The sequence below is a fragment of the Euleptes europaea genome, chromosome 3, assembly GCF_029931775.1.
Source record: "Euleptes europaea isolate rEulEur1 chromosome 3, rEulEur1.hap1, whole genome shotgun sequence".
Taxonomy (NCBI): domain Eukaryota; kingdom Metazoa; phylum Chordata; class Lepidosauria; order Squamata; family Sphaerodactylidae; genus Euleptes; species Euleptes europaea.
The window spans coordinates 82,717,733-82,854,412 of record NC_079314.1 but is presented as its reverse complement, the minus strand read 5'-3'; the positions used below and the strand labels follow the sequence as shown (position 1 = coordinate 82,854,412).

Genomic DNA, 136,680 nt, shown 5'->3' with positions numbered 1-136,680 from the left:
TGGCATGCTGCAAGATTAATACATCATATTGTTTTGATTTGTAGTCTATCTCATTTTAACACCTGAGTCTTATCCTTTTACGTGATTTCTTTATTTTGTCTTGCTGTGGGCAAGTTTAGACATGCTTATGTAAAGGAAAAACAATTAGTTTTATAAAATGCAGTCAACCATTGCTAAAACTAATAATGTCAGTCAGGGAACATTTCAGCAATGAAGCCAACAGAGGTAGCCTGTTTAATGTTATCGCTGTTGTGTATCTGTCATTACAAAGAATGTATTTTCATCTGAGAATATGGGACAGTCTGACTGACTTTCACATGATACTTCAGAGTAAACACTGTTCTGCAGAACAGATCTGTTGCACCCAGAGGGATTGCCAAGAATGTAGCAAAGTTTAAGCTGTGAGAAATTATATTTCTTGCTCACAAATTATTTATCAAGTGAAGATACTTGCTTTAATAGAACTATAGTTTGAAAATGAAATTAGATTTAGGTAACCAAATGTATATTTTAGTAAAGGCCTCTGCCATCTTCAATGTACCATGTAGTCAAAAAATCTTTTAAACCACAAATACATTGACTACTAATTGGTTGCTTTTATGTTTGCACAGGTAATTTGGCCTCTGGAGATGCCATCAGGGGAGAGAACAGCCTCTATGACGATGGCAGGCTCAGGCTGACAGCATTTTTACCTGATTGTCATCTCATTAGTATTTAGTCAGAATGGATCCTTTACCAAACACCATTGCTGCAGTGGGTGGACATGGAGATCTGATTAACTCACAAGCAGAATTCCAAAAACTGTTAATTGATGAAAGAATGAGGTGTGAGCATCATAAAACCAATTACCAAACTCTAAAGGCAGAGCATACAAGGTATATAGTATTCTTCCCTTCTTTTTCTGTTTGAGTAAAAAAAAGCTAAATCAAGAGTCAAAAGAGTAAAGGGCTGGAGGGTGTTTTTTTGACAGTTTCTATGCTATTTCGGTACATATTCTCTTTCAGTAATGAAAAACTGTTTCTTACAAACAAATTAGTTGCAGTTATTCTGAACTATTAAGACAGTGTTCCTGCAAGACTTTTATCTTTCTTTTTTTTTTTTGCAAGTTACAATAGCATGATGAAAGCCATTGGTTTTCTGTGGCAAGCCACTCTGCTTAAAAAACATTCCACAGAGTGCCCCATTGCTGTAGGCTTGTGTTTGCCATCGGCTTTTGGAATGTTGAGTTTTCCCAATGTTTGATATGATAACTTTATTTAATACACTTGAGAAATATGCAAAGTATTGCAGTATCATTCTTTGTGCCTCTGAACTGTTGTTGTGTCTTAGTATTTTCGGTGTGAAAATTCTTCTTAACCATTAGATGGCTCATCTAAAGATAGATATGTTATAGTATAACATAAAAGGAAAAATATGCCTTTTTAGGTTGCAGAATGAATATACAAGATCACAAAATGAGCTCAAGCAGCTGCTACATGAAAAGCAAACTGTTCACGACAGATTTCAGGTTCTGCTTGCTGAATTCCGAGAAGAATTATTGGATAAAACTAGAGAAGTAGAGGAATTAAAGACACAGGTGAGGCTGTAATCTTTTCATCTAGGTTTTTTGAATGCGAGGCTTCTATAGTAAATTAGTCTTATAGTACTTGATTTGCATTTAGCTAGAGCATCTATTGTCACTTTTGTCAGTGCTTCAACAATTGTAATAAAGTAGTCTATATCCCCCCAAAAATCTCAGATTTATTTGTGCTTGATCTGTAGAATTCATTATCCTGCCCCTTTAAACAGCAGAGTCCCATATCACAAGCTGTTTTGAAACTCTTGTCAGTTTGTGTGGGATTAATTGGGGCGAGGGAGCAATTCTTACAGCCCGTTCCTGAGCCTTGCAGCAGCCAGGGACAGCGTGGCCAAGACGCTGCCGTGACACCTCCAATGAGGTTTCCCAGCTGCTACAAGGCTAAAAAAAGGTCTTTAAAACAAACAAAAATAAAAAGGGGGGGGGAAGCCCCATTGAAAACAGCGATGCTGCGCCAAGAAAAACCTGGAGCAGCAATGCTGTTGCTGGAGGGGATGTTCCCAGGCTGAAGGGGCTTGGGAAGCTGACTACAGTTAGCTCCACCCCTGGGAATGCCCCCTATACCATCGCTGCATTTCTCTTCTGGGATTCAGGCCCCGGAGAGGCTGCGGCCTTGGAAGAGCACCATGCAGCTCCATGGTGCTCAGGCGCTGACAGAACTGCCTCCACCGCCAGTGTAAGTGCCTCTTATTCCATAAGAGTCCACTTACACTGGCAGCGGGGTCACACCTGCCTCCAGACCACTTTCAGCCCAATCCTCAGGCATGGGCTGTAAAAGTCTCTTTGACTCTTGGGTTTAGTTTCGTAGTTCATTTGTTCCCAGTCTATACTGTTAAGCTTACCAGTAACCTATAGGAAGCATCTGAAGATTGAGATGCTTTTATCTACTTTAGGTTATCTTTTTTTCCCTTAAGTTGTGCAGAAATACAGAATCTGACAAGTTAGTGTGAGAATTCTGAGTACTGTTGACTAACTTAACTTATGACAGAATCCTTTTCCCTGAAAAGGTAAAAATAGTTATAGAAGGCTATAAAAAGAAAAATAGTGAGAGGTATCCCAGACTGCCTTTGTTTTCTTTTGACTAATGCCTACTTCGATTAATTATTGCACACAGTAAACATCTTTGTTGGGACCTTTGACGACAATACTTTTAATGATTTATTTAAAACTTTTTGATGCTGCCTTTCCACCCCACTTAGGATCAATTTATCAGTTGCTAAGTGAGAGTAGCCTTGCTGGTGTATAGGAGCTGTCTAGCTAGCCCTGTATCTTCATTCTTCCTGTACTTAAAAGTTGGGTACTGATGGAGTGTTTCTGTTTATTTTCATGAAACTAGGTGGGAAGAATACTGAGAGACGGTACCTGCAAACCCTGCACACTTTTAAAGAATATGGAAAATTTCACTATTTTACTATTTTGCTGTTACATATGTAGTCTTTGATACGGCAGTTAAATTCTGTACTTTTTTTTTGTTTTCTGTTGATATGTAGGTAATAACTCCACAAAAACTGGAATTACTGAAAGCACAAATACAGCATGATTTAGAAACACCTATGAGAGAACGGTTTCACAAGCTGGATGAGGTAGGGGGGGGAAACCAAACTTCTTAATAAAATGACAGCTGTTTCCCTAACCCTTACTTTTTTGTTCATAGTCCAAGGTCTTTTTCCTAGCCAAGGTGAGTTACAACTACCATATATACTCGCATATAAGCCGAGTTTTTCAGCCCAAAAAAAGGGTTGAAAAATCCCAACTCGGCTTATACGCGGGTCAATACGGTAGGTGGAGGGAGGGGGGGAACTTACCGCTGCCACCTCCAGCGTGCCTTCCCCCGGGCCAGGAGCGGCCTGCAGGAGCGGCCTGCGCGCCGGGGGGGGGGGGGGCGCCGCAGCCTCCAGTGCGCTTCCCTGGCCCAGGAGCGGCCTGCAGGAGCGGCCTGCGCGCCGGGGGGCGGCCGCCTCCTCCTCCAGCGCACTTCCCCGGCCCAGGAGCAGCCTGCACACCGGGGAGGGCCCGCCACCACTGCCTCCAGTGCGCTTCCCCCGGCCCAGGAGCGGCCTGCGCGGCCTCCTGCGAACCGGGGGGGGGGCCGCCGAAAGCTGACTGCCGCCTCCCGGTAAGTAGGGGGTTCAGGGGCTCTTCCCCTCCCCCCCTAGGGGTGTGTCTGGAGGGCCCGGGAGGCCCTTTCTCACCTTGCCAGGGGGAACATTCTGCCAGAAAACACTTAGGTACTGGCAACTGGCATTCTTACCCATTTGCAGGGCAGCACCTTCAGAAGGCTTTGCTCAGATGAATAATCACACACTTGTTCTTTTCAATTTAGGAAGTGGAAAAATATAGAACAGAATATAACAAACTCCGTTATGAACATGCTTTTCTCAAATCAGAATTTGAACATCAAGATGAAGAGCATTCCCGCATTTTAGAAGAAAATAAATTAAAATATGAATCTGAGGTAAGAATGAAAATATACCCCAAAAATCACATACAATTATTTATTTATTTTTAAATTGAAGCATCATAATTCAGGTCATGGATTTCATTATCTTTTTAAAAAACGGAGAGTTTCATGAGCACAGGCAATTTACAGTACAATCCAATGTATGTTTATTTGGAAGTAAGTCTCTCTGCGTTCAGTAGAGTTTACTTTCCAAATAAGCAGGCATTGGATTGAAGCTTCATAATCGCAGTGCATATTTTTGAATAATATAAATGAATAATTTCCTTGTTTCACTGCTATTGATAATAAAGTGAAAATAAACACTGGTTTTAAAAAATGTATTTATGCTTTTTGCTCAGACTGCCTGAAATGGGACTTCCTAACTCTTGCTTTGCATTTCCTAACAGAAGGAGCCATAGATAACATTATGGTAGTTTTATTAATAAATTGGTTAAAGATGGAATTATTTTCATTACTACAGATACTACATATTTTATGCATTTTGCTAATATTCTGGGGTTATCAAGTAAAAGCTTCACTACTGGATTAGCTAGTTTAATAATGGGATGTGCATGTAGATATAAACATGTTGGGCCTGATTCAGTCTGAATGCTAGTATGGTTTCTGCATGCTGAGGGTTCCGTTTGCCTCCTGGCCATATGAGCGTATTGGTGAGCCTGAAGGCAGTATGAGGGATAACTACAAGAAATGGAGGTCCATAATTCCTTCCTACACCCCCATTCAGACCTCCTGTTCTGTGTTTCTTGTAAGAAACAGAATTCCTGTCTGTTCTGTTCTGTTCAACTACCAATAGATAGCAAGACTGGATAAAGATAAAGAAGAATTGCACAACCAACTTCTTAGTGTTGATCCTTCAAGAGACAACAAACGAGTGGAAGCACTGCTAAGAGAAAAGGGCCAGCTAGTCCAGAAATTAAAGGGGTTAGAAGCTGAAGCAACAGAACTTAGAGCCCAGAGAGAAAACTCTGGTATGCAAGCGGAAAATGTGCAAAGAATACAAGTGCGACAGTTAGCTGAGATGCAGGCTGCAGTGAGATCCCTGGAGGTAAGGCGTTCCCGTTGTCTTCCTTTTCTGTGTTCAGGGGGTGTAAGTACAATTTGGCCATAGCGCCAAACTTCTATTAAGCTATCTAAGAAATGGCTTCTACCTGGCTCTCCAATAAGATTGTTTCCTTGCAAAGGAGTACTGGAAATATGAATGGACTACATAACCTTTTACATATTTTACATAACCTTTTAAGTCATGATGTTGGCAATAATCAATGTGTAGAATTTTTGGGGTGAGAAATGTTATAAATTATTTAATGCAGTGGGAACAGAGATATTGTGGTTCCAGAAATTACACAAATGCCTTTAGCAAAAAATAATAGTTATAAATATATGTTGATTCTAATAAGATACAAAGTAACATTTGATGTACAATGAATATTCTATTTAATCATTGGTTTGCTGTTGTTATTTTAATCTAGTGCCTAAACTCTACTAGATGCTTCATAAGAAATTAAAGGAACAATTCCCTATTGCAAAGTGGACTACAGTCTAAGATGTGTATATGTGTAGTTTATGTTCTGATAATACCAAAAGGCTCCAACCAGATTTGAGGGCTAAAAACATATTGCAGATGCAATCCTGAGTGCACATCTAAAAGTAAATTCCTTTAATATAAGTGGAAACACTTTCTGCATAAAAACCTTTAGGAATAGGGTCCAAGAGTTTCTTCCATAAAGCAACTTAAAACCTGTTTTCCCTAATTTGAAGGCAGAGAAACAATCGGTTAAGCTGCAGCTTGAGCGTGTTGAAAAAGAACTGCAGCTGAGTAATGAGCAAAATGCAGTCTTAACCAGCAAACTGCATAAAGCTGAACGGGAGATCAGTGCTTTGACTACAAAAGTAAGTGTGTTTTTATGGCTTATAGACTGTATTTTCAAAGCTGTTACAGGAAACATTATTGCAAAGTGTCTCTTTGGAATATTCTTACTATCCTTGAAAAGCACCCTTAACATTCTGTTTTCTGGAGCAAATGCTTAAGGCAGTAATGACTTACAGAAGTAACATTAGAGAAATTGCCTTATACTCAGATCAGCCAATGGCAATCTGTCTCAGTACTGTCTGTTCAGAGGCATACTTCTCACTGAGTTAGTAAACCTAGGTCTGTGATGTAACACTTTAGATTGTAGTTGAGGGGCTCATGGGATTAAATGTTTTTAAATACAAAACATTCCCCATACATAAACAGCTATGTGTCAGGGTGATTGGTTCTAGTCTAGCATTTTCCCTGACATTCTAGTTTTCTAATTGAGGGGAAGGTATATGTATGGCAGATAATTTAGTCACATGAGCCCTTAATTGCAGTCTAAAACAGTACAGGCCAGATGCTCAGCTGTGTAAAGCTGAGTTCTAGGAAAGAAAAAACAATCACAAAAGACTACTAGAGGTAATAGTTGCTGAAAGTTACTGAAAGGCAAGAAATAAGTGAAAAGAGAATAATGGCTATTACTAGGGATGCCAACCTCCAGGTGAGCCTGGAGATCCCTCAGAATTATAATTGATCTTCAGACTACAGAGATCAGTTCCCCTGGAGAAAATGGCAGCTCTGGAAGGTGGACTCTATGGCATTATACCTTGCTGAGGTCCCTCCCCTCCCCAAACCTTGTCCTCCCAAGGCTCCACCCCCCAATTCTCCGGTAATTTCTCAACATGGAGTTGGCAACACTACCAATTAGTAGAAGAATACAAGTAGAAGAAGCAAGGATTTATGGAGTTACGAAAGGCCCAAGGTTTTGACAACAGAGATGCTAGAATGGTACTGAAGAGGCAAGCTGCAATCTGAGAGAGAAAGTTCCTCTTTGCCTAGTGGAGCCATGTGAGAGTTTGTTAGCATAGATACAATCGGTCATCATTCAACAACCAGATGTGGAAAATTCCAGGTGCCCAGTCAGTGAATTTGCAGTTTTAATTGACAAGTGTAAAATTGATTGTTTCACATGCTAGAACTGGATTTTTTTCTGGCCATGTAAAGAATGTATATACATTGTCAGTTTCCTCAATGGGAAAAATCATAGGCAAAATATTCACACAGAGGAGCCAAGCCTGATAACTTGTAAAGTCGGATCAGTTACTGAACAGAGAGAAAGTCAAGCACTTAACAGCTAAGAAATGAACAGAAAGTGAATATAATGTAGCTGGGACCTTACAGAAACAGTATTCTTAATACGCACATCCTGACTGCCATTTGAAGGAAGCCTAATTTATTTTGAAGTGTATTTACAAGTCAGTCTAAAATATTTGTGTAGACTATACAATGTTGTTACAAAACATTTGAGAGAAGTCCTACAGATAGCAAATCACAGTTGGAGATAATACAAATGGAGATCAAAGGCTTATCATTTGTACAATCTCCAGCGGATAGTTTTTAATCGTTTTAAAAAGCTGCTTTTCAAACCAAAACTTAAATACACAAGGACAGAGATGTATTTAATCTATAATAGCAATGCTATAGTGAATGTTTAAAAGGGTATTTCCCCAATATGGAACCCGTGGGTGCCATGAAGCCACTGACATGCTTCCTGGTGCATGCTTGTTTCTTCCCCAAATTAAAGTGTTGATCCTGGTTTTCCTGCTCCTCAGGAGGTACTTCAAAAGACCCTGGAAGGGGGTCTGTAGAGAGAGCCCATTTGGAGATAGCTGCTTTCCTCATAGTGGGAAGGCTTGAAGTGGGATCTTCCAAATTGCCTCTCACTTTTGTAGTGATGCCTGCTACCTTTTTCAAAATTGCAAAAGTGCCCACTGGCTGATCAAGGTTGGGGGCCCCTGGTTTAGAACAGTCCTGTGATGAATGTAGAATCAATCAGTGGTCTCCATAAATTGTGAGAATGTTCAATAGCAAGCACAAAAAAATGAATAAAGTGGAGAATATAGAAGAACTGTTTTGAATAAGGAAAATGAATAGCCAAAATTCCCCCCCCACCTCTATTCCAGTGTGACGAAGAGAAAGTAATGCAAGGACAGGGAGATACTGAGTGGTATTTGTTGAGGTCAGTGGGGTCTAGGGGTCTCAAGGGGTCTCAAGGCTGCCTGTTTGAAGGCTGTTGAAACTATGCCCTGCCATAGAGAGGCATTTGTTTCCTTCTGAACCCACTTGACCAACTGTGTCCGGCTTGGCACCAATAGCCAGGAAAGGCAAGGGTCAAATCTATACAGGGTGGGCTGCACACTTCTAAACAGTCTGTCCACTTCATCACGTCTCACCAACTGAAAGTCATCCATACATCTGCACTCCGGTGGCATCCTGAGACTGAACTGCCCCAACTGTGGCATCTAGCTCATGACAGATGCAAGCATTTTTATCTGCAGATTGCATTGTAAAAGAGTCTTGGCAGACCTGTATGTTTTCCTGGTCTATATCCTCAGAGACCTGGGATGAGAGCCCCCTTACAACACAGAAAACCTCCTCCAGATGGCATTGCACAGATGCAGTGGTGGTGGAGCTTACTTCAATGCATAAATGGTTAATAGAAGTGTATCAAGCTATACTGCAAACAGTAAATCTTTGCAAAAAAAAACCAGAATTCACAATGCACTGATTAAGTTACCATGTAATTCTTAACTTTCTGTAACTTTTGCACACTGGCAAGCTTTGATTACATTTGACATTGCAAGTGGATTATGATTATAAATTTTCTATATTTACCTAATTCTCATTGCTTTTGTAATTACTATACTAGAACAGCTTAAATCATAGAAACTTTTAGTTCAGGCAATTCGTGTCGTCAGTGTTGTATTTCCACTTAAAAAAATGACAGTGTTCATGATGACACAGGCAGAAAGATGCATTTAAACTGTTCTAGATTCATAAGGAAGCATTAGCAATTTCAGATTCAAAGATAATCAGTGTGCAATGCTAGCAAAGTATTCTAAGGAAATGATGGCAGCAGCAACTGTTATTAATGAGCTAGTAATTTAATGTGTGCTTAAGACTATAATTCTTGCAGCATGAATTCTTGTTGAAGTGACAGATTGGTTTGAAAAACATAAATGAAAGAAAATAGCAAGTTGCCAAATGGTTCATACCTATCTGTCTGGTTAAAAGTAGTTGTAGAATACTGTAAGAAGTTTAGATTTGTGGCCATGAATCTGAATAAATTTATTTACGGCAAAGGCCAGAACAGAACAACCAGATACAACCTGTGAGAGATTAGGATCTCTCTTGTTTAAAAATATCGCAATTTAAAAACAATAATTTACCAGTCCCAAGGTTAACCTTACCCACATGGATCTTAATTGCAGCAGTGCAAAATTTGGCAACTTGAGAGAGACAAAAAGAGTCCCCATCCCAAAGAAGAAGTTTAATTACCTCTTCCTCTGACTCCATTAAATTAATAAGTCGATGGATCAGCTTCCGCCGATTGGTGGCCATTAACTACCATACCTGCCCATGGAAAGTAGGCTGATTGGTTCTCATGGAAACAAAAGCACGGTTATCATGGAAACAAAAGCATGCTATGCTATCAGCTCCAAAGGAAGAGGAGTGGAGATCTTCTAAACCTTCCTTCTACAGATACATCTACTTTTCAGTTGAGCATCTTTAGACCTTCAAGGCCATCCTAGCCCTGAAACCAAGGATAATTTGCCTAAACGTAGACAACAGATACACAAAGTACTTATTGTGTGGAACACCTCCATCAGTTCTTTCATGGGAGGGAACAGTCCACCATTAATCGCAGGACTCTGGAACCAGTAGATAAATTGGGTTCTGAAAATGCTTTCAGTTAGCTATTCATCACAGTTCCTTTTTTCAAGTCCTCAGAGAACCATCTTGGGATTCTTATAGCCATAGAACACCATGTCAGCATTTTGATAGAAAAAGTACCACAAAAAGAATGCTTGTAATCAGTGTTGAACTTTGATGGCTGTGTATTTTATAAGTTTCTAGTTTTTATGTGTGTGTTTTTTAACTGTTTCACAAGTCGTATTGGTTATTTCACATTCTAAAATTTCAGGAAGCCTCTAGGGGAACAGTGTAACTCCTTTGATAGCCCTGCCTCTAACCCTTTCTAAAAACTACTATGATAGAAACTGAAATCTGATGACAGTTTGTGTTCTGTAGGTTGAAGAACTTAAGCATTCGAACAAGTTAGAAATAACAAACATCAAGCTGGAAGCAGCACGAGCCAGGAGTGAGATAGAAAGAGAAAGAAACAAGCTTCAGACCGAAATGGATGGTAAAACTTTGTTACAGTCAGCAACTATATATACACAGAACTTTATATCTTACAATAATTATAAGTACAGTCCAAGAAGCACTGCTCTTCAGCAGGGGAAAGGACAGTGTCCATTATTTCACTGGACATCTGTTTATGTTAAATGGAGAAAATTAAGGAAGATTAATGTTGGTGACAAGTGTTGGTCTACAAAGTGATCCTCGCTGTTATGTGCTAATGTGGATGAACGTAATCATTGGCCGAATGATCATGAATATATGTATTTGTGATTCATTTATTTTGAGAGCATTTTTTTGCTATCATACATATGAATATTATGACTTATGAATATTCATTTTAAATTTCTAACCTTATCTATCTTTAAGAACAGCCATATTATAGCATTTGGTGGGGAAAAAAACAAACAATTTTTTAAAAACCATTCCTACACTGCAGTTTTAATCGCAGGAATATTTGTGAGATTTTTCTTTGGAATAAGAATTGCAATCCCATAATCATCTGTCAGTACCATAATCATCTGTCAGTACTCACACTAATACTAATTGTAAACCAGGGCTTCCTAGAGGCACCTGCTTGGCCACTGTGTGAACAGACTGCTGGACTTGATGGGCCTTGGTCTGATTCAGCATGGCTTTTCTTATGTTCTTAAATACTCATTACAAATAGGGCTCACTCCAGCCTAAGCTTAAGCACTTCTAAATCTCATTGGTTTCCACAGGAAAGTGTTATGCTTAGCTTTCTCAGTGAGATCAGTGGGAAATAAAAACTCTCTAGATGTCAAGAAGAAAAGAGATGTGTAGGGCAAGAATGGACTTGGTTAATGCTCAAGCGCTCGTCTCCTGGGCCAAGTTGCAATTGGACTTCCCGGTTTAAGGAGGTTTTCGACCTGACTCCAGGTTTTGGTGACGTCCAGATTTGGATGCCTTAAAAAACTGAAGTGTGTTCCTTGCCCAGCCTCCATTAAAGCACTATTTAGGATCATGGAACAAGCCTCAACTTGTTCAGGTGTCCAGAAGTTTCAGTCATGGTACTATGCATGAGAAGAGATGGGCAGGAAGGGATCACACATGCCCAAGATTAAACCTAGTTCATATTTGTGACAGACACAGTCCCCTGAATGCAGATAAAGGCTTGGATCCCGTGACATCTTTGCCCTTGTGCTTCTCTCTGGCTGCTGCAGAGGCATTTCTCCTCTGCATCACTTGCTTCTTCTTCTGCTGGTACTTCTGGTGTGCAAGGCCAGCATTTTTCAAGGAGCAAGCAGAAGTGCTAGCAGCAGAGGAAGCTATTGCCACAGGGGAACCATGTCATAGGATCCAGGCCAAAGCGTCTTCTGACATTTGTGTTAAATTTATTTTAAATTAACTTTCTCAAGTAGGGATACAATTCTCAGGGACTGTATCCTGTTCCCAAAGGTTCTTCCTAGTTAACTTTCAGGCAGAGTTTCTCATTTATAGCCGGAATGGGCAGTGGGGAGCATTTAGCAAGGCATTAAACAAGAGAGTAGTTAACACAGCTACAAGAGATTCTTGAGTGTGAAAAAGCAGCATTTTAAATAACAGATATCACTAGGCATGCTGAATACTAACTTTTTAAATATATAAAACCAGAATTACGCTCAGATAACGGAATACTGAAGACGACATTAGAGCGGCACAAAGTGCTTTTAATGGAAAAGGATCGTGAGTTAGTACGCAAAGTACAAGCTGCAAAGGAAGAAGGCTTCCAGAAGCTTGCAGCATTTCAGGAGGAAAAGTAAGTACCTTTGTGCATTTTGTTGTCGAGTCCTTATACAGAGTTAAAAACAAACAAACTGAGAGCGGTAACAGCCTGTTTCTCTGTTACTGTATATTATGCATTATGTCTCAGCTATAAAGCCTTTGTAGTTATTGCTGCTGATTAATTTCTACCACACTTTTGAGTCTTGAAAGTGCTTTACAGTTATCTGACATTTCTTTGACACAAGCACAATTCTTTTTAATTTCAATGGAAATCCTATTTCAATCTGTACCTTTTTTCTCCTGCCATCCTATTAGTATGGAATTCTTGGAGAATGTATCCTTCTCCCAAGGGGTTCTTCCTTCCAAACTACAGGCAGGTATGAGAAAGCAGCAGAGTTGGCAGATGGAGGCATTTGGCAAGACTATCCAAGAGAGCAGGAAACATGGCAGGTTGAGCACATCAAGTTTATATAAGACAGTTCATCAGGCAGGCATTATATTTGGCAGAAACATAGAGCCATCCTCTGTCCTGAGCAGGTAGAGAATGGGACTGGGTGAGTGTGCCGCCTACAGCACTACAACTGCCCCTTCTGCCTTTGACATGTGAGTTTTGACATTTTGCCCAAAGGTGGAACTATGTCATGAGTAGTTTCATAATGCTAACTGGTTTGTTTTTGTAACTGAATGGAATCATGCATATTGAGATGTGGTCTTACTGGGTTCTACAGATATTTGTGCACACTCAATCCCCTTCCTCCCTAGAATGCAAATAAAACGTGTTATCTATCACCCTAGTGGCAGAAGTGCTTACTGCTGAGGGGAAGAGGACAAATATAGCATTCAGCTCTGTATCTCCCCTCTCTGAAACATCTGCAGTGCTTGCATACATGACAGGCAGGCAGAACATTTGTCTCAGTACCCAAGAAGGGAAGAACTTGAGCAAACAAGCCACTGCTTATATTGAATTGAAGCCCTCCTCAATGCAGTGAGCCAATAATGTGATCAGTGTAAACACTTTCGAAAGGCAGACCTACCAATGTAAACCACTTTGGTGACAGAATCTGTGTAGTTCTGCTGATTGGTGAACATCCCTGTCACATAACTGATCTCTGGTAACTCTTAAAGCAAGCAGCTAGGCCAGTTTCTAAGCCAGGCAGCAGCAATAATGGCAAGATCCAAAGATTCTGAATCTGTTGTTCAATTTTGCTCAGTTCAATGTGGATTGCTTACCAAAAGGTGTTTTGGGTTTTGATTAGCTAAATATCTGAATGCATATCCCTAGCTTCCATGGGGTGGTTGGCAGGGCTGGGCTATTGATGATTTAAGTAATATGATGAAGAAATAAAAATTATCGCTGCCTTTCTCAGCTAATAAATATTGCATAATGTTTCAGACTGGAACTTGAAACCAAATTGGCAGAAATGGAGAAAAACAAAATGGAGCAAGACACTGAGAGGCATTTGGAAAAGGATCAATATGAAGAGAAGATATCTGCTCTGCAGTTGGCAGAAGAGTCCAACAGAAGGGAAATTCAGAACCTTAGGTAATGTGGAGTGATAATGGTAATTAGGCTTATACATTTTAAATATTTTATGGAACATGGCATTCCATGCTGCACAAATATACATAAAATGTGAATGTGGATCTTAACACCTAGCAGCTTGTGTGTAAGTTGACCAGAAAAAGTGTCTGCTTTCCTCCAAGAATGAGTTCATACATAAATTAAAAATATAAATGGAAAATTCTTAACTTTGTAGCTATTTCTCTGCTAACATCAGCATGTTTATATTTCTTCTTGAAATGTCTCCGTCTGTTCACAGTTATGCAGTACAGAAACCTGGAAGACCTAATTGATGAAACTCTGTCATATTTTAGTGGTGGTTTATTCATAACATTTTAAAAATGTGTATATTGGATTTTTAATTTTATCATTTGTATCTGCTATAAAAGTTTCCTTCTATTAAGAATTTTCACTCTTGTAGTGAGCCTTTTCTATGTCCAGCCACACGCTGACACCCATTCATAATTATCTACCTGTAGCAAAAGTACAAATCTAATTAATTAATTAATACATTTATATTCCACCTTTCCTCATGGTTCAGATTAGCAGAAGAACCAGTACAGAAGACAAAGACAAAAGAAAGGTGCAAACTAAATAGGGGCACAGATACGAAATAAAGATGGTAATTGATACTGTCTTTTTAAACAAAAATTCCCCGTATGTATTTATTTCTGTCCTTTTGAAACCTGAGTTTTATATACTCATTGGCTGCCATGTTCACTAATTTTTATGTCCAGCTTTCTGTGTCTGGTTGGGTCAGACCTTTTCATTTATGCAGTGTGTAATTTTTAATTATTTTATACCAAATCTTTTGTATCTTCATTAAATTTTAAATAGCTGACAAGGTATCTTTATACCATCATTTTAAAAGATATAGTTACTCACTTGTTCAAATTCAACAAACGCTAGACATTCCCTATGTTTATGATCCAAAGTGACGCTCCATCTCTTGCTCTCCCAAGAGGCATCAATAGCAATGATCTTTTATTAAAGCATTTCTGCTGTTTCTTTTCGATCCATGGGGGAGAATTAATACCGGATCGCGCCACCGTTCATTGCTCTGGAGTTTGTTTTCCCTCAGTTCTTTATGCCACTCTCTATCAGTTTAAATTTCAAAATATCAACCATGCATAAATTGTTTTATATATTTCTAAAAATACTACATTGTGTTACTTTTGTAGGCTAAAGCTTCAACAGCAAGTTATTAATTCTGAAGAGCTAGAAAAAGAGAGAAGTGACAATGCTAATCTAAAGCAGGTGAGGGTTTGATGTCATGTTCCTTTGTCTTTTTGTGATAGAGCCAGTCAGTTTTAATTCAGAACCCAACAGATTTAAAGGAAATTTGTGTTCATGAGTTTCACATTTGGGCTTGCCAGTTTTAAAACCTTCTGCCCTTTAAGAACCAATACTGGAAAAAAAGCTCTGCTGGAGTAGACAAGAAACCCATTTGGTCCAGCATTCTGTTTTCAGTGGCAGCCAACCATATGACTTTATGAACTCACAAGGCTGGAAACAGCACCATGGCTGGACACATCTGGCTTGCCCTCTAAAAGTTTTTACAAGTGGCACAGCATTAATGTCTTATGGTTGTGTTTTTTGTTTTTGTTTTTTGCAGCACATCCAAGATTTGCAGCTCCGTGTGACTTCACTTTCACAGTCAGAGAATGACTTGCTAGATTCCAATCAGAAACTCAAGGAAATGCTGGAAAGATTAAAAAATGAATGTCGAAATGCAAGAAGTCAAGCAGAGAGGACTCAGTTAGATGTAGAGAGGTATACTTTGTATCTTAATGCAGGCCTTGAGAAATATTCTTTGTCTCTAGGAGCCAGCCAAAAAAATTAGGAGGCTAGCTCATTCTTCAGAGTTTTGTATTTAATGCCCAGATTTTTCTAAATAGAGGTTGAGCATCCCTTTTCTGGACATCCGATATCCGGACTGATCCAAAAACTGGACTTTTTCAACTGGCATGCAAGCATTATTCACAGGCTCTCAGCAGTGCCACTGATGGTTCAATGTACAAAATTATTAAAAAAATTGTTTAAAATTACATTCAGGCTATTTTTATAAAGTAAAGTAAATGAATTTCATGTTTAGTCTTGGGTCCCATCCCCAAGGTATTACATACATGTAACAATTCCAAAATATTCCAAAATATGGAAAGATCCTAAATACAGACCACTTCCGGTCCCAATCCAGATAAGGGATACTACATCTGTATTGACAAACAAAAATAATCCTAACCTTATTTTAATTTTTAAATTTTATATCCTGCTTTTCTCCCTAATTGGGACTCAGAGTGGCTTATCACACTGTTCTCCCTTAATCCTCACAGCAACAACCTTGTGAGGTAGGTTAGATTGTGAGATATTGTGGTGGGCCCAAGGTCACTTGGCCAGGCTTCTATGGAAACAGGAAGGTACTAACACTAGCCCAGGGCTTTTTTGGTGGCGGTACTCACTGGTACTGAGTACTGGCACCTTTTTTTAGGCACTTTACTTTGCTAAAGAGTCACTGTGGTGTCCAGTACATCCTAAACATAATTTTTTTCTGAATAAATCACAACTTGAGATCCATAGACAGAGTAGGTATAAGCTTTAAGACCATAGAAGAAGAAGAATAGATTTTAATATCCCACTTTACCTTAAGGAGTCTCAGAATGGCTTAGAATCACATTCCATTCCTCTGCCCACCACAGCCACCTTGTGGTGGGGCTGAGAGAGTTCTGAGAGAACTGTGACTAGTCTAAGGTCACACAGCAGGCTTCGTGTGAAGTACTGGGGAATCAAACCCGGTTCTCCAGATTAGAGTCTCCCACTCTAAATCAGTATGCCACACTGGCGCATATTGTATTGCTTTGGCAGAATAGGGCGATTAATTCCTTATTCCATTCATCCCTGAGACTCTGCATATCATATTTTTTAATCAACATAAAATATTTATAAACAAATACTGTAGGTTTCATTTTCTGGATCTATTCTATTAGAGTTTTCAGGAGCAAAGGAAATTTTGGGACACTTAATGCTGCAGGGCCATATTTTGATAACAACAGATGTTGCCATTGTAAATATTGCCATTAAACAGAAATTGACAAGTCATATCTAGACCTCAGCTGAGAATATTAAAAAACCCTCATCATCGTAGTCTATCAATTGGTCCAACGTACAAATCCCCATTGGTCCAAGATGATAAGTTCCATAAAAATGATTTTTTATAGGAGTCATTACATGATATTTATGAATGTGTGACTCAGTCAGCAGTCAGCAATTTCAAGACATAGGGCCTTGGGATTTGTCAAGTTCAGCTGTTTTGATATGATAGCATGATTAAGTATTTATAGTGAGTTCTTAAGTGCCCTTGACAAGTTGTTGTTTCTGGAGGTCGAGAGTTCACTTAATCCATATTGATTTATTTAAAAACTTTCCTGGTGCTTTGGAAGAAGCATTATTGTATGCATGCAACCCTTGTATACAAGGATCTTTAGTTGTAAGAAAAGAGTGGATGAGCACATTGTTTCAGCTGGATACGCTTTCATATCTTAAAGTGATATTTGTTTTTTATTTAAATGTATCTGATCCCTTGGAACTTGTTACTAGCTCTTAATGCATCTAGTTCCAAAGAGTCTGGGCCTAATTACTACACTCATCAGCAAGCGTCAATGTGCTACATTTGGAGATGTGCCACAGTGGAGACTTGTTTCATTTTCTGGGTCGGAGGGGCGAGGGGGGGGCGAGGGAGAGAGAGAAATGGGGCTTTAATTAGGGTATTTCCCCGAGAATGCAGATTTAAACATCAAAATGGGTTGCTTTTGCTGCCAGTGCAGGCTCCAAGTTTGGGAGAGTCCCAAGGCAAAACTATCTCTGGTGAACCCCTGTAGCAGCCCTCCTCTTTGTTGCCCATCTAAGTGGGTGGGTAGATGAGAGTGGACAAGGCAGCAAGGAGGATCCACAGAGGGTTTCAGCAGTGGAAGGAGGAGCCTCTTGGAGTGCTGGCATCCGCCCAAGGAGGCCGATGCCCGGACACCATCCCTATATGCTGCTGAACTTAATGGATGTTTCATAGCCAGTGTGGCTCCAATAGAATTTCCCAGCACATGAAGCCTTTTCTCCTCAGGTTTGTTGCCATGATTGCTACATGAAAGTGGATGCTGAAAGCTACTGTAATTTAAACTCTGCTCTTGGTGTATCTAGCATAATGTTTCCCATGTAGCGAAGGCATGCTTTTTCTAAATTAATTTTGGGGACACAATTCTCATGCCCCAAAGCTTTATTTTTAGTGTAAAAGTATAAAGTAGCACCTTATAATGGAATCTGTCCCATGGGACTGCACTAGCCTTTGTTCTGCATGTTTTGCTCTTGATTGGAAGAGAAGTAATCCCATAGCAACAACTCAGGAAGAGGCACAATAAAGAAGTCATAAATGGAGAGACATGGCAGAATTCCTCACCACAGTGTTGGCTGGTTGGAAGGAGAAGAGGCAAGAGGTGAATCACACAGCAGTGTAACATGCAGCTCTCTCTGTGGATTCATGGAAACTTTTAATTATTGCTCCTCTAACGCTTGCAATTCTGCTGCTTCCAGATGGCCTCCCCCCATTGCTCCACATTGTTACTGTTTAACTGGAAGTCTGTCTCAGTCCACATTCACTTGCCTATTTGCTCAGATCGTCATAATGAATCCCCACTCCTTGTCCTTCATTACCTGAAGGACACATATCATTACCTGATATGTGGTCATATCAGCAAGAGCTTTTTCCACCTCTGGAATGCTGTCTTTTGAGGGAGACTGAATAACAGTTATTAGTCAAATGCAAGAGTAGGTTTTTCTCCCAGGTATGCCATAAAAAAGAAGACAAAGGGCTTGTCTTACATTCACTTACAAGTTACAGTTTTGTGTGTATAACATTTTAAGGGGGTCGTCTGTAATTAATGATTTTTGGCCTATTTATTTATTTCCCCTTTCTCCCAGATGGGAGCCAAAGCAGCTTACATCATTCTTCTCTCCTCCATTTTATCCTCACAACAACCCTGTGTTGTAGTTTAGACTAAGAGAGTGTGACTGAACCAAGGCACCCAGCAAGCTTCCATGGCACAAGTGGGGATTCGAACCTGGGTCTCCCAGATACTAGTCTGACACACTTAACCACTACACCACACTGGCTTCTGATCTTTTTTTATTTGATTTTTTTCCTTCGACTGTTTTGACTTTCAAATTTGTTATGTTATGATCATGATCGCTGAATTTAGTATCTTGATAGATTCATTTTTATATCTCATTATTGATAGCCACCCTGAAGAATATACTATCTTAATAATTAATAATAAACAACTGTAAGAAATTTGCCCTGTAGGTTGCGCATGTGCACTTTCCTTGCTTTATGCGCCAAACCCTTAGAGAGAAACAGGATTGGTAAGGATGTCTGTGGTGATCAACTACGTAGAGGCATCCTGCTAACTGGGCTAGGTCTGCAAGGTAACAATTGCTTATTTTTCCCCCTTAGGAATTTGGAAGACAAACGTGTGGAGTGGTTGGAAGAAAAACATAAACTCATCCAGCGCATCACAGAAGGAGAAGAAACATGTAACCAGATGAAAGAGAAATTGCACCGGGCAGCAGTTGCTCAGAAAAAGGCATGTCACTCATGATGTATTGCTGCACGAAGCGTTTTATTCTGGGTTAGGTGACTTATGCTTCTGCATGGTGGGTCTGATTTGTAGCAGACTGACAGTGCCATCCTAAGCAGAGTTACACCCTTCTAAACCCATTAACTCCAGTGCTTAGGATGGGCCTGTTAAAATCCAGATTTCTAAAGCACCATATTATTGTTAGTAACAATAATACCTTTGCATTTTAAGTGGCTGAAAGGTAATAAAGGCTGTCTTGAGATGTTAAATGATGCTTTTGTTATTGTATTTTTGTACATTTATAGAACAAAGACACAGAAAAAGTACTGAAATATTGGATCCTAAATAAAATCCCAGTACAGGTTTCCAGTTTCAAAATACTGTTTTGTTATCCTAAATCATAGATAGGATTTCTTGTCTAACATATTCATTCAGTGTAATTCTGTTCCAATAAAACAAAGCCACTGTTTTCTAAATTATTCATATGAACCTATTTTCCCTTCCCAAAGTAGTTTATAAGAAGTTAATATACTTATTGCTGTAATATTCCAGCTCTTTCTTTTCCAGGAGTCCATTAAAGGATACTGATCTTGCTTCCAATACTTAGCAATAAGAAGTTTGGCCCTTGTCAACAAATTGTGAAACGATTATAATTTCCTTCCAGAGCTCTTCAAATAACCAAGCTGGGCTACAGTGGATAATAACACTGATAATCTAAGTACCTTTTTTCAATAAATTTGGGTTTTCAAGCAATACCACCAGATATGAATAAAAGACCCAGTGGATGAATTGCATCTTCAACATAAATCATTTCCAGTACCAAACATTTTTCTTAATTCTGATGGGAATATAATAACACCCGCAAATACTTGTAGAAGAAGAGTTGGTTTTTATATGCCAACTTTCTCTACCACTTAAGGAAGAATAAAACCTGCTTACAATCACCTTCCCTTCCCCTCCCCACAACGGACACCCTGTGAGGTGGGTGGGGCTGAGAGAGTGTGACTAGCCCATGAAGCTTTTAGTGGAACAATGTGTGGATTTCAAGTAAACTTTAACTAAAACTGAATTTTGGTTTGTGTATTGGTAAAGGGGCCAACAATGAACTAATACACACCAGAGCCAGTTGAACGTTTTATATATGACTATATTTTTCTTGCACAAAGATTCTCACAACCCAGTTATTTTTAGAGCGCTGCAGAGTTGTAGCCGCCTGCTTTGCCCTCATCCTACATTCCAAAGAAATCAACTAAAATGGAAAAGGAAATGAAGAAAGAAAAGGCTTTCTACACTTACCAGTATTCCTGTTCTTCTTAATGACTCTGTCCCCCAAAATGCACTTGCTCTATCTTTATTTCTGTAGTTTTTCTTCCCTTTGCAAAGAATGTATGTGATACAGCAAAAATAAATCCTTCTCCTTGTTTCTCATAACAGAGTCCAAAGGGATATAGTCCCCCATCCAACTTTTCTAATGTGTCCATATGCCATATTTCCTAAATTATAAGACTAGTTGCTTAGTATTATTATATCAATGCTCTTCCCCAGTCTTTGAGTTTAATTTGATCATTTTGGATCAGATTTCACATTAAAGCTAATAGGGGAGGAAGTGTAATGCTGCATATTAAAGTTCTGAGAGTCGTCAGTCAATCAGGATAGGCATCCCTAAATATACCGATTTATTGTTTACAGAGAAAGACGCTCAATGACAATAAGCAAAAGAAACTGTTGGAGAAAATAGAGCTCTTAGAAGCCAAGAAAGAAGAATTGGAAACCGAAAAACAGGTGTTGAATAGGTAACTAGATGTTTGTTCAGATTGCAGTATGCTTCAACAATATGGTAACTGCCAATATGATAAAACAATATTGCTGCATGATTAGAGGTGTTATTTGCTTCTGCACGTCTGAAGAATACGTAATTTAAAGTCTTGTGCTGGAAAGCTGATGTGGCACCTTTTACTGTTTATTTCAGACAAAATGTTCCTTTTGAAGAACATGTTCGCCTTCAGAAAAGGCTAAAAGATTTGCAGCGCAGACATAATGAATTTCGCCAGTTAATTCTGTTTCCCAACATCCCAACTCTGAATCCACTCAGTTTATTGTCTTCAACCTTGGTTCCTGGACCTGAGGCATCCTTCTCTCATCTGCAAGTGGGTGACTCATTACGTAAAAAATCCCCAAAGGTTCATTTTACAGGGCAGTTGCAATCACATAAGCAGTAATAAAAGGGAAAGGTGCAAGATACTTTAAAAGCTGCCAGGAATGTGTTTTCTGTAAGTTTTGAATACCAGATAGTATATAAAGCGCACACACAGTATCTTATGTTAGGTTATAAATTTCAATGGTAAATTCAGAATCCAAACAGCTACTTTAAGTGATGCTCAAGAGCTTGGACATACCTTGTGAAGGTTTTGTTTTGTTTGTTTGCTTTACTTTAAGCCCTTTGTCCTATCCTAAACTGCATTCCTAATGTGGCTTAGAGCAGGAGAGGGCAGAGAGCTTCTGGGAGCTTCTTTATTTTTTCAAGAGCCTCAGGGGCTGCCATTCACAAAACAGCAGATTGGTGGCTGGAGCATGCAGAGCAAAGGTGTGTGTGCTTCCTTCAATGCAAAAGGGGAGAGAAACTGCAATAGATTTAAAGGGGAGGATAGGAAAGGGATTACAGCAGCACCGGAAGATGGGCAGGGGGTTACTCTTAATTGCTTGTAGAATGATTGGCCACTCCTGAGTGACCTTTTACCTACCCCTGGCTTGGAGAACTGCTGTTCCAGAAACAGAAACACAAAACCATTTTGGGTGTGCAGATCTAGTTGTCAAAAACCTTATGGTTTCCATATTCATTTCCTTTACCTCCTATGGTAGAACATACATGAATCTGAACTATTGGGGTCATACAGTTAGAGGAACACTCCTTGTTGACCAATGCAGCATGCAGATAAACTGCTCCAGGCCACAACACCCTTTTTAAGGTGATCTTCAGTACTTTTCAAGTTGCTCAGGCACATACTTCCTGCTTCCGCAGCACGTTGTGTTGGGACACTTTATTACAAGTAAAAAAGACATAAGCATGAGAACAGTTTGCCTTTTCCACAGCAGTCGCTCTAACTTGCTTCATCATAAAAGTATTGTTCAGAGCAGATATATCTGTAAACATTGCTAAATGTCACTTCCTCCTTTGGTTTGCTTAATTTCAAGGAGGAACAGCATCAAAGAGAGCTTTCCCTGCTTCGCAAACGCCTGGAAGAACTAGAAACCACACAGAGGAAACAGTTGCAAGCACTTGGTGCCTCTACTGAACGAGTTAAATTGGTAGCAAGTAATGGTAGAAATAAGCATGTTGAAGAGGATGACCTGCCATCTGGGGACTCTATATATGCTCCTAAACTAAACTATTAGATATTCATTATCCTTTGCCAAAAAGCACCCACATCTCAATGTGCCTTGAACAAGATCTAAGTATATTTTTGTTTTGTACTATTTTGAATTAAATCATTCAATAATGCAAGTAAAAACTAAATGTGAAAGAAAATATCTTTTAATTCATATTATAAGGATAATCACATTGTACTAAAACTTTTTCTAACAATGTAAAGCTTTTGTATACAAACGTTCCTTGTAAAACCCTCCTTTTTGTTTCATATATATCCACCTTTCATCAGTAGTTTACTGTGATCTGTAAGTGAGCATCATACAGTTAAAAATACTGAAATATGCAAAATATGATTACATCAGCTTTGTAGACACAGGCTATAAAAGCAGGTGAAATTCTGGGATCACTATCTAACTTTATATAACTTGATTAATTTGCACTTTAACACAACATTATGGAATATTGAGAGAAAACAAATTTTTCAAATGATAAATGAAGTATGAATATTTGCTTTTACTTTTTTACAGATATATTTGTATGTGGTGCAAAGAAACATTTTTGTTAACATTGATCAAATCTATTTATTATATTTTCCTAAAATCTACTTCCTGGTTATGGTGTTTTCATTTAGCTACAGCAGTGGGGTGGGGTTTGAAATTTGGGTTGGGTTTTCTATATCCAGAGTGCCTTCGCTCCTTGAATGTGCCTACATTCTCAAAGTGCATGTAAAATTACTTCATTTTCAACAGTTCTTTTTCTATGTGGTGCAGTGGAAATATGAAAGGAAACCCAGATTTCTACTGAGAGCACACATCGCAGGTTGCTGAGGGTTCATCTCATTTGCCTAACACAATCTATATCTTGTTTTTCTATCGCAAAGGGGGAATATCTGTGCAGATTTCCTTTCTGGTAAATATAAGGGGCATTATTCTTGGTCTGGGTCAGTGCTTCATTCGTTCTTGAAGTGCAGACACAGTGCTGATGATTACTGAGACAGCTAAGGGTAGATCTATCCCTTGTTGTAGTGTAGATAGCCCTGGTCAAGCTCCCTTGCAAAGCTGTTACCTATTTCAATGGATTAACCACATGGTAAGAGAATCTAAACATACAAATAGCTCACCTCTTATTTGGAGGGTCAGCTCTAACAATAGTAGAAAAGAGCAAGAGTCCAGTAGCACCTTAAAGACTAACAAAAATATTTTCTGGCAGGGTATGAGCTTTCGTGAGCCATAGCTCACTTCTTCAGATACAGCTAGAATGTGAATCCATTTGTCTTTAAGTAGAGGAGAGTGAATTCAGACAAGCATTAGTATGTAAATGTTAACAGTATGTAAATGTGAATAGCAGGCGTCATGGGATTAGGTGTGGTATGCAGAAGAGTCTGTGATGTCCAGGGGAGATGTCTCCTGTGATGTCCAGCTCTAACAAGAATGTTTACCAGAAAGGAAATTTCACAACCAAAGCCGCCTTGAGCCAAGAGGAAATGTAGAGTATAAATGAATGAATAAATATTCCATTGTCTGGTATATCCTGAAGATCAGTGGTCTTCAACCTTTCTAGACCTAGGATCCACTGAGCTAATGTCAGGGGCAGGATGCCAAGACAGAAGGGATAGGAAGCATAACTAAAAATAGCAGAAGGTATAGAGCATTGAGGGACATCAAGTGATTTCACCTCACTGTCCTACTGGTGGTCTTAATATGCATGCCAAGAGAGGCCAGATTGCACCCTTGCTGTTTGCACAGCAGGTCTTTCTGCAAGATGGGGAGGGGGGAGCTCTATAGGGGCTCATGAACCAGCAGAAGAGACTTGCCAGTTTACCTGAGGGTTGACAACCACTGCTCTGGAGACTGGTTTTCTGGACTGATATATAAACATAGAACTAATATGGATTTTATAGCGTGTCTGGGCTATGTGAATACTTTCCAGGTTGGGTTTCCCCTATTTGTGACTTTTGAGTGGTCCATTCACTGGGGTGCTCTCATTGCTGACCATCTCATGGCTAGAGTTACAGCCTTCAGGGCAATGATTATGGAGGTACTTTGAATAAAGACTTGTCCTGGTGCTAGACTAAGAGTCATTTCCTCCTTAGGACCAGTCTTTCTCCTACCTTTACTGCAGATGGTTATAGATTCCGGTTTGCATGACTTAGTAATGGCTTCTTTGCTAATTTTTTGTTGGTTTACAAGCTAGCCCAAGGTTTCTCAGCAAGATGCCCATGGGCACTATGGTACCCACTGAGCATTTCAGGAAGTAGGTGTGGCCATTGTTAGGTTAGGCTTGTTGCTGGCTACCCTTTTTCAAATAAAAGGGTTTTCCACTGAAGCATAAGGACTGGTAAGCACTTAGGCTTTTCTTAGTGGATGTATGGTTCCCTTTCCTCTTCAGGCTTTTCCTTCTTTCCAGGTGTGAGAAGGGAAGGTATTCCATTTGGCTCCACCTCCTGCAGCAGCCATTTTAGGTTTGTTTCTGGCTTCTATGGCAGCCATTTTAGTGGCACTCACCACTGTCTTTCAAAATTCCAAAAGTGCCTACAGGCTCTAAAAAGGTTGGGGACTCCTTGGCTAGGCTGCATTGAACCTTACTGTTCTTGGTCACAGGTGAAAGATCTAACTCATGTTAGACCCAGTCTCACAGCTGTGCCTCACCTTACACTTGGCTACTACTTGCCTCATGAACAAAGAAATACCTTAAATATCTTCAAAATTAGAGGTTCCAGGGAACCTGGGCTGGCTGAAAGACCCCTCTAGTGTGAGACACATCCTCCATACTCCCCACCCCCCGGGCCATCCCTTTCTGCTGCTCACAAAAATCTGGAGGAAACAAGCCATTGGTTTATGGACACTTCAGAATTTGAGAACAATGAGGCTCCTAACCCAACTGTACATGGAGGTTGAGAGGGTGGGGTTGAAAAACCTGGGATATTTTCTCAAGTTCTACATATTCTCCAGGTGTTCAGGTTGTGACAGAGCAGCTGAGGCTATTTTCCATCTGCTTCAGTCCCTGAAGTCTTGGAGCTTCTCCAGGGCAGCCTTGATCTGGGATACCTTGTTGGGGGGAGGGGGGGAGAGAGGTCTCACTGGAAGCCTGCCCTGACATAACTTTGTTAGGCAGCTACAGCACTTGCCCTACCCATTATACTGCTATGTCAGTATAATAACCAATCCTTACATAATTTGTGCTACTACTTTCCCGCCCTGACTTTTTTTTTGCTGTCTTGAGCTTATCTTGGAAACTTGCAATACATGTTAATCAAAATCACAAAAAAACCCCACAATTAGCTGACTAAACCTCAAATACTTTTTATTTGAAATAAAACATCTTACATAAATACTGGATGTATTTACCATTTGCATTTACATTTCTTACAGAATTGTTTAAATTTCACAGGATAGGAATTATTTTTACAGTACAGCTAATCTGTATCGTACCCATGGCAGTAATTTATATATGAAAATCTGAAAGTATGTTCAGATTGTTTTATACAGCTACAAATACAGCTACATGTCTTCATCCATGGATTGTCACAAATACACCATTATTTCGTTTCTTTGAGTGATGCAATACTCTGTAAATATCAAATCAGCCAATCATTGTAAAATACTATATGTGCCCCACAGGAACTCTTGGCCAAATACCAGTTGAATGATTCAGAAGAAGCTGTTTTTAGGTATTTCTAACTATTATTATACAAATTTGTTAAAAGTTCAGTTCTTTACATCGCAATCCTTGCAGTTCAACATGCCTCAGCATCTGTAACTGTTGGGTTTTGGCCCAAGAATGAAAAGTTTAAAACAATAAGGTCTCTTCTTCCTTACATAAATCAATCCTTAGTATGTATATTATTGATGTGGTACAGTTGTTAAGTGGGCGGAGCAGTATTGTACCACCCCATTTCACTTTTAAAGATATTTATCTGAAACCCCAGGTGAACCTTGCAGAACTAATTGTGCTGGACTCAAGATTCAAATGCTTTCTAGTGTGTTTTGTGATTGCTGAGTGGCGCTATATCAAAAACATCACTGTACGTAACTATTGTTTCTTGGTCTATAGAAGGACTATGGAAGAAGTGGCCCAACAAAAGATTTCTTAAAAAGCAAACTACAGTACAGACACCCTGCAATCACCATGCTCTGTGGCTAAAACCCAAATCTGAGGTTTATATAAAAGTTGCATAAGTCAACTGCCAGCACATCCTCTTTCATGGAGTTTGCTTAGTTTGGGTGTGGGCAAGGTTCATCTTTTTTGCTTCTGCCCCCATGAAACAAAATGTGCATCAGGAACTATATAAGTGCCAATCTCTCCATTAACTTTTCAGTTCATTAAAAGAAATATTTTTACTTTTTCACAGTAAAAAGGGGAAAATACCAATACTTTAAAAACGACCTCTTTCCACTAAGTTGTTTGCATTGATGAATAAAAGAGGCATTCACAGGTAGTAAGTAACCATCACACACACACATGTAGACTTCCCAGCTCTGCTAAGTTTTCATTTCCACAGCTGGCAACAGAGACACACACTTAACTGGAGAAATGGCAATAGCAGTAGCCCTATTTGTTCCTGTTATTAGGCGGGTGTATCTTGTGGGTGGCTGCTATTTTATATTCTTGGGTGGGCACATTTTTCAGCAATGTGCATCTACAACTAACTGCTTTCCCTTACAAAAAAAGGACTGTGAGGACAGCTGACTCTACATAGCAGAGTCAGTGGCGCGTTGATTATTTCTTACCAGAGAACTGAGCAGCTGAACAGTTGCCCAAAGAAGTGCATTAAAGAATAAGGTTTAATATCCAATTACATGTTTCATATGCAAGCTGGTTTCTAATTTAATGTGGGGATATTCCTATTTGCATGCAGGTTTCTGTTAAAATTTGATAATTTTTTTGCAGACTCCAGCAGGTACAAAATGATAGTTTAGTGGACAAACAGGAGCACCACCTCTCTCTCTAGAAGAAAGAAATCCTTGTCTGTCTTAGAGCAGCACTTGAAAAAGGCAAGCAAGCCCTTTCTTGCTGATGTTACAGGTGTTACAGAGGAGGGTCATTCCAGGAACCTGTGGCTCCTCCAACACCTACTCCAGTCAATGCGCAGCAGTGAATGTTACGGGAGCCTAGCTCTGCATTATTTCATAGCCTACTGAAAGGAAGTCAGAGAACCTGACCAGTACGGATCTCAAGATGACAGGCCAAGAAAGAAGTGCACGGTAATATCACACATTTCCACATTATAGTTATGATCTCTGTATGGTACTAATTAGCCCTTATCTCACCTGAGTTTTCAACATAAGTGGCCATTGTCTGTTGGAAAGGAAAGGGAAGAAGGGCTCTTTCTGCACTTGGGACAGTGAGATACAGAGAAACCTTCCCATAGGAATATGTGGCACTTATTCCTTCCTCCTCCCTGTCAGCCCTGCCTGCCATAGATGCACTACTGCTGCCCAGCCATGTAGCAGCTTGCCCAGCCAATTACACATGTTCAGATGAGCTTCACTTGCACTGGTTCACTGACCTTTAAGGTACAGGCCATATGTAGCAGAAACATACATTTGTGCTTATGTAGAAATAACTGAGAAGAACTTTAAGGCTCACATTGAACAGTCATAGCTCAGTGAGAATACAGACTACTCAGGCAAACTGCCCTAGAGAGCACCACTCGGTAAATAAAATGAAACAGATTGTTTTACAGGAGGTTTGTAGCTCTAGGACGTTGTTTAAAAAAACCCCACATATATAAAAGTTATACATACTGTCTAAAAATGATGCCAGTTTTGATCAACCCACAAGGCAGATCCGTGTGCAGTAGCAGTTGTTTGTGCAGATGTGGATCGGCATGTATATCTACAGCTGCAATGCAGAGCTTCTCCGGGCCCTCTGAGCTGTCGTAGATGAATCTTTTGCTACGCCTTGGGTTGCGTTCCCCCTCCCCATCTGGAATCACTAACTGTTGTGTGCAACTAGTTAGGCTAGAAGTGGATTGGTGCCAATAATTTGACTTCTTGCTTGAACTAAAGTAGCAGTTTTCAAAATGCCTTCTATCATAGTTATGGATCATTCAGCTCTTCCCATCTGCATGTTTTCTTTTCATCAGCCAAAGCTCTTATATTCAGGAGCTGACTCCGTGCTTCTTCCAGTCCTTGTTCTTTCTCCAATTTATTCAGTATCTATGGGAACAAAGAAATGTGTGCTTGAAGAAAGTAGCACATTCTTTCAGTCCTGAAAACACCAGGAAAAGGATCTGGCTCAGCAAACCATTCCTTCTAACACCAGGCTATTTCTGCATCTCTAAAAGAGAAATCCTTCTCAATCACAGAATGAACTACACTTCTGCAGAAGACAGAAACCTCAATTAAAATCCTCCAATGTTTTGATAAAACGAAGTCCAAACATGTATAGTACATGCTATTATGACTGAAGCCAATGGCTTCCAGAGTTAACAGATACAGGAGAAAAATGACGTGTGTGGATGATGCCCCTTTGCTGGTGTATCGAGCACTAGGAAGAAATGTTTACCTGTCAAAAGGCTCCAATCACATCAATCACATTCTCGCGGATACTGAATTACATGATGGGAGATGCTACAGACTGCACCTCAAGTGCTTAATCTGCAGGGCCTTTCCACCACTACAAGCACAGTACAAAACAAATATCCGGCCATGCAAATTTTGTCTACCTAGGCTAACCAGAGACAGACAGAACAGAGATTCTTACTTCATCAAAGTATCTTGCTATGTATTTGTTAATTTCAGTCAATGCCTCCGCCTCTTTAAATTCATTTTCATGTTTCTGGAGGGAAAAAAGGGGAAGAATCTTGAATATCTTATTTCTGAATTGTAGTTATTATTTGTATTTTAGATTAATAATTAATATGCAAGGAGAAGGAAAATGGAAAGTATTCTGAGTTTAACAATTTTTAGAATGTACTGTTGTTTTTATTATGTTTTATTTTGTAAGCTGCCTTGGGCAGCTTCCAGAGCTCTCAGCTGCGTCTGGAGAGTCAGCGCTTGGTTCTGGTCTCGCAGCAAGGCTACTTCTTCCCTGGTACCGAGGGCTGGCTACCCGGGGCGTGGATGGTTGAGGGGTCGTTCCAGCGGTCGATCGTAAACCATTCCCGGCCCCGCTCCTCTCCCTCTCCGTACATGGCAGTGAGCGGTCCTCGGTAAAAACAGCCACGTTCTGGGTCCGTCGCTGGCCCACGGTCGACCCTCCTGAGCGTGCCGTCGGTTCTGGTCCTGCATCGTAGCTCGGCATGCGTCGGCAAGGAGGTCCACGCCGGCCCCCTGGGGAAATCGGCGAACTTGGACGGGCGTCGTCCCGGAGTTGCTCTCCCCGGTTCCCTCCATCGAGGGGAGTTGCTTCCTGCCAGTAACTCTGGCAGAGATCCTCATCCACGAGGAACGGATTAGTGGATCGAGCGGACATCCTATTCTAAATCTAATCTAGTACAAAAATAATAATAATAAAAAAGTGATTCTAGCCTACTGTCAGACCTCAGCACCTCGTCACATTTCTTGCTTAGGGAACTTCACTCCAGACGTAGTCACGAGTTTAAAGTTTTATTAAGAAAGCCAGCGAGTTCAGCAAGTCATAGAAACTTAAGGCTAGAATACAGACAAGGGGAAATACTGGTACATTTATAGGGTATATACAATGGGGTTGATTATGTTCAGGGTACAATACAAAAGAACGAGGAGCGGCAGAGTTGTCTTGATAGTTCAGATACAGGGAGACAATACAGAAGTAAACTGCTGGTAACTACTTAAGAAAACGCATACAAGAATTTAACGCATGCAATAGCTAGACGATCTCCAGGGCTCCTAGGCATTGTTCTGCGGGACCTGGTATCATACTAGCGATTACTCGGGCGGGTCTCCATTGTGGTGCAGATGCCGGGGGGGGGGGGGAAGGGCAGAGGCAGAAAGCCTTAGCTGACAAGAGGCGGCACAGAAATGCAGTAAATAAATAAATACTAATAAATAATCATTAGAATCAGAGTTGGGAGGGGCCATACACGCCATCTAGTCCAACCCCCTGCTCAATGCAGGATCAACCTAAAGCATCCCTGACAAGTGATTGTCCAGCCTCTGCTTAAAGACTGCCAGTGAGGGGAAGCTCACCACCTCCCTAGGTAGCAGGGCGGTACTGCCAGTTGCACATACTAGGTGCCACTGAGATGTGTCTTACTAAAGCCACTACTGGAGCTGTGTACACAGAATGCCGTAAGGCAGACTACGAAACCTAGAGACTTCATTTCAACCATATCAAAACTAATTTTCAGTAGAAATAGTTGAATGATACCTTTGATTCCTGAGTTAAAAATTCTTCTAGCTCTGAAGCAGACAATGAAGGCAACTCCCTTATTGCTTTATAGAATGCTTTAACCTCCTCTTTATACAGTGGAATATCCTTAGCATAAAGAAGTTTATTTGTTGGTGCTTCCTTTAAAAAAAAAGACAAGAACTTGACAAATGGTTATAGCTTTGCAGCAAAAAATAACAAATAACAATCATATACATTTTAATGAGCATTTTAATTGAACTGTACTTCATAAAAGACCACACTTCTGATTTATTTGTTCGTCGTTGACCACTGCTCTTTTTAAAAAAAAATTGCAGCAGCTATGAAGTTGCTTGAAAGGCTTCAAAATAAAAATGAACCTGCGCATTGCTTCACTGCTTTGCTGCATCTCCCAGCTGACACAGCATGTGCTATGCCCAGCTTTCCAGGGCCTTGATAACCATCTTCTGTTTGCCGTTTGTCAGGGACTTCGGAAACAGAGGCATGGGGTTAATTGCCTGTCAAGATGTGGCTGCTGGGCTCAGAAGTTGCTGGGTGGGTCAGAGGTTGTGCAGCACAACTTTCCGGCAGCCCCCAAAATGAAGGGTCAGGCCAAAGGGTTGCTTGTTACTAAGTGGGTGTGGCTGGGCTTGCACTTGCTGAATGCCATGGAGCAGTTTCTCAGGACCAATTTCTACACTGCAGCCTCTTACAGAACATGCCATGTGGAATACCATATGCAAACCTGAGGTTTCTTTGAAGCTTCAACCACAGCCACTTGCCCTTTAAATTGTAACTCTGAATTTTAAACACATTACATTTTAAAACATGCCTCATCATTAGCACAAGCAACTGCAGTGGAAACTTCAAATTAACCTCCACCTTCTCAAAACCTTTCTACCCCCTTCTGCATCCTGGTCTTGTGGACTAGCCTAAAGTGTCTGGTGGAGCACCAGAAATCTGTAGACCACAGCTTAGAGCTACCTATGCAGTTTTATCTTATTTTCAATGTGCGTTAAAGACAGGAAACAAGAACAGACCTCAATCAGGTTGCCCATACATTGCTGCAAATGTCTCCACACACCTGAATGCCAATCACATGGCTGGTGCTCTCAGTTTTGATAATACTGGCCACCTTTTGTGCGACAGAGGAAAGAGGGAATGTGCTCAGTTCCCTGCACCCCCACTGTACCAAACAGATGACTGCCAACCAACAATTAGGTGACCCAATTCAACAAGGGTCATTTTATACACAACCACAAGTGCTAGATGTGGGCTGTTTGTAAAATCCATCCATACCCTTTTGTGTACATGGGCCTGATCCAACAAGGGTCTCTCCACAGGGAAACTGGTTCTGGGTACAGATGGTCCTTGTTGGGTAAGGCTGTATGTTTTCACCGAAATTAGATATTCAGATTACTTGAGGATGATCCAGAGTAAAACCACAGACTTCAACTGGAGAACTACTGCAGAGCCAGCAGTTTGGAAGAGGTAGATATGAGTCAGTAGCACCTTAGAGACCAATAAGACTTTTGGGGTATGAGTTTTCAAGAGTCAAAGCTTCCTTTGTTAGAGCTTTGACTCCCAAAAGCTTAATCCCCCAAAATCTTGTTGGTCTCTAAAGTGCTACTGGACTCAAATCCACCTCTTCTACTGCAAACCAACAACAGTACCCCCTAAAACTAGTTTGGAAGACACAACCCAAGGAAAATAATCTTATGAAAGTGAAATATTACCTTCCCTAGTTGCTGCTCTGACAGAGAAAAGGCATCCATGAATGCTTGAGCAATGACTGATAAACAACCATCAATATGTGGAGTTTTCTTAATGTCAAAGACAAACTGGGGATTCTTCAATATGTTCACCCAGAAGCGAAGAGGAAGACTACTCAGAGAGAAAGGAAACACCTATAGGTTAGTCTACAGATAGTATTGCTGGAATTTTGGGGTGGTTTGAAAGCAATACCATTACACAGCACTGAGAAAAAGAAAAATGAAGAGAAACTTTTAAAACCCTTTTACTTCAATGCCTAACTCTGCAGTGAATGGAAGTATTTGAGTGTCCCAATCAATTATCTCAGGTTCAGCATCCAGAATATTACCATTTGAGAGCCAATTAATCCACAGGTTATCTTTGTTCTGAGAGATCTAGTTTTAAACTATCATGAAATTAGCAAAATTAGTCAATTAATCAATTATATTTGAATGGGTTTGTATAGGAATAAATATAATGGGTTGGGTCCAACCATGTTTTCCACTGATTAAAAAGGAAGGATGGACGGCTTCTCTCTGTTATAATTAATAAGGAAGGGAAACTCTACAGAGGAGGCTTAGAGCAGATTCAGTTCTGCTTTTATTATCAATACAAACTACAGTCACATTGTTAACTGGTGAGAGCCAGTGTGGTATAATGGTTAGAGTTTCAAACTAGGATCTGGGACATCCTGGTTTGAATCCCCACTCTGCCATGGGAACTTGTTGGGTGACCTTGGGCCAGGCACACACTCTCAGCCTAACCTATCTCTCAGGGCTGCTGTGAGGGTAAAATGGTGGCGAGCAGAACCCCAATTATGGAGAAAGGAGGGGTATAATGAAATAAATAAATACGTTATTTTGAGAGGAGAATGATATAAGTCCCGTTGAGTCCCAAAAAAACAAAGATCTCCAAAGCAGTTTGAATAAGTAGTAATTAAAACAATTCCCTTAATAATAAAACAGCAAAGTAATAAAGTCACTGGAAAAGACAGTCATGCTAGGAAAAGTTGAGAGCAGCAGGAAAGAGGAAGACCCAACAACAGATGGATTGACTCAATAAAGGAAGCCACAGCCTTCAATTTGCAAGATCTGTGCAAGGCTGTCAAAGATAGGACATTTTGGAAGACTTTCATTCATAGGGCCGCCATGAGTCGGTAGCGATTTGATGGCACTTAACACACACACACAATAAAGCACAACAAATTAAAATAACATAACCTGCAGCGTAAGTATTTATCAGTTTTGTCAAACTAAAAACCTCCCATAAGATCAGACGACCAAACAGGGAGAAGAAAACTGCAAAATAAACCAATATCTATAATCAGCTAAGTGCTAGAACACTATAATCGATAACACATGAATTTCATGCATGTTTACCTTGACACAAGTCACACATTGGACTGCAGTATTAGCTACTTATTTGAAGAGTGTCAGCTTGTAAGACTGCACTAACAAAGGTATTCAGTTTCCCAGTTTAGAGAGCTATTTCAAACTAATAATTCTATAAATAGAGTAATATATTGTACTTAGACTAATATCTGCCTTGGAGATCATACTGGGTGGAAAGGAAGCCTAGAAACAAACAATATAAAATATACTTTATTTTAGATGCTAGCATGGGAGTTATGCTATATAAATATACCTGTTGGTTTTCCATATATGAACCACATCAGGATCTGTAATTTTTTTATTTTCAGCCTGAGCATCCAAAAAATCAAAAAAATATTTTATAGCAATTGGGGCTTTATTGTTGGGCAAAGTCCAAATGCTCCTAAAGAGCTTTTCAACAACTGAGTGAATTGTAACCTAAGAAGAAAAAAATAGCTTTTATTATTTGTTCATAGACAGATTTCTTGAGATGTAGACATTTATTTATTTATTTGTCTATCCCGCCCTCCCCCAGCCAAGACCGAGCTCAGGGCAACTTACATCATTAAAACAACACAACAATATGAAAACACCATAACATACAATAAATCTTAAAAATTTAAAACCAATTTCCAATTATTAATCAATTAAAGAATTAACAAACGGTGCTCATCCCTAGAGCATAGGGCTACAGTGGGCCTGGTAAGACAGTCAGGGGCCCAACTTAAAGTTGATAACAGCATGTTGAGGGGATAGGGAGGCCAGGTCTGATGCCACACCGTTGCTGCCCTCAACTATAGATCTGGTGGAATATCTGATTACAGGCCCTGTGGAATTCCTTCAGATCTCTCAAGACCCTGGTCTAGGGTTGCCAGCCTCCAGGTACTAGCTAGAGATCTCCTGCTATTACAACTTATCTCCAGCCGGTAGAGATCAGTTCACCTGGAGAAAATGGCTGCTTTGGCAATTAGGCTCTATGGCATTGAAATCCCTCCCCTCTCTAAACCCCACCCTCCTCAGGCTCCACCCCAAAATCTCCCGCCAGTAGTGGAGAGGGACCTGGCAACCCTACCCTGGTCTCACTGGAGAGGGAATTCCACCAGGCCGGGGCCAAAGCCGAAAAAGCCCTGGCCCTAGTTGAGGACTGCTGGACACTCTTTGGGCCGGGGACCACCCACCGCCCCCATAATCAGCCCGATCGATCACAGGTCATTTGCACAACAAGAGTATATTGCAAACACCCAAAGCTGAAAAAGGTACAGCATTGAAAGACACCTGCCCACAAATCCAGCATTCAGGGCTTCATACAACATCACATACTACAAAATGTACTTTGTTATTTCCTGAATTACCTATACCACAACATTCTAATAATCTTTGATATTGCCACATTCCCACCTAACATGAATAAAGCATGCCTGCATTTTTTACATCTACAACAATAATCATACGATTTGCAAAATCAAGTTTCCATGCAAAACTGGAACTTCAAAAGATAGGCATCTATTTGTGTGCCTACTAGTTAATTGAAATGAGTGAGGGATCTCACTCCCATTGGAGTTGTAGGGGCATATGGGAAGTCTCACAGCACATTCCTGAGCCTGTGGCGGACGGGGACGGGGTGGAGGAGGCGCCGCCACACCAATTCCACACTGGTTTCCCAGCCACCAAAAATATTTTTAAAGCTTTTAAAAGGCTTTTAAAATTTTAAATGGGGCTTTTCGTCCCATCGAGAAGAGTGAGGCTGCGCCAGCAGAAAAGCTGGCACAGCCTTGCTCTTCTCCCCACCAGCGTACCCAGGACGAAAAGGAAGAGAAAGCTGCCTATAGGCAGCTCCTTTTCCCAGGATGCCCTTGGGATGCCCCTGGGGATGCTGGAACGCCCTCTGGAACGCCGGCGCAGGCCTTTACACTGTTGGGATGCCGGCAGAAGGCCCCGCCAGCGTCCTGGGGCGGTGCTGCCATGGGAGCAACTGCAGACCGGCGTCCAGCCCTCCCCGCTGGTGTTGGGGCCACTTACAGTTGTGTAAGTAGCCCAGACACCAGCGTGGAGGACCCCAACGCCAGCGCAGTGCCTTCCTGAGGACTTTCGTCCTCAGAGGTCAGGAAGGCTCTGCCATTCTAACAAGGATTAATTTTGTAGGTGAAGATGGCCACAATCTATTGGATGGCTCTGGGTGCTTAAGTCATATCAGTTTTCAATTGAATCATACTGTAACTGTGTGCTGGGTTGCAGCCTCTGTCTGTGAAGCTTCCTCTCTATTTTCTTTGGTCTAGTCTGAAATAAATCCTAAGAGTTACCTTGGTAGATAGGAGTTTGGTGAGATACATTTCCTTCACTTTAAACTTTTGTTTTCCTTTATGTTTTACACTGTGTGCATCTTTGGCAGCTTCAGAATTTGGTAATATCTGTAAGAAAGGTTTACATGGATGCTGATGAAACAACGGGGGTTAAACAAATGAGTTAAGTTAAATATAATTAAGCACAGATGACTTACCAGATGGCAATAGTCTTCAGAGAAGTATTCCATATCTGAGCAACACGTCAAAGGAGGAAAAAAGATTTAAATGAAGTATGCATAGTAAAGGAGTAAAGACTGTTAACTGGGCAGGAGGCTATATTCAACAATTTTCCTATTCAAATTACCTGGATTTAGTATTCACTTTCCACCAATCTAGGTGTCTACAGAAACAAACCAAGAGATCAATCACTAATAACACTGGTTGTTCTCCATTGGTTCGCTAGTACAACTGACATGTTATAGGGATGGCAGATAATAGATATCCAAAGAAATTAGCATGACTTACAAAAGCTCATATAGAAATAAATGTTATTATTCTTTAAGGTGCCACTGGACTTCTGTTTTCTTCTTGAGAAACCACATAGGTATTACCTTGCTCTGTGTCTATTAGATACAGCAGTTACATATAATAGAAAACAGAGCTTTCATGTTTACAGACAATACAGTTCTGAATAGCAGAAAATGCAAACAAACAACTATGAGCTAAATTTTGTATACAGCATTACAACTACAAACATATAACAGTTTTCATTATGTTTAATACCTGGTAAGAGACTTGTCCTCTTAAAGACCTTAATAGTGGCTCCATCTAAAATCTGAAAGTGAAATGGAATTGTTTGTAAAAATATAAACACTTCTGTAAAACGTGCAAAGTACTTACGTTTCACATACCTTGTTTCTTTGTTATTAAACAAGAAAAAATATGTGCTGTGCTCAGAAGTCACTTAAACAGAAACTAAAATCTAGCTGACCACTGCTGAAAGAGAGTGCATTATGGTCTACAATATGGTCTATATTGTTGTTTGTCTTCTTGGATTCAAAGGCACATAGAATTGGTCTCATTTTTTTTCAGCCTGTTGCAACCAGCCTCACCACCAGGGCCAGTTGTATACGGAGGTCACCTATGGCAGTAGATTCTGGGGAGCAGCAAACTCCCATCTCACCCACCACCATATGGCTTATCCCATCAATAGCAACCTGTTGCTGCCGTGCCTACCAGCCCCCTCCAACCAGAAGTCAGAGGAAACAACCCTTCTTGTTCACAAAATCTCTTTAAAAACAGCCCCGCAAGCACATATGCCAGTTCCTCAACTCTCAAAGATTTCTTCTTGTGAGTGTGCAGCCTTCTTTTAATGGTTGCTTGTTACCAGGGCAACCAAAATGGTGGCTGAACTTCACAAAGTAATCTCATGATAGCTCAGAAATACATGTGGCTTGTTACACTGTTTTTAAAGAGGGCTGAGGAAGTGAACAAGAAGGATAATCTCCTCTGGTGGAGATGAAAGCAGCAATGACCATCTCAGGCAGTAAACATCTTTCTTGAGCCATCAGGCATACCACAGAGCCTGCCTGAATCCAAGACTTCCTCAGGGCTGATTCACAGATCGCATTTTTTAAAAGATATACATATAAGGTTTTTTTAAGTTTACATTTAATAGTGGAATGTACGAATAAGACAAATCTGTTTGGAAATCTTCATACTGTTTCTGAGAGCCAGGATTTGCTATAGTTTCCAGTCGAGGACATCAGGAAGAATCCCACAGTACTATTATTCTGCAAAATGTGCAAAACATAAATGTTCAGGAGGGCATTCTTGTAATGGGATTGATCTGTAGTGGAACAGAACCCTCCAAAAGGGCACCTTCATGGGGAGTGTGGATACTGCACTGCCTTTGTAGTCCCTGCATTGCTTGCATGATGCTGGCATGGGCAGTCGGCATGGGCACATTGTCATTTAATTTTGTACTCCTAGTCCTAGTGTCTTTGACCTGAATAGTCCAGGCTATCCTGATCTTGTCAGATCTCAGAAGCTAAGTAGGGTCGACCCGGGCAAGTATTTGGATGGGACATCCCCAAGGAAGTCCAGGGTCACTATTCAGAGGCAGGCAATGGCAAACCACCTATGTTAGTCTCTTGCCTTAAAAACCCTATGGGGTTGCCATAAGTTGACTGCACTTTCCACCACCACCAGTCTTAGTACATTGGTGTTGGCATTCCATTTTGCTTTCCTAGTTCTAATGCATTGTTGATTTGCATTGTTGACTGTATGTATTACACTGTATGCTCACATAGTTGCTTGCATTGTCAATCAGTTTTGTACTTCTAGTCCTATAGCATTGTTCATTCAATGTCCTATACTGTATGATTACATTTTCTCCCTCCCTCTGTAGTCTGTGATCTGCCTTGAGTCTCAGTGAGAAAGGCAGGCTATAAATAAGCTAAATAGATAAATAAATACTTTCTACCGCAAATCTACCATTTGCTGCCATGCTGACAGATCGCTAGAATGAGACTCTTAATGTGATGCGGCAGCAAGAGGGAGATCAGATGGTGGAAACAGAAAGACAGAATAAGAAGACTGAAGGGTGGGGGAGAGAACACTAGGGATAGAGCTACAAAATAATGTGGGGTTGAAAAAGATAGAAAGAGAGGGAGAAACAGATGGGGGTGCAGAGAAATCTGTGACAGTGCAAATAAGGCAAAACACGATAGGGTGCAAATAGAAAAAGGAGGTTAACAGAAACTGGGCTAAAAGGAAACACTGAATTAAAAGTGTCACAAAAATGCTGCTTTACAGCTGATGAGGCAGCTGGCCATCTGGGATTAATAGCCTCTAATTAAAATGTAAAGTGACCCTTCAAAGTGATTTAAACTCTAACCGTGCCATAATTCCTTTCTTTCCTCCCAATTTTAACCTTTCTTTAGAGGACATTACTCATTCCCCAGTACTATTTTGTATATCCATCAAATATTAACATAAGAACATAAGAAAGGACCTGCTGGATCAGACCAAGGCCCATCAAGTCCAGCAGTCTGTTCACACAGTGGCCAACCAGGTGCCTCTAGGAAGCCACTAACAAGACGAGTGCAGCAGCACCATCCTGCCTGTGTTCCACCGCACCCAAAATAATAGGCATGCTCCTCTGATACTAGAGAGAATAGGTATGCAGCATGACTAATATCCATTCTAACTAACAGCCATGAATACCCCTCTCCTCCATGAATATGTCCACTCCCCTCTTAAAGCCCTCCAAGCTGGCAGCCATCACCACATCCTGGGGCAGGGAGTTCCACAATTTAACTATGCGTTGTGTGAAAAAATACTTCCTTTTATCTGTTTTGAATCTCTCACCCTCCAGCTTTAGCAGATGACCCCGTGTTCTAGTATTATGGGAGAGGGAGAAAAACCTCTCCCTGTCCACTCTCTCCAAACCATGCATAATTTTATAGACCTCTATCATGTCTCCCCTCAGCCGCCTTCTTTCCAAGCTAAACAGCCCTAAGCGTCTTAACTGCTCCCCATAGGACAGTTGCTCTAGTCCCCTAATCATTTTGGTTGCTCTTTTCTGCACCTTCTCAAGCTCTGTAATATTCTTTTTTAGGTGTGGTGACCAGAACTGTACACAGAACTGTACAGAACTATTGTTCGCATCTTGGAAAATTGTCCCCCACCCCCAGCAATGGATATGCCACATTATTCAGGAGATTATCTTTTCTACTAAATTTTTCATTTGGGATGAGGACAGAGAAACAGGGATGGTTAAAAAGAATCAAGAGAAGTAAATGATTATAAAACTTGCTTCACTTTCAAATTTCCAATGTAATGGAAGTTATTGTCGAAGGCTTTCACGGTCAGAGTTCATAGGTTCTTGTAGGCTATCCGGGCTGTGTGACCGTGGTCTTGGTATTTTCTTTCCTGACAAAATAGTTGGTAGTCAGATTGCACAGAGAAGCCATTGAAATTCATAAACATCAGCACAACTTTAACAGAAAAGAAGAGAGTTTAAGAATGAATAAGGCTTGGCTTCCTGTCCTGAAAACCTCCAGACTAACAAAGACTACAGTCCACAATAGCCATGCGGATTAGCTTTGGATTCCACATGTTAACAGATCACTTCAGGATACAATGGTTCCACATTAACATACCACACCCTCATTAGCACATTATCTTGATACTTACAGGACAATGATTAGCACATTACCTTTAATACTTTGCAGGACAATGACTCAGCTCAAACCCAACCCCCTTCTGACTATATATTACTCTTCCTACACACTTGACACTGAGAGACACTGTCCTTCAGTGTTACTCCTCTGAAGACGCCTGCCACAGCTGCTGGCGAAACGTCAGGAAAGAAAATGCCAAGACCACGGTCCCATAGCCCGGATAGCCTACAAGAACTAATGGAAGTTACTTTTACACACACCTCTAGTTTCCTAGAAATGTTCTTTCTCATCTCCTTCTATCTACATTTGTTTTGCTGTTAAAAGTACAAATATTCTCCTGATCCTGGTGAGTCAGGCTACTGCTGTTAAAGAATGATTTAAAAGTAATCCTGTTGAACACCACATGTGTTTTGAAAGTACAAGCATCCTTTGCTCTTTAATTACTGAAATGACAGCCCGAGGATAGGATATCTGCCAAAACAACACAGAAATTTCTTTTAGAGCCTGGCAACCAGCCCAGACAGAAACCAGTTTGTTCACTGATCCACTTTGTAGAAATGTTTTTCTTTTGCCAAAAGAATGTTGCCATTATAGAGTGTTCCTGGGAGAGGAAGACACAACATATTGTTATGACGGCTGGCTGACTGTTCCTTTGCTAGGCTAATGTTGTCAAGAGAAATGGTCACTTCAGTATCAATCAACCTGACACTTTAAACATCATCATTTAGCCATGTCATGAATTTAAAGCAATAGCCTGGACTTCCGGTGCTGACGCTGGGCTGATTGCCACGTCCTCCCAGGGGCTCCTGGGGAGAATCCAAGTTTGCGTGTAATTTGGGGTGTTTTACCGCACCCTAATCCAGCCCTTGCAAGTGGGCTGAGAAGCAGGAATTCCCTGCAGCCATATATGCGGTTTGATCTCCTGAATACTCCGAGGAAGCTTTATTAAGTCCCCCGGAGTTTCAGACGTTTGATCCCGTGGGCACGAAGGGATTGAAATCGCCAGCGCGCAACTTCGGCTTTAGAATCTACCCTCCAGCACCTTATAAACATCATAAGGACTACATCAAGATTAAAACCTCACCTCCAGACGCCCAAGTGAGTAGATAAGAATCCTTCGCTTTTCACTGGCGTTATCGAATAACAGGGGGTTGAAGAAAACATTCCTGGTAACTGTTTCCCTCCCTTAATTGAACTGGATGATTTTGCTGCATGAGATCCATCAGACAAAGCAGCAGGAGCCTTATCAAACTGATCAACTTAAACTAAAACAACAAGCTTGAATGATTGACGTAAGATCTGCCAATCCGACGCGTTCTTAAAGGAAGGGGAGGGAGAAACCTTTGAGAATTTGCTTGGAGTAAAAAAGGTCCTCCAGCCACGTTTTACAACAAAGAGGATTTCTTGACCGGAAGACTCTGTGCTTCATTCAATATCCCTCTCTATTGTTCTACAAGCAAATCAACAGGAAGAAGGTCATAGGACCGGAAATTCGTCTTACTCATCTTACACCAAAACCATTCCTGAAGGTAACAACCGTAGAGAAGAGACGATAGAAAGTCCGCGATGAGGCAACTCCTGGAATACTTCCTGATTCTGCCGATCTAGAGCGTCTGGTAAAACTCGTTGGTATTTTCAACTTTAAAAAGTTATTTTAAGCTTAAATACTCACTTCTTCAACCCGAAAAAGATATTAAGCTGGTCAATGAAATATTCTCTATCAACTACATGTAATGGACTCCTGCTAGATGACCATCAATTTTTTAACTAAGTTACATATGTAAATGTCTGGAACCTCTCCCTGATTTGGCTAAATTCATAGCCCTGCCCTTATGAAATTAAAGGAAACTTTACAGAATTTAACCATGGGAAAAAAAGTACAGGACATGCTTGCTAAACATTCTGAGGCGACAATTAAACAAGTAAAACAGATATCAACACAGATGGCTCAATTGATTTCAATGATGATGACTCTTGACCAATCATCACAGGTATGTAATCAGAAGTTGGATCTGGTTACAGAAGACATAAAAGTCATGAAAATTCAAATGATGGCCACAAATACAGACATACAAGTAATGGATTCTTCTGTCCAAAAAGTCATGGAAGAATACAAGGATACAAAGAAGAAGACAGAAGTCCAAGAAGGTAACCAGCTGGTGACAAAGAGATCAGACATACAAGAAATGGACTTTTCATCTAAAAAAGTCATGGAAGGACGTGTGGATATAAGGAAGAAGAGAGCAGGTCAAGGAACACAGATTGAAGCCATGATGGAAATGAAGCCCAGAAAGAATTATTTTTGGATACACAGCCTGCCTGAGGAAATGAGAGAGACTAAAGAAATCCTGTTCCCATACCTGACTGACTTATTTCAGTTGCAGAAGGAAGTATTAGACCATGGTTAAAGGACTGATTTAAATATGATTGCTGGATTGGAAGGCTTTGACAGTGTGGATGGGTGGCATGGCTATTAACGATGTAGTGGAATTAAGATTTAGACATCATTTTGGGATTATGTAAACAAGTCCTCCTTATATAGACTATCAATTGATATAAAAGTATACTGGAATATGTGATTATTACTTTAAGGGAAATGTTGGAATGTACTAAGGATATTGGTTTTTTCTCCTTTTTTTTTAATAAGGGGTGGACTTGTGATATGGATTTGGGATATGATTTACACTGAAATAAGATCGATTAAACAGGAAATATCCCTAAAATATTGGAGAGGATGTTGTTTAGTATGATTAAATTTATGTTATACTGGCTGCAATCTTATGCAGCCAAATGGAAAGGGACAAAGGTTTCAGAATAAAGGGATTAAATCATTTAAATGTTAGAACTGGTGGAGTTGGAGAAACTAGGGAAAAGGGCAGAATTGAAGGAATCATTGTGATAATGTATAAGATCTGGGAAAAATGGAAGGTTACTTTTTACTCTGATCCAGAATGTAAAATTTTATATAACATGAAACTTTAGAATGAGATTAATACTAGGATCAGAATATGTTAACGAAGGATAATAACACTTCATTAAGAGGTAGATGGAGGTGATGGGGAAGTCGATTTATTTTTTATGTTTAATGGTAATCAAGACAACAATTAATGTAATTGTGATTGTGATATTATTTTTACATTGTTGTTAAAATTATGAAGAATTTATAGCTTAAAAAAACCAATAAAAATTTATTTAAAAAAAATGAATTTAAAGCAATAGCCTGTTTCCTGGCTTGTCATCCAAGTGTTAAAAAGTAGCATGGAGAGAGTTCCATATCAAATGTTTACTACTCTTCTGCTGTTCCAAAACTAAGATGAAAAGCTTGAGATTGCACCTTTGAATTTCAAAGCATACTCTCAGCAATGTCAGATGGGAGGCAGAAATCTTGCTCCTCTTCGAGAATAATCTTTTGGATCATGTTCTTGATTGGCTTATACTGGTCAGAAGGGGTCAGTGGTCCAGTTTCCTATAAAGTTAGCCTATAACCACCTGACACAAGTTTCCATGCATGGCCCAGTAATAACATCACGACCAGCAATAGGCCAGGGACCATCTTGCTACATCTCTAGCCTGATGCTGTTACTTATGCTGTCTTGAAGATTTTGTAACCTGTTTGCCTTCTCCTATGTGTATACTAGGAAGCTAGATTCGTTGTTTTATCACAGCTTGCTCATTCTTTGCCTACATTTAAGCCTGAACCTTTTCTTTAATCTTTTCAATAAAGCCTTTTGCTTTTACAAGGGTGTTCTACTGCGTGTGTGATAGATCCAAAATAGATTTATACCAGAGTCCAAATCTTGGGAACAAGTCTTGGGAACAGGGGAATCAAATCATCCTTGCAAAGCCATGGTGGGTCAGAAACCCCCATCTTTGACAAATGCTCCAGAATGATTGGCTTTTATTTTGCCAAAGAAATTAATGAAAGGAGTTAGTCTTCTGACAGGCAGAAACTTCATAGACAGACACCTCATCAGCGCTTGGATATGGTGATGCTCCCTTCACGGACAGAATGGGGATGTATTTTTGTGTGAAGCAGCAGTTCGTAATTCAGAAGAGACACAAAGGTAAATTATGTGGGACAATTGAATTTCATGAGTGGAACTCAGATGTGTAATTTGGACCTTAGAAGCAGCTATCAGGAGGGGAGACATGGATTGAGGTATGGCAGTGGCGGTTAACTATTCCCCCCCCCCCCAATGCCATTTCGTCAAACAACAATAGCACATGATTCCCATTCCTCAAGCCTATTCTAAGAAGTTGGGGGGCAGGCACAATATCTGTACCAGCCTTTTCCCTGCTGGGGGAAATTTGCTATTCATTTCCCTGCAATTCTCCAACTAATATCTAATTTAGAAAGTTATTCTGAAGAATACATAAATCTAGAGAAGTTGGATTTTTTAAAAAAATGGGGCAATACTTGCAGGTCAAGGGAGAACAATACCATGCAATAAAAAAGCTCTGTTATATCCCATTATATTGAGTATACTAGCTTTGCATACAGTTTCATTTTTTTTGCTGATGCCCAGATAAGTTTTTATTATAATGTATATATATTAACAATCATTACTATTCCTGTTTCAAGACACAGAAATATAGCTTGGCTGAGTGACTCCCTGCAGATGGATCTCAAACAAATCCCTTTATTAAGAGATGCCTTCTCCTGACTTCTTTCAACTTATACCAAATTCTTTCGCATGTGGGATTTTTCTTATAAATAAAATCTTCAATATTCTTGGTAATTTTGTTCTTACCTCATAATGGCCTATGGTGTTCAACTTGGTAATTCCATTTTCCAGAATTACAGAGGAAGCATCTACGTCTAGAAGTTCTTTTACTTGTGTATCTGACTGAAGGGCTGCCAAAAAAAAAAAAAAGTTACAAGACAAACCTGCTCCATGCCTAGCAAAGAAAGCAAAGAGAGCAGTGTAGTGTAATCGTATTACACTAACAGTGTAATCCTATGCAGAGTTATTGCAGCTTAAGCCTATTGTGGGATTCAGTGTATCCTAAATTGCAGCTTATCCCAAAAGACCAATCTTGGTCTTTTGCCTGTTGAATAGAATTCCCAAAATACTATAAATTGTTAGAATGTATCTACAGAGAGAAACAGTACAATTCAAAACAGAGCTATGTCCTTCAAAATCCACTGAAGTTACTGAAGGGTATAACTGCTTAGATTGCACAGAGAGCAAACTTCATGAGTTGCCTGAAATAATCTTCTATTCCATTGCCATGAAATCACTTTACCACCAATTTCTGTGCCACATCAAGACTTTATAAACAGCTCCATTGCCAGATCTGATGATGGGGCTGTTTCCAAGTTGCTGTAAGTATAGTTCCAGGCATGAGCTGGGGCATCATTTGTACCTGGGCAGGGGAGAGGGAAGCAGGATGACTTTGGGCAATTGGCCCCAGCTGTCAGCCAGTCAGATCTCAAGCAGCTGCCTGAAGCCCACCCCAGAGACCATCCAATGGGGAGCCATGCAGGGCTCAACAAGCAAGTGGGGGGGGGGAGAGAGGCCCCCACTTGTATATTGTAACAGCCATTGGCCAAATCTGAAGATACTTAAATCCAGTGATTGGAGCTATGAACAAGCAAGACAGATCTTTATACAAACATGAAAAATGCTCCAGGTTTACAGAAAAATCTGAAATCTAAAATAAATACATTGTGCGGGGAGGTTAAAAAACCCCAAAATGATAAAAGGAGCACTCATAGCTTAAAGAGCAGAAGCCCTCAGTGTGTGGTGTTAGGCAACCACAGCGTTCTAGGCTTGGTTACTGTCAGTAAAAGGTAAGGGCAGGGTGCTTTCCGAGGCTGTTTTGGCCTTTGAGGGAGAACTCATTGGGCCAGGCCTGGCAGCAACTACCAAGCCACCTGCTACTACTTGACCTGTATGACTCATCTAGTCTTGGCTGCTTGCTACTGTTCAACAGCAGCCACCCCATGAAAGCCAGTGTGGTGTAGTAGAGCTTCACACTAGGGTCTGGGAGACCCAGGTTTAAATCATCAGTCTGCCATGGAAGCTCACTGGGTTGTTATGAGGATAAAAAGGAGAAGAGGAGAATGAAGAAAAAGAAGAGTTGCTTTTTATATGCTAAGTTTTTTTAAAACTTAAGGAAGAATCAAACCGGCTTCCCTTCCCCTCCCCACAACAGACACACTGTGAGGTAGGTGGGGCTGAGAGAGCTCTAAGAGAGCTGTGACTAGCCCAAGGTCACCCAGCTGGCTTCATGTGTAAGAGTGGGGAAACCAATCTGGTTCACCAGATTAGCCTCCACCGCTCATGCAGAGGAGAGGGGAATCAACCCTGGTTCTCCAGATTAGAGTCCACCACTCCAAACCACCGCTCTTAACCACTACACCATGCTGGCTTTCTGATATAAGGTGCTTTGATCCCCAATGTGGAGAAAGGTGTAATATGAATGAAGAAAATAAATAGTAAATATAGCTGAAGATGGGAAGCAGATAAAAAGTAGGTTGGTGAATTGCTGAGATGGAGAGAATGAGGCAGGGAAAGGAGAGAGGCTGCGGGGATTGCTAGGAGGAGGGGAAAGGAAATAATGTGGGGAGGGGGATAAAGGGGAAAGTTATGTGCCCCCCAAGTCCCTGAGGGTTCCCTATCATGCAAGTGGGCCTGGCCCAGCAGCTGGTACCACACAACTGGGTTAGGGTTTTCCTGGGGGAAGGCTGTATGATGCTGTGTGGCAACCCTAAGAAAAACAAAAACAAATAAAGGAGTAATGTCTTATTCATTTTACACTAACAGTGCAAATCCTATGCAGAATTATTTCAGTCCAAGCCCACTGAAATCAGGTTTTTCCAGAGTTCTTCCAGTCTAAGTCCAAGTAAAGTAAATTACTTGAATGCAACAAAACTAGCTTTAGTATATCTGTATATCTGATTAGGGATGTGCACTATTTTTTTTTCAAATTTGGGTTTAATATACCTGAAAATATTCAGAAAATCTGAAAAAGCCAAATCCCAATACCAATATGGGTTTTTTCCTGGGTTTTTTTGAATACCCAGAATTTTCAGTTCTATTAAAACCTATGGGAAATTATTGCAAGGCTCTGGGGGACTGTTTTTTAAGGTAGAGGCACCAAATTTGCAGCATAGCTGCAGGTTACTCTCTTTACAAGAAACCCAAAGTTTGGTAAAGATTGGATCAGGGGGTCCAATTTTATGGGCCCTCAAAGAGGGTGCCCCATCCATTTTCCACTGTTTTCAAAATGGATCTTGACCCATTCTTTACAAAACTTTGGGGTTCTTCTAAGGAGAGTCACCAGCAGACATTTTTAATTTTTAAAATTAAGCTTGGCTCTTTGTCCCAAATGGGGAGTCTTTGCAGGGCTAAGAGTTCATATGCAACCATGGTTGGCATTCCATGCCTGAGCTTCCATTTCATTCACTATCTCCTCTCCCTCCCTCCTCCTTCCTTTTCACTGCTTCCTGTTACATCTAAACTGATAAATGATGCCTGTTCTCCACAATTCCAAGCACAGTCTGAAGGCACAAACTATAGTTTTATAGTTTGGCTGTAATGACAAATTGCAGTTTGTGTTAAACAGGATCTAACAAATGGAATCACAGCACCCAAAGAAAGGAAGGAGTGGGAGGGGTAAGAGAAGGCATATGAGCTAAAGGCTTAGTCATATGCATCAAACTATATTTAGCATAAGATGTGAACTAACCCTAAACAGGAAACTGTGACAAACACATGCACACACTCATAAATTCTATAAAACATGAAAATATAGGATTGTAGTAGCACTACCTTACCAAGGCCCATTTCGCTGAGCTGGAGACCATAAAGAGAGCCATTCTTGTTTTGAAAGGTATGCAGGATCTTCTCTTTAGCCTGTCCTATGGTGTCACAATCCAGAACATTAACCTGGATATTCTGAGTGGTGTCTTCACCTTCACTCTCCAGAGGGTTTTCAAAGACTACATTTAATGCCTGAAAAAGCATAAACATTGTTCCAAGTTATCTTGAAAAATGAAATCATATGGGGAATATATAATTTATGTGAAGCATTAGGATTCATAGTTGAATCTTTTGTGATATCAGAGAAAATCCATATATGATTTTCAGAATTTCTCACACAATGTTTATTGATGCTATGCAGATCAAATGAGCTGAACTTGAGCCAGAGATAGCAAGGTTCAGATCTCAGTCATGGATGGCCTGAAGTAAGTCTGTATGCAATAGCTTCAGGTGCTCATTCATAGCATAAAAGTTAGTATAAAAGCATCCCACCCTACTGCATTGTTGTGTGCATGGAAGAGTGAAGGCACTATCTTGTTAAAATTTTGAAAGCCAGTGTGATGTAGTGGTCAGAGAGTCGGACTGGGATCTGAGATACCCAGGTTTTAATCCCCATTCTGCCATGGAAGCTTGCTGAGTGACCTTGAGGTAAAGACTGGCCTTCCCTCACTTTGAGCATTCTCACAGGGTAATTGTGAGCTCCTCTTAGACACTACAAATTTTTGTCCAGCTTCCCTCAGAAAATGGGTCTGGAGACAACCACGGTCTCTTCCCAAAGCATGTACTATACTAGCCTGTTTCCCCACACAAGTCAAATTCTGAGACTTACATAGTCTCCTGAGAAAGGAGACACAAACCCTACCTTCACACCTTCACTGGTTTAACCTGCTTACACACAAGCCAGATTCTAGACTGGAGCCCTTCAGTGTCTCTTTGAAAGTTCAGGACCTATCTGATCTGAGCTGACTGTGTAACTGATTCCCCCCCCCTCACACACACACACAATCTGGCTTCCTCAGCCATCCATGAACCCTGATTAGATGTTAGCTGCTCTGTACAAACATCAAACAGGCATACAGGAGATTGGTGACTCACAGACAGAAAGGGGAGGACAGTCCTACACGCTTTGTCACAGATGCACACATGGAACTTTCTGCTTTTCAAAAACTTGTCCATTCGCTTTAACAGAAAGGGCAGCTCTTCACAAAGTTTGCACATGTAGGCTCTGGGCGAAAACGCATGGTCGCTTTAGCCTTCTTTATTCCCTGTTTCAGCCAGGATTCAGCCAGGATCAAACATATGTGTTTCGCTGAATGTGCGTTCGATCCTGGCTGAAACAGGGAATAAAGGAGGCTAAAGCGACCATGTGTTTTCACCCACTGTGTAACAGTGCAGTACATGTAGTACTATCGTTGATCACAACTTATTAGAAGGGCTACAGAACATACTTTAGAGTAGATCTAACACATGTGATGCAGATTTCCATTATTTCCATACCAGTATACATTCAGATATATTCATACATTGGTATCTGACAAAGGGAATTTTGATGCTTGAAAGCTTATATCCTGGAAATCTTGTGGGTATTTAAGGTGCTACTGGATTCAAATCTTGCTATTAAGATATGTTTCTCATGTCATACCAGAATTGGTCCAGGCATGTCTGAAAAAAATATTCCAAGGAAACTTAATTTGATTACATGGAATTGCCAATGACACAAATTAGAAGTGGGGAGAATGGAAAAAGCATACACTTCAGCCTGACCATTCACTTAGGCTGTGATACCAACTTTTTTTACTGCAGTATGCAATATACAGTTGTCATGTGAGGGTATTTATTTTAGTACAGATAAAGTTTGGTTTTCCCAATACTGGCAATTAAAAAATTCACTGGCTTTCTTTACCATTTATTTGGATGATCTAAGGAGTGTTTTAATGACCTTTTTTGGTATGAACTTCAAGACTGTTGCTGTGACTTACTGGAAAGAGTACACTAAAAGAGGAAGCAACCTCTTTTTTCTTATCATGTGAAGACAGAGATATGTTATCTACAGGACATCGTTGGGGGTTGTTTCCTGTTTTACCTTTAAAAATACTCTCAGTCTTCTGCTCTCCATCTTACTATTTACGGTAAGTTAAGTACATGAATAGCTAATGTTGGATCGAATTTACCAAGAACACAAGAAACTCATGGGCCAGGCCCTGATGAGGAGAGGGACACCGAGATCTCCTGTTGAAATGGCCGCTATGCAACAGTAGCACCATTCAAGGGTACACATAGTAAGGAAAGGAAGAAAAGAGGGCTCTATTGCACCCTGTGTTGATCCTTTCCGATGTGCTACAAAGAGAAATTATTCAAACTAAGCAAATACATGCAAACTAAATTATGTTGCAGAATGAAGCTTTCCTTGCAAAAGAAAGTGCATAGTGCACAGAGCCAGAATTATAACACAGAGGTTATTCCACTCCAAGTTTGTTTGTTGCATTTGTAGGACATAAAATAAAAACATACCACTGTGCTGAATTCAGTTACTTGCCATAGTAACCAGTCTTCATTTAGTGTGTACAAGGCCTTGCATGTTAATACATCTACAGGGCCCTTGATTATCCTTTGATTGAGTGTTGTTACAAGCAAATAGAATGGTTCTCCAACTGTTTCCTAAGAAACAAAACAAATACAGCTGATATTTTACTTATCTGTTCCTAGTTTTACCATGATTTTTTGCATTTCCTTTTGCATTAGAACTTTTTTTGTGCTCAAGCTGGGTGTCTGTGTAAAATGCCATCAAGTCACAGCTGACTTGTGGCGTCCCTGCAGGGTTTTCAAGGCAAGAGACTAACAGAGGTGGTTTGCTATCACCTTCCTCGGCATAGAGAACATAACATAAGAAAGGCCATGCCTACTGATTACTTGTCCTGGGTCACGACCACCTTCAAGTAATATATACTTTTGTTTGTTTGTTGTTTATAGTCTGCCTTTCTCACTGGGACTCAAGGCGGTTTACACAGAGTCAGTCAATACATCAACAAGATGGGACATTCAATAAGCAATAAACAATGAAATAGGATTTGGGTTGTAGAACCAACTGGAAGTCTAAAAACAGAATTGAAGGAAAGCATAAGGGTTAACATGACACATTAAATGATGCAATATTACATAATTGGATCCAACCCACAACAAACTGTGCACAGTAGTACAGATCACAGTCCCCAATGAGCAAAGCTGTTGTGGCGGAGCATGGAGGAGAGGTGGTCTTGCAGATATGAGGGTCCAAGGCCATGATATCTTGCAAATATGAGGGTCCAAGGCTTTATACGTGATAGCCAATACTTTAAATTGAGCCTGGTAACTGATAGGCAGCCAGTGGAGTGACTGGAGAGTGGGAATATGAATGCTCCAACTAACTCCCAATAATAGCTGAGCTGTGGCATTCTACAAAAACTGGAGTTTCCAAACTTATTTTGAGGGGAGACCAATGAACAGTGCATTACTTTCAAGGCAATGAATGTAACTCAGATATAAATTGCATGTTTTTTATATTTTTTATATTTCAGAGAAACATAGTATATGTATCCTTGGAAGCTGCCACTAAGCACAGCAACCAAGGAGGTTGTTTAGTGTATGTTTACAGCCCATTCCTGAGAATGGGGCCGAAACTCCATAGGAGGCGGCGTGACCTCGCCGCCGGCGTAAATGTGTGTAATCACGCGATTACACACATTCCCACCGGTGGCGAGGCCAGTCCCACCGGCAGCTGGAACAGCGTTGCTGTGCCTGCTATTTAGTCTATTTAGCAGGCACAACCTCGCTGTTTTCAATGGGGCAAAAAGCCCCAGTTAAACAAAACAAAAAAGCCGCAAAATGGCTTTTTTTGTTTGTTTGTTTAATGGCATCGGGCAAACGGCTTAGGAAGAGGCGCCACTGCGCCTCTTCCCCGCTGTCCCCGTAAGCCTCAGCTCAGGAATGGGCTGTTAGTATAATATACACATGAGAAATTATAATAAAGTCATAACCTATATACTTTTTCCTACTTAGATGTGCTTTCTGTTGGAAATGTGTAAGCATCCGAAACAATACACTCTACAGATACAACATGGAAAAGATCCACATTCCTATTCACATTCATCACTTTACATACCAATTCCTCTTTTGTCACGAGATGACCACGTCCCAAGATGTGGAGTTCCTGTTCCTTTCGTTAACTCAAAAGAGTGTGCACAGAGACTGATTTCCTCACAGAACTGAATGGGAAAACCCCAACATGGGACTCTGAGTGCATCCAGCTTCCCAAGCTCTGAATGGATGACTAGATAAGCATATGGCTGCAAATGCCCACCACAAGCGGTAGTTTTCAGATTTGTGCGTGAAAATAAACCGTCCCATCGACTATATTAAGTAGTAAAAAAGATGCAATACTTGCCCGAAGAAAAGCTGACAGGCAAACCGACATCCAATTTGTTAGCAGCTTTTCCACTACCGATTCCGTACGCCTTAGCATAAGCTTGGGTTGTATATTGCTAGACTGTTCCATCAAGTCCCTCATCAAAACTTCTAGAATATGGGTTAAGTAGACTAGGTTTGTTTGCAATGCAATTGTCAAAAAAGATGCAAACCGGCACCTGTTTATAAAGAGCAGAGTAAGTTTGATGACAAAAGAGAGAACTTTGGGATTTCACTATGAACTAAAACGTTTTTTTACCTAAATCTTTATTTTAAGTAATAACATTGATTTGACTTATATATTGCTACACCCGTACTTTACCAGCTGACACTAAATATGTGTTATAAAATTCAATAAAAGAATTAAAAAAAGAAATAGGGAAAGGGTGAACTTTGGAAGTATTAAAAAGATGGGAGCTGCCACAAAAAGGACGCGAATGCTTACCCTTAAAAGGCAGAACGGTAGATAACGAAATAGCTAGTGCTGTCTAAGTACAGACAATCCACATGTCAAATAAAGCTGGGGATTGTGCTATTTATGGCCTTAACAAGAATCCCAACACCACCAACTCTTCCTACCACTCTGCAGATTGTCAAAACAAAGAACACAGGGCAGAAGCAATATGAATTGTCTACCTAGACCAATAATCAGTGTGCCAATATTCTGTATAAGCTTCAACAATACAAAGGGACTAATTGATCATAAAAGAGTAAAATCAAGAACTGAAATAGTCTGACGTCAGACAAGGGTATAACTTCTGTAAATTGTCTCACTAAGAAAACATGATTTTGTAGAGAGGACATTTTGATGACATTTCAAGGTCTTTGCCACATCAAGAATGTAGACATCACATTCTACTACTAAAAGCAGTTGTTGGGACAGAAGCAAGGCATACCTCCTACAAACTGCCCCACCCTTTCTAGCACTGCTTCAGGGCTGCTGGCTTCAGTACAAAGTTGACTGTAGAGGCTTGTATCCAAAGAACCAAAGACCCATAAAGTGGCATTTCCTCATGAACAAAGGTTTCCTGCTTTTTCTCACTCTAGCCTATGTTGTGCTGAAGATCACTTCTGGGGTTCAGGGACCCTTCAGAAGGGCATGCACCTGCAGCTAGTGGAGTGGTGGTGGAAATTGGAGACATTTCCACCTTCCACATATGATGGGGTTTCATTGGATCTAAACCAACATTTCTAGCTAACTATAGTACACATTAATTCCTCCAGGTCCGTTGGTCCGTTAATGTACTGAATATCCATCAATGTACATAAAGCAAAACCCATGGACACTATGTGAGAATTTTATTCCACAAAAACAGTTTGCATGATTCCTAAACATATCTGCACATTTTTATTACTACTGCAATTATGCCTACGCAATTAACTCGTTTAAGAAACAGCTCCATTATCTGTCCATGATTTTACTTAATTACAATTGATTTTGAGTATAGCTCAGAGTAAGACAGTGAAGAACAAGGAAAACAGTTTTGGGGGAAATACTGTACCCAATTAAGCAAAAGGAAAACCTGCATTTGTGTATTAAAAAGCACGTTTCCCCCCCTTATTTCTATAGTTTGAAGAAAGTAACTTTTATATCGCACCTGTCTTTCACAGAGAAGGTTTTCTGCTTTTCAAGAGTGTGGATCAGCGTAACAAGAAAATTCTCATTACAAATTAATGCAAACAAGGCTGTAATACTTGCATCCTTGCTGTGTGGATTTCTGCTCTGTAATAGTTAAAATGCATTATTTGTAGGGTATTTTTAATGTGTTACGTTTTTTCTTAATTAAGCTCTAAATATCAGAATAAATGGTATTGTATACACGTGTGTAGTGGAAACTGCGGAAGACCATTGTACTACGAGGAGGTAGATGGTGGTCAATGCAGCCCTTCCCCATGTGAGAGCAATCTCAGGTCATTAACTTGCACACAGCACTGTAAATGATGAGCACCTGGTGATGGGGGAAACGGTTAGTTTTCACTCTGTTAAAAGAAGGGGAGGGCTTCAGATGAGCCAGCCGGCCAGCCAGCCAGCCAGCCAGCCGGAGGGCGTCTGGACGGCTGCCAGAGAAGAAGCGGCTTGCTTGCCTCCCAGGAGACAACTTCCCATCCTTATTTTGGATTCAGCCTGGATAAAGGGTATTTTTTGTTAAAGATTACTTAGCCTGGGTAAAAGGGTTTATTTTTTGTTTAATAAAACTGTGTACTTTGTTTTCCCCAACACTTGCCTGTTGGAATCATTTCCTTACCTAACCATGGGTAATACAACGTGATAAGATAGGGAAGGTAAAATTATCTATTTTATTTGACCAATTCTTGCTAATAAGATTTTGCAAAGTCTCTCTGCACTGTTTTTCTTATCTGAAATTGAAGGCATTATGAGGAATTAAAGCTGTAACACATTTATGAGGAAACATTGGCCCAAAACATTGGAACCTTATTTATCTCCCTGATATCAAGGATTTGCAGGTATATATACTCTTTCTTATTCAGAGTTTCCATGGTGATTTATTTATAACCTGCATGTCATGATAATAATTGTCAGAGATATATGACTAATTTATACGGCATTAATATGCAAGACAAAATATAAAACGGGCAGGTGGAGGGAGAGACACAATAGATAAAAGATACCGGACAGTGTCTGAAGTCAACATACGTTCTTCACATCTGAAGGCACCAATATTAAAACAATAATACTGTACAATTACTGCATCACCTATATTTTGACACCTGATAGAGTCATCAAAATGAAAAAAAATGAATTCTGTGTATGTTTTGAATGAAAATAATATAAACTTTCTGCTCGTAATTTATTTTTATTTGTGTAATATTTCTGCTGCATTCTCTGCACAAGTAAAGCAAGATTCAGTGTAAAGATCGCAATAAAAATCCTACTACCAATGTGCCCCATTCTGCTAAACAAGTTGCATGCCTTTGCAAGAGACCTGAAATTAGAAATAAATACTTACTAGTGGTTGATTAGTGTCTTCAATAAAGGTAGATGCCAAGTTGTCAGACTAAAATTAAAGGTAAGTAGACATGTCACTACTAGAAACATCTAAACATTTCACAAACATAAACGGTATTATTATAAATAGCATAAAACCTGAAAATTCAATGAAGATTCTGGGCTTTGTTAGCATGGATAAGGTGCATGTATTCTGTTTATTAAGAATTCAAAACAGCAACAAAATATAATGAAGCAAATGATTTTTCATTGGAAGACTTTAGCATAAACTGGCATACAACACTCAGATTTTCAATTTTATGCAGTCGGGCAGCTTGGGCAGCCCATTCCTGAACGCCCCCTGTGACGATGGTGCACAGATGTGTGCTGTCAGCATGCCAGCGGGAGGCCAAGCCGACGTCCTGGGGCTGCACTGCCATGACAGTGCTGGGAGACCAGCATCTGCTCCCCAATGCCGGTGTCCATGCTGGTTGCGGCGGCTCAAGCAACGCAAGTGGCCCAGGCGCCAGCACAAACAGCGCGGACGCCAGCACGGGCTCTTCTGCACCTCCTAAGCACTTTCGACCTCCCAGGTCAGGAATGGGCTGTTAACATTACTCCAGAAAATTATTGTGTAAATTCATGTTAACACAATGACTTTTTAGTGTGTTGTCACACAGTGATCCAGCCTAGGGATATGCGTTTGGATATTTCCGGTCCAAATAAATATCTGAAAAACACTTAATCGGTATTTTCTGGATATTTAGGTGTCCGGATGATGTTTGTGGTTTTCGAGGTTACCAGTAAATGGGTCCTCAAAAATTCCAGAAATATTAGGGAGTAACCAGGAATATTCAGGGCCAGCCTTTTAAGGCCCCAGACTGTGTGTCTGTGTCAGTCTATTCTTGCCAGGGCTTGGTATCGGCTTGCCGGGTTGGTTTGGCTGGGATTCTGTGCTTTGAAAATGGTTCTGTTGGTCTAGTAACATATGTGTTCTTTGCTCAAACTGGTTTGCGTTGGATTCTCTGGTTCAACATTGGGGGATTACAGCACACAAAAGTTGCAATGAAAATGCGGAATGGATTTGGAATGGTGGTCTCTGGGCCCAGATAGACTGCTCTGGGACTGAAAGGACAACCACCAGAGTGGAATGAGGCCCCTGCGATTGGAATTCAGTGCTCTGGGACTGGAATGACAGCTTTCAGAGTGGAATGACAGCCCCTTGGGCTAGAATCTGCACTCTCAGACTAGAATGGCAGCCCCCACAATGGAATGACAGCCCCTGGGAGTAGCAGAAGTGTTCTGGAACTTGAATGACAGCCCCTAGGATGGAATGATGGTCCCTGGAACCAGATAAACTGCTATCTATGGGACTGAAATGATGTCCCCAAAGTGGAATGACAACTCACTGGGAGTACCAAAAGTGTTCTACAACTGGACTGACAGCCCCCAGCATACAATGATGGTCCCTGGAACCAGATAAACTGCTCTGAACCTGGAAGGACATTCCCCAGAATGGAATGACAATAGCTGGGAGTAGCAGAAATGTTACAGGACTGGAAAGACAGCCCCAGAGTGGAATGATGGTCTCTGGAACCAGATAAACTATTCTGGGAATTCCAGTCCCAGAGCAGTTTATCTGGTTCCAGGGACAGTCATTCCACACTGTGGCCTGCCATTCCAGTTGCAGAACTCTTCATTATCATCATTCTCTCTGGGGCTCTTATTCCAGGCCCAGAACACTTTCGCTATTCACAGGGCCATCATTCTACTCAGGCAGGCCCAGAGCAGTTTATCTGATTCCAGGGACTGGAACTGCCAGCCTCCGTGTGTGTAAAAGTACGATAGGAAGTTAGACTCTGTTATTTTAATGCACCTGCTCAACTTATGTTTATGCCTTAACCTTTTCATAATCCTTTTAAAAAAGCCTAATGCTTTGATTGGCGAGGTCCAAACCCAGCCTCGGTTGAGCTACCAGGAGGAGATTTATTCCAGGGTCCCAGGGCAGGGACAGGGCAATTAAATCACCCAAGTGGGTTGGAAAACCATGTTTCTTCATAGTCCTCATAGTATTAGTGTCATTAATGGTATGAAAATTCACTGTAAATTAGAAAGTTGGGCAATTTCCCTTACTGAAGAAGGATTACAACAAACAATCCCCTGCCCCCCAAGCAATCATTTACCTCTGGGAAAAAAGCTCTAAGAACAAAGTGCGTATAGTCAAGGAAGGGGATTGTTTCAAAACTATCAACCACATCCAATTTTTCCATCTGTAGTTCAGCAAATCCTGTAACAAACAAAAGATTTCCTGGAGTGTTGGTTTGGATAATGTAACATTATGTTAATTACAGCTTTCAATATGATTCTGGAAAGTGGTTATTAGAGAGAGTTCTCACAGCAGGCATTATCTTCTTACCCGATTTTTATGGGATGTAAAATATTGATAGCATGTGCTTTTCTATATCCAGTGTTCCTGAAGCAAACCACTGCGCACTCTTCCTTGGTGGTCTGAATGGCAACCAAGCGGGGAAAGGCTGCCATGACATCTACCAGCAGACATTGCTTACCAGCATGAGGAAACACGAGGAGCAGGAATGGCATGATACAAGAACATGGCTGCTGACTAGCCAGCAGTTCTCAGCAGAGGATACGATGCTGTGGCCAGCTCACGCACGGATCATATCATATCATATAGCTGGAAGGGGCCATACAGGCCATCTAGTCCAACCCCCTGCTTAATGCAGGATCAGCCTAGACTAGAGCATCCCTGACAAGTGCTTGTCCAGCCTCTGCTTAAAGACTGCCAGTGAGGGGGAGCTCACAACCTCCCTAGGTAGCTGATTCCACTATTGAACAACACTTACTGTAAAAATGTTTTTCCTAATGTCTAGCCCCATTATTGCAAGTCCGATCCTCTGTTGCCAATAGCTCCCTGCCCTCCTCTAAGTGACAGCCCTTCAAATATTTAAAGAAAAGCAATCATGTCCCCCCTCAACTTCCTCTTCTTCAGACCAAACATTCCCAACTCCCTCAGACTTTCCTCATAGGGCTTGGTCTCCAGGCCCCTGATCATCCTCATCGCTCTCCTCCTGGACACGGCTGGCCTGTCAACAGCCATCATGAAGCCACCACTGAGCAGTGGCAGATGATTTCCACCATTTGCTTCATCTTACTGGCCACCAACACTTACCCTATCTCCCTAGCTGCTAATACTGTCATTAAAAAGCTATATTTTATAACTACTGCACCTTTGCAAATAAAATAATGCATCTTCTTAAGTGAAGCAGAGACTCTAAAATTGAAAACACATCTAGGACTCAATCTACCCTTCCACAAATATAAAAACAGCCAGTGAAACCCACCATCACGTATTTCTTTGCGAAGTTCACATTCTAATAGCTCCAGGTGTTCACTCAGTTTGCGGTGTAATTGCTTGGATTTTCTTCGGGTGACAAAGACTGCAACTGGGGGGGGGGGATCAAAATTTCATTAATACAGAATTATAAAAAAATCCTTCTCTGCAAACACTTGTGTATGTGTGTGTGTGGTATATATAAATATATATATAAATGTAAATACATTTTATGAAAAACCCTAAAACTAATCATTAGATTCCACAATAATACGTCTCAGATCAACTCATACAGGCAGCCTCATAGAACAGGCTGCTCAAACTTGCTGTGGTTTCTAAAAGTTATTTAAAGTACTTGAAACCTTTACTGTAGTTATTCTTGTGGTCATGTGCGGTGTCCGCTGGGAAAACCCTGGGCACGTTATGCACTGGCTCCAACAATTTCTAGGTCCCACCTTTGGAAATATAATGTACAAGGCTATTGCCTGTATAGTGCCCTAATTACCTCAGTGGAGCAGCCTTAAAGGGATTAGCAACTCTAAAAGGATTAATATCTACTAAGCTCATCAATCCAGGTACCAGACAGCCAAATGTTTGCTCTAAGGATGCTGACTTCAAGATGGAATGTGTCATTATTTTTCTTTCCGTTTTATATCATTAATCATTAATCTTGGTATGCCTTGTTTTAGTTCCATTGTGTAATCACTGATTGACCTTTGCTATCCATTGTATTATTGCTTAATAAAATCCTTGGATGCTCTAAGGGAGAGCAGAGTATTCTCCAAGAATTCAAGATACAGAATTGTCTGTCACTTCCCTTCACTTTACTTTCCCCATGGAGAGTGAATGTCAGCCAAATGCTTGAAAGAAATGGCACAGTCAAAGGGAACCATTGTGTAGGGATGCTCTGACTACTGGTTACCACAGGGCAAGTGGTGAGGGGTCATTATTTCCCTCTCTTGAATGTACTCCAATATTTACTTTGCCCTTTAAAATTTAATTGGAGCTATAGGGCCCAGCCCCAACGAAAACTCATCGCCACCTGTCTGCCAATCACTTGCAGTCTTAAATTAGGTTGAGCATTGGTTGTAATGTACCTTCATCCTAAATTTTTCCCGTTTGCCATTTCTGTGGACACTGCTCAAACAATCTCTCCACATTCACTATATCAAACTTGAAATCAGACATAGACAGCTTCACCAGTGAGCCTTACATGGAAGAGTACTGGTGTTTAGACACACAAACAGACTTCATACCCAAACAGTACCATTTAAAAATTAAGGCAATTAAGATTTCATTCACATTTCTTTATAGGAGTAAAAAGATATTACCTACCCCCAATTACTACAGGGATGAACAAAAGAATGAACAGAAACGAATAGTTGGCTGATTCATTTGGAACTATATGCTCATGGTTTCCCACTTTCACCTAGTGAATAAATAAGAAACTGAATAAGTAGAAAAGAGCTACAGATGTAAATTTGTATCAAATCTATATACTAATAGCCATGTCAGCCAAATCTGAGAATACTTAAATCTGGTGACTGGAGCTGTGAACAAGCAAGACAGATCTTTCTTTTTCTCCCCAGGTTGGGAGAAAAATTTGAAATCTAACAACAACAACAAAAAAGCATTCAAAGCTTGGTTTATCTGAGCTCCCCTTATCATGTTTTAAGTTTGCGGTGAATTGCAGCTTTCCCACAACCCCCCTTGGTGAGCCAGGAGCGCCACATGTGATTGCCTGATGAGAATTTTTTAATTGAAGACACACTGGTGTACATTTCTCCTTTTGGTCATTTTGGGTGGAATCATGGTAAAGTGTGTGTGTAGCATTCTCCACTCTGGTTTCAAAACAGCTACTTGGAAAAGTGAAAATAAAAGAATCCCACTACGGGTCTGGTGATGTGTTTTTAAAAAATCTCACTACAGCCAATTACAAAGCAGTATTTGCAGGGGGACTCACACATACGCCGACATAAGTGCCTTTTTTGCTAGCGATGCGTGGTTTAAAAAGGGGGGCGACAAGCTGTATAACAACAACAACATCAGTGACCACTTCCATTGGTTCAGATACTCTGTATTTTCACTGGCCACGTGCAGTAATCTACTCCAAGTAATCCCAAGTACTCCAGGAATTTATTCGGAAGGGGGGAAGTGTGATTTGAGAATGTGACTGCTGGCCTAGGGGTCATGCAGTCTCCTCAGCAATTTTGCCCCCCACCCTCAGGATTGCTCAGTTAATCTACTTTGTTAGAATGATATGGACTTTTCCAGAATATGATACCTGGGACACATTCAGATTATGGAAAGGCCACTTTATTATGGAATAGCTTTAAATATATTCCTACAACTTTGGAGCAACATTCATGATCAATTAATGAGGTTCTTTGTGATTTTAAAAAGTTAATAAGTTTTAACTCACCCAAACTTTCACCTTGGACATATCAATCGTGCCATTATTTACATTCTTATCCAATGTGGCTCTGCAGTGTATAGTACTACGGCTTTCAGTTGTAGTGATATTTAGGACAATGAAAGTTATACTCTTGTCATTGCCGTAATTCAGAATAACTTCAATCTCATTTGCTGAAATATTTAACCTATCATTTTTTTTCTGGAAAGGAATGACAAATATGAAGAAAATAAAATATGCAGCAAAATGCAAAAAACAAAGAAAACCCACTCACCAATATTTAAAACTGGCTAAAATAAAACAAACAAACAACCACTCTTACATGTATTTTTAACTCCAGCTCAGGTTCCAAATCTGTTGCAAGTTCGTAGTGAATAAATTTAGGATCAGGATCATATTGTAAAGCACTGCAATCTATAAGTTTCTTCTCTACTTCTAGTTTAAGATAAGTTAACTTAGTCTCCTCCTTAGATGCAAATTCTGGAGACTGAAAATGACACGTACTACCTGTAGAACATGAAAAATTCTAAAAACAAAACAACAAAGTGGAACAGAAGTAAGGAAATAATAAAGCACAGAAAAGGTTTCAACAATCATCATTTTAAAAATGCAACTAACGCCGCTGTGCCTGCAATCCTGTGCAGTTAGGCCTTGTAGGCTGAAGTCGGTGGGATTTAACATAGTATTTAAAATTCTATGGTCCAGTGGCTAAGGCGGAACATGCCAAAGGGGGATTTAGACAATGCTAGTTTCTGAAACCTTGTGGTTGGACTACTGTAACATGCTGTATGTAGGGCTTCCCTTGAAGACATCGCAGAAACTACGATTAGTTCAGAATAAGGCATTCAAATAATTGTCAGAGGCTAGCTGATTGGTACACATCTCCCTCATTTTAAAACAGCTACACTGGCTGCCTATTTGTTTCCTAATTTAATTCAAGGTGCTAGTTATAATCTTTAAAACCCTTCATGGCCTAGGACCCACATATCTGAAGGACCATCTTTCTCTGTATGTCCCCATGAGCTAATTACAGTCATCTCATTGCCACCTTCCAGTTGTACCCAATGTACGGTTGCTGCTCGGCATCTACCAGAACCTGTTGTTTTTTCCAATAACATTGCCCAGTTTGTGGGACAGGTTCCCTGTGCACCTGGCGGGGGTGCCATTCTTAGAAATTTTTAGAAAGTATTGTAAGGCCATTTTACTTCTTAATGCTTTTAATAGAGTTTGAACTACATGCATGGGGGTGAGTTAATGGGGTTTCACATATTATATATCTATATCTATGTATGTATATATGTGCATATTTTGATTTGGAACTGTAAGTGGTCATGTGCCAAGACAAGGGATAAATGTTTTAATGAATAAATAATTAAAAACTAGGACAAATTAGGAACACTTATTCCTAGAAGTTTGGGGGCATCCTTAATATTACGCAGTCTGTCATTTACGATCATATTTTTAATAAAAGAAAATTACCAAATGTTGCTGCCAAGTACCTAGGGCTAATGTGTCTAAGGAGGGTATAAAGTGCAGACACTGGTCCTTGCCAGTCATGCTGTTTGACATCCTCACCTTCTTTCCTGGCCATTCTTCTGACTTACCCATCACAATGGCAGCTCTTCTTGCACTGCACCATATAAATGAGCCATACTGTTGCAACTTCATCACTTCCTCAGTCTATTGCCTCATGTAACACCCAAGGGTGTTTTGTGATGGATTATTGTAACCTATTTTAAACATGTAGACTGCAATCCTAAGAACACATTCCTAAAAGTAAGTCCCTTTGAATAAAATGGGACTTCTGAGAAGAGATACTTAGGATTTCTCTTCACTTCCTGAGGTGGATAGAGCCATTCTAGATACTACTTTAGCCATTGTAACATTGACAAAGTGTGCCTGTATCTATGTATCTGTTTAGATTGGAAAGAAGGCAGTTAAGGGGAGACATGATAGAGGTCTATACAATTATGCAGAGAGAGTGGGCAGGGAGAAGCTTTTCTCCCTCTCTCATAATACTAGAATGTGGGGGTAATCTACTGAAGCTGGAGGGTGAGAGATTCAAAACAGATAAAAATAAGTATTTCTTCACACAACACATAGTTCAAATGTGGAACTCCCTGCCCCAAGATGTGGTGATGGCTGCCAACTTGGAAGGCTTTAAGAGGGGAGTGGACATGTTCGTGGAGGATAGGGTTATTCATAGCTACTAGTAAAAATGGATACTAGTCATGATGCATACCTATTCTCTCCAGGATCAGAGGAGCATGCCCATTATATTAGGTGCTGTGAAACTAGGATTGCCAACTGCCAGATAGTAGCAGGAGATCTCCTGCTAATTCAACTGATCTCCAGCCGACAGAGATCAGATCACCTGGAGAAAAATGGCCGCTTTGGCAATTGAACTCTATGGCATTGAAGTCCCTCCCCTCCCCAAACCCCGCCCTCTTCAGGCTCCGCCCCCAAAATCTCCCACCAGTTGTGAAGAGGGACCTGGCAACCCTATGTGAAATACAGGCAGGATGCTGCTGCAGTTGTCTTGTTTCTGGGCTTCCTAGAGGCACCTGGTTGGCCACTGTGTGAAAAGACTGCTGGACTTGATGGACCTTGGTCTGATCCAGCATAACTTTTCTTATGTTCTTATGAAGAAGAGGTACAAATTGTTGATGTTACAGAAGCCAAAAATTACAACACTTCTGAGTAAGGCAGTTTCCTGTTTACTTTTATGGCACTTCACAGAACTGTAACATATACAATATTCTAAGTAATGTCCCAGACTATTTAAATGGACAACTATTTGCTGATCAAACTGTAGAAAAGATTCCTTATGAGGACCTTCAATTTATTTGGATGGTGCAATGAAAAGAGTAATTCTATGCCATTTAAACCCATGCAGGTTGGGGGGAGGGAAACAGAGGAAGAGCATAATACTCACATGCAAAGTTTGTCTGTGTTCATCTGAAATAATCACCCTATCTATCACATTTAGATTTTTTCCATATATGGTTATATTGCGACCTCCACTGTGACAAAGAAATAAAAGGAAATAGAAAAGCTTAAAATGTGGCCGTTTTGTTCCAGATTTTCTTACTGACCCATCTTGGTTTTATTTAGTAATGCCAGTCTAAAACACTGCATGCATGAGGAGATGCATCTGTATGCGTATCTGTCCTATTAGTTTAATAGAGAAATGATCAGCCAGCAGCCAAAACAATATTTTCCGACACTTATAGAGAAAACGGTGACATATCTAAATTCTAATGAGCTTCTATAGTTGATACAGACTTTTGAATTCTAAGGATGTAAAATACACAGATATCGCAAAATATGGTTTTTCTACCCAGATTTCCACAGAATACACATATGGAAGATTTGGGTTTACTATAACTGAGTGAACATTTATCTCCAAACACAATTTGTGGGAAAATACTGTTTAACAGATTTTAAACAAAATTTCCATGTGGATGGCTATCAATACAAGTGAATTAAATCTGCAAGATGATTTGATTTTCAAAAAACAAGGCACTTTCAAACCAAAGATCATTTACTTTCCGAAACAAATTCTTTTTACTTGAGGATAATAAAAATGCAGGACAGACCATAAACCATCAGCCAGAGTAATCCTAGCTTATCACAAATGAAAAAGAAATAAAATAAATTAATTACCAACACCTGCCAGGTTTATTCTCTGCCTTCTTAATATGTCATTTATGATACTATTTTATACCCAGCCAGGATCTGCTTGCGTGGGCAGTTCCTGTCAAGTGTTCTAACTTTGGCTTCAGGTTTTCCACATCAAACAGGGTTTAATGAAAACAGTGTTACCCTCAGGGATTTACAATATAGGCCAAATCCATATCTTACAAGCTTTAGCTGCATTTAAAAAAAGAGAGCTATACATGGGTCATAAATTACATAAATGTAATGACAGAAAAAATAATTGTCTTCTATTTATTTTTCTTTGTGTTAAATAAACCTAAATGGTGGCTGCTTGGTAATCTTATTAGTTACCTAATTAGAAATCCACTTATTTAAATAATTATGTTATTTTATTTACTTTATTTATACCCCACCTTTCTCATCTCTTCCCCTTTTTTCTGGCAAGGCCCCAGGGGAGGACATTATTTCATCAGAACTATTTAACCACTTCCCCGACTGGTGGGCTCCTATTTTGGCCAACCTGTTTATCCAGATCAACACAACAGATGTTTTCCCCTTAGGGTGGCAATGCAGGATTGTGGTTCTAATATTTAAAAATGGGGACAAATGGGTACCCAGTAATTATCATCCAATTAGCATGCTGGACAGAGTCTCCAAAATGTACAGTAAATACCTCTTGGGCAAGCTGGAGGATTTGGAAGCCTCCAATCAAATCATCTGCCCAGAGCAAGCGGGCTTCAGAAAAGGGCAAAGTACAATCGATCATTGCCTGATCTTATACCATCTTACCCTAAAATGAATTAGTGGCCCTACTAAACATGTTTGTAGCATCTGTGGATTTAAAAGCTGCTTTTGATTCAGTGAACAGGAACTTGCTCTGGTCAAAATTGGCCATTACAAACATCAATAAATGGCTATTATTCTTGCTACGTGAACTCCACAAGAGTGGGCACATCTGGATCATTAACCGAGGAGATTCCAATCCTTAGAGGGGTTAAACAGGGTGTGTTTTAGTTCCCCTGCTTTTCAACCTATACCTCAATGACATAGTGGCTAGATTGACATGTCCAGAATTTATCTCGCTCTCACTTGGCCAACAGAAAGTATCTACCATATTTTTCCATGTATAAGATGATATATTTTTCTTTCTTTAAAAATTTAGAAAAAAATTGTGGGTCATCTTATACACGGAAGATTGTTGATCTCTTCCCCACCCATCAGCTGACGTGCAGGGAAGAGAGCAGGCGGGGAACAGCCCGGTCACCCTGGCCGGCCGGCATCCAGCCTTCTGATGGTCCCTGCTCTCTTCGCCACCCGTCAGCTCTCTTCCCCGCCCATATTTTTCCATGTATAAGACGCCCCCATGTATAAGACAACCCCTGATTTCTTAATTTTGGGTTCAAAAAAACAGGAAAAATACGGTATTCTTTTGTATGCTGATAACATGGTTCTATTGTTTCTTACAAGAGTTGGCCATATGAGGATGATGCACAAGTTTAATAACTTCTGAAAAGAAGAATCTTTAAATATCAACCACTCTAAAACTAAGGTGATGGTTTTTGGAAACATGTTCCACAAGTTTCAGTGGCATTTAGACAACATTCCAATGGATCAGTGCTGCAACTTTAAATATCTCAAGGTAACATTCTCTGAAAATCTTTCCTGGAAGGCTCATATGGAGATAACAAAGCCCTCATTAGTACGATCAACTGGGGCCGTCCTTAAGTTCTACGTTTCGAAAAGTGGTTTCCGCCTTGAGGCTGCTCCAGAGTAAAGTCATTGCCCAACTCTTGTATGGGGCCAAGATCTGGAGTTGGGATGACAACACAGTATCAAGCCTGGAGATAATACAACATTCCTTTTCAAGGAGAATTTTTATCTTGACTCAAGGCACTCCAGCTGCCCTGCTGCGAGCAGAAACTGGCCTGCCTTCCATTAGGGCCCATGTCCACATTGCCTTAATTAATTACTGAGGAAAGTGGAAGAATTCTCCTTTTAGTAATCTTTCTAAGCAGTGCTTTATCCTGCTCCAGAAAGATATCTTCTGGGTTGCTAGTTATCACAGGCTTTTCTGCCGTTACTCAATACCTGTAGATTCCCAGGGCTTTCCTCAGGATGGGTTTAAAACTCGGTATCAGATATTTACTACAGATACTGCCTTAGATAGGGGCATCATTACAAGCTCCAGATTTTCCCCATGGTTCAAACTGCTAAAACAGGAGCTTCTTCTTTGTCCAGCATCATCGTTCACAAACTTAGAGAAGCCTTTATAACCCTCAGACTGTGGAAATGTAAATTGAACGGGATCATTAACACCTCAAATGACATAAACAGCATAGTATCACTCAATTTCACAGGACTTCCCCAATCATCGATATGATTTTGAAGTCCTGAGCGAACCCCAGAACCAAGGGGGTGGGGAGAGGGTTCTGCATATCTGGGGGGGACCACATATGATCAAACTTTTCTTCTCAATCCCCAGATTCCCCCCCAAGAAGGCTTCTCACAGATTATCTACTTGTCATTACAAATTGAAATTGCAAAAGTAAGTGGATCATAAAATCAAGACAATTAGGTTACCTATAGCGGTTTAATGGTCTGATGATGAATAAGCATGTTCTTTAAGGCACAGAATATACAGAGCAACCATCCTAAGCAGAGTTATATTCTTCTAAGCCCACTGACATCAACTGATTTAGAAGGGCAAATCACACACACCACTCAAAAAAACAGCTGAAGTTGAGAAATTGGCTTGTTCAGTTTCAGGGAGTTTATAGAATCCTGGCACTGAAAAACTGTGGAATGGATGGGAACTTCCAAACATCGTCACAGGTAAACTTCAAAGTTGACTACCTGTTACAAATGTAGTGAAAGAAACTTGCCTGCAGACATGATCAGGACTTCCGTATACTTGGGAGACTTCCAAGATATGCCAAAAATGGTTTATAATTTTTCAAAAGATGACACAACCTGATGATAATGTAACTATTGCATTTCTCTCAGAATTTCCCTCAGAATTTTGAGAACAGTGGCATCAGTTAAAAGAAAAGATGAGGAAATTGGCTAGTGCAAGCCCTTACGAAGGCATTTCTGAACTGTTCATTCCTTCCTCATGAATCCTTTCCTATACCATCTGAAATCTTTACCTATAAAATCTGAACGATCTACTGAAGTCAATGAAACTACCTCAAATTGTAGTACTAAGTCAAAGTAGCTTTTAAACCATTGAACATTCAATTTACTACTTTTTGATAAGAAGCAAAATAATCCAAAGATTACCTTAACCAGGAGATATTTGGAAAGATTTTAGAACATACTGGGAGAGAAACGTAGTAGAGTGGAACAGGAAGCGAACATTTAAACCCATCTGCCTTTATACATATACTCTTAGTTTCTTTGTGACTTGGAGGTAAACAGAATTTCACAAGTGTGTCATTTAGTACTTCAGTGACAGGTATGCTAGGAGAAGAAGAAGAATATCCCTTAAAACAAAACAAAAGAATAACAAATCCAACAACTCTGTTACTATTTATTTTAAAAACAAATTGGTGAGCTCACATCATGAAATACAAAATTAACTTTATGGGAAGATAAAGCTTCAATCAAAGCTCACATGAAGCACCACACAAAGTAATGAGCAGTTTGCCACCAGAACCTTGTGGTTTCCCCTGGGGGTGAGAACTTATATTTGCCTATGGTATTAATAGTTCTTTTACAAATTCCTGACTCTTGTCCAGAACTATAGTCCCCAAGATTCACAAGGGGGATGGAATGACTATTAAATTATTCTGTGTTATAGACACTGGCCCACTTCCCAATTCATCACCAGCTAATGTTATTAGTATGGTTTCGGAAACAGAACATAGCAATTTTAAAATAAAATGTTCATGTTACTTTCTCATTCAATTTACAGATGTGGGAAATTCAAAAATCACTTTTTAGCATCACTAGTGAAAGATTTTGTTCTCACAAGTCAGTAATCAGGATATTTTCAAATAACTTAGTTCCCGTTGTCTGGGCTAGGAGACAAGGACAGATCAATAGCTTTTTCATCTTCTGTCTGTGACACAGGCAGAAGAAGAATCTCAACAGGAAAGTCTCAACAGGAAATACAAAATATACAAACTCACCACATAAACTAAAGGAGTGAAGAGCAAATTTGGCTGAACCACACAGAGGAAGAAAGAACTGATCTGAATTTTGCAAGCTGTGCCTATTCTTCTTTCATTAGTTGATAAAATAACTGCCAGCTAAGAAGAGCTTGCCAATAGAATGGCCTGCCAGACAAATTACATAGGGCACCATGCATTTATGCCATTGTATTTTTATTACTGTTGAAAGTTGCTTCATGTGCAGCAGAAACTGGATATATATGAATAAAATGAACAAGCTTGGAAAGGATTCTAGAGACTTTCTGTCCTTGGATAAGCAGGACTGTAGGAGGATGGACAAGAGGATCCTGCTAGACAAAGCTGAAAGGCATAGATAGCCTTGTTTCAATGGCTTTCAAAGAAGGAGGGTAGGGATTATCTTGAACTGCTTTTTACATTTAGATTGAGAGAGGTTACCATAAATCATTTGAACTAAGACTTCACCCTTAAAGACCTCTGAACCTTTTTGAAGTGTCACCGGGAAACCATTTCCATGGAAAGTTGATTCAATATTTTAAGTCTTTTTCCTGGGTAAAATCTGGACCCCAATGGAAGCACTCAGTTGAGTCTGCCCAACTACAACCCCAACACTCAGGAAGGGCAATTAATAGTTATGAAGTAAACCTTCATTGCAGGGTCATGTGGAGGAGCTATGGGCTCTGAAAGGACTGAACTGGAAACCCTTCTCTTCTTGTACTCATGTCACCACTTGTAAGAACCACAGAAAGAGTGGGACAATGATAAGGATCCAATTAAAGACCCCACATTCTCTTCCTGAGACTTTTGAAATGGCTGTGCTCCTCTGTCCTTTTTAAGGGTCTCGGCCTCCTGTACCACTAGGCTCCAAACTCAAGCCAGGGCCTCTCAACTGATCTGCAGATGCCTGGGGTTCTAAGGGAATATGATCTCCAGATATACTACTTTCCAAAATAACACCATTAAGTCTACTGCACCAAACCAGTATCCAGAAGAAGCCTGTTGAGATAATCTGGAGTCCAGTTTTTTTATGCACTAAGCTATTGAGGATGGATTTAAGGATGCACAGCCCAGTTCTACATTTGGCTTTTGCAGCAGCTCTATGTTTGTGGTGGGAAACATCTCCTAGAATGTTTATCTAGGCATGAGGCTAGGAGGAATTTGTGTTTTCTTCCCTCTTTTCGATTGAAAGTGCTTGTTTTTCTTCCTCTTTTTATTCAGTGTAGCTGGCTTGAACTTTGAGGCTCATTACATTTGACCTTATGGAAATAGCAATGTTCATTAATATTGCAATTCTCACAATAAGCATCAGAATTTAAGAAACTTGTGTAATTCTTGCCTCTTTGGAGTGATTCCAAAGGGTAGATATCTCATATGAGAGGGTAGAAGCAAAATGGCGTTAAATATACCTCCCGATGGGGCCTACACAAGCTCCTGTGCAAGTGGTAAGAACACACAGTTACATTTTGTATAGTAATTCTTAGGGCCATTTTCTGAGCTATGCTCACATGCATAAAAAATATCATGTGTAGGCAGAGCACAAATATATTGTTGATAATCCTATTCCCCAGATTTTTGTTCACCTTTTGGGCAAAGCAAAAAGTAAAAGCAATAGCAGCAGCTCCACGTTCTAGGGCACTATGAATAAAAGAGGCTCAACCACTCCATTGGAAGACAATGTCTTTTCTATACCCTAATAATAATTTCAAATATTTTACTGACTGTAGGGCTAATAACTGAATGCAATATAATACGTACATTTTAAAGACAAACAACTGACGACATTATTTTAACTCACTTATCTGGTTTGCAGCTACTAGTTCCACTTATCTCCATCACAATATTTGATGCTGTGAAATTTTCTCCTTTGACCAGAAATTCACTTTTGCCTAATGTTGATATCCACATAGGTCCAATGGGACTAATGTTCATGGGCTATGACAAAGAAAGTAAAACTATATTTAAATATCCATGGATTGGAATTAAATTTTAAAACACAGGCACGGATTTATAACCTTCTTTTTTAAATTAGCAGCTGAGTCTCTTCCAACCATCTTCCAGAACACACTGCACAATCCATCGCCTACAGCCAGCTTCTGATACAATCCTTTTGTTTCAGTTCCTTCAACATGGACATCAACCTGAGGGATTTGTATCATGTATTCTTAAATCTAAAATCACCACCAAATAATGTAAAGAAACAGGCTGACAATGCTAGACTGGTACCCTACCAGAAGACAGGCCCCAAAGAGACAGAACATGAGTTGTCAGCTACAACTCTCAGCTAAAATATTTTCAATATATCATAAATAATTTAAAGTCCATCCTGTAAATAATACATCCCTTTATTTTGTTTTTGGAGCAATGGACCAACATGGCTACCATCACTGACCTTGGTAACTGTTAATAAACTGTATCAGCCCTCTCTTGAATGACACAAATGCCAAAATGCAGTTCAAGTCACATCAAATGTAGCCATATCCATGAGAGAAACAAAGAATCAAACTATGTTTGAACACTTCACAAAATCAGTTTGATTCTTTGTTTCTGTCATGAAACTTTTAAACTGAAGAATTTTCGGTCAGTTTCTCAGGAGCAAAGGCTGCGAGATCTGATATAATTTCAACCACATTTTGATATTTATCGTTTAAAAGAAAATTATAGCCATCAACAGGAAGCATAATGCCACAGGCATCTACTGATACATATCTATATTCAAGTTTTTTTCACAGTTACTCAAAAAGAGACTTTACTATTCAAGGTTCTACGGCTTGAAAACAATGTAATTCTTTTATTCTCTTGTTTTAAATTTTCAGTCATGCCTTCAATGACTTGGATATTTGCAAGTATGGAACGCTGAAATCTTAAACTAGAGACCATGATCCCCAAAACTATGCAACTACCTTTGGCTTTGGTCTTGTGTTCCTGAAACAGCTACTCTTATGTCATGCCATATAGCAAATTATTATTGAGACTGAAGGATTTTCTGTTCCATTTGAGATATGGCACAGGGTGTGTATATGTGTGCCATCCTGAGGAGGAGGGAAAAGGCAAAAATCCTTTTGTATGTGGTATTTAGCAGGAAATAATTTTCTATAAAAATGGATTTTTTTTATTTTATTGTTTAAAAAGAGGACAAAATATGTTGAAACATGTACAATTACAGTTAACATTTAATGTTATAATAGAAATAAACAAGATTAAATCTGGGACAATGTTCAGTAGAAATCTGGGGAATGAGTCACCTAACTTTAAATGTTTTTCTTTAAATCTTAATTAGTTCATTAGGGAAGTCAGGAATCTGCTTCTTTTGTACTTCCAAGGAAAATCAATGAGACTTTCAAATGCTGAAGTTTGGGTGGGTCATGCCACAGATATTCAAATTTCTGAACACTGCCGGCTCAAATCACTTGGTATGACAGTTCTCTGCCTGTCATAAACAACACAGCAACAATGGAATTATGTTCTCAAAGGACAATTTAAGTTCTGAGTGACAATTTACATGTTACAAGTCCAAGCAAGAAGTATGATGACAGTTTCATTCAGAGAAGGTAATGCACAGTACCACGTACTTCTTCTGATTTCTCACTTCTCATAACGTGAGAACTTATTTCAATGCTTCAACAACCTCATCACCCTCAAATGCCAAAATGACCATTTACAATTAGCAACAGAAGTAAATCTGAACTTGAAAGTGAGAAGAAGAGAGCAAGAAAACAGATATGTTCAGTAATATCTTGTCAACTAGAAGATATTGTAACCAGTCCAATTTGAATACCTAAAAATGCCAGTTCCTTGAGAAGCCCTTTGAAGACTAGGTGGTTGAGACACCTACTTCATATTTCTTTTCTTCACCTTCTTAAATGTTTACTAACTTGTATTGCTGCTATTTGTTCAAGTGTTGGTTTACATTTGGATGTTATTACTTTATTATCAGTTAATTGGGGGAGACACTATTTACTGTCCTGAAGTTCTTGAAAGAAAGGCAGGATAGAATGGTAATGAATAAAACAAATAATTTAAATTCTTTAAACACTCTGTGTACAGCAGGGCCAATTTGGTGTACTGGTTAGAGCAGGGGTGTTGAACTCAATTGTTACAAGGGCCAGATATGACATAAATGCCACTTGGTTGGGCCAGGCCAGGCCTTGCCAGCCCAGATCGAGAGTGAGGGGGGGGGTGGCTGCCTCTGCTGGCTAGCGGGCCGGATAAGAGCACTCAAGGGGTTGGATCTGGCCCATGGGCTTTATGTTTGACACCCCTGGGTTAGAGTGTTGAACAAGGATCTGAGAATCTAAGGTTTGAATCCCCACTCAGCCATGGCAATATCTGCTGACTGTCCACTCAGCCATGGAAGCTTGCTGGGTAACTTTAGGCCAGTCACACACACTCAGCGTAATCTACCTCACAGGATTGTTGCTGTGAGGATAAAGTTTAGAAGAAGAGAATGATATAATCTGCTTTGGGTCCCCACTGGAGAAAGGCAAGGCATAAATGAAGTAAATACAGAGAATGAACTCATACTTATTTTTCTATTTACTGTACAAGTTGATTGTTATCCTTCCTCCAAAGAGCTAAATGAGGCATACATGGTTCTCCCTTCCCCCATTTTATCCTCACAGCAACCCTATGAGGTAGGTCAAACAGAGAGAGAATGACTGGCTCAAGATCACTCAACAAGCTTGTGTACAAAGGAATGCACATGTAGACTTGATCCCTTCACTGAAATGAATGAGGAAGCAGTTGTGACCACATGTGATCATCAGAATTCTTGCATCATGAGCAGTCCTCCAGACTCAATACATATCAGCATAAACAAAGCTTTCATCACCATATCCCTAACAAACACTCTTCTCCAGACATGGTGTCTGGCAGAATCTGGCAAAAGCAAGGGCAAATGAGAAACTTTTTAGATCTCAACTTTAGAAGCAGAAATAGTAGTGGAGAATGACGGCAGAGGCCAGAGATATAGGGATAGGGAATGTGCCCAAGAGAAGCAGCAGTTAAAAACTAGGCCAAGGATGAGCTGGGGATAATGATAAAAAGAAGCGAGTAAGTAACACCCCCCCCACACACACACACTTTTTGAAGTCTGCCCAGTGTCCCTCCTCGTGGCGCTTTCTCACCCTCCCCTTCATGATGGGAAGAATAAGGCTAAGCAGTTGGTGCTTCAGATGAGAGACAATTACTTGGAAAAACAGAGACATGGGTGAGTGTCTTTTCCTATCAATCCTTGTATAATTCACATCAATTTCAGAACATTAGCTGACCTTCAAACTTTGTGCAGTATATTTGTCATCTGAAGCATTGAGAAGCATGGCACAGTCAATCTGAAAAAGTGAAAATATTGTCTTATGTCAAATCACTTAAAAAATCAACTGTTCATCAAATAATGCTGTTCATCTGTGTAGTGCTTTAACTTCCTCAAAAATCTTACCTTTTGTTTGCAGGTCACATCAGAGGAGACACATATTTGTTCTCTGGCATCCCAGGTGCAGCCAGAGTTTCCACATTCTAAACATCTAGAAATATATCAAAAATGAATTTACACAATTGCATGGGTTATCAGGAAGATAATCTAAAGACTGGGACAGGGAATTCCACAATTTAACTATGCATTGTGTGAAGGAATACTTCCTTTTATTTGCCTTATGCTGAATCAGAGCCTTGGTCCATCAAAGTCAGTGACGTCTACTCAGACCGGCAGCGGCTCCCAGGGTCTCAAGCAGAGGTCTTTCACATCACCTACCTGCTTGATCCCTTTAACTGGAGATGCTGGGGATTGAACCTGGGACCTTCTGCATGCCAAGCAGACACTCTGCCACTGAGCCACGGCCCTCCTTCGCCTTCTCAGAGCCCCCCCCCCCAGGAGTGTCTGCTGCACTTGCACCTCTGAAGCTCCCCCTCCCCTCCCGTTTGCTTGTTAATCTTCCCGTAAAGGGCACTGAACGACTTGTTCATCTTTTCTGTTAATTTGCTTGTTAATCTTCCCATTAAGGGCACTGAATTGCTGCTTCTGCAAGGCGGGGACAAGTGGAGGCAAGTTGCCCAAAGGCAGCAAGGGAGAGGCTCAGTCTGGGAGGTGGGGGGGAAAGCCCCTGTCTTTCCCGGCTTCTATCGGGGCACATTGTGCCATTGAAGCTGAGCAGCTCTGAGTAGGGCCAGGCCCCCAGTCTTCGCAAATGGGCGCGTCCCTCTTCCCTGAGCTGCTGTCCCCTCTGGGCGGTCCTCCACCTCCCAGCTTTTCCTGCTCCTTTCCGGGAAGTCCTGCCAGGGCCCTTGGCCACAATGAGCATCAAAAGGGCTGCATGGGCCGGCTCTGGGCGGTGGAGGCCCCCCTCCACAATACTCGCCAGCAGGGAGACGGAGCTGTCAGCATCGGGGAGCCAGCTTGGGGTTCCTTCGTTCCAGCAGACCTGAGGGGAATTGTTCATGAAGCTGACGGGGTCTTGCTGGCAAAGGGGGCGGCCACTTCAGCTGCCATTGTAACTGAGCCCCTCATGTGGGCACTGTTTGCCAGGGGGAGCTGTGCCCTCCCCGGCCAAGTTCAGGGGGGGCATTGAGCCCCCATGCCCCCCCATAATTTACGCCTATGGTTCAAAATGTTGCAAACCACACTTTTGCACATTTCTTTTAATAAACCCCATTAATTAATCTTCTGTGGTGTTATTTGGGTTTGGGGGCTTCAATCTAAACCCAGTAGCCTGGCCTGTTGTGGCCACAGTTGCTAAAGTAATTATTTTTGGAACATTTTTGCAAGTGTCTTGATTAACACCCAGTAGGGCTAGAAATTTGGTTCCTCACACTCCCAGTTGAAGGGCTAGCCAGAGGGGCTGGTGGCTGCTGGTTACCCTGGGCACTGAGGATTCACTCCCTAGTCCTGTGTGTTTTATTTTGCCCTGACCTGCCACTACCCATTGACATATGGCTACAAACTTCTGTGGTAACAGCAGAAAGTCAGACTCACAACCTGCACCACACTGAGGAAGCTTTACAATGCCACATCCCTCTTCATAAACCCACACAAAATACATTAGTAAATATATCTTACGTTTTCTTTAAAGAGCAGTGGTTAAATTCAAATACTTCTGATAAATTCTGAGAGCCAGAAATAAGCAATACTTGAACTGCAAAAAACCAGAAAAGGGGATTTTAAAGGAATATGTTAGATATAAATACTGTTAATTTAGAAAATAACCAATTTAAACTTAGAACCAATTAAACAAAAATGACTTTTTGTCCTTTCTTTTATATTATTTATTTATTCATTATACTTCACTTTTTAACTGTGACTAGCTTCCAAAGTGGCTTACAATTATTAAAATCCAACCCCCAAGATACAATACAGGAAATTAGAGAAACATGGGCGAGTTTGTGTTTGGTAGTCTCTTCTGGCCTGGCACGTGAAAACTTAAAAAATGGAGAGGTAAGAAAAATAATCTATAGGTAGGGGTTCTCCACACGGACTTTTTGATGCAACTTGACTTCCTGACCACATCACTTTTTCTCCTCCCTTTACAAATAGCATCATTTGTGGTTGTTGCTCACCTTTTTTTTTTTGAGGGTTTCCTGTGTTTTTTTCAGATTACGGCAAACAGCAAACAGCTTGCTTACACACAGTCAAATCACAGATGTCCCCTCAAGCCAGCAACTCACGTAAACAACAATTTTAAAAAGACAGACTTAAAAGAGCAATCATCCAAGTAGCAAGCTATGAGGGTTCCTATTGCCTCTGGATGTTAACATTAACAGTGACCTGTACTGCACATTTGCTGAGGTGCACTCTCCTCACTTAACCCTTCCCTCTGGCCTTCTTCAACTCTATGCCAGATGCCCATGTGGCACACTAACTGCCAGATCCAAATGTTTCTGAATAGGACCAACAGTCATTAGATTTTCCCATTCCAGTTATTTATTTTATTTTTATTTATATATCACTTTTCTCCTAAGGGGGACCCAAAGGAGTTTACAACATTACCCACCATGTAATCCTCATAATAACAAACCAGTGAGGTAGACTAGGCTCCAAGATAGCGGCAGGCCCGAGGTCAGCCAGCCAGCTGCCACAGTACAGTGGGGATTCAAACATGGGTCTCTCAGATCCAAATCTGACACTTAAACCAATACACCACACTCAGTTACAAAAATTATATTAAAGAACAAGGTATATCTGGCTCAAGTTTTGATTAGTTACCAACTAACTGCACATCTCTATATTGACTTCCAAGACTACGTAGACAGTAACTTCCTCCTTAGCATAGAGTAGAACTAGTCTGGTGTAGTTTAGTAAATCCGCTAGTGTGAAATTTTCTTCCCATCCTTACAGCCTCTCCTCCTCTGCCAGTTTGAAAAGGAAGAAATTGGGGTGGGGGTGGGGTAAAAGTGACTGTTACATCAGCAAACATGCACGTGCTGGTTAAAGGTAATGAGACACAGGGTAGATTTGCAGGAGGGCAATCAACAGGCAGGAGAAAAGTGTTTAGTCCTACCCAGACTGTGTCCCCCCCCCAGCCATATTTCCAGTCTTCAAGCCAACTGGGGGGGGGCAGGGATGGTAATAGCTGGAGGAAATGATGCAAATGAAAAACAGCAGGCAAAGGAAAAGGTTAAGTAATCTCCTCCTGCTCAGTGATTTTTCAGCCTTTTTTTACCACTAGTTCTATCCTGAGACAGAAATAATAAGAGAAAGTGGCAGTCCTTAGGATTTGCTTCTCCAAACTGAAATCAGAAAAGGCTTTCCAGTCCTTTTGCTGGCCTAAAGCTCTTCTGAAGAACCCAGAAACCTCTTGCCTCCTGCCTGGGAGATCTAGCAACAGGATTATTTATTCAAAATACGCATTAGAAAGAATTTATAATAATATAGTTGTAGTACCCAGAGAAGTACAACTGTAAGAGCTAAGGACTGGGGGTGGGGGGATTACCACTGCACAGTTCCAGATAAAATACATAACAGGAGTCAAAAACAAGATGGCCTGGGGCAGATCAGAGTGGCTACAGCACAAGGGCATGCCAAATCTATTTACTCCCTAACTCACTTGTGGAGATGCCAGCTTTATTTCCTGGAAGCATTCCTATGCCAGTAATAGCTGCTTGACATACCCAAACATCAACAGCTCTACATTTTCTCATTGTACCTCAATGCCAGGAAAATTTTCAGCTGACAAATTTTATCTGTCAAGCAGCACTTAAAGGAACAAACAAGAGTCCTGACAGAATAAGAAGTTGATCACTGTACTCATTGCTATCAGCATGCTTGTAATTGGTTGAAGTTGAAAGCCTCTGCCTTCCTTTGGCAAGTGCAGTAAATAAGAAATAATACAGGAAATGTGCAGGTGGCACATCCTGCGTATGCTTGGTCACTTCCTCGCTATTTCTTCTATGAGGAGGTTATCCAGAACAGTGATTCTCAGCTGGTGGTACATATACCACCACCAGTGCAATGTGGAGCAGTCTAGGTAGGGCGCAGGGTTTCATAACAAGTATTAAGTATCACTCTTCCTCCATTCCCATGTCCACCAGCAAGTGTACTGGTGCTGTCTCCTGCCGACCCTACTTGACACAGATTATGCGTCCACGATCTTTTGGCATACTAATAGTAACCTTGGACATACAGAGTTTCTTCTAATTCCCAGCTCCCCTTGCCTACCAGCAAATGTCTTGGGTGTGTCACATCCTGCCAGGGATTATCCATTAAAACCATATAAAATGTTTTTACTCCTAACAATGCTACTGCGTCCTTGAAATTTACCGTAAATGACAAATAACAGAATGACTGTAAACCTATCAATGTCCTTCTCAGAAGAAGTGGGCATCTTGTTTCTATCAGGGTGGGACCCAGGTTCTTTGACAGACTGATCGGTGGGACATAAGATATAAAATGTAAAGAACCTCTGGTCTAGAAGGGCACAGATGAAAATGGTTGGCCTGGGGAAGACCTGCCATTAGGACTTTGGGTAGCCAACTTATATTAAATGCCCTTACAATACAAGTGTTTACATTTCTGATGCTGAGAATACATATGTAAAAGTGAAATAGAGGGGGAAAATAAATGTTTTTGTTACTATAAGCGTTATTTTATTGACTGCTTTGTGCAAATGAAGACTCTTTTGTTGTCAGGCAAAATCAAGGACAGAGAAAGTGTCACATGGCATAGGTAAAATGTTAAATAAACTTACCTTTGTCAGTTACAGCTTCAGAATGTAGAGAACAGGAACAAGTTAGGATATCTTGACTCTTATTTTCACAAAGAGTTTTGTTGCTCTGTGCATTAACCACCTTGCAACTGAAATAAGTTTCAGAAAGGTCTGAAAAATTTCCAACTGAAGTCACAGTAATCTAGAAACAAAAGTGATTACCATATTTTTTCATCTCTAGGAAGACAGACTAGAGAAACTTCAAAGAGAATAAAATAAGAACTGTACAATATTGATTAGCAAGATTAATAGCACAATCCCATGCATAGTTATGTCAGTCTAAAAACAATGACATCAGTGGAATTAAACTGGAGTAACTCTGCATAGGATTGTACTGTAACTCCATTTAATTCCATTTTAAAATATATCTGTATTCGTACTAATGCTCCAAGGCACGTGGTCACTGGAAAGACTGCCAGCATGGGGGGCCATTCATGTCATTACTGACAAGAGGATTCCATTCCATCACAAACAGGAGGGAAGAGCTGCTTCATAAAACTTGCTGCTCTAACAGAGGCCTTATCCTTCACCCATCAATGATTTAACATATGTGTTAATACATAGGAATATTTTGAAATAAAAAGCGATAAACAGTGCAAGCCTATGCAGAATTACTCAGAACTAAGGGCCATACTAGATTATATCACATCACTGAGAATGCCACAAAGACACATTTTAGAGGGTTTTTAATGTTTCAAAATGCTGCACAGGCCAAATCCTGCTGAAAACAGATCCTCTTGAAAATGGTGGAGGCAAGAGGAGCCCCATAATCCCCAGCAGGATTAAGCACCCACAGTACTCTGAAGAGTTAAAATACCAATTCTAAAATGGCACAGTATCCCCAAGGTGGACTAGGGGATGAGGTATCCTCTAGTTTGGCCCTAAGATCCACTGTATTCCATGCAACTTATTGCCAGGTAAGTGTGCACAGGATTGTCCTGAGTGAAACAATGGGAAATTGTGGCACTGCAGAAGTCACTGCCTTATTTAATACAGATTTTTTCCAATACAACTAGCAGCACAATTTAAATGCAACAGATAAATTCTTACGCTGCAAGAATAGCTGAAGCAGCATCCTGACCTCAGCAAACGTGGCTCACACAGGAAGCTCTCCATCACCTGCTTGTGAAGTCCACACTTGCATGTGAACCACAGTTACGCCACTCCTGGCATACTAGCACAGAAAAACCAATGCCCCAGGGTGTGTGCATACACATACACACAGAATAAGTGTGTGGGTATACTGCTAGATAACAAGACCAGGAAAAAAGACACCAAGTTTAGGGGAAAAACCCTATAACTCTTATGATTTATTTAGCAGACTGAAGTAATGAGATAAGGCTTCAATAAAAGGTTCTGCAAGTTAACTACCATCAACTATGAAGAATGCCTATGAATAATTACCTTACACCATCAATAATCAAACAAAAATAAAATGTATTTATAACATACCACACCTCTGTAAGTACCAGATATGTGGATTTTCAGGCATTTATCAGCTCCTTCTGAAATGTCTACCCAGTTCCTCGAGTTATTTGAACATTCTTCTTTTAAAGTGCACCTGAAGTAAATCCAAATATACATGTATGATAAAAATGGACTGCCATTTTATATAGAAATCTGATTTATTTGTATTGCACTAGCCCAGCTATGACCATCCATCTTGATATACATTTCTGTTATCTGCTCAACTCACTGTTGCTGCCCTGATAGGAAATTCAATATTTTCCCCTCCTGATTTCAAAATTAAATCAAAGCTTTTACTGGGTCTAAAACACATGGTTGAGGTATCATTGGCCCTTGAAGGCTGAGAAAGTATAGAGAACAGAGTTTGAAGTTTTGGAGGTTTGGCGTTAGGAACATAAAGAGAACCCTACTAGACTAGACCAAAGAGTCACCTAGTTTGAATTCTCTCCCCAGAGCCAACCTGCCAGGAGTCAGATTACTTATTTTACTTGTGACCCAGCAAATGATGTGAAACAGTGTAGCTGTTCACGTCATAATGGCTAACGATAAGGAACTTCACAAAGCTGGGGAGGGGCTGTAGCTCAGTGGTAGAGCTTCTGCTTGGCATGCAGAAGGCCCCAGGTTCAATCCCCGGTATCTCCAGTTAAAGGGACTAGGCAAGTGGGTGATGTGAAAGACCTCTGCCTGAGACCCTGAACATAAGAAAAGCCCTGTTGGATCAGACCAAGGCCCATCAAGTCCAGCAGTCCATTCCCACAGTGGCCAACCAGGTGCCTCTAGGAAGCCCCCAAACAAGACAACTGCAGCAGCAGCATCCTGCCTGTGTTCCACAGTACCCAAGATAATAGGCATGCTCATCTGATCTTGGAGAGAATAGGTATGTATCATGACCAGTATTCATTTTAACTAGTAGCCGTGAATATCCCTTCATCACCACATTTTGGGGCAGGGAGTTCCACAATTTAACTATGCGTTGTGTGAAAAAATACTTCCTTTTATCTGTTTTGAATCTCTCACCCTCCAGCTTCAGCAGATGAACCCGTGTTCTAGTATTATGGGAGAGGGAGAAAAACATCTCCCTGTCCACTCTCTCCAAACCATGCATAATTTTATAGATCTCTATCATGTCTCCCCTCAGCCGCCTTCTTTCCAAGCTAAACAGCCCTAAGTGTTTTAACCGCTCCTCATAGGGCAGTTGCTCTAGTCCCCTAATCATTTTGGTTGCTCTTTTCTGCACCTTCTCAAGCTCTGTAATATTTTTTTAGGTGTGGTGACCAGAACTGTACACAGTATTCCAAGTGTGGTCTCACCATAGATTTGTACAATGGCAGTATGATATCAGCAGTTTTATTCTCAATTCCTCATCTAATTATGGCCAGCATGGAATTTGCCTTTTTTACAGCAGCCACACAATGGGTTGACATCTTCAACGAGCTATCCACTACCACCCCGAGATCCCTTTCTTGGTCTGTCGCTGCCAGTACAGATCCCATAAGTGTATATGTGAAGTTGGGATTTTTTGCCCCAATATGCATCACTTTACACTTGCTCACAATGAATCTCATTTGCCATTTTAATACCCATTCTTCCAGTTTGTAGAGATCCTTTTGAAGCTCTTCACAGTCCGATTTTATTTTAACCACCCTAAATAATTTGGTGTCCTCTGCAAACTTGGCTACTTCGCTGTTCAATCCCAACTCCAGGTCATTGATAAACAGGTTGAAAAGCACCGGTCCCAACACAGATCCCTGAGGGACCCCACTGCTCACATCCCTCCATTGGGAGAACTGACCATTGATTCCTACTCTCTGCTTCCTATTTTTCAGCCAGCTCTCAATCCATAAGAGGACTTGTCTTATTCCATGACTATGAAGTTTGCTTAGCAGTCTTTGGTGGGGGACTTTGTCAAAAGCCTTCTGGAAATCCAAATACACAATGTCCACAGGCAAATTCCTGTCCACATGCTTATTGACACTTTCAAAAAACTCTAAGAGGTTAGTGAGACAGGACCTACCTTTACAGAAGCCAGTGGGGCCTTCTATATGCTTGACCCTGGAGAGCTGCTGACAGTCTGAGTAGACAATACTGACTTTGATGGACCAAGGGTCTGATTCAGTATAAGGCAGCTTCATGTGTTCATGTATGTTTATGTTATTTTCAGTTCCACTGTTGTGTTCCACCCTAATTGTGCCCTCTTGACTATATCATCCATAATCAATTTAGTATATTTCCCCCACCATCTCTCCAAGAAGCTCAAGGTGGTATATGTTGCTCTCCCTTCCTCTATTTTATCCCCAAAACAATTCTGCAAGGTAAGTTAGACTAAGAGAGAGTGACTGGTCCAGGGTTGCCCAGTGAGTTTTATGATGAGCAGGACTTTGAACATGGGTCACCCCAGGTATAGTCTAACACCCTGAACTATTATACTGCACTGGATATCAAACACTAGTCTTATCAAGAAAGGCACACAGAGAGCTATTCTAGATGGGTTGCTCCATAAATCTGAAAATCTTCCTAAAGATATAAAATTTCTGGAGATTTTGAAGCCATGGAGACATTAAAAAAACAGAGATATATAAATCTCTTATTTTTTATTAAACCAAAATTTATTATACAGCTTTAACAACATAAAATACATCATTTTAAATAGTCAGCATATAAACTTGGACCTTTTGAAATATTTATGAAATTTAACTGGCTTAGTTTTCTGCAGGTAAAATTGCAAATACACCTGATACTAAGACAGACAAAGAGCACATTTATCTTCATTTTTGCTATCTGAGATGTAAGAAAAACATAAAAGTTGGGTAGAAACAAGCTATTACATTCATAATAGGGTTCGCAGAGTATCTGGAAATTAAGCAGAATTTTATAATACTGAAAACATTGAACTACTGAGTAGTATATTGTGGACAAAAATATTCATCTTTAAACATTAAATAGATGCCTGAGTATATATTGTCGATGTTTTCAGTACATACAGGCAAGATCATTATCTACAAGTTGTGTAGATTGTCTTGCATTATAATCTTCCTACTGCTCATTCTGAATGAGTAAAACCTTGTCCTAAAAACATTTCACTAATTCCAAACGAAAAAATATTTAACAGGAAGTTTTTCTTTGTGCTCCATTTTTGTTTGATTTGTTTTAAGTCCTCGGAATAAAACATTAAAAAATCTGGGGGCTTCCTTCCAAATTTTTCTGGTCATCACATCTCTCATCCCCTCCCTTAAATTTCATCCACTGAACAAGAAGGGGACATGAAAGCCATACAGGCATCCTCACTGTGGCAGTTGGAGAAGCTGCAGCAGATCAGTAGCACAGTTCACTGAGGACTACTTCTGCAGAAATCTCTTTGAATTTAATGGAAGCTATGCAACCGCAATTTTGGGCACCGTAATTTAAGAAGGACGTAGACAAGCTGGAAAGTGTCCAGAGGAGGGCAACAAAGATGGTGAGGGGTCTGGAGACCAAGTCCTATGTGGAAAGGTTGAAGAAGCTGGGTATGTTTAGCCTGAAGAGGAGAAGACTGAGGGGGATGTGATAACCATCTTCAAGTACTTGAAGGACTGTCATATAGAGGATGGTGCTGAGGTTTTTTTCTGTTGCCCCAGAAGGTCGGACCAGAACCAATGGGTTGAAATTAAATCAAAAGTTTCTGTCTAGACATTAGGGAAAATTTTCTAACTGTTAGAGCAGTTCCTCAGTGGAACAGGCTTCCTCAGGAGGTGGTAAGCTCTCCTTCCCTGGAGGTTTTTAAGCAGAGGCTAGATGGCCATGTGTCAGCAATGCTGATTCTATGGCCTTAGGCAGATGATGAGAAGGAGGGCACCTTGGCCATCTTCTGGGCATGGAGTATGGGTCACTGGGGGTGTGGCGGGTACTTGTGAATTTCCTGCATTGTGCAGGGGGTTGGACTAGATGACCCTGGTGGTCCCTTCCAACTGTATGATTCTATGAGAGACATAGTGCAGTTCTTATTTATTTCAATGAATGTGTGCAGAATATCTAGGGATGCCAGCCTCCAGGTGGGGCCTGGAGAATCACCTGGAATTACAGCTCATCTCCAGACTACAGAGGTCAGTTTCCCTGGAGAAAATGGATGCTTTGGAGGGTGGACTCTATGGCACTGAAACCCACTGAGGTCCCTGTCCTCCCCAGGCCCCATCCCCAAATCTGCAAGAGTTCCCCAACCTGGATCTGGCAACACAAATCACAGTGATTGGTCCCCAGAATTCTGCCAGTGGGCCCAGCCAAAGAGCACAGACAACTTTCCTGGGAGGGCCTAGGAAAAAGTTTACATTGTCATTAATATGAGTTGCCTCATTACGAATTACTGCATTCAAGAATGCATAAATGGCTTTATACAAAAAACCTCTGAATATAGCCTCAAGCTATTAAAAATGAAAGATTAATGATAATACAGAATTATTAATTGATCTTAAAGATAAAAAGAATACCTCTTTTTCAAATGACACCATCCACAGTATGGGTCCATTGCAGATAAACATCCTTTACAGGAAATATACTTACTGCAGTTTGCAGTTTGTACTCTCCAGAGCTGAAACAGAGAAAGCAGTAGTTTTTATAAATTCCTGTTCATCCTTTGGAAAAGATCAAATGATATTTCCATTATCCCAATAAACATAGGAATGGTTACAAATCATCAGCAACCAAAAAGTTTTTTCCCCTATTTAGAATGTCATGCCTTTATGCCAGTCAGCGGGTTACACAACAGCAAACACATATAACTGATGCCCCTTTCTATGGTAAATAACTTGCTTGTTCTGATGAGCAATTGTATCAAAACATTTTTTTAAGTTACTTGTAGAGTTTAGGGTCTCAGCTTACCAGTAATCACTGCAGCAGATAACCAAATTTCTGCTCTGTTCTGTTTTGAGCCACAGCAAAACCTTGCAATAGATTTTCTGGACCAGATAACAAGGATCTGGCCAGGGCTAATTTCACACTGAGGATTTTGCCTGTTTAAGCCACCTGACATGCATTAAAAAAAATTCTGCGTGATGTTGTCATTAATTTCTGCACATGCCATGAACAACCTGTTGTTCCCACAAATAACCTCCTTTGTTTCAAAAGCCGGGGGGGGGAGGGGGGGAGAGATGTTTCCCAGCATGATGCTGTCAATATGATCTTCTGGTAACCAAAAGAGAAAGTATGCCTTCTGCTGGAATGAAAGGAAAAGGCCCCTTCACCCCTGCACTTTCACAGTGAAATTCCTGAATATAGGGTGATGGAAGGATGGGAATTAGCACCAGTTGGAAGAGGGGGAGAGCATAGGAACCAGCGTCTTGTTTAGCACTGCAACTGAGTGAATGCATGACTTTATTAAAAGGGGATGTAGAATTTTACTACTCTTGAGCAGTACTGGGCATATACCAAAGTGTTTTTTTTTTAAGGGACGGCAGAGAATCATGAGGGTGGCATGACAGCCGGGAGGGTGGGTTCAGTATGCATCTGGTGTGAAAGGGAAATCATGACTAATGATGATGGGAAAACAGATTACTCTGTGCTGCGTGGAATCTCCACTGCAAGTGCAGAATGACCAACAATAACACAAGCAACATGACCACCACAGGAGAAAAAAAACCTTCTGTGGATTCAGTCCTGGTGAAATTTGATACTCAGCTGTGTTCAATTGACATAATTGTCCAGTACTCAACAAACCTTTTTATTAGATGGTAGATAGATGAAGTTCTTATCCAGAGGGTCAAATTCAAGTTTGTAGAAAATTGGTGTTTCTTCTTCAATTTCATACAAAATGTCTGGGCAACCTGGCCTCATTTTCTCATCAAGAGTAACCTAAAAGAACAAGACACATAACAGTTATCTATAACATGCTTGCAAACACTCATTTAGGAGTCAGTCCCCTTCTTGCTCTATTCATCTCCATCCACTCTGCTGACAATACTTCTTGTAGTTTCTAGCCTTTATGGGATATAGGTACTATTTTATATATCCAACTTTTCTCCCTAACAAGACCCAAAGCAATGTTTTGCATTATTGTCACTTTTTCCATTTTGTTCTTACAACAACAACCTTGTGAGGTAAGCTAGGTTTGTCACATTGTGATAAGTCCAAGGTCACCAATTGTGATAAGTCCAAGCTGCAGAGGAGGTCCGGCCTACTCTCCAGCAAGCCGATTCCTCTTTGGGTCAAAAGTTGCCAAATATTTTCCTAAGAAAACCTCAAAATCTTCCACTGAACTTCAGAATTCCCCCTAAAGCACAGTGTAGGTAGTTTCTGCCACCAGCTCTCAGTTCCAAAAGGTTTAGCCTTAACAGGGAGGAGCTGAGAGCAACTCTACCCCAGCTAGTTTCCAAAAGACCAAACGACCGCGCCAGCCCTGCAGAGTAGAGACTCTGTCAGGGGAGGGTAGCTGTCAACAAACGTTACAAAAGGTAGGTGGTTTCCACACACACACTCAGGCACTTAGATTTAGCCCTGAGACCCCAAACAAAGGTTTCACAGACTTTAAAGTAAAGTCAAAGATTTATTCTAAAGAAATGTGCTCATTACAGAAAGTAAAATATTCGTGGAAGCAAAATAGCATGAAAACAAGAAAGTCTAACAATCGCTAACTACACATTAATTCTTAAGCAATAGGCGAGGCTTACAAGAGGTTACAGAGACAAAAGGATTTGCTACTAAGCTGTTACCGGATTTCCAAATGTAAGGATCGGTCCCATCTTGCCCCTTCTCCCTGGGGCAAAAGGATCGCAGAGTGATGCAGCATGAGGTCACGCCAGCGTGTCCCCAAAACTCCATAATTCTATATCAAAGGAGGTTTATTCTTATACCTACCGAATACATCAGCTGGTGATCAGTCAACCAATGAAGTTGTCAGGAAAACAATAAAGAAAGGTAATATTTGTCATGTCACCATCTAACTCTTTGAAGACATGAGGTGAGCTGCATCCCTGCAGTGAACGCAAATCACCAGGAGTTCCCAGAGTCAGCGATAACTAAGGTGTGACAGATGTGTCACCTTGGAGACAGATGGGCGGTTATGGCCTGCAATCAGTGAGGGAGCTTCAAAGGGGAGGTAGTTGAGAGTGAGCTCCTTCACCCCCCCCCTCACAGTCTTTCAACAGAGCTTTGAAATGCATTTGCTAGGGGCTGGTCTTTGCCCTCAAAGGTTTGATATTAAATTCTGCTAGCTAGGCTGAAGCCTGAGCCAATGTTTTTGAGCCAATGTTGTGCAGTATTGTAGCAAAAGGAAACGCAGAGTGCTTTTCCTTTACACAAGCTTCCATGGGCAGAGTGGGAAATTGACCTGGTTATATTCCTTTTTTTTTGATGGGAAGTAAATTTAAGACTGGCAAAAGGAAGAACTTCTTCACTAATCAAAGAAAGAAAGAAGTAATTAACTTAAGGATATTCACTGCCACAAGATGAAGCAATGCCTACAAGTCTAGTTGGTTTTAAAAGGGGATTATACAAAATTCATGGAGATAGGTCCACCAATGGCTATTAACCATGGTGTCCAAAATAATGAGACAGACTCTGGCCTCCGTGCCCTGCTTGTAGGCCTTGTGGGCATCTGGTTGGCCTCTTAGTGAAACAGCAGCCCTCTACATCTGCTGCTGATGCCAGGTGGCTTTCTCCCAGGTGCTGTCAAAGCCAGGTGGCCCTCAACAGCTACTGCTGCTGCTGGGCTCACTGTGGCTCCTAGCACCCTTGACACATCCATTGTTGGTCACACCGCAGCTCCTGGCTTTCTCATCACCACTGGGCCTGACTCCCCCCCCCCCACCATCACTGCCAGGCTCCCTGTCCCCCCCACCCACACCATTGCCACCATTAGCCCGGAGTGGCTCCATGACCTCCACCATCTCTGCGGCTCCCCAGCCCTGCAAGTTCCTTGTAGGTCCCCACTTGTCTGTTCTAAATATGATCATATATTTGCTAGATATTATTAGCATTAATATTAGCACAGTGTTCCATGTTAAACACCATGCAGAGCTATTTCACTGAGGCATTGCAAGCAATACACATACGTGTTTCTGTTCTTCATGTAGGGACAAATGTAGCTGCTTTTAAAGTGCTCAGCGGGGGCAATGCTACTCAATAGGTGAGTGGAAGAAATGGATGAATAAGCTAATACTCTTCCTAAGCAAGGAAGGAAGAGAAAAAGTTTTATTATAAATGTTTCATCTGATCATAATTTTACCAAGGAAAATACGGTACTATGGTATGGAATAAATTAATGTTCAGTGATACATTGTCCGTGCTGGGGCCAGAGCTACTTTTCAGACTAATCCAGCTATTATTATTATTATTATTATGACGATTGCCAACTCAGGGTATGGTATACACATGAACCTTCCCTTCCTGTAAATACTTCACTGTTTACTTCAGTGCAGGAGGCATGTACAGAACCAAGTTTTGCCACTGAAATAAATGACTGTTCATGTAGAATCTTTGCATGCTCATTTAGCAACTGTATACAGACCTTGGGTTTTTAATATTAATGCTGCAGTTTCTCATAGGAAGAAACACTAAATAACAAGGATAAACATATTGTTGGGACCTAGGCTGTTTCCACACAGGGATTTGTCCCCACTTGGAATGCAGGAATACCCCATGTGGATGCTGTTCCCATCTGCTCCCACACTACGTGCTGCTGCTGCTACTGCTCTGGCAGGGGAGTGTTTTCATACACTCCATGTAGATGCAGCCTTAACATGTAAAATAAGAGAAAGAATATATGTACTGATTAAACAATGATTCTTAAAATAAATCATAATCCACCTACCTTCAATAACTGTCCACTTCCTGTTCCCAAAAACAAAACAGGTGTTTTCAGAATCACAGTGGCATAAACTGATACTAAATCAGAGTGATTCAGAAATGGTGAGTTGTTAACTGGTTGTGTTATGTTCCGCTGAAAAATCAAACACATGAGAAAAATATGAATATACATAAGTCAATCATGCGTTGTTTTCAAGAAAATATCGCTAGCTTCTGGGAGCACCGCTGGAGTCTAGAATACAAATTTTGAAATGCATCATTTCATTTCAATTAATAGTATGTCCTTTTAAAAGTGTTTTTGTTTGTTTATTCTTCTTTTTAAAATAAAATAATGCATTGTAGCAAAGTATAGATACTTAATTAGTCTCTTATCACATACATGCATGCAGTAGTCATTCACAGATTATTCTTTGAGTTCAGCCCCAAAAACTGATGTCCAATATATAAAGAAAAAAAACGGAGCATACTCTGGTAAGTAAAAATATTGTGTTCCAATGCTAAACAGGAATCAGGAGATTGGGGAAGGAGGTCAGAAAATGCACAACCCTTCACTCTTGGGAACACTGTGAGCATTCATATAGATAACAACCATGCCTCATTATCATACTTCCCCTCTGATCATGAGTTGCAGCTATACATGCCACTCCCACCACAATATCATGCTCTTAGGTCACCAGAATATTCATACTAGCTATGAATGTGTTGAATTGTGCCTGTTTAGTTTAAAAGAAGGTGAAAGTTAAAGTGCTGCAGGTTATAAATATATGAAAGAATTTAACAACGGGAAAACTATTTAGATTACTGGTCTATTACAAAAAGTTCAGAGTTAAAGTGTAATTTTAGGAAACTATAATTCCTATCCTCAATAAGCTCTGTGCTACAGTATGACACAGAAAAAAGGAACAGCAATGTTTTATAATCGGAAGAGATTCTTTAATTGGACGCCACAGCTTTGGTCTAATCTTCTGCGCTTATCCCTGCAACCCATCCATTCAAGTACTTGTCTACCATTCAGTCTGTAAAATGATGGAGAGTACCAGGACCTGCATGCATGTAACACTTTTTTAAAAAGAGAAAGCCCTACCAGTCAGCTGTATAGAGGGAAAGAGGGAGTTATTGAATTCAACCACCTCCACTACATTGCATTCCAGTAAGCCTATCAGTTGTGTTTCAGTTTTGTTTATAGGGGTATATGTGCACTATCACCACTTTTGCTCTGAGATGGCAAATTGCACATGATATTTATGTAAGAAGTTTCCCATCCAACTACAGATAAATGCTCAGAAGCACACTCCCACATAGGGTTGCCAACCTCCAGGTAATAGCTGAAGATCTTCCACTATTACAACTGATCTCCAGCCGATAGAGATCAGTTAACCTGGGAAAAATGGATGCTTTGGCAATTGGACTCTATGGCATTGAAGTCCCTCCCCTCCCCAAACCTCGCCCTCCTCAGGGTCCGCCCCCAAAATCTTCAGGTATTCCCCAAACCGGAGTCGGCAACCCTACTCCCACATGATCATAACTCCTAGATCTAAGCACAAGTATGTGGTTCAGGAATGCTTAAATAAACTCATGGACCATTTGAGCCACAAGGAAATAAGAATTTGGATAAAACAGTTAGAAGTGGACAGTTTTGTTTATTCATAAACTATATTTTACTTATGGAGGCAAACTAAAAAGGGAAAGAGGAAGGAAGGGAACTGGAACATCAAAGATGGGAGGGTACACTGGAACCCGAGGCTTACCGCAGAGTCTATCACAGAATAGCAAATCAAGTTTGGGTATTGTGATATCTAAACCAAGCCTGTGAGTCATATTTTTAGGCTTTACTGTATAGTTTACAGAATATTTTTGTCTCAGATAATCAAATATTGAAAATGAATTTAAAGGCTGGGCTACACTGTATTATGACTTCTTTAAAAAAAACGCATCTAATTTTTTACATGTTCTTCCACCTCTCCAGGAGACCTGCTTTGAATTGCTCTGTTAATGTTCTTCCATTGATACTAGTGATATTTATAAGCACATAACCTCATGTTTTCCATTTCCTTCACACTTGTGTCAATGTGTTTGTGAAAGTCAGGTATAGATGGGGTGTCATCTGTGAGATGCTAACAGCAATCCTAAAAAGCTTATCTGTCCATACATTTAGCAGATTTCAGGAGAAATCCTGAAAAGGTATATTTGAAAGCAAGTCTCCATTTATTCAATGGGTTTTACTCTCAGGAGCATTTGTTTTCTCTTTGTAAGTAACAGACTAGTTTTACACTGCTGTTGTATCTGAAAAATAAAATCCCAATTTTTAAGAAGCTTTTAACGTTGGCTGGATTGTCTTCTATTTCTTCTGAGTTGCATCTTTTGACCTCTTAAGCATGTAAAAATTCATTATCTCAAAAGAGAGGTTAACATTTCTTACAGTGGCAAGATTGCTAAAAGAAAATATGCAGGTTACAAGGGACTCTGCCAGTAGAATAATTATAAATTCTTCTGACAGAATATAAATTCTCCAGCATAAAAGATACATATTTGCTAAGAATTACAAGTCAATTTTTTTTAAGTCATAAGAACATAAGAAAAGCTATGCTGGATCAGACCAAGGCCCATCAAGTCCAACAGTCCGTTCCCACAGTGGCCAACCAGGTGCCTCTAGGAAGCCCCCAAACAAGACAACTGCAGCAACACCATCCTGCCTGTGTTCCCCAGCACCTAAAGTCAACAACAATGCTATCATAATGCAGTGTGTGCAAAGACCACATGAATGTTTGCTACCACAAGCAGTAGTAAGACATGGCTTCTTCCTCTGCATACATTTACCATCATGGTCCCTGACACTTAATATGCAAATATTAAAATAGGACACTTACAGATATCAGTGGCGGAACACAGGGGACTCATTGCCACAAGCTCAAAGCAACTATCATGTAGCCAGGGATAAGATGTCCCGAAAACAGTCATGAATACAAATTCAGTACCAGACCCAGAAAAGCCTTTTTGACAGTCCTGTGATCTTCAATAGAAATAATCAACTTATGAGGGTTTCACTGAATTTCTTAGCAGTCCGTATTCAAAAACACAGTAAACATGTCCCAGCCTGTGCTGTGTGAGAAAAAAGTAAAATTGTGTGACATCTTGGATAGCAAATGAAGATAAAGTTGTTAAAGTTATTGGGCAGTCAACATGTTTCTGTTGAATGTGAGGGCTAAAGAAGCACTGTTTTTTAAATGTTCTCTGTCTCTTGAACCAAAATAATTTAGCTCAATATCAATTACAGTAGAAAGCAGCACATCGATTTGTTTATAACACACTTCAGCAGCTATCACCTGTCCAAGAAGGAGGAACAGATCCAGTACACCAATGCCAAAAGGTTACCATTTTCAGAGATGCAAATGCAATCACAATGAAGCAAGAAATATTCCAAGAGCAATCTTCACTCTTTCTATGTGTGTGTGAGAGCAAGTAAGCATGCAGACATGTTTTTGTAGAGAAGCATGAAAGGGACATCTCAGCAAACTGTGCACAGATCAAATTTACCATTTTTATTGGTAATTATTGGTTTAAAATAATGAAAAAATTGGAAATGATGTTATTTGACAGACATATAGTCAAAGTTATTCCCCAAATATTTATTTTACACATCAATCCACCTCCCATTATAACCTTAACATTTAGTTCAAATTAACTGCAAGCTGTAGAGTTCTTAGAATGACAGAGCTGCAAAGGGTCACTAAACCATCCAGAGCAAGTCTGCCAAAGATTAACTATGCAAGTCTAACCCTCAAAGAGTCTTATCATAAGACCACTGTTTAGAAAAGCAGCCTCCTAATGCCGTAATATTAAATGTGTCCAATTCCCTGGCCAAAGTACTGACATGTCCTCTAATCACTTTGGATTGAAATGGACTATCCAGATCCATTTGATTTGACTTCAGGACAGAAACCATTTTGACTATCATGATATGTGATTTATACTGGGAGAAGAATCAGGGAAACGTGAACCTGCTGATTTTCATCAGTCTCTCAGTAGTTTCCAACTATTCCATTAACCATAGAATACTTCTGAATAACTTGCATGGGTTAGGAATCAGGGATGCTGTTTTATAGGTGTTTAATTTATACCATATAGTTCAAGGAAGTAGTGATGGAAGACTACCCCTCTTTTCCATGAGAATTATCCCACATGGTTCTACTGGGTTCCACTTTGTATTCCATTCTCTTTATCATCTATGTCACATTACTGAGTAAGAACATTCAGGAATTAAGAGTGTGGTGTTACTGATATGCCTTTGGCACTGGATTTTATTTCTCCTCTTCCTCAGCATCAGGTGTAGTGGGGTCTTCCATAAACAGCTGCCTGCAGTAATGGGCAAGATGAGGATGAGTAAACTGAAGCCCACACAGGGTTGCAGTTAGATAATTTTAGAGTTGGGACAATGGTTTTATGGGAGTCCGCTTTAGCTGGAAATATACACTTCAAATACAAAGCTATAGCCTGCTTTTGCAGGGGTCCCCTGCGGAGCCTGTGATCCAGAACCCCAGAGTCTGCCTCTGATAGTATCACTGAGCTTATATCACACCAGTCAGAAGTGCTGATGAATGGGTAATGCCTGTTTTTGATGGGATTACAACAACAGTCCTGAGTCTACCTCATAGGATTATTGTTGTGAGGAAAAAATGGAGGAGAGGAAGACAATGTTGCCAATGCCTTTGAGTCCCCATTAGGGAGAAATGTATGGTATAAATAGCTAAATAACTAAAGTAATAATACTTGGTATGTTCCAAGATCCAGTATTTCTTTTAAATGCTTGGTAAAAATGGAAAAGTTGAAATAGACAAATAATTATTTTCTGCCAAACTGTATGTAGATTTCGGAGTTTAATATGTTATTAGTATTTTTAATGTGATTTTGTAATATTGCTTTAATATTATAATTCACCACTTTGAGACCTTTTTATAATACTGCTTTATTATTATAATTCACCCCACCCCTTTGAGACCTTGATAGACTGATTTCAATTTACTCCACAAATCTGGTATTTCATCATTGCCAAGGTGCTGAAACAGTTACATTTGTGGCTCCTGTGGTGTAATCTGGTTTAGAATGCATAACAGTGGAAATATGAACAAAATCATTAGAATGTATTTGATCCATGAAAGGTATTTCTATTAGAGTCCCCCCCACCCTTCAGGGTGGTGGTGGTAGTGTTAGAATGAAAGTGCAGTGCTTTGGGGTGCTTTAGAAAAATCACTGAGCTCTCATATGCCCCCAATCACCTGGAAATCTTTCGACAATCTTCTGCATGCTGTAAACAGTGGCCTAATTTCCAGGGTAGACTAAACAAGCTCAAATCAATTCAAAAACATTGGATACTTTATCAGCACAATCCCAAACAGCCTTCTTCCCTTCTAAACCCGCCGCTCTCAAGAGGCTTAGTAGGGTATGGCTCGGTTTAGGATTGCACTGGCTGCGGTGAACTGTCGAAACATGTGGCTGGCTGCTGAGCTACACCTGTTTTGGTCTGACCCTGCAGGGCGATCTTTCCGTGGTCGCCGAGATTACTCACACAGTCGCGGAGCTGTCCGGGGAAGGCGCCCTCGCAGCGTTCAGCGTCCTTCAGCACCTGCTCCAGGCCGAAGAGGCAAAGGGCGGTGGAGGTGGGCGTCCTTTGCGCCTCGCCGGAGCTGAAGACCCCGATCCAGAAGGCCCGGCCCTCGCCCAGGATGAGCCGGCTGGAGGAGAGGATCCGGGTTTTGTCGGCGCACTGCAAGGCCGTCTGGTTGTACCGCAAGCGCCGGGGGTCCTGGGGGATGATGACGACCATGCGGGGCGGGACGCCGGGGTCGGTGACATGATAGCAGGGGGCGAAGAGCAGCTCCCTCCACAGGAAGACGTCCACGAAGTAGTGGTTGTGGGGCACGGTCAGCCGGTCGTCCTCGCCCACTCGGCTCTCGCTGTCCCGCACGACGTGGAGGGCGTTGGTCTCCTCGCTCGTGCAGTTGTCGGCGGCCTCCTTCAGGGTGGTGGTGGCCATGGCCAGGAACCAGTCCGGGCCCCGGGGGAACATCCTGCCCACCGAGGAGCCCCGCGGCGAGCAGCTGACCAACTCGTCCATCATCTTGCTCCCCGGCGGCACCGCCACCCGCCCGCCGGGGGCCCCCAGGCCGCCCCGGTAGCACACGCCGTTGGGCTGGGTCCAGCAGGTGACCAGGCGGCCGCCCCCGCCCTCGCCCTCGCCCTCGCCGTAGGGCAGCAGGATCTTGTTGACCGAGTCGCGGCGCCCCACGCAGGAGAGCCGGCGCGGCCGAGCCAGCGTCGCCTCCAGCTGGAAGACGCAGGGGCCGCTGGCCACCAGCACGCGCCCCCCGCTCACCGCCACGTTGCTGATGGGCTGCGCGAAGGGGACCCCCGGCGCGCGCGCCGCTGCAGACAGGGACGCCGCCGCCGCCACCAGAGCGGGCAGCGCCCAGCAGGGGCCGCCGCCGCCGCCCCGCGCCCGCGCCACGCGCCCCCCGCCGCCAGCCATGCCCCGCGCGCCCCGGCCTCCAGCTGCCCCTAGCAGCCGGGCGAGAGGCGGCGGCTGCCGCTGCTGCTGCCCCATGCAGGGGCCCGAGGCGCGAACCGGGCTCTGCGCTCGCTGCGCTTCCCTGCGGGCCTCGCCAAGCCGGGGAGGGGGGGGGCGCGCCCAAAAGTTCCTTTTTCCTCAGGAGGAGGAAGCCGTGCAAGCTGCTGCGCCCCCTCCCTCCCTACCCTCCCCCGCTGCCCGCCGTGCCCTGCCGCGCCCCTGGGGCGGTCAGACGCACGTGCTCCCCGCTTCCCTCCCCCGGCCCGCGCCCAGGGTCACGAGGCGGGAAGGGGAGGCCGGCTGCGGCTCCAGGCACGGGGCAGATGCGTTGACTGAAATAGAGGGGGGAGGGGGCGGGGAGCGGGTTTCTCCCGCCCTCTCCCCCAACCCCCAAATACTGCGGGAAGGTGTACACCCCCAAGCTGTGGCTCACGAAAGCTCCTACCCTACCAGAAAATATTTTTGTTAGTCTTTAAGGTGCTCCTGGACTCCTGCCCTTTTCTACTACTGCAGACAGACTAACACGGCTACCCACTGGGAATCATATCCACTGTGTCTGCTAGCTGTGGCGCGTTCCCTTCCTCATGGTCAGGATAGCCTCAAGTTCAGCGTGCTGCTTCTGTGCCTGAAAAAAAGGAAGAGAATTAGTTGGGGACATCTGGCAAGCTGCACATCAGTTTCTGGTTCCTCCTTCTCTGAATGGAAAAAAAGGCTGGGTATAGCCAAGGATGTGGGCCTTTGGGTGAGGGTTGCCAACCTCCAGGTACTAGCTGGAGATCTCCCACTATTACAACTGATCTCCAGCTTATAGAGATCAGTTCCCCTGGAGAAAATGGCTGCCTTGGCAATTGGACTCTATGACATTGAAGTCCCTCCCCAAACCCCACCCTCCTCAGGCTCTGCCCCAAAAACCACCCGCTGGTGGCAAAGAGGGACATGGCAACCCTACTTTGGGTACCAGCCGAAGGCAAGAGCCCAGGGGTCATTGCCTGGATTGGCCTGCCAGTGGATTCAGAACCTGTCCAGGATTCTTATTTTTTTCTTTCTGTTTGCCTATTGGTTTGATTGTAGGTCGCTTGTTGAAACTGCTGCTTGTTTAATGTAGGTATTTTTGTAGCTTGCTTTGGGTTTCCACCAGCAAGAAAAAAGGAAGTTATAAATTATCTAAATAAATAGTATTTGGAGCCTCCTGCAGAACATGACTTCTCAGTAGTCTATCTAATTCTTCCTTTCCTTGTTTCTACCTCACTGTGCTTCAGGTACAGAACCTTTTTTTTCCCAACACCACTTGTACTAGGGCATGGAACAATTTCCTTAATACTACACCAGGAATTCCTAGTACTCCCACCTTTGTTTTCTTTTTGTATATATATTTTAAATTTTTTACTAATTAAAAAGCCCCAATATTAAGGGAATCAACACAGAAAATGTAATATACACTCCTAAAGTTAGGGCATTAAAAAGTCTTTTGAACTGTTTGAACATTCTTTTCCAATAACTTGAATAATTCTGTTAATGGTGGGACTTTTTCTTTACCTCCAGTATTGGTTGCCACTTTTTATCTGGATTTTATGTTGCAGAATAGTCATCTTCAGATAAAAAAGCCACAGAACCATACAATCCCATAGAACACAGAATAATCCCACAGAACGTGCAGAAAAAGAAGTGGGTTAGTAAACTAATAATACTGATAATAATGGGAACTGCTCTATGCTAGGTTTAACTAGGTTTAACAGCCCATGAAGAAATTGCATTTTGCCATGAGATCAATGAGCAGCCAATGACCATTCAAACCTGGGTCTTCCAGAGGTAAATCTGATACTCTAATCTGATACTTCTGGCTGTCTGGAGTGTTTTCCTGAGGAAACTTTTGTTGTAATATCTATGGTCTGATATTACGATACTTCGCAGAGTGCGCAAGTATGCAATCAGTGCAACACATACGTGTGTGCAAGTTAGAAAAACAAAAGAAGCATCAGACGTCCTTTCTAATTAAACTAAACTCATTTATTGGTGAAATACAATGAGTATAGGAAAGAACTAACAGGATCCTTTATCCTAATCTATCTTGCTAGCTTTCTAGATATCAAAAGGTATCCTGCCTTCTCTTTCCATTGTAGGATGAGAAGGTCTGAGCTCAGGAGCACTTGGCTCTAGCGGCTTGCATGGATGAGGGGAGAGGGAAGAAGAAGGAAGGGGACAGGAAATGGAAGAGAGAGAGGTGTAACTGGAGAGGACCTCCTGTGTCCGGTCTATCTATCTGACTCTGGTCAGTTCCCCCCCCCCACTCTGAATGTGGAGACAAGTAAGAAGGGCATATTTTTCCAACAACGTTTGCATCAGAACTGGCAATCTGGAGATATTTTCTTCCCTTTTTTTCCACTCTCCTTACCAGGGTTGTCTATCTGTCGCCTTTGCTCTGTTTTGTCTTCACACACACACACACACCCCACACACACTGTTCTGCCAGATATCATTGCTTGCCTTTAGTTCCATCAAGCAGATTTGTTTTTGCTTCTGCCAAAGAGGACAAAACAGCTGTGGAGCAACTTCAGACAGTTCTTGTGAAAGACCACCATGATATCAATATATTTAAAGAGTTCCACTTTTCCTAGACACTCCCTCCACACATACTTATCTCCATGATGACTTTTGAGGGACCAGCTGGTGGGAAAGGCTGGGAAAGACCTCACAAGAATAAAAACCTGATAGGAAAATTTATGTAGGTACGCTACTGGACATGTATGGGAGAGCTAAGGGTATGACAGTCTGTTTTTTCTTCTCCTCTTGGGAAGAAAATTGAAACTTCTATTGAAGTTCAAAAAATCTATTGAAACTTCAAAAACCAAAAAAGCTTATGAATAATCAATGAAAATCTTGTATTTTACTAGCCCAAATATATAAATCATTTTTTAAAAGTTTTTTAAGATTCCCCTGTTGGAGTAAACCAACACCAGACAGATGGCTGGCACTCTCATGTACCCTGCCATAGTCTGTAGGACGTTTGTCCAGACTAAGGAGCCTTCCTCCAGCTTCAGTGGCTCTTCTTCCAAAGGAAGTGCCATTTTTCAAGGAAGGCTTCAAACTTTGCTTACTGGAGTGCCAGGATGCATGCCACTGTCTGCTTTGATATAACCAAAAGCCTCTTTTTTTGGGGGGGACTAGAAGTGATGGAAATAAATTAAGGGTATCCCCTTTTTCTGACCATAGATTTATACTTTGAACAGATTTTGGACAAAGTTCTTGAAGTATTTTGATAAGATCCACTTGTGTAAAATTCATTGGGAGTTGCTTTTTTTTTAAATATGTTTTTTATTGATTTTAAATATAAGGGGGATACAGAAGGAAAGAGGGATAAGGGAATAAACGTAAAAAGAAAGACCAAATATATGAGTACATGAATATTGTACAGTTTCGGTATACCTAGCATTACCGCCGTATAAATGAGGGAAATAATAAGGAAAGGAAAGATGATATTATTAACATTTCATTGTATTGATATCTCACATTCACCATTCCTGTTTGCGGAATCTTTTGCTCTGATGATGGATTAATTTGATGTTGTCTTTTGTCCGTAGTTTTTCATAAAGGCATAAAAGGGCCTCCATCTTTCATAATTCTGTTCTCGTGTGGTATCTGTGAGAGTTGCTGTTGCCTATTATGAGTTGCTACATTGCAGTTTTCTGTTGAAATTGCATAAATATAACCAGTCACAAAGCTGAGGGTTTAAACTGTACGCAGGGTGAGTGTACATAGTGTGGCAATCTATATTAATATTTTCACACATACATTATTGAGAAATAGTTGCTGACTTGCTATTTTTCAGCAGATAAAGATTAAAATCACAGTTGGGATCTTGCAGTGATATTCCTTCATAGGAAGTACATTAGACTGAGAGATATTGACTGGCTCAAGGTCACCCATTAAACTTCATGGGTGAGCAGGAGTTTGAACCAAGGTCTCCCAATCTATATCTGACAATCTGTCCACTGTACTTACTGGCCAATAATAGATGTCTTCTGTAACAGAAGGGCTACTGCGATGTACATTACTGTACATAGTTTGCCTAGAAATAAATGAACATATGAAGGTATCCTCAGTCCAACTGAGTTGGATTATTGATCCATCTAACTTAGATATTGTCTGCTCTAATGGGCAGCATCTCTGCTGGATCCTTATCATCAGCAGCAACAAAGAATCTCACAATTCCTTCTACCCAATATCCTTTAACTGGAGATGCCAGGGACTGAAAAAGAACTTTCGCATGCAAAGCTCATTTTATTGGAATTTGTTTGCAGTTATATTCCCAATCCTATCCATGATTACTCGAAGTCAATGGAATTTACTTTCATGCATATGTACTCAAGATTGTAGCCTAAATCTGAAATAAAATTCCCACATTTAATCCCATCTTTCTCCATATGATAAAAGGCTTCTCTTTTCTTCCAACAATTTTAAACATGGATTCTCAATTCTTAAAAACATTTTAAATGGAACAAGAAAACTGCCTGTTCCATTTCCTACAGTTTGTTCTTTTCTTTTTTTGTAAGCAAGCATCAAAATAGAATGAAGTACTGCACGCTCAGCAATAAATCCCTGTAATCTGCTGGTTCTTTCAATCATGGAAATAAAGACAAAGTAGTGATGTGAAATATTTTACTGGAACAGATCACTATCTTCTATTGGCTACAGGACTGGGTAAACTGGGATTCCACTGTTAAATAGTAGTTTGCATAGGTGAAGTGTGAGACATAATGAGCAAGAACATTTTCTTCAGAAATTGTTTTGAAAAGGGCTTGTGGAGGAGTATTTCTTGGTTGTTGAGGCCCACAGCATACATTTTAACATCTGACATATTCAAACTGAAAATGGTAGAGACCTTCCTTCTACTTCTTCTTTTCCTCCACTCCACCCGGCATTAATAGAATCAACTTTTTTCTTTCTAAGGTTGCAGTAAAATTTTATGAGCTGTTCTCTGCTCTCAGCAGTACAATTTAATTTTATATCCCCTTTCCCAAAACCAGATAGCCCATCTGTATATTATTTGCCAAGAACTTATTCACAAAGGGAATACAATGGTATGTGACATGGATTATTCATTTTTAAAATTCCAGTGATTTGAAATAAATTGATTGCCTGTGTAGAAAATCCCATTTTGCGCTGCAAACTAATGGCTGTTTTACACATTAATCACTGTCTGTTTGTATCAGGTGTCCTACGATGGAAATTACTTTCATACATTATAAAATACCTGGGTTTTTACGTAAGAAACATAAGAAATAGCTTTAAGTTGACTACTCTCTGCCTTCCTGGGCTTCTGTTTTTCTGTCAGTACTATTAAGATTGTCACTGTGTTCTGGAAGTTGTCTCAACTCTCAACATCTCCATGCAAGGGTTTAACTGTGTACAAGAACATCCTCAGACAAGAAGATTTTAGAGAACTGATAACAAGCTGTTGTTAAAGATACCAAGTCATTAATAAAAACAAAAAGGATTTTGCAACACCTTGTATATTTATTCTGTAATATTTATTGTTTTTATTACGTCAGGTGGTTTCTATACTGCTTTTCTATTTCAAGGAATAACTAAGGTAGCATACAATACACATATAGAATACAATTTCCATAAAACAAACTGTTGAAGTACTAGAAAATTCTAAAAGCAGGAAGCACTCAAAAGACTATTACATTATAATAGTTTCAGTACAATAGACCCAAATATATTTTAAAAGTTGTTTAGCAGGAAGATAAAAATTAAGTCATAGAGTACAAACAGCATTCTAATAATCTCAAAAAAAGTCTACAGGATCTCGGTGCACTTAACCCAGTCTACAATAATACTCTGGAAAAGATGAGTCTTCAAGTTGAACCGGAAAGACAGTGATGAAGGGAATAAACGTACCTCCAAATGGAAGGAATTCCACAACTTGGGGGTTTGGGTTGAAAAATTCCAGTCACAGGCACCTGTCAGTTGTACCTGTGACAGTATAGGCACCTCTGGCAGGGACAGTCACAAAGCCCAGTTAAAGTTTCCAAACCATCTTGAAAGGTATCCCCCAAGTACAGCATGTTACAGTAATCGTTCTGGATGTTACCAAGATACAGATGTGGGCAGGTCCACTTTCCCCAGAAACAGTTAACTGGCAAACTATCCAAAGCTGACTGAAGGAACTTCTGTCAATCTGTTTTATTGCACGATTGCGATGAATCCAAAAGAACTACCAAACTTGGCATTGAGACAAAATATTATCCCATCCAGAACAGGTTGTATACCTGTTCCTGGGTTGGCTTTACTCTTTATCTGTCTTATCTAGATTAAGTTTCAATTTGTTTGTCCTCAAACTTGCACCGAATCCAGGCCCTGGTTCATCATCTGACATCATCCCCCCTCTCTTGCTGCTGCAGAGGCTTTTTTCTCGCTGCTGTGCTTGTTTCCTCTACCACTAAGCACTTCTTCATGTGCAATAGCAATGTTCTCGAAGAACATTGAAGCCATTGTGATTTTATGTAGTTAACAAATAGCACAGAAGACAACATAGAGTCCCATGGCACTCCATAGTTCAAGGGGCAGCACGACTTTCTCAGCACCACTTTCTTAGATCTATGTGAATAAACGGAACAGAGCAATAACAATAATGCCTTTTATCTGTGTCAGGCAGCCCACAAAGATGTTCTGTGACAATGGAAACTGTCAGGAGACCAGGATAACCAATACAAGACCAAGAAAAATTATTCCCCTTTTAGTTGACTGGTGTAGGTCATCAGGTAGCCTGGCCAAGGTCATTTCTGTTTCACACCCAGGTTAGAATACATTTATTTATTTATTGTATTTACTTAATTTGTCCCCTGCCTTTCTCCCCAGAGAGGTCCTAAAGCATCTTACCTCACTCTGATCTCTTCCATTATATCCTCACAACAACCCTGTGAAGTAGGCAATGCTCAGAGGGTGTGACTGGCCCAAAGTCACCCAGCAAGCTTCCATGCGAGAGTAGAGATTTGAACCAGGGTTTTCCAGATCATATCCCAAGACTCTAACTGCTACACCATATTGGCTCTCAAAGGAAGATGACCACGAATATAAGACAACCCTCTATATTATATACAAGATTTATTAAAATTACTGTACATACTTGTATGCAAATGCAAGACACCCCCTCTTTTTCTTGATAGCATACCTTGAAAATAATCTAGTCTTGATTTTTGGTAAAATTAACATGGGTACTTAGCTGAAATTTTTTGATGTTTCTTCCTCCAGTGTTAATCATAGTCCACAACAGAAACAAAAATGAGGAAAGTTGGAAATCGGAATGAAATGTATATATGACACACATGCCACAGCCAATTGCAACAATATAACAACATGCAACACAATGAGAACATTGCAACATACCAAACACATTCACTTAATTGTACACATACCTTGTACATACAGAACGGGTTTTGGGGTAAAAACCAGTTTTGAACTGTTTCTTCATCAGGTATTGCTGCCCACATCACTAAAGTATTCATGTTTCAGACTGCTATAAAAACACAACAATACTTTAAGAACAACAATTACAGAAATATTTCAGTTTTTTAAATCAATGCACATCAACATATTCAGTTTAGAATAGACAAACCTATAAGGAGGAATAGTTGTTTCTTGTCTCCCTACACCATCCAAACTGAAATATAGCTATATAAGACTTGAAATACAATTGATTAATGCTTGAAAGCTCCAACAAAAAACCAGTGCTTTCACTCAATGCAGCATTTGAGATTCAGTATGTACCAAAAACTATTTTATTGTATTGATTTTTCTACCTATAAGTTCCCAGATACTTGTAAGGTGCAGAAATACCTGGATCACTTGTGTACCATTATATGAAAGCTGCATTTCCATAGACATTTTCAAGCGGCAACTAGTTTGAAAAATATCCCACAAAAGTGTTGGGTTTGCAACAGATTGAATTCTTTATTCTACTATAATGCAATGCTAAGGGCATTTTTACAAATGAAATGTTCTCATCTTACTTCCCCCCCCCCAAAAAACCTACTTTTTGATTTTCCCCATATATGACTATCTATTTTATACATCTACAGAAGAACCTGCCAAAGGGTGTTGTTTAATGAACTATATACTATATAATGAACGATATACTTTCTAATTAACATTAACCTACCCATATTCAATTTTCTATCTGTAATCCAAAGAAATAAAAGGCTTTTCAGTTAGAATTGGCAGCCTTTTTACCCAAGTGTCGGAGGAAAAACTATCCATTTTTGATCTGCTATTTTGTTTGTAGAAGTTTTCTGATATGAGTAAAATCAGTCAAATATCTAGGACAAAATTATGCTAGCTGTAATGGAAAGAGGAACAGTTGCTTGCAAGCATATTCAATATCCAAATTATTTTTGCAGTTCTGACATTCTGTCAGCCCAGGAGGAGGAAGTTCAATGCACACTTTGCCCAGAAACAGTCATTCAGATGCCTGTCACAACACAGTAAAAGGGCAACAACAACATATCTCAATCCGCCCCAAAAGAGGCCAGTCTAAAAGTAGAGATCTGTTTTCTCAGTCTCAGCCCTGCCTCTCGTTGGCTTCAGGAGACCAACCCCAGCCAGTCTATATACTGTGCCTCATTTGAATGGGAGAAAGGGCCAGGGCCAACATGACCCACAGCTCTACAGCAGTGAATGCAGACCAGAATTTGGTCTCCAGCAGTGGCTAGCCAGATGATTCTGAAGAACAGACATAGGTTGTGAAGGCAACAACCTCATCCTTCTGTTTGTCTCCTGCAGCTGCTGTTCAGTGATACATTGCCTCTGAACAATCTCTGGCTCTATTCTGTGTGAGTGTGTGTGTGCCGTCAAGGAACAGCTGACATGGCAATCCCATAGGGTTTTCAAGGCAAGAGACTTTCAGATGTGGTTTGCCATTGCCTGCCTCCGCATGGGCTGAGAGAGTTCTGAGAGAACTGTGACTGGCCCAAGGTCACCCAGCAGGCTTCATGTGGAGGAGTGGGGAATCGAAGTCAGTTCTTCAGATTAGAGTCTACTGCGCTTAACCACTATACCACGCTAGCTCTATTCCATGCATGCATTTAATTCCCATATCATCCTTTCCCTTTTCATGATATCTGGAGAGGGACCCTTAAAAGCCTGAAAAACTTTAGCCTTTCATTGTAAGGCCTCATACCTTCTCACATTTTGGTTGCCTTTTTTCTGTGCCCTTTCTAGCATTACAGCATCTTTGTTGAGATAACGCAACCATGGTATTACAAATATAGATGTATCACAGATTTATGTATCATCGTGGCAAAACTGACAGTTCTGTTTTTGTAATAACTGTTTGCAAGGAATTTACCTTCAGATCATATCAATGTCCATGTGAAGTTAGACTTGCCATTTTGTGGACGTTTGGCCATTCTGAGATATCTTTTTGGAGCCCTTTACAGTTTGCTTAGGTTTTTAGAATTTGGTGTCACCCATAAATTTGGCTTACTGCTCACTGCAGGCCAACCTGCAGATGGGGCCCACCTGGAGTTCTCCTTGACCCACAACTGATCTCGACAGAGATCAGTTCCCATTAGGGTTGCCAACCTCCAGGTATTACCTGGAGATCTCCTGCTATTACAACTTATCTCCAGCCGATAGAGATCAGTTCACCTGGATAAAATGGCAGCTTTGGCAGTTGGACTCTATGGCAAGTCCCTCCCCTCTCCAAACCCCGCCCTCCTCTGGATCGGCCCCCAAAATCTCCCGCCGATGGCAAGAGGGACCTGACAACCCTAGTTCCCATAGAGAAAATGGCAGCTTCACAGGGTGGGCTCCATGTCATCACATTCCTGCTGAGCTCCCTTCCCTCCTCAAACTCTGTTACTATAGCCTGTATCCCTATATGGAAGCTGGCAATAGGGGAAAGCACCCCAGAAAAGACCTTCAGACTCTGGAAGCATCTGAACAATGAGACATCAATGAGGTTGATAAGTGATTGACTGTCAGGCATCCTTAATATTTATTAAGAAGAAGAAACTAAAACCAGTAGTTCTGGGGGAAGTATGTACAGGAAATGTAACTATTGGTAGCAGGTCAGTTAAGTAGCAAAAGTGATGTGAAATGAAATGTGATTATCTCTTCTTTGCCTTGACTCTTTTTATTATTAAAGAATAGAATTTATCAAGAACACAGACATTTCAAAGTATAATTGAAAAGTCTGAGTCCTAAGAGATTGTTTGCTACAGCTGCATTATCTGTACTATAAACTGTATTCTATTAAATTTTGATCAAATTTCACAGGCCAATAAAAATCCAGGGGAGACACTTGAAAGGTCAAACATTTCTTTCAAAACCCTGTGGTGAAATGATGGAAATACTCGTGTTGTAATTCTCTTCTAGAGAAGTGGACAGTTTTTACAAACATCACTAGCTGAGCCCAGAATAGTGAAGCAAGGCGTGACCAATGAGACATTTTCTTAAGGTACATCTCCAGGCCCCAGCAGATGTGTTCTAGGAGCAAGGCTGCCAGTCCCCCAGTCCTGTTACCCACTGCCACGTGGAGCTATGGCAGAGAATGTTTTTTTTAATGCAACCTCATGTACTTACCAGAAGCTTGAAGTGACAAAAGATAGCTCAAGAAATCAGCAGAAAATCTATGGTAAAACCAAATTTTGTCTCTGAATCCCCCCTGCCCCCCCTGTGTTTGCCTAGCAACAGTTATTGAGGGAATCCATTGTCTAAAGCTACAGGCACTCCTTTCATCATTTTTGTATTTTTTAAACTCCCCAATCTTTTTTTCTTCTTCTGATTTTTCTGCAAACCTGGGGCCCTTTTCAGGTTTGTAGAAAGATCTGTCTTGCCCATTCACAGCTCCAGTCGCCCGATTTAAGTATCCAAAGATCTGGCTGATTTCACTATTAGAATATAAGATGATGGGCCCTGGCCTTTCGTTACAGGCTATGACACACTTACTGATTTTCTCTTTTCACAAAGAACAAGTTTTTCATTTGTACTTCCTCTTTTCTGGAAAGAGTTGCAAAAGTTGCTTAGCTAAAGTTAGAAGATTGAAGAATATAATGATGTTTGGTCATTAATTACAGCTGTTTTAGTTTTTAAGTAGTTTAAAGACTGAAGAATATCCATGTCTTTTTGCATGTTGTTCTACCGCTACATACTTTTTAAATTGGTATTTTTAGGATTGAACAAAAAAGTAACATTCAGAGTGGAATCATATGTCATAAAAATGTAAACCAGATCATTTAATTAATTAATTAATTGTAAAATATGTATACCCTGTAGGATCAAGAAGACTCCTGTTTATGAGAGCAGTGATTTCAGTGTCCTTCCCTAAGAGAAATAGCTCCTAGGTAAAGGGGGTGATTCCTAACCAGTTTTAAGGAAGAAAACTAGACCATTGTGGTTTTGTTCCTGACTCCACCAACATTTGAAATATTGTTTCAAGAAACGTATGTCTATTCGACTAAAGGGTTCTTTATCTCAGCATTTACCAAAGGTATCAACACGTCTGTGAAATCAACACGTCAGATACATCCCGATTACAAAATATATATTGTTTATAAACATTCTAAATTTCGTCATTACTGTTTTTGTTTAATTTGCCAAGTTTTTTTATTGAACCCTCCCTGCAAACCTGACTTTTCCATTTGACCCTGGCCCTAAGAGTGTCTGACTGTCGTCAGCCAAGGCTTTTTGGAACTCTCTGTCGAACGAGACACATGCCCAGTGGGACCTAGCTGAGTTACGCAGGGCCTGCAAGACAGAGACGTTCTGCCAGGCTTATGGTTGAGGGCAGCAACAGTATCATCTGGAAACTGGCCTCCCCTCCCCCTCCCCTTCCTACTCCTTTCCTATCCTTTTCCCTTAGAATGTCCCCATTCTAACTGTTAGCTGTTGTCCACTTAATCCCCCCACTGAGGCATTGCTTTAAGTTGTGTAGCAGCTGCCATAGAAACAGCTCTCCTGTAGGGAGATGATCTTAAATTCAGCGTTGTTTAAAATGTTTTAATGCTGTATTGTTGATTATATTTTAATGTATTTAAATATGATTCTATACTTTAATGTATTTAAATATGATGTTTTATGTTATAGGGTTTTATATTGATTGTTCATTGTTGTTATTACGGGTTGTGGTATGGTTGTTACCCTCCCTGAGCTGGCTGCTGCTGGGGAGGGTGGGCTAGAAATTTGAATGAATCAATAAAACTAAAGGAGATCCGTCACCCTGATGCCCAGTACGAACGACCCTGGGGCCACCCACCACCCTGTAGCCAGGTGCCTCCATCTCAATGCTGCTCAGATGCCCTTGATGCTGAAGAGTCACAGAGGCAGCAGCTTTGCACAGGTGGCAGCCAGCTGCTTGAGACTCCATGGTGGTGGCAGCAGGGAGGTGCTGTAATCAGCTGTACAGCATGGGAACTTTGAGCTGTCAAGCTGAGGCCTGCAGGAAGGACATGCCCACTGAAGCCCCTTGCTGTGTAAGGAGAGGCGCCCACACAAGCCTCTCGCTGCACAAGCCCTGAGCTGCGTGGGGAGGTGGCACATGTTTAGCCAAGCCCTGAGCCACAAAGATGGCACCCTGCCTGGCCATGCCCCACAGGGCTGGCTGGACAGGCAGGCTGGGAGGAGTTGGCTCTTTCTCCCTCCTTCTCTTGGGAGGAGGTGGGGCCAGGGCTGCCTCCCCAGAGTGATTTGGAGCCCCCATACTCAAGTTCTTCTTGGGCTCCCAGAACCATTGACTGCCTCTGAATGGCTCTCTTGCCTCCCCTAGAGCTAGTAGCAGCTGGCGGTTGTACTTTAATGCTTTAGCTTGTGTACACCTCATAAAACTGTCTCCATGGAGCTGAGTTTTCAAACGGCTACCATTTCAAATCTTATATGTGCAGTGGTGTGTTGAAATCTGCCTCAGACCTTCTTAATCCTTTTGAACGACCAGTTTTGCTGTGCTGCGGTTTCCCTTCCAAAGACCTTGTGAGTGCATATTTTGTGAAGAGTTTGGGCACACAATCTCTTCATAGATCCAGAGTGCTCAGGTTTCTGAGGCAGAATTAAGTCATAAAATTTACCAGTTCATGTTTATGATACAAACATTTGCTTATACATGGCAATAGTGCCTTCTTTAGGAATCATGAGAACATTTTATTATTTCTGTTTTTAATGCTTTTATTATTTCATCCTATTTTACCCTCATCCACTTCTTGCATTTCTTTCCAGTGGGCAAAAAGGAAAATCTATTGGACAAGAAGATGCAACATGAGCTGGTAACACATTACATACGTGCTGTCAATGATGAAGTCTGAACTGGATATAACTGACCAGGAAAGAATTCTGGTCTATAGCTCAAAGAAAATATTTACTCAGTGAAAAGACAAACTCTGCGCTAGAGGTTATTAGAAGAGGGACTGAAAATTAAACAGCCAGTATTGTACTATGGAACATCTGCATTTGGAACACTGTGTACAGTTCTGATCGCCCAGTTTAGGTGAAGAAGAAATCAACCAATACGATCGAGCAGTTGGACAAGAAAAAGCCTGGAGCTTTTCAATTTAGGAAAAATATAATGGGGGATTATGACATGATTGAGAGTTATAAAACTATGCCTGGCATAGACAAAGTCTGTCCAAAAATATTAGAGCTCAGTGTACCAAATGAATTGATTGGTAGTAGATTCAGGACTACAGAAAGTCTTCACACCAACTCTAATTAATTTTTTGAACATGTTGCAGTGGAATTTGTCTTATACGGCTTTTAAAAAATGAGTAAAATTCATAGAAGATATTAGCCCCTGCTGGCTGGACCTCTGTTTTTAGAGGCAAAATACCTCTGAATGCAAGTAGGCAAGAGGGGGAGGCTTTGGCCTCTGTACCCCTGCCTTGCTGTGGGCCCTTCAGGGCCTCTGGTGAGCTGCTGTGGAAACAGAACACAAGGCTGGGTGGACCAATGGTCTGATGCAGCAAGGCCCCTTATGTTAACTCTAATCTGGAAATTTAACAGTTTCACTTCAGCAACTTGACCACAAGGTGTCACCAGCGATTCAGTTTTGAGAAACAAATTCTGAGGCTGTTTCCTGAAAGTCAGAAAAGTCAGCACAAAAATAACTATTATTTTAGTGCAGTGGTTCCCAACCTTTTTTTGACCAGGGACCACTAGAACGGTTTTGTTCGGTGCAGGGACCCCAAGGTTCAAAATAAAAATTCCGAGTGCCTGTGCGGCAATTTAACCTGAATACTGAGGTTTTAGTTTAGAAAAAACAACTCATATGTTAACATCTTTTGCCTTAAAAGAAAAACACAATAGCAGAGCTTTCAATGATACAAACAACTTTTTATTGAAAGGCAAATCCAAGGCAAAACCTCCCATTCACAGATGGCCAATAACCCCCCATGCAGTTTTTTGAGAATCTGGGTGGGGAAAACGTGCATCTGAGTGGCAAATCCAAGGCAAAACCTCCCATTCACAAATGGCCAATAACCCCGTCCCGCAACAGCTGTTAGCCCTTCTGTCGCGGGCCCTCTACAATGCCGCACACTTACCGCAAAGGGGGGCAACCCATGCCTGGAGGCTAGCCCTGGGGGCCGTCTTCCATCCCTGACGGAGGGAGCCAGGAGGGCAGCACGCACGCCAACAAGCGCCCCTTCGGTCGAGTCGCCGGCGAGGGAGGACGGTGGCCACGTGAGTGGCCTGGGGGCCGGGGGGAACCAAGGCCCAGCCGGTCCCTTGCCAATATGTTCCCTCTCCTGTAGGAAGCTGTCACGAGAGAGGAGCACAGCGAGGGACCTCCCCACAAACGGCCGGGAGACAGGAGGACGAGCGAGGGGGAGGCGAAGACACGTGCTGCCAGCTTCTGAGCGGCCCGCCGGCTAGCTGGGCGTCGGACGAGCCCGGCCGGGACACTGTCGGACTGACGGAAGTCCCGGCCCAGACCGGTGTGGGGGCAGGGGAGGCGTTTAAGAGGGGGACGGCCCTATAAAGAGGGAATGGGGTGGAGGCCGAGGAGGATCGCCATGGGAAGGCAAATCCAAGACCCCTGGTTTAGTTCTCACGGACCCCTGGGGGTCCACGGACCACCAGTTGGGAACCACTGTTTTAGTGGGATATATTTCTGAATGAAAATTCTTTGCAAGACTTTTCAAGATTTGTCCCTTACTTTTACTCTTGTCTGTCTATATTAGCAACTGTAACTATATTCAGGTAGCAAATTTAACTGCTGATAACAGGCGCATGAATCTGGCTTGTTGGCAGAACAGTGCACACGCCTTTCTCTTCCCACTCCCATTCCCTTCTTGCATAAGTGCAATGAAAGAATCCCTGTTAGGAAGTAATTTTGGTTACCCATGACATATGAATGCAGGTGTGCAAATCAACTGGAGTTAGGCCACTCCCCCTTCCCAACAAGGAATCCAACCCAAAGTTAATCCAAGCTTAGAATCATGAAGACAGCTGGTGGAATGAGGTCTGGTTAACCCATGTGCCTGTATTTGTTTGTAAAAGGAATTATTTTCTTCACTGTGTGCCACAGCAGAAGGAAGGGGAGAGGATTAAAGTACACGGGTCAATCAGCTGGGTTCACACATATTCCGTAGCTGGGTACCCGAGGTTGGGTAAAAGGAAATATATATATATATATATATATGTATATAAATACTGTAAATATAATTTATTAGAAGCTCTATGTAAAGGTTAAAAATGTTTAAAAAACATTAAAATAGCACAATGGCATTTCCTCAGGTTGACATCTGTAACCACAACCAAATGCGTTTCGGCCTATTGGGCCTTCATCAGTGGTTAATTAAAACCCATGTTAAGCCTGCACACATTTGTAGAAATAAATAAATAAATTAGGGCTGTCGATCCGGTTCCATCCTAACTGAAAAACAGCCAAATTTTCCCCGATTCGGCGGTTTCTAGTTCGGATAGAACCAAATTAAAAAAAGGTGGGAAAACGATGAGCCAAACTCGGTGAGTTCGGGCAGATGCCGGACAAATTTGTACAAATTCTGTGACCCCGAATCAGCATTCTCCCGCGGCCAATAGGTGGCCAAGCTGAGTCTTCTTCTGGCCAACCAGTCGCGGATGAGTGCGTGAGCCCGGCCGCTGCGCAGCCCTGGGAGAGAAAGAGAGAGAGAGAGTGTGTGAGAGATCCCCATGGGGGTGTGTGTGTGGTCCCGGGTCGCTGCACAGCCCGGGGGGGGGGGAGAATGTCTGTGTGTATGAAAGAAAGATCCCCGTGTGTGTGTGTGTGTGTGTGTGTGTGTGTGTGCATGATCCTGGGTTGCTGTGCGGCCCGGGGGGGGGGGGAGAGGCCATTTATGCACCGGAGGTTTTGCCTTGGATTTGCCGCTTTCTAGATGCACATGTTCCCCATCCAAATTCTCAAAAAGCAACAATAAGCCCCCCTGCGGAGTTTTGAGAATTTGGCAAAGGGAAATGTGCATCTAGAAAGCAGCAAATCCAAGGCAAAACCTCCCATGCATAAATGGCCAGAGAGTCTTTGTGTGTGAGTCTGTATTCCTTCCATTGCTGCTGCTCCTGTGCTGATCGTGACAGATCCTGAGCTGAGCTAACCTGCTGCTGCTTGCTGGAATCAGAATGGATTCCTCCTCCTGACCCCTGCTTCTGCTGGAAGAGAAGACATCCACAGTTTGACCCATTTTGGGGCTTTTCTCTATAACTTTTTTCCTGTGTATGTGTATGTGGGGGGGGGGGAGATTCTGTGTGTGTGTGAGGGAAGCCAAAGGGGGGGCTGTTCTGCTGAAGGGGGGGTTGATTGCCTCTGCACTAGTGGTTTCTTTTGCTGTTTTCACTGGTTGCCACCTTTGCCTGGAGGTCAGTATGGGTCGGTGAGTCTCTCTCTCTGGCTGCCCCATTGTTCTCCTTCATTTGGAATTTGTGTCTTCTTGTCGCAAGGTGGAAGCTGTTCTGCTTGGGGGGCGGTTGATTGTCTCTGTGGGCCGTGTCCATAGAATCTGAGCTTTTGCCTTCTTTTGCGCGATGGGGAGAGGGAATGGCGTGTAGCGGGTGTGCATGTGTGTATGTGCCAGTGGTGGTGTGTGCCATACAATGCAGCATCCTGCTTATTCCACCCCTCCCTGGCCCCTGCTCAGGATTTCTCTTTTCCCCTGACAGTGACAACTCAGCCACGTTGTCTCCTCCCATAACTCCCCCCCGGTCTTCATTGTTTTTGGGTGCCCCCGGGGCTGAGGAAGTGGTGACAGGAGGAAGCTAAATGTAGAGGAAAGGGCGGGCAGTCCTGATCCTCTGGCCTGCTTACTCGGAAGTAAGAGCCATGGTGGGGCTTTGCTCCCAAGGTAAAGTGGAGCGAATTGTAAACAACAACACCTTTTATCAGTCTGCAACAATGGGAGGTTTTGTCTTGGATTTGCCGCTCTCTAGATGCACATTTTCCCCATTCAAATTCTCAAATATCAACAATAAGCCCCCCTGCAGAGTTTTGAGAATTTGGCTGGGGGAAATGTGCATCTAGAAAGCGGAAAATCCAAAGCAAAACCTCCCGTGCATAAATACCCAACGAGAAACAATGGGAGGTTTTGTCTTGGATTTGTCGCTCTCTAGATGCACTTTTCCCCATCCAAATGTCCAAATCTCAACAATAAGCCCCCCTGCAGAGTTTTGAGAATTCAAATGGGGAAAATGTGCATCTAGAGAGCAGCAAATCCAAAGCAAAACCTCCCATGCATAAATAGCCAACAAGAAACAATGGGAGGTTTAGCCTTGGATTTGCCGCTCTCTAGATGTACATTAAGCATTGCCTGCTCCCATTCATTCCAATGGGCGGATGGGAGGACCCCTTCCAGACCCCATAACTCGGGACCCCCTGACCCAATCTTTACCAAACTTGGGGGTTCTTGCAAGTATGGTTCCTCCAAGCTACCCTGAAGGTTTGGGACCTCTACCTCCAAATATGCCCCCCCCCGGAGCCATGGAAAGCCACGAATGTGCTTTAAATGGCTTTATTCGGCAAATTTATTCAGGAACGCCGAATTTCATGCCGAATTCCACGAATCCGAATAGGGGGAGGTCGGACTTCGGCATTTCTTGAATAAAAATGGGCCGAATTTTGCTGAATCCGAATTTTACCGATCCCCCCCCCCCACAGACCTAAAATAAAATATACAAACAGTTCAAACCCAACCAGGCATGCGTATAGGTTGTAAAATCTATTGCCAATTACTCAAACATCTGGTCAGATTGGTTCTAGTTATAATACTGGTTAGTATATGTCTCTCATATATTATGTGTGCAGGTATCACCCTAGTAGAGCAGTTCACACATATTCTAACATTACATTGGCTGTTGGAGCACAGCCTAACATTCCAATTCTGAGTAAAATATGGATAATCTTCTGCTTTTGGTTCCAACCTCTCTCTCTCTCTCTCTCTCTCTCTCTCTGTGTGTGTGTGTGTGTGTGTGTGTGTGTGTGTGTGTGTGTGTGTGTAAAGTGCCATCAAGTAGCACCCAATTTATGGCAACCCCAGCAAGAGGCTTTCAAGGCAAGTGATTAAGCAGAGGTGGTTTGCCATTGCCTTCCTCTCAGAGCCTTCTTTGGTGGTCTCCCTTCCAAGTATTGGCCCTGCTTAGCTTCCAAAATCTGATGAGATTGGGCTATACCATGCCACCTTCCCTCCCTCCAATCCATACCATTTGATTTTCATCTCACTATTCATGCTCCAGACAAGTGGTTTATTTTTTCTGGGAGGTTTCCCATCATAGAATTGTCAGAGCTTGGTAATAGTCGCTTTATTGTGTAATTTAGAAAATGCACAATGGCTTTGTAAATGATTTTAGATTCAAAGAAGGAATTAATAGGATAAGGAAATAAATTCAAACATGCCATGTAACAATGAAAAATACAACTGCAAAGGGATGAAAACAAGCTCTTATCACATAAAATCTTCACATTTAAGCAGCATGGGCCCAGAGTCTAGGAAACGCAGGTATGAAACTTGAGGCCCCAATCCAGAGCTCCTGCCTGTTCTCTTCCATGAGATGTAAGTACTTTTTTTGCATTGAACAATTTTTTTCCTTATAGGAAAAATCTGAACAGACTTCTGTGCTCACAACATTCATTGTGATGTCTTTGATTAAGGTACACTTTGAGGTGGCTTCACTAAGATTATTAGCCTCATCTCATAAAATGCCCTGAAGTCAAAACATTTTGGCAGGTTATTGCATGACGGGAAGAATGCTTACTCCAGGCAAAAGTTCAGCAGCCTAAAGTAGGTTGTGAACTTTTGTTCTTTATCCCTGTTTGCGTTGAGCTAATAAACTCAACCACCAATGTGAGCTGAAGTGTGTGCATGTGAGGATGTACAAAAGCAGCCACTTTTGTTTGTGCAGAATGAGCCATAGGACCTGTTCCTCATGAGCATGAAATTGTCATAAACAAAAGAATGCTGCACCCTCGGAGGGCTTACCATTTTCCTTTGACAGCGCTTAAATCAAAAGAGACTACAATTAAGCATATACCCTTGGTAAAACATGAAAGAGAATGGTAGGGAATCAGAATCAGATAACCTTTATTGGCATAATGGTAGGGAATCAAAAAACCACATCAGATAAATAGAAGGAATTCTAAAGCAATTAGGCTTCATAAACATGTATTTCTATTTTTATTTATAGCAGGCTATGGTCAGTTTCAGATATTATGTAATTAATGCTTACACCTTTCATTAATTCAGAAATTCAGGCTACTTTTTAGTATTAATTTCTAAAAAAAGAATGAAAGAAAAATAGGACATCCAAAACTGACAAGTCATAGAGATATTATCTGAATTGTTATAGATGTCATAGTGGTGACCTATATAAAGCAACAAGTGCATATTCTGCTGCAAAACAACAACTATTTGGGTAGGAATCACCTGCTTTATCACAAAGGCAATTGTCAATAACTAAAATCAGGGTAGCGAGTGAGAATAGCTCTTGGTTAGAGTTTGAAGGTCATTGAATTATAGACTTCAGCATGATCCATTCTGAACTCCTAGCAATTATAGCCTGTGCTGCTATATTCCAAGACTTGGAATCATGTTCTGCATAATAAAGTAAATCTTTCTAGTACAACAGTGAAGTCGTAGCAAACTCCCTCTGTTCACTGCAGAGTCAGACAATTTGCCAGTCTGTATACAGTTCAAGCCTTTTGATGTTTAGTGCTTTACTTGGGAAAATACTTACAAGAAACATGGTACGGGGTTTTGTACCTGTGTATTTTAATGGTTTTCATGGGTTCTGGGAATGGGATGTTTCTTTTGATTCTGTACCAGATTGCATTTGAAACAACTTGAGGTATTTGGGGTTATAATCTTCAGTGCCCAGCCTTATTTCAGACCCCCCTCCCCGAGCTGCCATAATCTTAATGTTTTTGCATAATCAGAGGCACAGTGTGTAATAAGTTTAATACGGTCCAAGACCAGCAAATAAAAGATATACATAAATATACATATACATACATAAAAAGGATAGCAAGTATATACCCCAATAAATACTTGCCACTCATAAAAACCCGTTGAGAGCATGATTTTAAAATATAATACATAATTGGAATCAACATAAATATAAGTCTAAAAATTGCTCAACTATTGAGTTCAACACAGTATTCACAGTGTTCTTGAATTGAACCCTGAAAATAGAGACGGTTGTCATCTAATTTCAATAAACAGGTGGCTCTACTGGCAGTTGATGCTCCTTGATAACAACCATTGTGAAAAACTAACATTCTGTTAACAAAAAAGGTGAATACTTGTGGGTTTCTTTTCCACGCCATCTCTAACTCTCCTTTGGTTAATGCAAAACTTTTCCAGAAAGTTTCAGAGCAGCTTATCAAAGAATGAGAGGAAACATGTTCCCCTAGAACTATTCATTGCTGAAATGACCACTCACCATTTAAGAAATACCAGATGAAGCAAAATTCACTTCTAGTTGCTCTTTTCTGAACCTTTTCTGCAAACATCTGGGTGGTTTCCTAGCATGCATTGCAATACCAGCAGAAGGGCCATTCATCATTTCATCAAGTTATTTCTACACCTCTGTGCGCATGTCCCCATGTTATTGCTGAGAGGGTAAAATGGAGGCAGATAGGGCACTGTATGGCATTCTGAGCTCCTTGGATAAAGGTGTGATAAAAGTATGCTAAATAAATAGCATTATGAAATACAGAATATACTTTCAACAGAAGCAAGGAACTTCTCTGTGGTTTCAGGGCAAGATTTCAAGCTGTTTAAAATGTGCTGGTACAACCAACAAAAAGTAATTCTGGAACAAAAGAGGGGGTCATTAATACCTTTAAAAAACACTTTCAATGAAATTTTCTTTATGTGAGATAAGAAATGCTATTCTTCCTCTGCTTTCCAAAAGAAGAAGGGGGGAGAAAGCACAAAAAAACCACAAACTGATTTACCAAAGTCACACAGGAAGTCAGCAATGTTGAAAGTAAGTGAACACCCATCCTTTTAGTTCCAAGAACAGAAACCTGAATGTTGCTAATTAAATGTAGAATTTACATATGTTTCTTTCCCTCTAAGCAGACACTCATTTTACAAAACAATCTTGTGTTGGCTTAGCTGATTTCTCTTGGTGTTCTTGTCAAAAGCTCCATGTACAATTAATGAAAAATATATTTATGATTTTATGTAACAGGCCAGCTTGAGTCCAGAAGCTAAAATACAGTCAGATCTTCGATTTCCAGGAACTTTGTTGTGGGGCTTAATGTTTCTATAGAAACAGTCTGTTTCTCAAAAATAGGTCTGAAAACTGTAACAACAGCATGTTTCCTTCTCTGTAACAGGTTTCTCTTTCTCTCTTACGTCAAATTACAGAAGTACCTTGGCCTCTAAATGCCTCTTTCGAGAATTATATTTTTAGAGCATGGCCTTATTACTGCCCAAAGAAGTATATAGTGTGAAAAACTAGCCATGTTTTTGTAAGTATACATGAAACTTACATGCTCTAATTGTTGTCTCTATAGCACCCCCACCCCAAAAGAACCGTCTATTGTTGTTTGACTGCAATAACACCAGTGGAATATTTTGTTTGTATCTATAACAACTATTTTTTTCTCAAGCTAAAAACCATATCCAGCTATGAGGTCAAATTATAGTGACACTTGTTTTGAATGTTAAAAGTTGAATGCTGTATACAAATCTTATTTGACCATTAAGGTTAATATTGAACTTACAGGATTTTCAAAATTTTGTTATTGTGTGAAAACAGAGGCTCTGTCCAGATGTCATGTGAAACTATGACTTATTTATACTAACCTTAGTTAGTTGATTGTCTGAATTCAGTCCTTCCAACTAACTATAGTTTGTTTGGCTACCTTAAACCTGAATCTGAAGCCAGCCAGTATTTGAATTTGATTTAATAACCACAGTGGTTCCCATGATGTTCAAAAGGGGATCCTGGCTTAACCCTGGCTTGCCGCTTCTTACATCCTCCAGGATACAGAGATGCTTGGCAAGAGTGGCTCTAAATCAAAACCACTCTGTTTTTAACATCTCTTGCTAGCAGATCTTAATGTCTGTTCTTTTCTCTTCCCACTCTTAAAGCTGCTGCACCCTTACATGCACCAAGCCAAGGAAGTTTTACTTGTTTTATTTGCCTAAGGTCACTCAGCGAGTTTCATGGCAGAGTTGGGATTTGAACCCATGACTTCCACTCCCACCAGTACACCACACAGGCTGTCTCACCTTCTCAGCTGATTCCTGTTTCTTGTATCTTGTATGACTTACCTTAGTGATGCAGAAATGCCATGTTACCATGATGCTTGCACAACCACCCTTTGTCTGTTTTGAGGCTTCTACCAGGTACATTGTTTATATAGTTACAAACTTAAGGCATAATCCAAGTAAATTTAAGCACTGCTAAATCCTATTGATTCCACTGGAGATTTAACTCAATTTAAATCCTTAACTCCATTTAAATCAATGAGAAAACTGTAGTTAATTTTGATTAGATTGCGCTCATAAGGTATATTTGCACATTAATGATAAAATAGCCTCGTGTTTCCTTACCAAAATCTATGAAAATGTCATGACCTCAGAGCAGTTCACAGACTGAATTCCTTAATGTTTGTGCCAGATGTCCAGTGATAACCACTTTGGAGTCACGAAACACAAAACAGAATTTTTAAAAGGCAGCTATAAATCACAGTGTAGGTGTGCAGTGTGTTTGCAAGTTATATAAATGACAGAGAAAAATGATAGCCTGGAAATGCCATAGGTAAAGATGTGTACATTTCAGGGTGGGACTCATAGCGATGACTATTTCTTCACCTGGAGGTAAACAGGCAATCAACTGCCCTGGTAGGAACTGGACTTTCTTCTGATGTGGAAGCATTTCTCTGGAATTTGCGGATCGGGGAATTTCAGGCAAAGTCAAGCCAGCATCTCCCCCACCTGAAAGTGAATTGGCTGTTTCAATTCCCATGTGAAGAAATCCACATACGAATGTATTTAAATTGGTTTTGTTCAGGTGAATCAACATTGCTGGTTGCTAATCATTATTTCATTTAGACTAAAACTTGCTTAAAAGCTGAGAAATGATTTCCGATCAATGTGACTCCCCGGGGAAAAAAGAAAAAGAAAAAAAAAGCTGAGAAATGTATATGATGTGGTTGCCAGCTGGACAGTGAAAAATGTCCTGTCCCTTTAATAGAAGTTTAGGGCACTTTCACACATGCCGAATAATGCACTTTCAATCCACTTTAGTGATGGTTTGCAAGTGGATGTTGCCATTTCACACAGTAAAATCCAGCTGCAAAGTGCATTGAAAGTGGATTGAAAGTCCATTATTCAGCATGTGTGAAAGTGCCTCTGATGTGTGGAAATGGGCAGCTGAACTTTTCATGGCATGGAGGTAAATAACATCACCTGATAATTGCTTGTAAATGAAACTGAAATTAAAGGGACTGCTAGAGAGCCCAGTTTAAAAATTGGCAGCCCTAATATATGTGCATGTATGCATTCATTTACAAAGCAGTTTCAACACAGTAAATCTGAAGAGTGTCCTTCCATATATTTCAATGGTAGTGAAATTTTGATTGTTTTGCTACTTAACATTTTACCCTAAATTCCCGAGGAATAGAGATGACCAAAACATGGCTAATTTTACAGCAAATAATAATCACATAATCCAATCATTACAGCATAACCACAAATGAGGAATTACTTGGTAGTTTTTGGATTTTTCTAAGTTTTTCCAAGAATAATTCCATTCTGAACCATAGTGCATAAACACCATGCAAAAATATTAATTCAAAACACACTCGAAAACATACCATATGACTTTGCAACATGCCATCTGCACTAATAAAATGCAACACCATGGGCCACATAAGCAAACTGCAATAAAAAAACAAATAAAAGTACTTACATATGGGGCAATCCTAAGAACACTTTCCTGGGTATAAGCCCCACTGAATAGACCTGATTGGGATTGCTCTGCGCGCACATTTAAAGTATTAGATGTAATGTAGCTGAGATGAAGCTGAACAGTAAGATTTTTTAGAAACACTTCTTTTGAAAGAATTAGAGCCAATTCAGTGTTTACCAAGAAGTAATAATGAATGCAGGAGATTGTCTGAATGACCTCCATGTTACAATCTCATTTTTTATGCGATGCTAACATTCCTGAGACAGAAGGCTTCTGGCTTAGTCTTCTTCCAAGCATGGTGGTGGTGGAAAACACCATCAAGTTGCAGCCAACTTATCACTACCTTGTAGGGTTTTCAAGGCATTAAATATTCAGGGATGGTTTATCATTGCCTGCCTCCATGTAGTGACCTAGATTTTCTTGGTGGCCTCCCATCCAAATATTAACCAGGGCTGACCCTACTTAGCTTCCGAGATCTGACAAGATCAGGCTAGCCTGAGCCATCCAGGTCAGAGCTCTAGACATGGCCTCCCAATTAACTTACTGAGGCAGTAGAGGCCCCTCTCTAACATATCTGGCTCCGTTTTTTTACACAACCCACAATAAGAAAGGCAACTGGAATGCAAATACTCTGTCTTGGGGGACTATACTGTGATCCACATGCTGTTATTAACATGCAAGTGGAAACTGTTCTTGTACTACTACCACTAGAGCACATACTGAATGAACAATGGAACTCATTTCTTAAATTAAAGGGGCTGCATAAACCCAAGTGAGCAACCTAAATAGCCCAGACTAGCCTGAGCTTGTCAGAGCTTGGAAGTTAAGCAGCATCAGCCATGGTTAGTACTCGGGTGAGACCACCAAAGAAAACCTGGGTTGCTATGCAGAGGAAGACAATGGCAAACTACCTCTGCTCATCTTTTGACCTGAAAACCCCATGAGGGGTTGCCATGAGTTAGCTGTGACTTGACGGTTCTTTATTGTTGTTGTTGTTATACTCCCAAGTGTTTGCCAGGGAAAGCCTGTATTTTCTGGTTACGCTTCTGAAAGCTGGTCTGTTTTCTTTTAGGAAATTATACTTGCATCCATAGTAAATGTCAGAAAACAAGTGGGGAACCTACAAGGACATGGGGTGGGGGGAGACTCATGTCCACAGTCCTTCTCTGCAGATGGGCCAACACTTGATTATTAGAATATATGACAAAAGGGGAACCTGCAAGGACGTTAATATCTCCATATATTCCCTTCACTACACTATTTCCTCTTTCCCCATGTCCTCTTCCCTTTTCCTGTTTCCTTCTTTCCTTCCTACTTACCAACCAACCTTTTTTACACCCTCCCCCACAATGTTCAGCTTCGTTTATTATGTATTGACTTCATTTATACCTACCTTCCTCGCCTATAGGAACCCAAAGCAGTTTACCTCATTCTTCTCTCCTCCATTTTGTCCTCATAACAACCCAATGAGGTAGATTAGGCTGAGAAAGAGAGTGATTGGCTCTATGTTATTCAGAGAGCCTCCACGTCAGAGTGGGGATTTAAACCTAATCTGAGATCCTAGCCTGACACTCTGAGCCCTACCCCACATTGGCTCACCTCCTTACCTTCCCCCTGGGAAAAGGCTGGCCAAGTTGCAAAAGTTGTAACATAGCCAAGTGGCTCAGGTCAGGTGAGTCACACGGTGGCCCATGCCCGGCTCAGCCTTGTCACACAAGTTCTGTGGAGGCTGCTGCTGGACCAGGGCAATGGTGTGGCATCAAGTTGCAGCCTCCACAGCACCTGGCTGAGCTGTGCAAATTGCACGGTAGCAAGTTGTCCAGTGGTTACTGCCGAGTGTGCCCCAGAGAGTCGCCCCTCCAGGCTAGCCTGGAGGAGTCTGGCAGCCTCTTCTGCATTCTGCTTCACCACAGAATATTTTCAATCTGCACAGGCATCCCGATGAAAAACAAATGTGCCTTTAGGCACAAATGGAATGTTTTCCTGTCTCCATGAGTCACTGCAGCCAATCCATTCACACCTGAAATTAGAGGATACAGATTCAATGGCGGCTTTACTGACAGGTGCTGTGTAAATGCATCTCTCCTCAGCACTCTGAATGGTGGGTGGCCTGCAAAGACACATGCAGGCGTAGAAGAAAAGACTGGAGATCTCTCAGTGACAACCAAATATCATGCTTGTTTGTAAACAGAGCAGCGTGACACAGGGATGTCCCTTCTCTTCAGCTTTCTGGATAAGTGCTTTGGTTCAATCATGACAAGATGACAAATTGAATGCCAAGATTACAGTTCTTGTCAGCTTTAAAGGTCAGGGTTGTTTTGTTCATCAGGTAATCGATTTCACTGGGCTTTCCTGTGTCTACAGTTTCACCATCCGCTGGAGCCTTTTCAGGCATGAGCCCTGTAAATGTCAGCAACCTTGTGATATTGCGGGAGTGTGGGGACTGGGGCTGAAGTCAAACAATAGGTTATTCAGAAAGTTGGAGGTGCCATTATAGAGCCATTGTAGATGCTGTTTTTTCCCCTACCCCTCTGATCAAACAAGTCTGGCAGGGTACTCTTCTAGTCCTTCAAGTACAGCATTACCTTATGTGTTATGTATTTACTTTGCTTAGCAAGCAAACAAGCTCATTTCCAATATATACTCTACACTGGCATATTCCTAAGTAATTGAGATAAAAATATCTTCACCTTGGCAACTGATGTGTTGAGTCATCCAGATCAGGATTGTCAGCCATCAGGTATTATACCTCCCAATTAAATATTTGTACCTTGGTTTCTGTATTGGGTATTTTATTGAATAAACCAAGTAACATGAGCCAGAACTTTTTAATCTGGTAAAACATCTAGTGACCCATTAGAAGTTCACCGGGATCAGCTTTTAGTAGGAAGAGTTTGGTTCCTGCTAATCAAGTTAATACCTGGACCTGGCTCCAGCTACTAACCAACACCCTCCCCCCGTCAATCAAAACTTTTTAAATCAGAATATCGTGAATTAAATTCTCAACCATTAAGTCTCCAGAAAGTCAGGAAACTCTATTAAACTGTCCTTCCTACATAATCGAGAGTTTGATGATCAGCACTGGGATAATTTTAAAAGCTGTGAGCACATTTAATAGATTTGAGTCTTTTATTAGAATTGAGTCTTCGGAGCTTTGAGTGTAACTAAGGTCTTGTACTAAACAGACAAATTGTTGAGGCTCTGTTTAATTCAGGATTTTTCCATTTTTAGATTTTACTGACTGAAAACCCAACATGTTGATCAAATGAAGTCTTTTCTTTGCAAAGATTAGCAGTTGCTGTAACTAATTCAAAATAACCTTGGGCAATTTCCCAAAATTCATAGACTGCCATTTCAGCTGGTAGTAATAATTCCCTTTTCTACCTTTATTGCTACCAGTATAGATCCCACCTCAGGGCAAACAAAGGCAGAACCATATGGACATGCCTGTGCAAAAAGAGGCCTGTGCAAAATAACTATTGGCTCTTTTGGTCCAAAGCGGTGTCAGGGCCTCACTGTGTCCTCCCTGAAGACATTCAGTCAGTTATACCCAGCAGGTTCTGTGTACAAGCATACAGGGACCTGATTCAGATCAAGACCATAGTATGGAAGAAGAGGGGGCTTTAGCCTCCCACCTTTTTTGACCTGAAATAGCCCCATGTGTACATGTAAGTTTCCCCAGTTTAGCAAATAAAAGATCCCCAGAGATGTTTCAGGTTGGGAAAACAGTATCATAGTTGTAAATCAAAGTGGGCACGGGCATTGCCCGCCAACCCTCAGCTGGTCAGCAGGCAGCCAGGTGGATTGGCGGGAGTTTGCCCGCCACCACCTGGCACTTGGCAACCCTAACCTGGAGGTTGGCAACCCTATTTGGGAGAGAGGACCGAGAAGGAGAGTAAACAAGGAAGACAGAGCCAGGCAAATGGGGAACTTGCAAGGCATACCTTATTGGATAGTTCTTGTGGAGAACCCTAGGAAAAGGTGAGGACAATGCAACTTATAGTTAGGCCTTAAAGTATTTTCACCTGAGGTGTCACACCTAAATAGTGTTTCAAACTGGAAGGCACACACAGCAAATGGATGAGGAAAATTGTAACTTGCTGGCAATTGGTCACATCTGCTTGGGAAGGTATCACCCACATTTTAGAGAATTATATTTTTAGAGCCGGATGAATTCAGTTGCTAGCTAGATTAGGGCAAATTAGTTTAAAAGGAAACAACTGACATTTGAAGAAAACAGCAGCATACACATCCACCCATCCCCTTTTCTGTGCATTTTTATAATTGGCATATCTTCCTTTCAGAAGGAAACATGAATTGCTACTCGACTCACATATGTTCTCTTTTGCTTGCTGTAACCCAAGTAATATAAATAGGGATGATTAACATTTCAAAATTGCCTAGATACTTCAGTATTCTGCTGCATGAGATTAAAAATATAACCTATCACAACTTGACAAGTCTATAAATGACATCCCTTTGTGTTCTTCCTTACTAGACTAAGAAATATGCCAAGAAATATTTAGAGTTATTATTAGATATTTATTCAGCCACAGGCTGTGTGAACAATATTTGGAAAGCCAAGCGAAAGATCAAGAACGTAAACATTGTCTTCTTCTGTGTGTTCAGTTATTTTCCCACCATGATGAAAGGCTTTTCAAGTGGGAGCTGTAGGCCATCCAGTAAGCACTGTGAGTCACAATGAGCATCCTTCAAGCTCCTGTGGCAAGGAAACCATTTTACTTTTCAGAGCGGGAAACAAATGGCAGGCCTACACTGTTTTCATTTACTTCTTCACAGCATGGAGCTTTTCTGCTGAAATGGAAAGCTAAAATAACAGAGAAAAACTCACTCCTATTCCTTTCACTCTTCTTTCAAGAAACCCTGCCATTTGCAACAAGAAACAGCTGTTTGACAATTCCCATCATTTCCAGAGGCAAAAAGTGCATTTTGAAATGGAACCTCGAGATGGTCATAGCATGTCCATATTACATTTTTCAGATTAGCCCTAGAATCTCCATGTCAAAGTGATACCAATCCTACCCACGAACAATGGATGGTAGAGCATATGAATTTGTTCCCCAGTTTATCACCTGTATTTTAAGAACATTTGCTCGCGTGTGTTCCATCCAGTCACAGCTGCCTTATAGCAGCCCCGTAAGGTTTTCAAGGCAAAAGATGTTCAGAGGTGGTTTGCCATTGCCTGCCTCTGCATGGGCTGAGAGAGTTCTGAGAGAACTGTGACTGGTTCAGGGTCACCCAGCAGGCTTCATGTAGAGGAGTGGGAATTGAACCCGGTTCTCCAGATTAGAGTCTGCAGCCCTTAACCACTACCAAACAAAAAACAGGTAAAGAGAGACCTCCGAATGTAATAAAAGCAAAGGTACACAGTACCAGAGGTCAACAACAATAATTCTCGATGACTTTTCATTTTTTGAATCTGCTGAAAATTTTTGGCTTCGGTAACTACGGGCTGTGTGGACTGATGAAGAAATTGAAACAGAACCTATCAGCCAGCATTCCTGTGTTTGTACAAAATAATTATTTGTTGTATTGAAGGATTCTTTGTAATTTGGCTGTTTGACTAATATTTGTTAAGAATCATCACTTACAGTGAATTCATTTCTTGATGTGTGACTTTGTAAATAGCTGTTAAGTATTTTCATACTTCAGGTATTGTGTACTGAGGAATTGTCTGTCATACTGTGACGCAAATATATTTATATTTCATCAATTTTATACACATTTTTTGCAAAATTATTTTTTTTTTAATTCTTGTTGTTGACCTCTGGTACTGTGTACCTTCGCTCGCCCTTAACCACTACACCACACTGGCAGAGGGTGTGATTCCTCTCCCCAGTTTGTTCCCTCCATTTTAAGAACATAAGAGGCTTTTGGGTCAGACCAGTGGTCCATCTAGTCCAGCATAGTGTTTCACACAGCAGCCAGGCAGTTGCCCTAAAGGGCCAAGCAGACAGAGCATAGAGGCCAAGGCCCTCCCCTGAGACTGACTCCCAGACCTTCTATTCAGAGGTTTTCCGCCTCTGTGTATGGAGGCTCCCTTCAGTCACTATGGCTAGTAGCCATTGAAGGATCTCTCCTCCATTAATACTTTTAAGGCTATCTATGCTTGTGGCCATCACTACCTCCACCGACAATGAATTCTACGGTTTAATAAAGAAGTATTTGCTTTTTTCGGTCCTGAACTTATTTCCCAAAAATTTCATTGGGTCCAACTGAGTTCTGGTGTTATTTTTTTCATCAGGGGATGCTGTATGTATTGCTGTTTGTGATCATATTTTAGGCTGGATTACTGTAATTCACTCTACGTAGGGCTGCCCTCGAGACTGATCCGGAAACTCCAGCTGGTCCAAAATGCTACAGCGAGCCTCCTGAGGAATAGGGTTGCCAGGTCCCTCTTTGCCACTGGTGGGAGGTTTTGGGGGCGGAGTCTAAGGAGGGCGGGGTTTGGGGAGGGGAAGAACTTCAATGCCATAGATTTCAATTGCCAAAGCGGCCATTTTCTCCAGGTGAACTGATCTCTATTGGCTGGAGATCAGTTGTAATAGCAGCAGATTTCCAGCTACTACCTGGAGGTTGGCAACCTACTGAAGGAGCTTTTTAACATCCGTGTTAGTGATCACCAATCATTTCCATCAGGGCTGCCTGGGCATTCCAGTCTTAGAAACAATAGAACTGGTTATTTTAAAAAGTGCAAATATATTCAGCCACAGCCCTGATTCATCTTCCAAGATAAGCACAGCATAAGGTAAATTTGGATCTGCTTGCTCCTGCTTGCCAGCAGTCCTCCAGGGCACTCGCTCACCAGGAGCTTTCCCTGTATGTATTTTTTTTTTACTTTATCTATAGCCCATCTTTCTCTGTGAGACTCAAGACAGATTACTGTGTATCAAACAGGATAATCGGAGAGTATAAAATGACCAATGAGCAATGCAGTAGGACTAATATTACAGAATTAGAGAAAGATGCGGCCAACAAGCTATCCAAGGCAAGGTATACTACAAAGAGTACAGAAAGCTGATTACAAGGTGCAAGGCAATGCAGTAAAGGTAAAGTGGCTTTTCTACCCCTGCCGCACAAGGTTTTTGTGAGGATAAAATGGAGGAAGGGAAAACCATGAGCTTCTGGGAAGATGGACAGGATAACAATGTAATAATGAGTAAACAAGCTCTGATATATTCTTGAACAGTTTCCCTTAATGGCAGCCAATCTGCTAGTCTCATGACATGGCCACTGGCAATATTGTTTTCGTTCTGCATGTGAACCTTTTTTTCCTCCTGAATAATTACATTTTCTGAAGTTCTTATTTATAGTACCATAGATTAATGAGCCTGGCTTCTTTAAAAAAAGAAGAAACTCTTTAGATCAGTCCTCTGTATTGATCATAACATAATTTGGTATACATGCATACTCCTAATTTGTGGAAAATCCATTGGCTTTGAGAACACTTATACAATCATATGGTGCTTGAAATATCTCAAAAGCAACTGTTGGAAGCCAGTCTAAGAATAAACGAGATGGATTTAAAAAATGTGCATGGAAGTGAAAAACAACAAAACAAGCAACCTAATGGGAAAAACACTTCAGGCTTTGGAACTGCTTATGTTGTTTATTGTTATTAACCTTGTAACCTTTTAATGCCAACTAAAGTTTGGACTTGAAGCCAGAGGCACATATGTTAAAATCTAAGACCACCTTATACATTGTAGGTCACAGTTCTTTTGTTTCAGTAGCAAACATATGTAGAAATGTGCTGAGGAAATTTCTTATGGACCCTGTGCTGAGTCTGTACCTTCCCTGCAGTCAACAAAAAGCATCATCACCAATATATCTAATTCTCATCATGGCCCCATCTGTGGATACTTAAATCCAGAGACAGGCAAGACAGATCTTTTGACATACCTGAAAAAATCTGAAAAGGGTCCAAAGCACATGAGTTATCCAAGAAGACCCGGTCTTCTATTTCTCCATTAATCAGTATAACTAAAAAGGACAGATTAGAGACTGGGTGAGTAGAGACTTGTGTAGGGATGGTTTTTTAAGTAGTGGACAGATATCTGCCTCTTTGTATAGCTGAGGGAAAGTGCCCTAAGTGAGTGACCGATTTATGTTAGACATCAAGGACTGGTGTAAAGTAAGTGTTAGACTCTGCAAATCTTGAGCAAAACCCATACCCAATGGTGTAATACTATCAAATGTCAGTCATACAAATTTACTACCAGCTGTTTTACACCTGATTATCCTGTTACTTGGTAATGTCCGAGTATGGAAAAGCTTTTGTTTGAACACACCTTCCATATGATGAGACCTGATTACTTAGCCACAGGGCAATGACTGAAATGGAGATTTCACTTACCATGCATTTAATCAACAACACCTGGAAGATGCACTCAATTTACAAAAAAGGAAAAGAAAAAGGAATTCAGTCAATGAAAAGAAGGCCCACCAATAGATACAAAAGAAAATGTAATTCTTGTTTTTGATTCCTAAGGAATTTTGAGTCTGGTAGTTACAGTTACATCTGACAGAGGATTTGAGTGCACCCAACATTTTTCTTCCTTTCCCCAAAATGTTTTATGGGATTAAGAAAATGTCAAGCTAGGTGGCTCCTGCTTATCTGTAATATGAATCAGATTTTTGTTTAGCTTCTCCAAGCTAACAGTCTGCACTTTTACAGGGCTCCGTTTTGAAGTTAAGGGTGTAATAGAACCCTGTATGGTAATCTGGCCCCCTCACTCTACTCACCTCACATTTAAAATAGTTAATTTTTAAAATTATGAATATGCTACTGCACTTGCAAGTGTTCACATGCAAGTTTGTACCTAGGAAGTAGGAAATAAGGTGTTTGGCTGGATGACAGGCACGGAACAAGATACAGGTAGAGGTATGCCAAAAGCCAGAACCACCCAGGGCAGACACAGCAAAGGTGCTTCTTCCACTCCCTTTAGGGACAGGCAGGGTAGGCACATTGCTGCCGTGGGATAGTGCCAAAGGGAGTTAAAACTGTGCCCTCCCATACACAGACACTCTTTCTTTTGGTGCTGTCAATATATTTCCCCACCCTGGCCAATTTCTAGTATAGGAGCCTGGTGGGGCAAAACCCTTTGCACGGGGGCTTCAGTATTTAGCACCCCTCTTCTTGGGGTCTTAGTAGACCAAACACTGAACTTGAGTCAGCAGTGTGATGCATTAGCTAAAATGGCAAATACGATCTTGGGCCGCATTAACAGAAGTATAGTGTCCAGATCATGCGAAGTGATGGTATCGCTTTACTCTGCTCTGCTTAGACCTCACCTAGAGTATTGTGTTCAGTTTTGCGCACCACAATTTCAGAAAGATGTATACAAGCTGGAACGTGTCCAGAGAAGGGCAACAAAGATGGTGAGGGGTCTGGAGACCAAGTCCTATGAGGAAAGGTTGAAGGAGCTGGGTATGTTTAGCCTGAAAAGGAGAAGACTGAGAGGGGATATGATAACCATCTTCAAGTACTTGAAGAGGTGTCATATAAGAGGATGGTGCCGAGTTGTTTTCTGTTGCCTCAGAAGGTCGGACCAGAACCAACGGGTTCAAATTAAATCAGAAAAGTTTCCATCTAGACATTAGGAAGAATTTTCTAACAGTTAGAGCGGTTCCTCAGTGGAACAGGCTTCCTCGGGAGGTGGTAAACTCTCCTTCCCTGGAGGTTTTTAAGCAGAGGCTAGATGGCCATCTGTCAGCAATGCTGATTCTATGACCTTAGGCAGATGCCCTTAGGGAGGGCATCTTGGCCATCTTCTGGGCATGGAGTAGGGGTCACTGGGGAGTGTGGGAGAGGTAGTTGCGAATTTCCTGCACTGTGCAGGGGGTTGGGCTAGATGACCCTGGTGGTCCCTTCCAACTCTCTGATTCTTTGATTCTGCCCCTCAATTTTGGTAAAAAAAGAAAAAAGAGCCCCCCATGCTAGTTGTTTGAACATCCTGAGAAAGAAGGGAAAACCAACATCATGCCTCCCTGAACCTGGTCGGCACAGGAAAATTGAAGTGTCTGACATTTGTCAGAGAGAATCCCTTGTGTGAAGGGTCCAACCCCAGAGAATTTCACCAACTCTCTCTCCACAGTAATGTTAAATATTGTTCCCAATGGGCTTAGAAAGACATATAACTCTGTTTGGGATTCTTCTGTTGATCTACTTTTTCATATTTACTCAAAACCTAAATATGCATTGATTTCACATAGGACACCATGGTGTGAGCAACACCTCAACATTCTGGATCCTGAAATAATTTAACCCCTTCCCATTTCATATGCCTGTGGCAAAAATTTCTAAACATTACATAGAATTAAACTCATGCAGATATTAGTATGATATTTCATCTCTACTATTACTTCCTTACTACTGTTAATCAGTAGTTATTATGAACTCTCTGTGAAAAAGATTTTAAAAAATACTTACCAGTACTGCCAATAAAGCCAATAATCCCTATAAAGCTTACAGATCTGCATTCTGAAACAGCAGCTGTGAAAGGCACCCACCTCCCCATCTAACTATAGCTCTTGATCCAGTCCGGGATTTCTGTACATCGCTGTTGGCCTGAAGCCATTTTTCTTGAGTGTATTTCCAAGAAAGCAGTTGACAGGCTTGGCACAGCTATTCCTGGAAATGTTCAATAGGTCATCTTCTGGAAGAGAGTGTTGACTGACAGAACTAAACAGATCATGTTCCTCCTTGCATACAATACTCACCATCTCTATTCCCCCAGGTTCTGCCACATAGCAGTTTTTCACAACAGAAGGTCCACAGGAATTAGCCCATGACAATCAGCATTCTTTAATTCCCATTTCCTTTCTGGCTAACTCAACTACTACTGCACTGCAGTTGCTACTAGTCACACTACTAAGTGAAGACCAGCTTCCAAGTGCTAAACATTGTAAGCACATTTGGAAGTCAGTTCCGTGGCATTTATGTTTAGACTGTAACTTGCTAAACACCTTGTTTCCCCCTTGAAAAAACAAATCAAAAACAAAATCGGAAGGACAATTCTAAAGCATTTAAAGACTATTCTGGAACAACTATATCACTTTGGTTGTTAACCTGGGGCAGGACCTCTTTTCCTTCTGAGGTGCAAAAGGTGTGTCACCTTCTCGTCTACCAGGGGTCAAAGATGCCTTAACATCTCAAAAGTATTTGAAGGACAGTCTTCTCCCATACTATCTGGCCCATCAGTTAAGATCTGTCTCTCAAGTCCTACTCTTTATGCCCATGCTTTCAGAAGTGAGGCAGGTGGCGACTAGTCACAGGGCATTTTATGTGGTGGCACCTTGCCTTGGGAATGCTCTTCCCCCTTGAGGCTGGCCTGGCGCCTATTTTACTTTGTTTTAGGCACCAGACTAAACAGATCATTTTTTTTTACCCAGGCTTTTAATTAGGGGTTTATCTTATGAGCTTTTTAATGGCTGCTGTATTTTATGGACAGTTTTTATGTTGCTTATGTTTAATGGCTTGTGTTTTATAATGTGGTTTTTAATTGCAAGCTGCCTCAAGCAGGACTCCAAAGAGGCAGCATAGAAATATTCTAAATAAATAAATAATAAATAAAATGCATGTTGACTTTTTTTAGTCAATTGGTGGGCAATTGGTGGGCAATTGCCCACTATTAACTGACAAATGGGAACCCTAAGGAAGAGGTATGACTGGCCCCTATCTTGCTATTTTTTTAGGTGCCAGGCTTGAGCATTCCTTTTATCCAGGCTTGTAATGTTTAATCTTCTTAAATGTTTTGTGGTCTGCTTCTGGTCATTTTATTTACAGCATTTTAGGCTGCTCGGTGTGTATTTTGTGCTATTTTTATTCCCTGCCTTGTTTTAATGACAGCAGCTTGTTTTTCAGTGTTTTGTTTTTAATGGTTTAGTTTATAAGCAAGTCTCTGGAGAGGCAGCATACAAACTTTATAAAAAAATAAATTTACAGACTTTGGGTTTAAATACACTGAACCAAAAAGAGTACTAAACAGAACTTTACTGAAAAACTTTACTGAAGAACTTTACTGAATGAAATAAGAACTACTGAGGAGCTGAAAAAACATAAATCTGTGTTAATTATTATTGTTGACTCTGGCTGCAAATGTGAAAAGGCTGATGTCTTCTGCAGAAATATACCATCTGCTGACACCAAACAATGCCATTATTTAATTTAATTGATTAACTGAGGGCTTTTACTTTACAGATTTTTATTTTAATTCATTAACCTGCTTTATTTTAGACGTACGGCAAAAATAGAAATGCTTGCTTTAACATTAGTGGTATTAATCCAGGAACACTTTAACCAGAGATTAAAAGTGTGCCATGATGTATGCCTTCTATATTTATAAACATGGATTAGGGTGTCCTGTTTACTAAGACTGAAGTTTGCTTTTGTGAATTTAAGAGATTGCATCAGAGGCAGGAATGTCAATACCTGGTTCTAATAGCAGTTTCTTGACCGTGGAATTTCACTTCTTCTGACTGTGATCCTCTGCAGGACAAAGCCAAATCCATTATTTTCATGCTGGTACAAATTTTGAACATGCCCTTTCCTAGTATGAAACATGGGATGCACCATCATCTGGAATTTAATTATTTACTTCATTTATATCCCACCTTTCTCCCCAATGAGGACCCAAAGCAGCTTACTTTGGTCTCCTTGCCTCTATTTTATTCTCACAACAACCATGTAAGGTAAAATGTGTGACTGGCCCAAGGTACCCAGCAACCTTCCACAGCAGAGCAGGGATTCAAATCCAGGTGTCCAAGGGTTGTCAACCATCAGGTACTAGCTGGAGATCTCCTGCTATTACAACTGCTCTCCAGTCGATAGAGATCAGTCCACCTGGAGAAAATGGCTGCTTTGGCAATTGGACTCTATGGCATTGAAGTCCCTCCCCACCCCAGGTTCCACCCCAAAAACCTCCTGCCAGTAGAGAAGAGGGACCTGGTAAACTCTATTATTGTTACAACAATACACCATGCTGGCTGGAATATCTCTGAAGCTTCTTAGAATAGGCTGTTACTTTGTGTCCTTTGAAACGTTAATAAAAGCAGCATTCAGGTAGCTTTTTTTAAAATAAGCAGCAGAGTTTAGGCTTCCTGAAAATTATCTTCATCAGATCTTCAGACTTTCTAGACTTGGGGTCCACCTATGAACCCCTAGGTGGCAGCATGGAGCTCAGCTCACTAAGGTTTAGAGAGCCCATGGAGCGATCTTTTCCAGTGCTAAGCAACCTCGCCTGGCTGTCCTGATGTTCCTGTTACATACAAAGATAGATAAGAGATGCGCTCTACTCAGCAAACTAGCAGCATGTTTCAGACTACCCAGCATACTGAACTGACAAATTCCTAAAAATGTAGGGTCTCCAAACTCAGAGAGAGACCCAGCAATTTAAGAGGACACCCTAGCTGAGTAACTGGGTGACAGTGAACCAATCATTGAAGGCTTCAGACCCAATCTCCTCTAGTCAAAAAACCTGCCAACCATCATTGCAACTGGATGGATCTTATCTATATTTAGTACCAATCGTGACAAATACTGAGTACCAAAGTGAGCGCTCACAAATGTTCACAGTGTGGATATGGAAATGGAGCAGCATACTTGTCTGAACAAAATATATGAGCCAAATTATAATAATTTCTCCCCAAATGCATTATATTTTCGTGGAACATAAAACATGAATGTTTGCAGGTGTGCCCATGAATTTTAGTGACATACACTGGAGCGGGTCCAGCTTTGCTCTTGGAAAACAACCGTACCCAATTTCCTGAAATTCAGAAAGGTCAATAAACCACCCACGATAACAGTCTGCAACAAGCCTGCAAAAGAATGCAGAATGTCAAGGCCGCTGGTACTATGAATTCCCTCCCTTTGCTTCAGTAGTAAGTCTGAAAACTTTTCATTATGCAAACAGGACGTGATGGAATGTTGACCCGGCTTCTTAGAAACCATTCCCCCAAATATTGATAATGGAAATGAAAATATCTTTTTAAAAGTTGTGAACAGAAAAGGGTGCTGGAGGACTACAACAGTGGAGTGTCAGCCAAAGTGAGACTAGGACACCTTAGGGGTCACTATGAAGGGGTGGATCTTGAAGGACAATATGAAACAAGCAAGAGGGAAAAGTTGAGAAAGTGTGTGTGTGCATTCAAAGCATGGCCCACTTTCCAAAGCTTTTTTTAAAAATATTGTCGAAGGCTTTCATGGTCAGAGTTCATTGGTTCTTGTAGGTTATCCGGGCTGTGTAACCGTGGTCTTGGAATTTTCTTTCCTGACGTTTCACCAGCAGCTGTGGCAGGCATCTTCAGAGTAGTAACACTGAAGGACAGTGTCTCTCAGTGTCAAGTGTGTAGGAAGAGTCAGAGAGGGGTTGGGTTTGAGCTGAGTACTGTCCTGCAGACATAATGTGCTAATCATTGTCCTGTAAGTATCAAGATAATGTACTAATGAGAGTGTGGTATGTTAATATGGAAGCATTGTATCCTGAAATGATCTGGTAATGTGTGAAATCTGCATGGCTATTGTTGACTGTAGCCTTTGTTAGTTTGGAGGTTTTTCAGGGCAGGAAGCCAAGCCTTATTCATTCTTAAACTCTCTTCTTTTCTATTAAAGTTGTGTTGATGTTTATGAATTTCAATGGCTTCTCTGTGCAATCTGACAAAATAGTTGGTAGAATTGTCCAGTCTTTCAGTGTCTTGGAATAAGACCCTGTGTCCTGTTTGTGTCAGTCCATGTTCAGCCACTGCTGATTTCTCAGGTTGGCCAAGTCTGCAGTATCTTTCATGTTCTTTTATCCTTGTTTGTATGCTGCGTTTTGTGGTCCCGATGTAAACTTCTCCACAGCTGCAAGGTATATGATATACTCCTGCAGAGGGGAGGGGGTCTCTTTTGTCTTTTGCTGATCGTAGCATTTGTTGTATTTTCTTGGTGGGTTTAAACACTGTTTGTAGGTTATGTTTTTTCAAAAGTTTCTCTCTGTTGTTATAGAGAGGTGCAGACTACCTCGAATTACACCCAGGAGACCCCAATCTTAGGAAGGAAAGTTCTTTCTCAGGGAATGATGAGGCTATAAATGGCTTAAATTGGCCATTGAACAAGATAAGAGTTTCCTGCATGGAGATAAGCATTTGCCCAACTGCCAGGAATGGGCAAGGCGGATGGCTATTTGGATAACCTGAGTTTGGAAATAAGGGTTTGAGAAGTGCACCCTAAGCACTCTGGAGAGAAGGGGGAAGAGTGATCCTCATGGAATTGCACTGCCAACCTTGTAATAAGGCAAAGGTGGGGCAGGAAGGGTTAAAACATTTGGACAACACTGTCAGAATCACTCAAGCCAGAACTGGGAACAAGGAGGAATAGAGTGGAGTCTTTCTTGACCAGTCTGTTTTTGAGGTGCCAGGAGGCTTGTGTCCATCCTAGGAGCAGATGCCAAGGTAACCCATGATGGTAAAGTTTAGATTAGCCTCATATGTTTCAATTCCTTTCTTAGTTCTGCTATAACCCTGTACTGCTGTGATATACTTTTCCTAGGGACGTGTGCTCTAGAGTCTAAAGTTGTGTCATGGTAAAAGATCTTGCTCTTTTAATAGCTCAGACTCTGTTCAAAGAGTCTTCCATGTGACTTCCACGCATAGGCTAAAACCTCCTAGCTGGGTTAGGTTGTATAGCACACAGGAGAAAGTGAGATAGGGGCTAGAAACCGCACACATCCCATACACATGCACAGAGCCCTCCAGTGCCCTAAACTGCAGATGATAAATAGGGCAGAGCTTGGGTGATGGCAACTTCCCCAGCTCTTGGGATTAAGAAGGTGACCATCCCTACTTTACACTACTCCTTAGCCTCTGTACTCATAGCCATAGCAGCTAAAGGCAGTTTTTTTAAACCAGAAATTCAACGGAAAACAAGCTTATATTATTTAAATGGAAACTGCGGTGTCGTGGATTGAAAGGCTTGGGTTTTGTTTTTAATCTTCACTTGGGTAGTGTAATCACTGTTCCGGCTCTCATTACAGCTTTGACTGGGGATATTTTACTTCATGATATTAACGAAGTGAGGTTTAGCCCACCAAAGTTTATGCCACAACAAATCCATTAATCTTTAAAGTGCCACTAGACACTGCTGTTTTTGCTACTACTGTCATGCTTGGCCTCTCAAGCTTTCTCTCTCATAATTATTCATATT

At 41.1% G+C, this 136,680-nt stretch overlaps 2 protein-coding genes across 2 annotated transcripts; one reads left to right on the top strand and one right to left on the bottom strand.

Annotated features, from left to right (window-relative positions):
* Positions 1 to 616: 616 nt before the first annotated feature.
* On the top strand, positions 617 to 22,554 carry CEP83 (centrosomal protein 83). Its single transcript, XM_056846771.1, has 15 exons — positions 617 to 875; positions 1,426 to 1,576; positions 3,067 to 3,159; positions 3,900 to 4,031; positions 4,831 to 5,082; positions 5,796 to 5,927; positions 10,144 to 10,258; positions 11,869 to 12,013; positions 13,373 to 13,522; positions 14,722 to 14,797; positions 15,156 to 15,313; positions 19,038 to 19,167; positions 20,851 to 20,954; positions 21,131 to 21,308; positions 22,354 to 22,554. The coding sequence occupies exons 1-15, from the start codon at positions 724 to 726 to the stop codon at positions 22,552 to 22,554; spliced, it is 2,169 nt and encodes a 722-aa protein (XP_056702749.1). The 5' UTR covers positions 617 to 723.
* A 6,015-nt stretch (positions 22,555 to 28,569) lies between these two features.
* On the bottom strand, positions 28,570 to 96,131 carry PLXNC1 (plexin C1). Its single transcript, XM_056846525.1, has 31 exons — positions 95,097 to 96,131; positions 89,538 to 89,666; positions 86,447 to 86,581; positions 85,222 to 85,322; positions 80,747 to 80,855; positions 79,277 to 79,436; positions 76,153 to 76,228; positions 74,539 to 74,623; positions 74,372 to 74,431; positions 70,900 to 71,036; positions 68,254 to 68,433; positions 64,250 to 64,337; positions 61,637 to 61,840; positions 61,324 to 61,515; positions 60,237 to 60,330; positions 58,912 to 59,013; positions 57,733 to 57,836; positions 55,572 to 55,619; positions 54,201 to 54,325; positions 52,583 to 52,781; positions 50,674 to 50,820; positions 48,177 to 48,354; positions 45,145 to 45,248; positions 36,990 to 37,041; positions 36,422 to 36,456; positions 36,225 to 36,332; positions 34,199 to 34,362; positions 32,539 to 32,686; positions 30,824 to 30,964; positions 29,237 to 29,311; positions 28,570 to 28,689 (listed from the first exon to the last, which is right to left on the bottom strand). Exons 1-31 carry the CDS (start codon positions 96,129 to 96,131, stop codon positions 28,570 to 28,572), a joined length of 4,635 nt encoding a protein of 1,544 aa, XP_056702503.1.
* Positions 96,132 to 136,680: the final 40,549 nt, after the last annotated feature.

Bases quoted from the DNA above. Each gene is read 5' to 3' on its own strand.
- CEP83 (XM_056846771.1), top strand. From the start codon at position 724: ATGGATCCTTTACCAAACACCATTGCTGCAGTGGGTGGACATGGAGAT. The intron at 1,577-3,066 runs GTGAGGCTGTAA...GTTGATATGTAG, and splicing joins TAGAGGAATTAAAGACACAG to GTAATAACTCCACAAAAACT. The intron at 13,523-14,721 runs GTAATGTGGAGT...TTACTTTTGTAG, and splicing joins AGGGAAATTCAGAACCTTAG to GCTAAAGCTTCAACAGCAAG.
- PLXNC1 (XM_056846525.1), bottom strand. From the start codon at position 96,131: ATGGGGCAGCAGCAGCGGCAGCCGCCGCCTCTCGCCCGGCTGCTAGGG. The intron at 80,856-85,221 runs GTATTCTTTTTA...GATTTACTTCAG, and splicing joins TGGTGTCATTTGAAAAAGAG to GTGCACTTTAAAAGAAGAAT. The intron at 57,837-58,911 runs GTGGGTTTCACT...TGTTTGTTACAG, and splicing joins TCGCAAAGAAATACGTGATG to GATTTGCTGAACTACAGATG.